This window comes from Desmodus rotundus, chromosome 8, assembly GCF_022682495.2.
Source record: "Desmodus rotundus isolate HL8 chromosome 8, HLdesRot8A.1, whole genome shotgun sequence".
Taxonomy (NCBI): Eukaryota; Metazoa; Chordata; class Mammalia; order Chiroptera; family Phyllostomidae; genus Desmodus; species Desmodus rotundus.
The window spans coordinates 101,038,118-101,182,296 of NC_071394.1; the positions used below are offsets into that span (position 1 = coordinate 101,038,118).

The following is a 144,179-nucleotide window of genomic DNA, read 5'->3' on the forward strand; positions in this document are numbered from 1 at the left end:
TATCATAATAAGCTCAGTACCTTTAGCATAGAAATAGTGTCTTTATCTATCTCTATAACTCTACGTGATTCACAGCACATAATAGGTCATCAGAAAATGTTATTGGATTTAATTGCATTGTCTACATCATAGGCTTGCTGCTTGGGTTTTTAACAAGGGTTCCATGAAGTCTTAAAATTGTATGAAAAAGTATGTGTGCATGTACTTTTTTTCCCTTGGGAAAAGATCCTGCTCTGATCTGAGAGTGCTGGTGCCCGCTGTGAACCTTTCCCTCATGTTTTGATCCAGGTGAGGGAGGCAGCATTGGTGGGGAGAATGCAGGGTCAACTTGAGACGGGTGATGGCACAGAGTCAAGGCTGAGGAGTCAAGGCTGAGACATGCTGGGAGAAAATAGGCATGTGAAAAAATGTTGGGAAAATTCTTGTCACACCTGTCAAAATGCTATCCTGCCACATCACCCATGGGTAGGTTCAATTTTCAGAGGCACTGAGAAGTCTGTATCACCTCCTTTAAAAATGTTGCTTCGGTGTGTGCTACTATTCTGTTGTGCAGCTCCTTGCCTATTCAGCCTAGACCTCTTTCTTCCATTCTAAATGAGAATAACTCACCACCATGGCTGCCTTTCATGCTCGGAATGCCTTTATTGAGACCCAATTATAAACTCCCTACAGGCTTCTCGTTTCTGGCAATAGCAGGCTAGTTTGCTCAGGTCAACATGCTTGATAAAAACAACGAAAATACTGCTAAAATAGATTTTTAAAAACACCACTACCCTAAAATAATCAAAGATCTGAAAGCATAATAAAAAACTTCCTGGTCAGCCCTGGCCAGTGTGGCTGAGTTGGTCGCAGCAACATCCCATACGCTGAAAGTTTGCAGGGTTGATTCCCTGTCAGGGCACATTCATAGGTTGTGGCTTCGGTCCCCAGTGGGGGAGCCTTCAACAGGCAACCAGTTGATGTTTTTTTTTTTTTCTCTCTCTCTCTCCCTCTTTCTCTCTCTGAAAGCAATGAAAAACGTCCTTGGGTGAAAATTAAAAAAAGAAGAACTTCCTGGTCAATACCTGGATGAGAAAGCCTGCTACCGAAATGGTAAAAGGGCTGCTGGATGATTGAAACCCCTAAGGGCACCTGTCAATACTGTAGCAGCCACAGGGGACTAGATGGGCACCAGCCAAGGGACCCAGTGACAATGAAGCCTTACAGGGCATTTCCCCCAAATTAATACACATGTAGATTAAGGGCAAACCAGGTTGACATCTGCCTCCCTTGCCCCTCAGTTTCAGGGGACTGCAGGAAGGCCTGACTTGGCAATGAGCAAGGCAGGAGAATTTTTTAAAAAAGAAAAAGAAAAAAATTCTGAAAAGTTGTGGCCACAGACCACCCTCTTGTGGGTACCTTTAGCCTGGGTGGGCTAGAGACTTTTAAGCCATGAATTTGCTATGACAAGTTCTCAATTGTTATTGCTCCTAGGTTCCTGGCAAAACCGAAATAAGGCCTCTCTAGAGGGGGGCACGTCCAAACTAAGCTTAGGAGTACCCCATTAGAAAGTGTAAGAACAGTGACTAGTTCTCCCATCAAAGATAACCAAGTATTGAGGAAACAAGAACCAGTAAAACAGCAGAAAAAGGTTCACAGAGACTTCAACTATCAGGAGACCATAAAAAGTTACAGGCCATATCTGAAAAAGAACTAAACTAAAAGTAAAGGTAACTGAGATAAAAAACTCAACGACCATATTGGTAACATACTGACACTACAAGGGAGAAATAATGGATGGGCAGAAAGGGCAGGAGGCATTCTATAGAATGCGGTGCCAGGAGAAGACAATGGGAAAAATACACAAAAGCATGCAGGAGGCATGGAGAATATGGTACAAAGTTCTGACGTTGGCATGCCGGGAAGAGATGAAAGAGAGTAGGATAGACTGAGGATTTTTCAGAACTGGTAGACACCTACTCACAGATTTAAGAGGCTCGAGGATTCCAATCAGAATAGAATGAAATCCATGTCTAGACAACTCATACTGAAACTGCAGAAAACCAACACATAGAGAAAAATCTTAAAACATCCAGAGGGGAAAAAATTACCTTCAAAGGAGCCACTGACAATGGACTTTTAAGAGCAAGTCAGAAAAGGGTAGACTGATACAGCTTTAATGTGCTCAAAGAAAGTTAGTGCGAACCTAGAATTCTATGCACTACAGATGCACAAAAAGTTTTTTTTGAAAATGAATTTGGTCCCTTTTCTTGGTCTTTGGCCCCCTATAAAACTCTAGGCACTCTGGGAGAGGCCTGAAAAACCCATGTTGGTTGATCGCGCTTTACAGTGATAGGCTATGTGGTGTGTTCATCAGACCGGTGTCTGGGAAAGCTATGGAAGGAGGCCCTGTAAAGGCACGCGGAGTTGGTGGGAAAGGGGGAGGGAGTACCCGAGAGGTTGGAACTGGCTGCCAAAGGCCAGCGAGGCCTACCTAATGATTTGCCCTACTGTGAATACAGCTCGTTGGTGGGAAACACCCGCTGTCTCCTGCTATTGGTTCCTCATCTGTTGACGAGGCATCAAGAGTGGTTCCTTATCCTTCCTTATCGGCAAGGTTGTTACAATATCTAACAATTCTAAGGCACCTGCACTCATCAGTCAGAAAATATTCCCACTATCAGACCAGTGCAGGCTGTTGCACAAAATTAGTATCCTGAAGGCCCCCCGTGGTGTAAGTTGTTAACCCTTTAGTGGCTGGAATATGTGGAAACCCAGAGGAGGGACCTGATCAGCTAGGGTGGTAGAGGCATTCACGACAGCAACAATCTAACAGTTGGTATTTTAATACATATATTAGCAGTCCTAATACAGACCAGATGAAGATGAGTCCTGCTTACAACCCTCCCACCAGACCTCTTAGCAGCTTTTCTTCTTCCTCTGCTCCCTGCTCACTGCTCACCTTTCTGGAACCCTTGCAAACTTAAACCTTCCAACAAAGCTACTTCCTTGTCTAGTTCTACCAGGAATATGCCTTAACCGAAAGCCATGGGACAACCTTCTATCTCAAAACCTGGCTCCCAGTTCTCTTGGACACTCAGACAGAGATCGCACATTCTCTTTTGTATATTCATTCCTGGGTACAACTGTATCATTTTATGGCATCTTAAATGGGTATTATAAAGTGAAAATCTAGATTTATACAGAAAAGAAAAAAATTTTTCTGGCCCTGGTCAGATAGCTCAATTGGTTAGAGTCATCCTGATACCCCAAGGTTGTGGGTTCAACCCCTGGTCAGGGCACATTCAAGAATCAACCAGTCAATGCATAAATGTGTGGAAGAACAAATCAATATTTCTATTTTTCTCTCTCCCTTCCTCTCTCTCTCTCTCAAATCAATTAAAAAATTTTAAAAAGAGGTATTTCTTTGCTCTATAATCATATTTAAAATATACTTCCTTCAAATGACATACTCCTTTACTACATTTTATGGTTATAAAATAATTTATTTTCTTTACTATACTGTATACATTTATAATAAAAAAAACTAAGAAATAAACAAAAGCCCCTGTAATCTCCTTCCACTTCCCTCAGATACTGACTTTACCTGTGTGTGTGTGTGTGTGTGTGTGTTTGTATCTGATCCAATTAACTAACCCTCACTTTATATAGAAACCTTTTTAGGATGAAGTTATCTCTGTATTTATTGTCAGTGTCATATGTGCCAAGGTATAGCTATAATTAGCAAAAGAAACAACTCATTCTTCCTGGAGACAACATCTTTATAGGATTCTAGTGAGCAGATCAAGCACTATCAATGTGAAGTTGCTTTGACATCAAACAAGAAACCCTGGAGTAGCGCAACCCAATACGATTTGGAGTCTCATCTTCAGATACAAAAACACATCAGGAGTTCAGAGCCCAAGGACTTCATTTTTAAACCTTAGGGCTTGAACTACATCTGAATTCAAATTCAGTATGCCCTTAGATCAACTTGAGCTGACAGATTCTTTAGAAAAAAGCAGAATAAGGCAATTCAATGGAAATTATACTGTGCAGTGCCTTGTCACTCCAGATATTTCACTTTTACATCAATTTTTTTCAATTAATTTAAAGGTAACTGCTATATGCCAGATATGCAGGCTATTTGTCATTATTATTCATTTATTTATCTGCAGCACTGTCATTTGCAAGGACATATTTCTTGGGGAAACATAATTTCTCTAAACTTACCAACTTCCTGATATAAAACTTTCTAAAACCTTTTGTGTGGAAAGAAAGTTAAGCACTGGTTGTCAGAGAATGTTCACCAGGGACCTCCCCATACGGTGCGCACTTGGGCCTCTGCTCCTGGCCTCCTCACACTCACCAGGCTCTGTGCCCTGAAGCCCAGGACAATCAGGTTGGTACAGTATTGTTCCAAGCATAAAGAAGCCTCAACAAAAATTTGACGCTTTAAGGTGGCTTCCAGAGAGAAGAGCAATGCGTGCTGTGAGGGAGGAACTGCTGTGTCGGCACATGAATGAAGTAAAAACAAACGTCTACTAACATATCCTACAGCCACGCCCCTTGCTCACTTCATTTAATATGAACCTAGAGTCACAGACTCAAAAGTCTAAAGAAGGTTAGAATAGGAAGGGACTTTAGAGTTTATTTTATCCAACATTATCTTGTAGGTAATGAGGCTGAGACCCAGAGAGGTAATTCCGAAAGACCACCCCGGGACAGAGAAGTCTCCGGAGTCTGCTGGTCATGATTTATCATGGGTGGTGGTCTTAGCGCCCCATGTGTGAAGAGCCAGGTATAGAATGTCTGGGTGTGTGGAATATTATGGACGTCACTAAATGACAAACTCCCAAAACTCTGCTGCCACGTTTACGTGTCTCATAATTCCCACCTGTGGAATCACCTCCTTCATTTAAACTCTGCCTCCTCTAAAAATGTTTATTAAAGCAACATAAAGTTAATGCATATTTTAAAAAGTAAAATTATACCCATACCAAAAACATGACTAAGAATCTGGATTTTTATGCTTTCAGGTAAACAAAAGTGAACAATCCCTCCATCCTGAATCTCCCATCAAACCCACATGGAGTACATATGTTTTAACAAATTTTAAAGTCTTAGAAGGTAATCACATGAAGTATACAACATTGTAGTTGATCGATGCTTTTGCAATAAGTCTGAAGCTTTTGCCTCCAAGGATCAGGCAACCACAAGCTTCATTCTTCTTGGGAGACAGCTTAGTAGTTCACCATCTCAATTTAGTCTGCTGATGGTATGTCATTATATGGTCAAAATTCTCACTTTCATTCACTGCATGCAGAAAGTCAGCTGATGACCTTAACATTTCCTTTAACTGGGAAAGTAGCTGGCGTGCAATGATGAATCAGTAATGGAGTATAAAGATTACCCTACTTCACCTTTTTCAATGGTTCCTGAGAGCCTTCAGAATAAAGTTCAGACTCCTTAAACTGTCAATCATGGACCTCCAGGATCTGAGACTCATCTCTCTTTCTAATTCCATTTCTCAATCCTCCCCCTCCTACTCTCATGCCCAGGCACACAAAACTACTTCTAGTTCTCTGGAAAAATCAAACTCTCGCTCTTCCCTCTTCTGAGAATGCCCTGCATGTACATAACCTCTTGACATTTGTCTGCTTAGTTCTTACTCACTGCAGGTCCATTTAGTTGTAGACATCCATTTGGAGTGTTATCATAACATAGCTAATGTCAACTACACCCTAAATATGGGAACAATCAAGGCACTTCCAGTGGGACATCAACATTTGCCTTTTCATCACTAATCTTTTGGTAAAATAGTTTACACCTGCCACCTCCATTTCTTTACCATTTGAATAATTTCTTAATCCTTTGCAAACCTGCTTTCCCTAGCATCACTCAACAGAAATATTTTAAAGGCTACTAGTGTCCTCGTAACCATTGAATTCATTGGCAACAGTTTTTTCCCCTCAAATACCAAGCCTCCCTAAGGTCTCCAAAGCCATCTAGATGTCTAGTCATCCTACAGTGTCCTCCCTCCCTTTTCCTTGTGGGGCACGCAGTTCTCCTAGCTGTCCTACTCTAATTGCTCCTTCTCTGTGTCATTTACTGGCTCCGCTTCTTTCTCTAATTAAAGATATTCCTCTGAGTTCATTAGATTCAGAACATTAGCATCAGGATAACTTCTAATCCCTTAACTCACAACAAACTCAAATATTTGTGTATCCTGTTGATTCTAGCTTCTTAGTGAAAAAGGAAGAGATCATATTCTAGTAAAAGAGCATTGGTTTTGTAGACAGACTTGGGTTCAATCTTGTCTGAGACTTATTCTTTTTTAAAAAATAATTAATCCTCACCTGAGGGTATGTTTATTTATTTCAGAGGTGGGGGAGCAGGGAGAGAGAGAACATTGATCAGTTGCCTCTCTTATGAGCCCTGACCAGGGATCAAACCCACAACCTAGGTGTATGACCTGACTGGGAATCAAACTGGCAACCTTTTGGTGTATGGGACAGTGCTCCAATCAACGGAGCAACCCAGCCAGGGCTGTCACTCATTCTTGAGCAGTGTGGCATGGGGCATACTAGATCCATCTAGGCCTTAGTGTTGCATCTGTAAGTTGGAGAAAATGCCTATCTTTTGGCATCACTGTATGAACTGCAGCATGCACAGTGCTGCTAGGTACCAAAGCTGGGTACATAGTGGGCACTCAGTAAGAGTTATTCATTATTACTCTTATTTCCACACCCACTTCCCTGACACTCGTATAATATCTCACTCCCAACCATTTCTTCACACACATCAACAATAGGTATATATTATAGGGTGCAGATACGGTTCCCAAATTTTTACTAAGGCAAAGCCCAATTCCTCCCTATTTAAAAATCTTCAGGATCTGGCCCCATCCTTCTTCTCCAGCCTTTCCCCTCACTGCCCTTCTCAATGAATACTATTCTCCAAGCAAACTGGAGTTTTTCTGGTCCTCAAGAGACCATATATTCTTCACTTCAAGGTCCAGCTCAACTTCTGCATCCTTCATGAAACTTATTTCCTCCCTGGCCAGATATTTTATCCTCAGAGCATTTTATTGGTTCTTCTCTCTCTCTCAGGGTACTCATATTATCTGGTATCCAGTTATTTGTGCAAAACTGATCCTTCTACTTATAATTGTAACCTCTTTGAAAAGAGAGACTAGGTTCTTATTATGCTCTTACCACTTTGCTAAGTGATGTGGCCTGTGTGTGTATATATGCATATATTTAAACACCAAGTAGACTTTTCCTTGGGAATTATTTTCACCTCCTTAACTTCTTATAAGTGGGTAGGAATATAATGGAAAGGGAAGGGTGTGTATTAGACACTGCTGGCTGAACTTCCACTTGGAATTCTCCCAGGAGTAGCAAAAAGGCAGGGTTGAAACAGTCATCCTAGAAATCGATCAAGTGAGACTTTAAGATCTGTTGATCAATTGCACCCAGCTTCTTGGGAAACCCTTTACCAATTTGCTCTGCTTGTCCATATTTCTTTTCTTCTCCGGAGCTATTGTCCTAACATTCCAATCTCCTCTAAACCAAAGAGTAATCAGAAGACTTTATTTTAAACCTACAATTGAACACATAGGAATATACACACATATATTGAATGCCATTTTATGTATTAGTTCATATCTGATCATCTTATTTCTTTAAAACAAAATTTATTTCAACTAAAATACAAGACTAGATTTTTATAGGTTAATTTTTTAAAACACTTATTTTTTTTTAAAGATTCTATTTGTTTATTTTTAGAGAGGGGAAGGGAGAGAGAAAGAGAGAAACATCAATGTGTGGTTGCCTCTTGCATGCCCCACACTGGGGACCCGGCCTGCAATCCAGGCATGTGCCCTGACTGGGAATTGAACCAGTGACCAGCACTCAATCCACTGAGCCACACCAGCCAGGGCTATAGGTGTGATTTTCATGCAGCATGTAGTGTAGTGCTCTGAGTATAGTACAAATTCAATATGTAATGGTTGGAAGAAGAATGAATTTACATTGCACAACTGCACAACTTAATGTTGGTTAACTGCAGTGAGAACAAAAAGAAAAGATATAGTCAAATTGAGTGTGACACTTGGGGGCTCAGCCCTGATCAATACCAGCTGGGTCAATTCTTGGGTACCACAAGGATTTAAGTATTCCCAAGTGAGTTGCTTGAGAATAGAAATGATGTATTATTTTATTTTGTGTTACTTGGTACTGTGTCGAGTCTGAAGATATTGTTCAAGTGCAAGAGTATCCAGGAAGTAGAAATATTGGAAGCTTCACTCTTCAAATTAGGTATAGTTCATATTTGTAAAATTTTCAACTCTTATGATCCTCAATCACTCCAAAGCATAAACAAAGTATTCAATTACCTGTCTCAATTTACATAAGATAACATCACACTGCTGGCACTAAAATCCAGTTCCAGACCCACTCTTCTTTCTACTATTGAATATCACAGAAACACAGATTGATAGAAAGTGAAGGATCTCTAGAAATTACCAAACCTAATCTTTTTTTTAAATGAAGAAAAGTGAGGTCACATTAGCAGCAAAGCTCCTATTAACAAATGACCTGATGCCAAGTCCATGTCTTCTTTAAATATCACTTTCAACACTCACATTTTATTATTGCCTTTCTGAAAATCTAGAGGTCTAAAAAACCTCTAAGGCTTCCCTCAAGCCAGAGGTCCTCGTTTAAATGTAGCCAGAGGGCAAGTTTTATTTGGCTCACAGTGGTTTCCTGCCCCCTCCCCATCCCTGGAGATACAGGAGGGTGAACGGTGGTAAGCAAATACTCTCCTTCGTTATTTGGTAACCCCTATGGCACAGGTCCTTTATTCTGGAGTTCAGCTACCTTAATGAAGAGAAACACGTTTTCTTGATATTTATTTATTTCCTCACCCCAGGATATGCTTATTCATTTTAAAAAGAGGGGAAGGGAGGAAGAGTGAGAAGCAGAGAAACATCAATGTGAGAGAGAGAAACATCCATCGGTGGCCTTCTCGCATGCATCCTGACCAGGAACCCAGCCTGCAACCTGCGACCCAGACTTATGGACTGACTGCGGACTGAACCCTCCACCCTCTGGTTTCCCAGACAATGCTCCAAACTGAGCCACACCAGCCAGGGCCAGGATCCTCTTCATTTTCTTTCTTTTCTTTCCTTTTTTTTTTTTTTTTTTTTTTTTTTTTTTAAAGGAGAGACAGAGAGGTTTGTTTTGTATGTGCCCTGACTAGGGATCGAATACCACAACTTCCAACTGTAACTACAGGGACAGGGCGAGGTACTTTGATGTGGGAGGAAGAGCACAGGATTTTGGGTACATACCAGCCTGGGATCAAATCCTGACTCTGCTACCACTTAATATAAAGCTTTGGCCAGGACACTTAACTTCATTGAGTCTTCGACTCCTTATCAGTAAAATGGAGATAATTCAGATTTCGTGTAGGATTTGAGAGGAAAGTGAGTCTGGCACACAACCAAAGATCGATTAAATATTTGTTAAATGAGTGAATAACACAGTCGGTGCTCAATGAAAGGTGATCATGCACTGCTGGGTAGTCCTGTCTCCTGGGGAGCTTCAGAACGGAAGGCTCTTCCCTCCACTCTGACCTCAGAGGACTGAAGCTCAGCCCAGGGTCCGCCCCATATCCAGCCTCAATCAAGTGCCAGGTCCAGGGTCCGCAGGGGACTTTCTGAGCCACGTTGGGTAGCCACTCGGGTACCGTGGGCTTAGAACCTTGCCTCGCCTTCTTCTCCCTCCCCAACCCTCTCCTTAGAATCAGAGCGAGCCTTACAGCGCTTCTCAGCCTCTAAGACACAATTCCTCTATGTGGGGGCGCCCCCTGCCTTAGTGTCCCGCAGGAATTAATCATTTCTTTTTTGCCATCCTTTTTATCTCTTGGTTTTCAGGTTTTCGTCCACGCTTAGCGGTAACACGCCCCTGCCCTCGGAGGCCGAGGCCACACCCAGTCTTCTCCAGCGGCACTCGGACTATTCTGTGCACCTGGGGACCGTGTTGCCTAGGAAACTGGGGAGGGGCTTGGGAAAACGTCAGCCCGACGCCTGGTTTGCGCAGGCGCTCGCTTCCTGGTTTCCACTATCGCGAGAAACGCTTCCCGGAAGTTCCACGTCAGTCAGTCCGTCGGTCAGTGGGTTGGTGAGTCTCTTCGGGGACTTCGTTGCGGGTTTCTAGCGACGGCGTCCGAGTTCGGACTGACGGAGCCATGGTAGGTCCATACCCTATAGGAGGGAGCGACACCCCCTTGGTCCCAGGCCAGTGCATGGGAATCCTGGTCTGGGGGCCGCGGTACTAAGCGGCTTGGGCTCCTGCTGAGGCTGCCGCTTCAGGCCTTGTGGGGTCCTGGTCCAGTTTGTGTTCGTGAGGAGGCGGTGGGACCCAGGAGACTGGGGTGGTTAGGGGAAGCAATACCAGGAATTGGGGGCGGAGGGTGGTCCCTGACTCCACTGGTGCTTAGGGCCTTTGATGGAGTTCCTGAAGTCTGCAGCGGGGTCCGTGGTCCTGGCCCAGTTTGCAAATACAAAAGGCCGTAAACGAACTTCGTAGAAGGCTTTGGCAAAATTACTTCGTTCTGCCTTTGAAACGGTGACAGCTGGTCTAGCCCTCTGGTTGAACTTAATCCTAGTGTAAGCGTGTGTGCTGACCACAAACTACGAGCTTAAGCAGAGGAGCAAAAAAGAAAGTGAAGTGTATATGGAGTCAAAAGTGGGTTCCGAATGCTCTGCGATTCTGGCTTCGGTTTCTGAGGGGAAAAGAAGGGTGAGAGAGTTGTTCGTAACACTGGCCTTCTTTTCTGCATTTGCAAATCTGGTGGCTGCTAAGAATGGCAGCACTTTTTTTATTATCACCCTCTCCCCCCAAAATGCCCTGAAATACTTTTTCACAAGTGTTATAATAAAAGAAAACTAGTGTAAAAATATCCTTTCTGAAAAAAAGTAAGAAAGTGAGTATTTTCTTCTATGTTTAAACACCTTCCTGCCTTTGTTCCCCTTTTTCTTTTTGCTTGTTTTGAAGCACGGGTTCAAAGCATTTGGAGCCTGAAGAACTTCGGAACTAATAAGTTAAAGTTCCTCATCTGGCAGTTAAAAAATAAAACTTAAAATTGAGTTTGTACGAGGCCACTTGAGGCAGTTGGAGCCACCCCAGGGATGGATTCCTAGGGCAGGCTGTTGACAGTTACGGATACTCCCAGGAAAACGCGTAGAGAAACACCGCGTTGCATAGAATTTCAGTGGGTTCACTCACAGACACCCTACCGCCTGGTCTTATCCATGAACTTTCTTTTGGGTCACCAGGTTCAGAGCCCCCGAACAAGACTTCGAGTCTTTTAAATTATATCAACGACCTACTCGGGTCTGGGGTCTGCTGTGCTTTCAGTAATGGACATTTTGGGGAACGGCCCTTGGCTCTGCCTAACTAAGTTTTGTTTGGTAATCTTACATTAAAGAATACATTTCTATAATTTCCTTCATTTTTAACACAATTTAAATCTTTTGTTTACGATACAAAGTGAATTCATTTACTCATGCATTTACTATAGAGTGTTTCCATGCACTTTGCTAAACTTTTGCCTCCTGATTCTTATTGCACCTGGGAGAGTGAGTTATAAATAAACAGTAGGCCAGGCACTGTTCTGTTTAACACTGTATTTCCATAACACTAAAAGATAGATAATTGTAGAATCACTTTTTTTTTTTTTTACCTGTGTTGAGCCTGAGAGAAGTAAACATGCCCACTGTTGCACATTTTAGTGAATGCTGGATCTGAAATTGGAATTCAGCGTGACTCTCTAGACTTGGGTTATCCTGTCTATCCTAAACCCCTGCACCCCAAAACAGGCATGCCTCATTTTATTTTGCTTTTGCTTTATTGCACTTCACAAATACTGGGTTTTTTGTTGTGATTTTTTTCCCCCCCAGATTGAAGATAAGACCCTCTACCACCAAAAAGATTACAACTCACTGAAAGCTCAGATGATGGTTAGCACTTTTAATTGTTAGACACATTGTTTTTTGGGATTTTTTTTTTGACACAGTGCTATTGCACACTTAATAGACTACAGAGTAGTGTAAACATACATTCTATGTGCACTGGGAAAGCAAAACATTCAAGTGACTTGCTTTATTGCAGTGGTCTGGAACCAGACCGCACTGTCTCCGAGATACATCTATATAAGGTGCTATGGAGATAAAGACAAATAAGCAACGACCCTGCCCTTAAGGAGCATCTACTCTAGAAATCAAAAAGGAACGTGTGCACATTTTCAAAGGTTAAAATTTAATGTATAGGATCCCAAAGGAAATGCTATTCATGGCTAGGGTAATTAGGAAGATCGTAGTGGTGGCAGCAGCATTTCAGCTGAGTCCTAAATGAATCCAGCTTTTGGAAGATGGAGGGGGACATTTAGACTCGAGGGTACAGTACGAGTAGCTTAATCTTTGTGTTCCAGAGTGCCCAGTACATTGTCTCATTCAAAGCAGGCCCTTAGGTTGAGAGAAGTGTAGCAAGAGCTCTTTCTTGGCTGTGCTTTTGAAACGGATTTGTGCATTAGGGGTAGGTAAAGGTATGCTAGGATATCTCAGTCCCCGGCCCACCTTCTTGGAGCATCACTTTTGCTCAGTAATCAGTTATTTAAAACACTTAATGATAAACTATACACAGTTTGTAAGTGTCCAGTTTCCTCACTTAGAGGAAAAGTATGAGATGTGCTGGCTTAGTGAAAGTCCCCACCATGGTTCCTGGCACATAACAGACACTTCATGTTTGTTGACTCAGAAGAGATCAGAAAAAGTTAAAATCTGTGATGGGGCAAAATTCAGAAATGGATGAAGTAAAAGGCCCTGCTTCCTTGAATGAGCAAAGACTGAAGATGGTGGTTTGAAAGTATGACAGGGATTTTGAAGGGATGACAGTGGAAACATTTTTGTGGTGGTGGTAGAGAAGAGCCAAAGAACTCTAATCTTTTGAAGTAAATTAAGGGGTATGGGTGGGGGAGTATTAGTAAGGCGGGGGGGGGGGAGGGTAAAGTCAAATAAGGGGTACAGGTATTACTAAAAGTAGGCAAGGAGTGTACAGGAATAAGAACAAGGTTCGAAGTAATCAGTGACCCAAATTTGATACAGACGCCAAAAGCTAAATAAAAGCCTTGTGAGGTGTTTGTTTTGTTTCAGGAAATTTGTCTGCTAAAATTATCCAGTGATCTTCATTTTGAGTTGGAAAGTAACCTTAAATTTCTGCCCCATTCATGAGCAGCATGGAAGTTCACAAAATAAAAATTTGACAGTAACTCAGTTTCCCAGATAAACTTAGTTTGTGTTTAAGAGCTGTTGAAGGGGAAATACATTTTCAATCAGTCTTTCTCAATTTGCTTAAAAGAGAATTAAGACTACTGCAATGTATATAATACATGATAAGGCATCATGTATTATATATGAAAGTTCTCCTAGAATGGTATCTTTGGGAAAATTAAGAAAATTATTATTTAAATCATTTTCTGTTCTGTGGTTTAGATGAGGAATCCAGGTTGAAAAGGCAGATTTATTGCTTTGAGAGAGAAACATCAATTAGTTGTTCCACTTATTTATGCATTCACTGGTTAATTCTTGTATGTACCCTGACTGGGGATTGAACCAGAAACCCTGGTGGAACAACCCTCTAACCAACGTTAGCTACTTAGCTAGAGCAAAAAAAGGCAATTTTAAACTATTAGTATTTTCTGGCTTGAGAGAGTATTTGAGTTCTTGTTTAAGAACTCATCTTGTGAAATGGTCACCACAGTAAGTCTAGTTAATATCCATCACCATACATGGTTACAAAAATTTATTTTTTCTTGTGATGAGAACTTATAAGATACACTCTCAGCAACTTTCAAATATGCAACACAGTATTATTAACTATAGTCACGGTACTGTATGTTACATCCCCATGACTTATTTTATAACTGGAAGTCTGTACCCTTTGACTTCACCCTTTTCACCAAACCCCTGTACCCTGCCTCTCACAATCACTAATCTGTTCTCTGTGAACAGATCTATGAGTTTGGGGTTTTTTTTTTTAAAGATTCCACATATAAGTGAGATTATACAGTGTTTGTCTTTTTCTGTCTGACTTATTTCACTTAGTGTAATGCCCTCAAAATCCATCCATGTTGGCATAGTAAGGTTTCATTCTTTTTATGGCCGAATAATATTCCACTATAGTGTGTATACATATATATCATATTTGTCCACTGATGGGTGCAGATATCTTTCTGAGTTGGTGTTTTCGTTCAGATAAACACCCAAAAGTAGAATTGCTGGATCATATAGTTCTATTTGTAATTTTTTGAATAACTCCATACTGTTTTTCATAGTGGCTGCACCAATTTATATTCCCACCAAGTGTGACAAGGGCTCCCTTTTCTCCATATCCTCACCCACACTTGTTATTTCTTGTGTTTTTGATACAGCCATTCTAACAGGTGCGAGGTCATATCTTACTGTGGTTTTGAGTTGCATTTGAGCATCTTTTCATATACCTGTTGGCCATCTGTATGTCTTCTTTAGAAATATGTCTATTCAGATCACCTGCCCCTTTTTAAATTGGATTGTTTTTGTTTTGTTATTGATTAGTATGAGTTTTTATTATGTTTTGGCTATTAGCCCCTTATTAGATACATGATTTGCAATTATTTTCTCTCATTTGGTAGCTTTCCTTTTCATTTTGTTGATGGCAACCTTTGTTATGGAGAAGCTTTTTAGTTTGATGTAGTCCCACTTGTTTATTTTGACTTTCGTTGCCAGATTGAAAAAATCATCTCTAAGACAGATGTCAAGGAGCTTTCTTTTGTTTTATGGTTTCTGGTCTTACATTGTTGTTTTTCTTTTGTTTTATGGTTTCTGGTCTTACATTGTTGTTTTAAATGAATTTTGAGTTAATTTTTGTGGGTGGTATAAGATAGGGGTCCAGTTTCATTGTTCTGCATGTGGCTGTCCAGTTTTCCCAACACCATTTGTTGAAGAGACTGGCCTTTCCCCATTGTGTATTCTTGGCTTCTAGTCATAAATTACTTGCCCACATATTTGTGTGGGTTTATTTCTGGGCTCTCTATTCCGTTTCATTGATCCATGTCTGTTATTATGCCAATACTGTTCTACATTGATTAATATTGTAATTTAGGGTTACTAAGACTTCATGAATAACTCTTTCTTAAAAATACTTTCTTATGTGACATTAATGACATGGGTAGAAATTGTGATTTAGTAGATATTTTATATTTATTTACCAGAGAGCCTATAAACCAGGGGTTCTCAAAATGTGGTCCACTGTCTCATAGGAGTTCCCCATATTTTTTTAGGAGGTCCACAAATCAAAACTATTTTCCTAATAGTAAGACACTGTGGGCCTTTTTCACTCTGTTGATATTTGTACTGATGCTGTGAAAGGAATGAAAGGTAGAACTGCTGGCGCGGTGTCACCACATTCTAGTGATAGTGTATTCTTCACTGTCACACAGTTTTCTTCTTAAAAAGCTAGTTTCATCACGTTTCAGCACTTGTGTATACACCTTTTAGTTGTTGTGTGTGATGGATGAGAAGTAAGCATAAAGCACTTCTGTTGCGTACTGTTGTGTCAGTTGCTAGCCTTACTCGAAACGGTGGCTGGCAAACTGATTGTTCAGACCTGATTGTTTGGCAGACGTTTTCTAAAAGCTGAAAAAAGTCCCTGACAGTATTTGTTGCTGGTGATAAAATTTGAGCTTTCTCGTGAAAGTTAGAATTTTAGAAAAGTCCTATCACTGACCTTAACAGATTTCTAAAACTTACCAGTTGAGGTCGATGGTGATATTAATACGTGTGATTGTGATACTGTACAATGCAATATGTCAGCATCCAAATAACCGATGTATGTATGATGTTACAAAATGATGTATGGATCCATTCAAAATACAGAGTAGACCAATGGGTTTTAAGTAACAAAGTGTGAAAAGCTCATTTGTATGGTTTCAGATTTCACACAGCAACTAACCTTTAAGAAACTACCACTTGTTAAATTTTGGTGTGATATTGAGGTATATCCACAGTTATTTGAAAAAAATGTTAAAATATTTCTAACTACATATCTTTGTGAGGCCAGTTTTTTTTTCATACACTTCAAACAAAACAACGTATCACAACATATTGAAGGCAAAAGCAGACAGGAGAAATTAACTGTCTCTATTAACTCAGAATTTAAAGTTTTGTGAAAATGTGAAACATTGCTACTCTTCTCACTGAATTTCTTTTGAAAATACACTTTTCATAAAAGTATGTTGTTTAAGTTAACATGAAATGGGTTTATTCTTGTTATTTGAAAGTGAATGAATACATAAATATTTTAAGTTGTCTCAGTTTTAATTTTTAACATGGTAATATCAATCATTATATATAACCCACATAAAAATCTTTTTTAGGGTCCTTAAATTTTTTTAAGAGTATAAAGGGATCCTGAGACCAAAAAGTTTGACAACTGCTGCTATAAATTTTAAATTTTTATATTTTTTGTGTGTGTGAGTGAAGAAGTAGAAGAATTTACTTTGTGAATTTGTTTGCCTTGATAAGGATAATATTTATTCTGGTTTTTTTGTTGATGTTTTTGGCCCACTTTTGCATCCAAACATTTTGGATGTAGACATTTTACTGTGTCTACAATTTCCTAGAGTAAAAACTGAATTGTTTTGTAGGCCTGTTAATGCACTGTTTTTAGTTACGATTTCAAACATTTTATTTGGCATAACAATTTAGTTTTTTTTAATGTTGTTTCTTCTTAGCCTCTGCGACTTGATATCAAGAGAAAGCTAACTGCTCGATCGGATCGAGTTAAGAGTGTGGATTTACACCCCACAGAGCCATGGATGTTGGCCAGTCTTTACAATGGCAGTGTGTGCGTTTGGAATCATGAAACTCAGGTAGGAATTTTTAAGGACTTTATTAGAAATACTGTGTTAGACAGTGTTTATAATGAGAGAGAAGAGATAGCGTAACAGAGTCCAGTAACTATATACAGACCGCTTCCGCAAATTGGTACAAAGTACGTCCCGTAAAGGGAAACAGCTTGCGGAAGACACTGTTCTGAACTTCTAATATACAGTCTATAAATGTTAAATTCGGATGTAGGGAGTATTAGCTTTTCTTTAGATTAAGGAAACCGACACCAATATAATATTACTTGGCTGTAGAGAAGGTATTTAATGGCACTTACTTTTCCATTTAGTGAATAGTTTAACATTCTTAAGAATGGAATTTTTCATTTTATTTTTCCTCCAGTGCTTAATATGATACATAGATAAGTTTCAATCAGCCATACAAATTATAAATTATATCAGAGAAATATGTGTAGTCAGCTTTTTAAAAAAATACATTTTATTGATTATGCCATTACAGTTGTCCCATTTCCCTCCTTTATTCCCCTCCACCCTGCACACCCCCTCCCACCCGCATTCCCCTCCTTTAGTTCATGTCCATGGGTTGTACATACAAGTTCTTTGACTTCTCCATTTCCTATACTATTCTTAACCTCCCCCTGTCTGTTTTCTACCTGCCATTTATGCTACTCATTCTCTGTACCTTTCCCCCCTCTCTCCCCCTCGCACTCCCCCACTGATAGCCCTCCATGTGATCTCCATTTTGATTACACATATGAGAATGCGCATTTTACACAATATTTGCCTCAAATGCTTGTTTTGTTCTCTTTCATATGAGTAAATAGTGTGTCTTTCAAATTAGTTTATCCTATTTTCTAGTCTTTCTTGACCATCCTTAATCTTTTTCTTCTGAAGTACAGAACAGATAGTCACACTATACCATACAGTTATGTGTCTCTTATACAGCACTTGTCCTCAATGTCCAAAGTTAAGTTCTAGAGTCCAGATAAAAATTCACATTTGAGGAATTTAAGATGGCAGAAATAGGCCAAGGGCACTAACATCAGGAGTAAACCTAAAAACCCTGCTAGAGCCTTTTGTCCCTGTAATGAAACTGACTGCACACTGAATCAAGACCCCACTGGTGACATTGTGTTCACATTAACACTTTGTTCTCTGCTGTTTCCAAGTGCCTATAATATTACTTGACACACAGTAAGTGCTCAATAATTATTCGTTGAACTGATGGATAATGAACATTCCATTTTTTATTGTATTACTATTTCAGGATTCCTTTCCTCTGTAATTTTCAAATCTTTTACCTTGTGAATTCCTTTCCCTTGACGCAGGTAATATATGTTCTGTTTCCTGGTTTGTTTGTTTGTTTTTCTTTTTAGTCTACTTCTTCATTCGTATGTTTGAAGCCTTTCTGATTTTATGCTTAGCAGATATGCTGATACTTCCCCTCACCCCTACCACACTTGCTAATTCTTTCTAGGGATCCCTCTGTCAGCTCCGTTTAACCATCTCTCAACCCTGTCATTTCCCTGCTGTTTATTCTAAAGCCCAGGTGTACTTAATTTGCCTGTTTTTCTCTTTTGTGTCCTCTGTGCCCTCTTGCAAGACCATCTGCTTGCACTTTTGTAATTTATCTTATTGGTAATATCTTGTTTAATTTTCTTCTTTTCTTCACAGATGGAGGTTCTGTGAGAGCAGGGGTTATCCTAGTCTGAGTTCGCACTGTTGCTCCCAATGCATTCCTGGCAGTCAGGCTCATAGCGCATCCTCAGTCTTTGCTGAATGGCTGACCCATTTTTGGTTCTCCCTGATTTTTTTATTTTTGATTTTTACTTTATCACCAGCAGGAGTTACTTGCCACTCATATATATTGAGAGCAAAATTCTTAAGGGCAAAAAGGTTTGTGGAAGTAAATTCAAAGTACTTAAATTTCAAATAAGGAGATATTATATACTCTTTAAAGTGGTGGCTACAATGGTTTAAAAAATCAATGTGTTAGAATTTGAAGCCATCTTGCTAATTAAATTATATGGGTAGGCCTTTCAACCAGGTTCAGGCTCAGTTTACTTACTTGAAAAAGAGATACTATTTCCTTTCCTACATCACAAGATTGTCAAATGGATTAAATAAAATTAGGTAAACTGTGTATGAGACCTGTGTGTCAGCCATTATTTTCCTACCTTACATTGGGTGTTGAGTGAGCAGCGTTTCTTCCTCTTCAGATAGTTTAGCTTTGAGAATGTGGAAACCAGCTCTCATGTCGTGTATCCGCCACAGCACTTAACACGGACCCGAACGTGACTGCTTGTTCTACGGCTGCTTTACTTTTACTCTCAGCAGATCCTTGGGTTTGTTGGCTCCTCCTGTGAGCTTTTGTGGATTTGTCTGTCATCTTACAGATTGCATTTCTGTCTGTTCTAAGTGTCTATATCACAGTCGACTGGTAGCATTTGTACAGGTTGGAGCCGATGTCCCCATTTATTCATTATTTGTCTGAAGAAGTTCCTTAAGCCAGAGTAGGCTCAACAGTTCTGATGAAGTAGTCGCTGTTCTTTTTGTTTAGTTACATGGTTAATCAATCAGTAAGATTGTGCTGTTTTTATTACTCTGTGGTACAAAAAGAGAGATTGAAAAATGGTTGATTCTTCAGAATTTTAAAGAACAAGGAATCACAGTGGGAAAACAAAGAAATGCATACATACTTGCTCTGTCTAGGAAGGTCTCCCAGTTTTCTACCTTTATCCTGTGTATATTATTCCTTTTGGGGCAGCTTGAAGATTCATCTAAGTCACTGTTTTCATACTGTACTAAGATAAGAAGAGATAAATAGCATATGTATGGATACATACGTTAAAGTGTACAGAAAAATTATATCCTGAGTTTATGAGTTTTATTTTTACAAGAAACTAAGAGCTGATTCATTCAACAAATACTTACAACACACTGGTTGTTTTCCAGTCACTGTTTTAGGCTCTAAGAATATAGCGGGAAACAAGGTTTCCACCCTCAGGGAGCCTGGCAGGAAGGATTGACGGTAAACACATGATATGAAGGTGCAGAGTTGTGAAAGGGGAGCATAAAGTGCTGTGGGCGAGTTTTCAGGCCGAGGGAACAGGAGGAAAGGTGAGTTTGGGAGTAGCCGAAGATGAGGCTAGAGAAGGAGGGAAGGGCTGGAGCACGGAGGATCTGGAGTGCCATTTTGCGGACATTCGTTTTTCTTACCTTTTATAAGTATTTTAAGAACCCATTAAAGCAAAACATGATTGATCTGTTTTTTAACTTGACTATTGAGCTTTCATATTTTAGCCTGACAATATTTTTAAATCAGAAGTGATCTAAATAATTAGATGTTTAAAGTATAACAGAATAGATTTTTCAGTTATTTTCCCATAACTCAAAGTTTATATTCTTGTTAAATTTTAAAGACGCTGGTGAAAACATTTGAAGTGTGTGATCTTCCTGTTCGAGCTGCCAAGTTTGTTGCAAGGAAGAATTGGGTTGTGACAGGAGCGGTGAGTAATTACATGAGTTTCTAATCCCATTTCCTGAATTGGTCAAAGATTATATAAATGAGTTACAGAATTTTGATTCTTGATTAGTTTTGTAAATTAGCACAATATTTTGAAGCATGGACTTTATAACTTGAGCCTATAGTATAATTTTTCATGCAATTCAAACTGTGATGATAATTTTAAAGTTTCCATTTCTAGGATGACATGCAGATTAGAGTGTTCAATTACAATACTCTGGAGAGAGTTCATATGTTTGAAGCACACTCGGACTACATTCGCTGTATCGCCGTTCATCCAACCCAGCCTTTCATTCTAACCAGCAGTGGTAAGAGGTGACCCCTTTTGGTCTGTGCATCTCTCTGAGGGATTTATTTTCATTCAGTGAGACTTGTAATTCTTTACTGCTCTTACAACTAGAGTTCTAATTCCAAATAGCCTTTAAACTATTTAAATCCATTAACTTGCTGTTGATGCTGCTTGCTTTTATATTTTAATGAAATAGAACTCTATTTAGAATTTATATAGCGGAATTGCTCCAGTTCCTGTCGGAGATGACCTGAAGGTCTAGATGCTTAAACATCTGCTGAACAGAAAGCTCATTTATATGTTGATGAGTGAGCTTTTGGCAGATTGCCGTATACTCTCATCAGTTTTACCTTTCTATTCAGACTGGTTTGCTCCTTGGTATTATGTATAAAACAGTGGACCTTTTGGATTGCAATTAAAACAAGTTGCACTGAATTGGTAATAGCTCTTTGAAAAATTTTTAAGTTAAAAATTGAGAAGTAATTCAAACTTTTAGAACCAATCTTGTATTATAGGAGATGTGCTTATTCCTTTAATAGGTACGACCATCATTATTCAGTCATACTTACACGTCAGTCAAACTTCATTACTCCTTTGTCATTCTGTAAAGCCCAGAGTCTGTCCTCAGTATTTCCATGGAAGTTTTATATTTGCTATTAGTAATTTATCTTTTTATCTCCACTTTCTTGTAGAGAGTTAAGTTTATTCTTAGAATAAATAAGGATTTTGAAAAATCTGTTCAATCCTGATACTATTTCTGGAAGTCATGAAATGTATGATTTGTGTTAGATCTGCTGCCTTAAAAGGCACAGAGACTGCTTACTTCTGAATGAAAGACATAAAAATTGCAGCTAACTTGAGACTTTCTTTTTGGCCTAGATGACATGCTTATCAAGCTCTGGGACTGGGATAAAAAATGGTCTTGCTCACAGGTGTTTGAAGGACACACCCATTATGTTATGCAGATTGTGATCAACCCCAAAGACAACAATCAGTTTGCCAGCGCTTCTTTGGACAGAACTATCAAGGTAGGGCGTTCAGTATGTGTGTCAGTTAGGGTTATTTGTGAAATACAGTTGTTTTAGGTATTTTACTACTGGCTGCCCAGAAAGTTGTTCCCATCTTAGAAGTTTCGCTCAAAACCTCATTTTGAAGTCAAACTAGGACTTCTCATTTTGATCCAGAAAGGCATATTCTGTTTAGAAAAATATTGCGGCAACTCGGTATTCTTCATGAAGGAGTGTTTTTCCATGTGCAAGCAATATTTTTAAGACTTTCATTAAACCTTTGCAAACCCAAAATTTAAAAAATGCCCGTATCTTCTCTAGGTTACTGTTTCTTTTCCTTTTAGTATATTTGTTGTTGCCACTGCTGGTGATGGGTCTGATTTTTATTTAAAGTTCATCTGTCTCCGTTCTCTTTTTCTTATTCCGTTTTTCCATACTGCCAGTTTTCTTTCTGGAACATGGATTCTATCTTATCAGTTGCCAGTCTAAGGATAAAATTCCAATGCCTAGTGTGGAACACAAGGGTTCCAAGACTAGCCTCAGCTAAATTATGAGAGACCTTCTATAACCCTGGTATAGTCACCATTTTCTAGAGATGCCGTCACTGTTCACAGAATTCTACCTTATTTAGCTGTTCCCTCTGCCTATAGTACCCTTTATTCTCCCTTTTTGATTTATTTTCCTCTGGTGAATTACTCATCCTTCAAGACTCAGCACAGTTATTTACTCTGAGAAGCTCCCTTCAGACATCCATTTCACCTCCAGACGGAGCTAGTCATGCTCATCCTATTCACTTCATTGCTTTTTGCCTCTATTATGGCCTTCACATTAAATAATACTGTGCCTTCGGAAATTTTTATCCCCTGGAACCGTGTGGCACCCACCTCGCTCAAGCAGACATTCATTAGCAAGGAACACAGTGTCTTGCCTGTACTAGATGCTGAATATGTGTTGCAGTGAATGCGGTCACATTTCTTCTTCCATCACAATATTTAACATATCTCTTTTTTTTTAAATATATTTATTGATTATGCTATTACAGTTGTCCCATTTCCCCCCCCCACTCCACTCCATCCTGCCTATCCCCTCCCTCCCACATTCCCCCCCATAGTTCATGTCCATGGGTCATACTCACAAGCTCCTTGGCTTCTACATTTCCTACACTATTTTTACCCTCCCCCTGTCTATTTTCCACCTATCATCTATGCTACTTATTCTCTGTACCTTTCCCCCCCTCTCCCCCTCCCACTCTCCTATTAACAACCCTCTATGTGATCTCCATCTCTATGGTTCTGTTCCTGTTCTAGTTGTTTGCCTAGTTTGCTCTTGTTTTTGTTTTAGGTGTGGTCGTTAATAACTGTGAGTTTGCTGTCATTTTTACTGTTCCTATTTTTGATCTTCTTTTTCTTAGGTAACTCCCTTTAACATTTCATATAAGGGCTTGGTGATGATGAACTTCTTTAACTTGACCTTATCTGAGAAGCACTTTATCTTCCCTTCCATTCTAAATGATAGCTTTGCTGGATACAGTAATCTTGGATGTAGGTCCTTGCGTTTAATCTTGGGTAATGTAATGATGATGTGCCTTGGTGTGTTCCTCCTTGGGTCCAGCTTCTTTGGGGCTCTCTGAGCTTCCTGGACTTCCTGGAACTCTATTTCCTTTGCCAGATTAGGGAAGTTCTCCTTCATTATTTGTTCAAATAAGTTTTCAATTTTTTGTTCTTCCTCTTCTCCTTCTGGCACCCCTAGAATTCGGATGTTGGAACGTTTCGAGATGTCCTGGAGGTTCCTAAGCCTCTCCTCATTTTTCCAAGTTCTTGTTTCTTCATTCTTTTCTGGTTGGATGTTTCTTTCTTCCTTCTGGTCCACACCATTGATTTGAGTCCCAGTTTCCTTCTCATCACTATTGGTTCCCTGTACATTTTCCTTTGTTTCTCTTAGCATAGGCTTCATTTTTTCATCTGGTGTTCGAATAGATTCAACCAATTCTGTGAGCATCTTGATAACCAGTGCTTTGAACTGTGCATCCGATAGGTTGGCTATCTCTTCCTCGCTTAGTTGTATTTTTTCTGGAGCTTTGAAGTGTTCTGTCATTTGGGCCATTTTTTTTTTTTGTCTTGCGTGTCTGTTACTTTAAGGGACGGAGCCTTAGGTGTTCCCCGGGGCGGGGTAATGCTGGTCGCTGCGCTGTGACGCTGTAGGTGGGGGAGGGGCCGAGAGGGAGCTATGGCGCCCGCCTCACTCTCCTCCAGATTTCAATCTTTCACTCCGATACCCACAATCAAACTGGGCCACTCTGGTGCTGGTTCCCGAGTGGGTGGGCTTGTGCACGCCCTAGGCCCCTGTGGGTCTCTCCAACGACCTCTCCCGTGAGGCTGGGAGTCTCTCCTGCTGCTGCCCCAACCCCCATGGGCGCTTTCAATCAGAGGTTTGAGGCTTTATTTCCTCGGGCTGGAGCCCTGGGTTGCGGGGTCTGCTTCGCTTCCCGCTGTTCTCCCGGTTTATCTGTGGGCGAATGTGGTGCCACGGGGTGCTACCCGCCGCTCTGCCTGCCCCGTTCTCCGCCACTCTGAGTCCGGCCCTCTCGGTTTATCTGTGCAAATGTGGGGCCGCAGGGTCTGCTAGTGCTCGGACTGCCTGCGCCGTTTGTCCCACACTCCGCCAGTCTCAGTCCCGCCACAGCCACGCGAGTCCTCTCCACCCCGGTGCCCGTCTCCGCCCCTCCTACCGGTCTGGACGAATGTTTATTTTGTATTTCCTTGGTGTCGAACCCCCTTGCCGTTCGATTTTCTGTCAGTTCTGGTTGTGCGAGGAGGCGCAGTGTGTCTACCTACACCGCCATCTTGGTTCTCTTAACATATCTCTATATGCAGAGATTTAAAATGATATATTGCATTAACTGTTGCTTATACATGTATGCTTATAGCTGTATAATATTTTGTCCTGTAACTTATATAACATGTTGTTTGACAGACTAATTATTATTAAATGTTATATGTCTGAACACGTGAGGGTTTTAACCTTACTTTTTTTTCCTTTCATTGCGTCATCCTTGCTTTGACATAGGTTGGAAAGTTTGAAATTAGTTTTAAGCTTTTTTCACTACATTAGGTGTCGTGAGAATAAGAATTGTCTTCTCTTCGGCCGTAGTAAAGTTTGTTGTATACAATAAGTAATAAACATATACTTCCCATAGGGACTCCCACATGGTAGGTGCTCATTAAATATTTGTAAAGAGATAAAGTTCAACACGAATGCTGTAGTGATGTTTGACTAGTTTTCCATACTTTAATTAAGCAGTATTTTTTCTATTTAAAACATCTCACTAAATCCACTTTCATTAGCTTTATATTAAATCTCTCATAAAATCATTTCCTACCCTTAAATTTTCTCCAAGTGTCACCTGTGGATCACCTGGGTGTCTGCTAAAAATCTAGTTTTCTGCCCTGGCCAGGTGGCTCAGTTGGTTGGAATGTCATCCCATACACCAGAAGGTCGCGGGTTCGACCCCCAGTAGGAGTACGACTGATCGATGTTTCTCTCAAGCACTGATGTTTCTGTCTCTCTCTCTCTTCCCCCTTCCTCTCTCTCTAAGAAAGCAATAAAAACATATCCTTGGATGAGGGTTTTTAAAAAATCTAGTTTCCTAAAATCATTGTGCCATTGAATCATAATATATATGGATTGAAGCCTGGAAATTGGCATTTCAAATTATACCTTAGTGATTCTGTCCCCTAGAAATTCAGGTAAAGTGAGAAAGGACAAAAACAAGTGGGTGGGGGGAAAAATGAATGTTCTTAGCTTCTCTCTGCTGGGCTTTCGCATTTTTTATATTATGTCAGAGGCGTGGTAGAGCTGTCTTCTGAAAAGCAAGACCCCATATTGACTGGCAGATGCTGTTGCTCTCTGAAGGTCTGGCAGCTAGGCTCTTCATCACCAAACTTCACTTTGGAGGGACATGAGAAAGGCGTGAATTGCATCGATTACTACAGTGGTGGCGACAAACCGTACCTCATTTCAGGTGCAGATGACCGTCTGGTGAAAATATGGGACTATCAGGTACAGTTCTGTTATAACTTTACTTGCTATATGCTACACATGCCTCTTAATGTTTCTTACAGGCCAGTTAAAACTTGGATTGTTGAACTCTGTTTGTAGCATAATAACTTAAGGCCTCAGTATTCATACCTAAGTTGTGGTCCCAGAATTCCCCATAAAAATGAAAACAAATGCCTATCACAATTTAAAAAAAATGCTGTCATGTTTATTTTTCATTTAATAGTAGAAATTAGAAATGTTAGGCTCCTGGCTGCCAGGAGCACACCGTAGGCATATAGAAGTCGTCACGTGGGGCACTGCTGATCGCAGTGCATGTGGCTGGACAGTGGCAGCTGGTGTGGGATTGAGTCAGTTATGAGACCCAGAGCTGCCGACCCAGCAGGCAGCCCACCAACCTGGCGACATAGTGGTGGGAGTTGGGTTGTGGGAGCCATGAACTGACCCATCAGAGTTCAGCTGAGCCCTTGCCGCCATTGTCCCCTGTCCTCAGCCAGCCAACTGCCACTGCGGGTACGCACCTGCTCTGCTCTGTCTCCCTGATGGCGTCCGCCTCTGGGGCCGTGGTGGAAATGAGCAGATTATGGTCCTCGGCCCTCCCACAGACCTCAAATTGAAATGCTCCTTCACAAATATGGTCACTACAAATCTTAAGTTGTAAAATCCAACAGATAGAAAAGTGTGTTTCAAAGTGAAGACTGCAGCACCTCGTGGGTACTGCGTGAGGCCCAACAGTGGAATTACTGACCCAGGGTTGACTGTGACTGTTTGTCAGTAATGCTACAGCCTTTCGACTGTGGTCCCAATGAAAAGAGTAAACACAAGTTTATGGTACAGTTTTTGCTCCACCGAACATTTCAGACACGGAAGCTTTGTGGAAAGAGGCAATACCTGATGAATTAATGGATTCTAAATCGGATGTGTTTTTGAAATGCCCAAGGAAAATGACAAATTGAATTATATGGAACCTAGCAAAGCTGTTCTGTTGAGTGCATCTGAACGAGATGGACTCATGCCCAAACCACATGTGTTTCACTCGGTCATACTGAAACAAGGAAACTCATTGAAGGGTGTAAAGGACTTCAGAAAGGGTGAAGCTCTCACAAGAAAATTGACCCTTGAGAGATGAAGGCTTAAGGCTCAGAAAGGTAGCACACTCAGATAAACCTGGATCAACCTCAGCTGCATCCTTCAGAGAATGTCACCAGTCCTCTTCCTTCACTTCTTGTTGTAATTACAGCCATTTTCATTGGATTCTTTCTGGGGAAGTTCAACTTGTAGAGTGAAGCGTGCAGAGTGCTATTTCTTTTATTTTCTCTTGGACAGAAAAAGAGTTGTTTACCTACCAATTCATTGGTAGTTGGCCCACGGTGACCTTTTTTTGGTGTGTGTACAGTGTCATACAGCCTTTGCCTTTAATGATCTCTTAGGGTTAGGAAACACAATAAAAACAAACTGTTTGGCTCCCAGACAAATTGTATGTTACTAGATCATCACTAGCAGATGTCAGCTACGCATTCAGTCCTTTATGAAGTTCATAAATAAAGGATTGGTCTTTGGGGTTTTAATAAGAGTAAGAATTGTTCAGTCTTAGAAATATTCTTTTAATATTCCCTTTAAATTTTATCTGTTGCTGTTACTTATTGAAATATGATTTATTTTGATTGCTAATTCCATTCATTCAGGCAATGCCAAGAGGTATTCTGTAGGGAAACGGCACCTCTTACAGTGTAAATTTTCTCCTATTACCTTTGCTAATATCATGGCAGAATTTTTCTTATTCCCTGTGAGGTGGTTGTTAACTGAGTTTTTCATCTTTATAATCCTGCCCCATGGTATTTAACATAAAAAAAATAATAAAACTGTTAACAGATTAAAAAGAAATTTTAACAGTGAATTTGTACATCCTCTAGCGTCATCATTGGCAGACTTCCATTTGTATTTGAAATGTAAATATTTTTTAAATATAGATTTGAAATATATATTTTATATTTATATCTGATATTCAGATCAATGAATAATGTCATGAAATAGCCATAGTACAGCCATTTTGCCGCATAGACTCTTACAAACCTAGTTGTGAACTCTTGTTTACAATAACTTTTATCTTCAAGATTTTGTTCACAACCACTGTCATTTATAATATATTTGTGTACCTGGCAAACTTGAGGGTGAGTTACTAGTTTTTCACTAATAAAATGTTTTCTGAAAAAAAACCTTTCCTGTGTCTGATTACAGAACAAAACATGTGTGCAGACACTGGAGGGACATGCCCAAAATGTGTCCTGTGCCAGTTTTCACCCTGAGTTGCCAATCATCATCACAGGTTCAGAAGATGGTAAGTTGGAAGTGTATGTTTATTCCTATGCCTGTAATTACTAAATAGATATTTAAGTCAGGTAGAACCCCTGCATTGTAATAGGAGTTTTCCAAGGATTTTAAATATTTTTATTAGAGTAGAATACTTAAACTATAAAACAGTACAGGAACATCATCCTCATCATCATCCTGATGTGTTTTGACTCTATTACTTAAATAAGAGGACATTCAGAAGCCCTAGACAAAAAGTAAAAAAGCCTGTGCGTTGGAGTGTAAAACCTGGGGTCAAATTCAGGTTCTGCCACTTCATGGATGTGTGGTTTGGGCAAATTATGAATTGGAAATGGACTTACCCACCTCATAGGATTATAAGGAAAGGCTGAGAAGAAATCACATGTATGAAGCACCTGGCACATAGTATGTACTGTAGCCAGGAAATCTTTTCATTACTTCACATTTAAAATTACATTTCTTAGTTTTAGTTTCTTACATATTTTCTATTACTAATTTGCTTATGTTGCTTTATAAAATCACTTACAGACTGTAGATTTAAAAAATTAAGCTGCCAGGAAGTGTTTTCTGTTTGAATATAAAGACTTCCATGTGTCTGGTTCACCTGACACAATTCATTGTCGATGTTTAAATTAAAAGGGAGTATTCATTCCATTCTTCTTTTTAGGAACCGTGCGTATATGGCATTCAAGCACCTATCGCCTTGAGAGCACATTGAATTATGGGATGGAGAGGGTGTGGTGTGTGGCCAGTCTGAGAGGGTCCAACAATGTTGCTTTGGGCTATGATGAAGGGAGCATCATTGTTAAGGTAATCATTAATTCCAACATCTCTCTGAATGGATGGACCCAAGGAAAGCAGTTTGCATTGTGTTTTAGTACAGTCATTTTCCAAGTTACCAGTTTGGTTAATCTAGCATTGCTTTTATTAAGCATAAGAGATGAAGCACTGGAGATATGAAGTGGAAGAAAAGAAAGTAGGAACTGTTTATTCTGTTGTGGTTTAGCTTTCCTTTTCATTGCTGAGAGTCATTTGTCATTCTTCCAGCTTGGTCGGGAGGAACCTGCCATGTCCATGGATGCCAATGGAAAGATAATTTGGGCTAAGCATTCAGAAATCCAGCAGGCCAACCTAAAAGCAATGGGAGATGCTGAAATTAAAGATGGAGAAAGATTGCCACTGGCAGTAAAGGACATGGGCAGTTGTGAAATTTACCCTCAGACTATTCAGCACAATCCTAATGGACGGTAAGCCATAACCAAAGTCTCTTTCTGAGCTTCTGTTTATGTTAGAGCAGGGCTTGCATAGTCAGACAGTATACAGTCCTGCCCTGTGGTCGTCATTCCTCATTGAGCTTTTTCCCTGGCCTCACAATCGTTGGCACAGCTGCAGGCAGCCATACCAATGGGCCGATTTGGCATGCAGGGTAAAGCATATTTGCCTTCCTGGCCTGGTCCCATCACATAGTTTTGAACAGATACATAGTTTTTTATTTACTCTTATTTCAAATGTGTTGGGTTTGTGTTGTGCTCCTTTGAGGGCAAGGATCGTGTCTTACCCTGAGACTCAGTAGATACCCTCTCAGTATTTGCTGACTCATTGCTCCTAAAAAGAAAAGCTGGCTCTGAAGTGTGTGTGTGTATATATATATTTTTTTTCAAAGATTTCATTTATTTATCTTTAGAGAGAGGGGAAGGGAAAGAGAGAGGGAGAAAAACATCACTGAGAGAGAAACATCAATCCATTGCCTCTCCTATGTGCCCTGACTGGGGACCAAACCTGCACCCAGACATATGCCCTGACCGGCAGTTGAACTGGTGACCACCCCCTCCACACCCAGTTTGTGGGAAGATGCCCAACCAGCTGAGGCACACTGGTCAGGGCTGCAGTGTATATATACATCTTTCGAAAAGGCTTTGAGATTGGCAATAATTCCTTTTCTTTTCTGTAATTTGAACCATCAGTTCTCTTCCTCCCTAAAGATTTATAAATCACCAAAAATCTTGTGAGAGAGGAGTTGCTACCACAATGAATTTAAGCCTGTGGAGCTTTAAAAATTAATTTACAGTAGATCTGGGCATATGAGTATTTAAAAAGACAAAGTAGATAAACCAGCTATGTTGCCTGGTTCAATAAATGGTATTCATAATTATTTGTAAGAAAGTCTTTGTACTAAGATTAAGAACACATTATATATTCGTCCCTTAATATCAAAAAGCATTTTTTGCTGTAAGTTTTGCAGTTCACCTTTGGTAGTCCCGTAGCAGCCAATACCATATTCTAAATTGCAACTTTTAAAGAGGGTTGCTTTATATCTATTGAGAAAATTTTGAACTTCAACATTCTATTTATACTCATTATTTAAATGCTCAAATAATCCTGTTTATTTTGATAAATTTAAAGTCATTGAAAACTGGAGTGAGATATTTTATTCACTTGAATGATCAGCTTTACTGATCAGCACGGGAGTTTTGACATGCTCTGTTTCCGACCTGGGCCGGTTTACCCCTCCTTAGGCAACCTGGTGGCCCCCGCTCCCTGGAAGTCACCATATTGATGCTGAACTTAATGTGGACACCTGGTCAGCATAGCACACTACAACCCAGAACTCCTGGACTGAAGCGATCCTTCTGCCTCAGCCTTCCGAGTAGCTGGGACTACAGGCGCGCAACACCGCACCTGGCGAATGATCAGCTTTAAAAATGAAGATAGTCTTGGAACAAGATAGTGCCTTCTTATGGTATAAATGTAATGGGCAAGGTGCTAGGCATCTTGATGCTCAGCCAATATTGGTTGAATTATTGGAATCCTCTCCAGTGCATCTCCAGCCGTTCTCTTCTCCTGTTCCCAGTCTCCTTTGTTCATAAAAGAAAGCCACTGCAGCAATAACCCCATTTCATAATTTGCTTTTGGATTTGCTGGGTAGAGTATTTAATCTAGCTCTACATTCATAGACATGTATACTTTAAAAGACATTAGGTTCAGTTGTAATAGCCGAGTGAAATAACGTTTATTAGAAATATTTTACCATAGTACTGGCTGGGTGGTCTGGTTGGAGCACTGTCCCATACACCAAAAGATTGCAGGCTCAATTCCCAGTCAGGGCACCTACCTAGACTGCGGGTTTCATCCCCAGTCGGGGTGCATACAGGAGCCAACCGATTGATGTTTCTCTCTCACATTGATGTTTCTCTTTCTGTCTGTAAAATCAATAATAAAAAATGTCCTCAGGTTAGTATTAAAAAAAGAAGTGTTTTACAATGAATATGAATCATTGTTTCTTGTACATGTCCTCTGTAATTCCTTCCCTGGCTTCTTTAATTTCCAGGTTTGTCGTGGTTTGTGGCGATGGTGAGTATATCATCTACACAGCAATGGCATTGAGGAACAAGAGCTTTGGGTCTGCCCAGGAGTTTGCATGGGCCCATGATTCTTCAGAGTAAGTACACTATGTGATATCCAGCTGGCCCTGATTGCACGTGGGCGTTCTGTGTGTGGCTGGGTTAAAGAGGTTCTTGAGGCCCAGTGGATGCTGTGCTTCTCCATATTAAAGAACAGCTCTCATCAGAGCTGCATGTTAGAAGGTTAGAGTCAGAGGCAGCTGTGCAGTGTGAGCTGCCTCTGCCCTTTCTAAATTCAGTATTGAGCTGGCTCATGCAGACTGACCTAATAATCCCATTAACTGGGGATCCAGCACCCATTTCCTTGATGGCAACCCATGGCAGGACCTGTGTACAAGGTAAGTAGGCCCTCATATCAGGTCCTTGGCAGGTGACCTGGGGTGGCCCTCTGACCTGGTGTCGTTAGGTGCTGCTGCCCCTTTATGAGCTGCCTGGGGGAGATCCTCTAGTCTAATGTCATTTTGACAACCTCATTGAATCTTTTAAAACACTAATTTTCTGTGATGTTACCTCCCATTCTTAATAAAACATTCTATCTGTATTCAGATGTTCATAAAATGTTCTTATTAAAAACAAGAATAATATGTTTAACTCTGAATTATTATACTAGGTAGTCACTTGCTGGTCCCTTTTTGATTCCATTTTGGTGCATGTAATAACCATTAGGGCTTTGGTCATTTTCAGACCACACACCAAATTACACCTTCATAGTTTTCTTAGTTTTGTTACCCCATATTTTGCATTGCCTCTGGTTCCAGCAGTGGAAAATTTAAGCCTTAGTGTTGTGTAATAATAGGCATTTAAAAAAAACAAACAAAAAGATTAACTGAGAGGTAAGGAATAGTTTTGATTTTTTCATAAATTTCCTAAATATACACATTCATACACAGTTCCATAGACTAAAATGTACTTTGAATGGACTTACCTTTCTCAACAAACCACTGCCTCTGGTTTGGTAGGTCCCTTTCCACTTTATCCAGCCAAGACACTGTTCAGCATCTTTTCTGTTTTCAGCACAGTACTTGTCAGTGAATGCTCTTGAATAGCCAGCAGCAGCCACAGCCACTTTTCAAGGCAGAAGCCTGAATTATATATAATTTTCTTAAGTTCTTGACAAACATGAGTGACTAGTGAGCCACTTACAGAAGTTGTTTTTTTATTTTTAAGTCACTTTTATTGAGGTATAACTTATACAAATAATTTATTTTAAGTGTACATTTCAATGAATTTAAGCTAATTACAAACATTAACCACCAGTACAGTCAAGATAGAGGACATTTCTGTTACCACAAAAAAATCCTCATGTTTCCCTTAATAGTCAGTACATGGCCCTACGTCCCGGCCACAGGCAAATACTAATCTGCTTTTTTGTAACTGGCACCATATAGATTAGATTTGTTAACTTTAGAGTTTCATATAAATGGAATTAATACAGTATACACTCTTTCGTCTGGCTTCTTTTGCTCAGCTTGGTGTTTTTGAGATTCTTCCATGTTGCATGGGTTAGTAAGTAATCGGTTCCTTTTTGCAGCGGAGTATGGAGTATTCCATTGTACGAACATACCAGTTTGTTCCGTCATTCATCTGTCGGTGGACTTTTTTGGTTTATAAAATAATTTGTAAGGGTCTTTTTCAGTTTATAAAATAATTTGTAAGCGCTAGTAATTTGTGTAAGAGTGTGAAACCCATGTATAATTTGCCCAACTGTAAGGATTTCACTCAAATCTTAGGGAAAAATTATACTAGTGAATCTTCAAATATTTTATTTTTTTGCATAGTTCACTACTTAAATATATTTGAGGAAACTTATAATGTTTGGTGGCATTATGGTTTAGTATATAATATGCTATGTTTGCCTTCTGTCCCCCCTCCCCCCCCCCCAGATATGCAATACGAGAAAGCAACAGTGTCGTAAAGATATTTAAGAACTTTAAGGAAAAAAAATCATTTAAACCAGATTTTGGAGCTGAAAGTGAGTGTTATTTATATACTACACATTTTTAGAAGCTTTGTAATAACTTGAAAAACATCTACACAAAAACCTTCTTGTTCTTTTTAGGTATCTATGGAGGCTTCTTACTGGGTGTCAGATCTGTAAATGGCTTAGCTTTCTATGACTGGGACAATACAGAACTGATACGCAGGATTGAAATTCAGCCCAAACATGTGAGTTCCCTCCATTGTTTTTGGAATGTTGTGTCTTTGTGATGAGCTCTGGGTCCCTGAGACCAAGAATGGTCTTGTATCCTACTGTCTTTGTTCCGTTGTGTTGGGCATGGTGCCATTTACCTTGGGATTACTGAGACACTCAGAATTGTGATATTAAAATAAGGCAATAGGTGCTGGTTATTTTGAAAAATATAGAAAATTATACAAGTGCCAAGTGCTTTTCATATTTTAAATGGCTTCTGACTGAGTTAAAAAAAAACAAAAAAAACATGCTTTAAAGACAAGAAGTCTTGAAGTCCTTCACTCGGAAAGGCTGTTAGACTTCACTTGGAAAGGCCGTTAAAGTCCCCACTCATTTCAGAGAGTCTTTCCGTGCTTCACCCAACAATGGCTGTTTCAACCTTAGGTAACTGTCTCCAGTGACAAAAGTTTTCTACCTTTCGAATTGCCTTTGCCTCTGTGACAGCTTTCACTGTCAGGAAATGATCTGTGGAGACAAATCCACCTCCTTAGGGTCCTGTTTCTGTCTTCTGTAGCACCTACTCTCAGTGGGCAAAGGGACAAAAATTGGTTTTTGTGGGGTGAAAAAACTTAACTCTTTTTCTCTATAATGTGTAAGTATTAGTATGTATATACTATCATTTAATATATTTACCATATGCATATGTATTATATGTGAATAAACATATATACAGTAGTATCTGTGATGTAGAAATTTCATAGTGGAAGGTGAATATGAAAACAGTGTCTAAAAAAGTTCAGGGGGAATTGAATTAACACTGTTCTAGAACAGTCGTGAATGGGCTACTCCCCCGGTAAATGACAGCACACCTACTGAACACTGACAGCTCTCCTTCCTGTCTCCCTTCATCTTTCCATTTCTAGGCTGAATAGAACAGAACTGCCCTGTGCACCTTCCCAATACATTGATATGTTCACTACACCTTAATGTAAGACAAATCTGGGAGAAACAAAGTGTATGCAGTTTATCATATCCACTCAGAAATCCAAAATGGTTTGTGTTTTTGTTTGTTATGTTGCAGATTTTCTGGTCAGACTCTGGAGAGCTGGTCTGTATTGCCACTGAGGAGTCATTTTTCATCCTTAAGTATCTGTCCGAGAAAGTCTTGGCTGCTCAGGAAACACATGAGGGTGTTACTGAAGATGGCATTGAAGATGCGTTTGAGGTAATCACATCAGCACAACCTTAGCTTTGTTTTTAAGTGATTTGAGTTCTTATAACAGAACTTCATTCGTTTTAACATTTTAGTATAAATTAGGTTTGGGGAAACTAAGCATTTAAAGAGTTATGGTAAAAATTAAAATCTGGGTTCAGAGATCAGGGTCTGAAAGAATTTATGTTTAAAAGAAATTTGTGCTTTGATTTTAGGAAATCCTTAGATTAACTTTGGTATCTTTCATTAAGGAAATTAGAAGGTGTTTTGGTCTTAAGACAATTTGGCAGAGTGATTTAAATGAGCTTTCAGATGGTGAGGATAAATCATCCATTGTGGGATGTCTTGGAAGATTGTATGAAATACTTATTATGCCAATTTCACGTGTGTTAGGAGTTTAGTTCACAGCTTTGGCACAACAATGAGATTTTACATTACAAATAGTCATGCAGGATTCTGTTCTTAAAGGAAGACAGAAGATAGAAATTCCGAAGACAGATTTTCTTTCTCGAAACAGGAATTTGCTTTTTGTGTTCCTTACTTTGCCTTATCACCCTTAATTATACTCCGTTTTTTGTTACTGACGGGATTTCTAATGCTGAATAAGGTAATAATAAACTTTCTTTTCTTCTTGTAGGTTCTTGGTGAGATTCAGGAAATTGTGAAAACAGGGTTGTGGGTGGGCGATTGCTTCATTTACACAAGTTCTGTGAACAGATTAAATTATTATGTCGGAGGAGAAATTGTCACCATTGCCCACTTGGACAGGTAGTATCATTTTGCTTTTGTCTCAAGCACCTAAATTTAAAAGTATACTTTTTAAACAAAACCTATTGCTGACTTGTAGGACTGATAGGCCTGATTTTTCATTGTTGTAGTTTTAGTAGGTTGGCAGTTGCTAATCAGAATTACATCCATCTACAGGCAAGATTTTGAGCTGGCGGCGAGTGTGCGTGGGACCTGTGTGTGTACTGATTAGGGTTTCTAAATTTGTATCTGTTTCTTACACAGAACGATGTACCTCCTGGGCTATATTCCTAAAGACAACAGGCTTTATCTGGGGGATAAAGAACTGAACATCGTTAGCTACTCCCTACTGGTTTCAGTGCTGGAGTACCAGACGGCTGTCATGCGGCGGGACTTCAGCATGGCTGATAAGGTCCTTCCCACTATTCCGAAAGAACAAAGGACCAGAGTTGCACACTTTTTGGAAAAGCAGGTAAGAGGGTTTTTTTTTTTTTTAAATTTAGTTTATTTTTTGGTGTTTCTTAAAACCAGCAATTCAAAAGGATGTTAATATGAATTTGAAAGGGTTTATTTCTTAATTGACTCTGGTTTCCTTACGGCAATGGAGTTTTTGTATAAATTTAAGTCACTTGTTACACTCTTCCTTCTCCTCAGTGTACGTGGCACCCCATGTAAATGTTGGGGGTGATTATCAGTCTTCCCTTTCTGTAGACTTCTTTTCCATTCTATTAATATTTTCATTTCTGTAATGCAACTTTCTCTCCTAGCTGGCTTTATTTTATTTTTTTTTATGGTAAAACACAGACAACATAAAATTTACCATGAGTGATATACCCTTTTCTTAATGTGGTGTTTTTAAGTCAAAATTATATGTGCATAGTTTTACAAGGCTTAAGAAAAAAACACCCCTCCCTCCCCTCATTCCTGCTCTCTAAGAGGTCATCACTTTTAGTTCTTTCAGCTGATTCTCTTTGTATTTATTTCCAGATTCTGAATAACATACTTATATTGATGTTTCTCAGCCTTAGGGATTTCTTATGGCTTCCCAGTTAATAGAAGATGAGGATTTACTTTTCTCCCTGCTGCCCACTTCTACCACATACATGCCATTGCCATTTTCCTAGTCCTTATCCTTCCAGTATAGTTACGTCATGTTTCTGATTAGATCAGTATTCGACCTTTACGTTATTGTGGCTGTGTAAACACTGTGTACAGCTAAGCTTGTGGTGTAGTGTAGCTTTCCCTTCCTGCAGTTTGTTTTCCCTGAAATTAATAACTGTCTCTCCTTTTATACTTGGCTTATTTTTAAATACATTTAAATATAATATTTAAATATATTCTCCCTACTCTGCTGGTTCTTCAGATTTCCTTAAAATCTCCTTCCACTATGTTTAGTCGGCTTCAGTCCGAACTGGTTTTCCTGCTCTCATCATGGATAGTCTCCCCTCAGCATCCTGTTGGGCCTCCCCTTTGCCTCCCGCGTTGGATCGATTGTTTCCTGTGTTCTCTATCTTCTTTCCTGGTTTACGTCCTAATTCTGCTGTAGCATATCCATAAATATTTTTCTGAGAAAGAACTTACTAAGGTAAATAAATTTTTTGTGACCTTCACTACCTGAAAGTGCCGTTGATCTACCCTGAAGCACAATTGACCATTTAACTGGATATAGACTTCCAGGTTGGAGGTAATTTGCTCTCAGAATGTTAAAGACTTTGTTCTCTTGCCATCTAGGTTCTAGTTGTTATCGAAGTCCAAAGTCATTTCTATTCCTGATTCTTGATACCTGATCTGTTTTTTCTTTTTCGAAGCTTTTTTGGATCTTGTCCCTATTGTTCTGCGATATCCTGATAGTCGGCCTTGAAAGGCATCAATTATAATTCATTCTGCTGGGTATCAGATGAACTCTTTTAATTGGAAACTCCATGTCCTTTTGAGTTTGAAACATCATTTCTCTGATGCTTTCCTTCCTTTGTTTTCTGTTGTCTCTCTTTGGAATTGTTATTCAAATGGACCTCCAGAACTCGTTTGCTCATTTAGTTATTCTTGGACTTTTAAAACCTTGTTTATGGGTAAAATTTTTTTCTTTCTCTGAGGATGTAATAGTTTTTTGTTGTTTTGAAGTTTTCCCCCTACGTGGTAGGCTTCTGTCAGGCTACTGCTGTTGGTTCATTTTGATCTCTGTTTTTCCTGTCGAGATTCTCGTCAGGTGTCCGATGAACCTTGGGCTCTCACTAAAGAGTGGAGGTCTAAGAAGCGGATCAAAAGGTCTGAGTTTATGGCTGGGCTTGTTGGGTATGGACTTACAATTTGTGATGTTGTTGGGCCATTTGATGGGGGAACCTCAACGTCAGGATCTTCATCTAATGGGTTTAATTAATAACTCTTCGTTTATTCATTTAATGAATTTAACGAGCACTTAACATTGTGCCAGGCACTGTTCTAGCTGACAGATAGCCCTCATTGACATTTTAGTATTTTTAAGTCATATCCCTTGGGCTGGTTAGTTTACAGAGAAGCTCCCCAATCACCACTATTCTGGGGGCTAAGTAGAAAACAGCTCAGTGTCTCAGAATTTATTACTTCATTTAGTCTCAACATCCATTTTCATAATCTCCTGTTTTCCTTTTGATACTCGGGACTCTTTCCTCAAAGTGTACAGGGTGTCCCTCAGACCTGAGACCCCCTCCTCCAGAGAATAAACCTTGTGTTTTGTGTGTGTGTCCAGGGGTGTGAAGGAGAGGAGTGGGGACCTGTGTTGTAACTGCTTCTCATGTAGACTTTCAGGCAGTTCTCTTTGTGTTCGCACTGCCCTTCAGGAGACACCTTTGGGGATTCTGAGGTGTGAATCGGGTGTTTCTATGCTGTCTTCACTCCTGATGTAAGATTAATTTTCTCTACTGTTTTAACTGAATTTTATACCCTGCCACTGGATTTCCAGGTTCCAGAATTTTGCTACTAATGTCTCCTCTGCCTTTTTGTGCGTTGTTGAAAGTTTATGCTTTTAAAGAAGAATCCCTTTACTGTCCTTTCAGGGGGGGATATGGAGAACGAAACTGTACAGTCAGTACCTCGGTACTCATCGGCCTCAGAACTTGTCAAAGCCTATACTCATTGCATTTTGATAAGGAAAAAGTGTTTCAGTACTGGGTGCCTGCTCGGGACTCTTCACACTTGCTGGAACTTGTAGGAGTCAGTTTTGGTACTTGTTTCGGCACTAGTTCCGAGTGCTGGAATGAATTGATGACGAGTACCGAGGTACCACTGTGTTTTGTCCACCTGATTTCATCCGCTCTGTCTTTGCCTATGTCTGACTAGTTTCACAGATGTTCGTCTCCCACTGAGATTTTATATTGTCTACCTCAGTGCTAGGGAGGAAAAGTGCAGGTTATACAGAACGCCTTGTTTACGTTGTACTCATGGGCAATGAGGAAGGGACAGCTTGTATAGTTTGGGAAATTAAACATTTTAAACATGATGGTACAGTCATCCTGAAGATCCTGCGAACAGCTCAGAAAGCTGTCCAGCATCTCCGTTCTGACCATCCCATAACTGGTGAAGTGTGAGCTTTCTGCCTAACATACCTCTTCCCTAGAGTTGAAGACCTTGCCCATTGGGTAGACCTCACCAGTACTGTTTGTCTTGGGAGAGAAGCTAATTTAGAAATTACAGTAGTTTTTTTTAAAACACCTGTTCCTGATGACTGGAGTGGAGCATGGGAAGGAATATTTGCTGATGAATCAACTGAACATGAGACCAGCACTCGGGGCATAGGTAATGACACCTCGCCAGTGTTAGGGCCTGAAAGCAGATGTTTGCTCAGTGACCTACAGATGACAGGAAAGTGGGACATTTCACATTTGACTTCCTTTTCTTTGAGGCACTACTAGGCTAGATGATCTAAGACCCTGCTTAGTGAGTAGATTACCAACAGCCTTCTTTTTGAAATGACTCTTATTTAGTCAACTTTCTAAAATCCTTTTTTCAAATTTTTATTTTTTACACTTCTGATTTTACTACTTGTTTTACTTGAGTGTAGCTATCATTGGTCAGCTTCCACTGCTTGGAGAACAGTGGGCATTGCATTGCATGACTGAAGTTTATCTCCTAGGGTCTTATCAGTTAATGACTTCTTAATTTTTCTCTATCTTCTCATGAGTATTTTGTTATCTGTTACTTTTGTATGATTCAAGTAATGGGCTTTCTATGTCAGCAGGGTATTTATTAGTTTGAAAAGGAAATGGATGATTTTTCTGAGTGCTTGTGTATACACTACGTTTATATACATAAATACACACACACTTTTTAAAATTTGTTTAGGGCTTCAAGCAGCAAGCTCTTACAGTATCCACAGATCCTGAGCATCGCTTTGAACTTGCTCTTCAGCTTGGAGAACTCGAAACTGCCTACCAACTAGCTGTGGAAGCAGAGGTATGTACTAGGAACTGACAGAAAGGTCAGTATGTGCTTCGTTGTGTTTAGTATAAATTGTTATTAAAGTTACCTGAAGTGTAAGTTAGACTCATTTTGGTGAGGTTATTGCTTTTCTTTGGTCTTGTTAAAACATGCATTATGTTAATATTTGCATAAATTACATGGATTATATTGGAGGTATTAGCATTCTAATTTGTTTAAGAAAGAGTGTTTTCAAATCTTATAGAACAGGGGTGTCACACTCATTTTCACTGGGGGCACATCAGCCTCGTGGTTGCCTTTAAAGGGCCAAATGTAATTTCAGATCCTTAAAGTTAAGGAGTAGTTACATTTATACAGTCCTAAAATTATTTCGGCCCTTTGAAGGCAAGTGCGAAGCTGATGTGGCCCCTGGCAAAAATGAGGTTGACACCCCTGTTATAGAAGCTCTGTTTTGGAAGAGAAGGAATGATGTGAGATAGTAGGTAAACTAGGCTGGGAACTCGTTTTAAAAAAGAACGCAGATATAGCAGTAATTTGCCAATATCCAAAACTACCGAGAAAGATTGGTTTTAAAGAAGGGTTCTGACATCTTGATAGTTTAGGGACACTTTTATGGATCTTTGTGTATTGAGGGATTGCAGTTGAGATTTAAGGCTAGCACTTACTGGTAAATTATTTTCAGATGTGCAAACTAAATTTTAGCTATGTTAAGCTTATCCAAATGTGCTGCATTTTGAATTCTGAAAAGCTACAAATGACAGACATTAATTATTAAATATCTCAGGACACAAGAAACAATTTTCTAATCTTTTAAAAATGGTATTAAATCACTCATTAAAATGATGGCAGTCTAATTACCTTAAAACATCTATAAATGGTTTTTGACTGTAATTACAAAATAAAATACAGTGGGTTGTTGATTATTCATGTATCATTAAACTTGATTTGTTTGAATTAATTTTGAATGTGAATAACTTCCATTTCTTCATTATACATTTTGTCATTACATTTTATTTTGATTGATAGAACCAGGTTAACAAGCACAGCTGAATATACAGGGTCCAGCACAAGGAATACCCCTTTTTAATTTTCATTTCTTTTTTTTTTAAAGATGTTACTTAGTTTTAGACAGAGGGGAAGGGGAGGAGAGAGGGAGAGAGACATGGTTGTGTGGTTGCACTCGTGCGCCCCGTACTGGGGACCTGGCCCGCAACCCAACTTACGTGCCCTGACTGGGAATAGAATCCACGACCCTTTGATTCACAGTCTGGCACTCAATCCCCTGAGCCACACCAGCCAGGGCTTACCCTTTTTTATTACAAAATCATAAGCATGTAATTCTGTAACGTAACAATATACACTCAAGCATACCATGTGACATTTTAGATGAAATGTTCAAATTAAAACTATAAAGTATTACACTCATTACCCTACCAGCCACTCAAGCAGGCCTTACTTCTGCTGGATCCTGTGTGTGTGTGTGTGTGTGTGAAATCTCCCATTGTCAGCACAGTGTTGTTCAGGATAATAGAATAATGTTGATGTTGGAAATTCAGATGTTTATTTCCAAAGATATTTTAACTTGGAAACTTTCTTATAGTCGGAACAGAAGTGGAAACAACTTGCTGAGCTTGCCATTAGTAAGTGTCAGTTTGGCCTAGCCCAGGAGTGCCTGCACCACGCACAGGATTATGGGGGTCTGTTGCTGTTGGCCACCGCCTCTGGAAATGCTAGTATGGTGAACAAGCTAGCAGAGGGTGCAGAGAGAGATGGCAAGAATAATGTGGCATTCATGAGCTACTTCTTACAGGGCAAGTAAGTAACCCAAGGTGTGAAAGAGGTGGGCATAGTAATTAAAAGCACTCTTGGCATTGACTTTGAGGGTGGTTTTTGAAGAGGATTGTGAAGAATAAACCCTACACAGAGATCTGGTGCCTGGCCAAATGGTGTCGCTAGTGGGGGGCAGTGAAGACAGTGCCCCGTCGGCTAAGGATGCTCTTAGCACAGTTGTCTAAATGTTTAAGGAAAATGAGCTCTTCAGGGAGGCTTAATTGAGAGAAATTTCTCAATAGCCCTGCCACTTTCTGGCTAAAACATTTTATGATGGCAGGAGGTCATTTGTGCTGTTCCAGTTGGGAACTAAATGGTTGATGGTTTTACCCAAATCAGGTAATTCTAATCTATTCGTGGCAAGAATAAAGGGAGATGAAGATGCCAGTTACTCTCAGATTTGAGTCCAACTGAAAATCATAAAAATGTCCTATTTTTAAGTCTGTCAGTTAGTGCAAACCAAATCATTTCAATAGTAGTTGACCATGTTATGAAATAAAACACAAAAGTATTCATTAGCCTTGCCCTACATGGTAACTTTTTAAATTCCATGACTTTATCATAAAAACTTTGAATGTGCACCCCAGTACATGTATTCATGTTTGATATTTATACATTTAATACATATTTATTATAGACAATATATTTTTTTAATTTGTGTAACCTATTAAGACTAGATCCACTCTTCCTTACAACCCAAAAATCCAAAAATATTCTGAAGAGTTTTTTTGTAACTTTTATTTGATGGCAAAACCTGACCAGAACTCTGAAATACTTGTTACCTTTATGCCACTGGGTGTGTTTTTATGTCATTTAGTTTTTATGTTGCTGCAGAATATTAATGTTTCATTTCTATTTGATAATATCAGTATATTAGGTAATGTATAGTATATGTACTGTACTACCTTTCTAAAACCCAAAGAATTCTGAATTCTAAAACACATTTATCCAACTCAAAAAAATGAAAATAAGAAAGAAAAAATAGACACTTGGGTTATTTTCTTACTGGACACCGCTGAATTGTCCAGCACAGCCCATGTTGGAGACACCACCCTGTATTCCTACCTGGGAACCTGTTCGTGTTCCCTTATCTCCTGAAGCTTTTAAAAGGTGCTTATCCCAGCTGCCTTAACTTGCCTTGAAAAGCCCCTTTCAATTCCTCTTAGGAGTTGTTAAAACAAGGAGTTTGAAAATGGTCACAAAAGCTTTCTCACCCTTCGCAACACCTGCAGTCCACTGATTGTGGAACACACTGGTGATGACAAGTTAATGGCTCAGTGACAGAAACGAGGTGCTTGTGTGGGAGTTGGGGAGGGAATGCTGACGTAGCATCACTAAATGGACATTCTCTTAATGTGTTAAATGCCAGTGTTGAAGCACAGTGTTTATTCTTGGCAACATCGCCTCTCCTTTTTAATCGTTAGGCTTGATGCTTGCCTGGAGCTCTTGATTAGAACTGGACGACTGCCAGAAGCTGCCTTCCTGGCCCGGACTTACTTACCCAGTCAGGTTTCAAGGTACAGACTTGTAATTTTAGGAAGAAATGTTTCGAATAAAAACAGCACATGTATTTAGTCTCCCTCTGGTCCCATGATATCTGTATTAGGGTGGTGAAACTCTGGAGAGAGAGTCTCTCAAAAGTCAATCAGAAAGCAGCAGAATCCCTTGCTGATCCAACAGAGTATGAAAACCTTTTCCCTGGATTAAAAGAAGCCTTTGTTGCGGAAGAATGGGTGAAGGAGACACATGCCAGTCTGTGGCCAGCCAAACAATACCCACTCGTCACGGTGAGTGGCAGACCTCCTTTGGTGTGACTACAGGGTGAAAGTGCATTCACAACTCAACATTTTGAACAATACTACATATATTGTTGGAATAAAAGCTAATATCTGGGGTTTAAACCTACTTCGTAGATGAATTACAACTTCAAAATACTTCATTTTATTATTGCTTTGTTTTCTGATAGCCAAATGAAGAAAGAAATGTTATGGAAGAGGCAAAAGGCTTTCAGCCCTCGAGATCTACAGCTCAGCAGGTCAGTAGAATGCTAATGAGATAATCTTGTTGAGATTTGTTGATGAACCACTATCTCCCACTTCCTAATCCTGATCAAGCTTCCCTGGGGCGGGGGGGGGGGGGGGGGGGGGGGGGGGGGGGAGTGGACTTTAAATTCCTGAACAGATTCCTATGTCTTTATGTATCTATCTGCACTTGGGCTTTCAGGAGCTCGATGGGAAACCTGCTTCTCCTAATCCTGTTATCATAGCATCCCACTCAGCCAACAAAGAAGAAAAGGTATGGCCACCATCCCCCAACTTCCCCTTGAACCCCAGCCTCACCCTTCCCTCTCCTGGCATGTCTGCAAGGTGTGGGGCCTCTGCATTTTAAGTGATGTGATCAGTCTCCGAGCAGGGGCTTGGAAAGGGGAAACCCTTTTTGATTGACTGGAGGCATACCTCCTTTTATTGCACTTCAGTTACTGTTTTTTACAAACTGAAGGTAAGCCCCCCACCCCAGCAAAAAGATTGCGACTTGCTGAGGCTCAGATGCTGGTTAGCATCTCTCAGTAGTAAAGTCTTTTTAAATTAAGGTATGTGCATTTTTAGACATAATGCTACTTCACAGACTAGAGTAGGGTGTAAACATAACTTTCATGTGCACTGGGAAACAAAATTGACGTGATTGCTTTCATTGAGCTCATGGTGGTGGCCCGGAACTGAGCCCGCAGTAGCGCCACGGTGTGACTGTATCGTTTCAGTTCTCCTTGGATCAGGGATCAGAACTTTTCTTTAACCTAGTACAACTCACCCTCTTCTTCCTCTTTGTAGAGTTTACTTGAACTGGAAGTAGACTTGGATAATTTGGAATTAGACGATATTGACACAACAGATATCAACCTGGATGAAGAGATTTTGGATGACTGAATAGTAATGTTTCCCATTACCCGACTGAACAGATCATTATTATGGACAGGTAGTAGTGGTCACCCTGGCCACGGTGCTGGGGCCTCCGAAAAGAAACTCCTTAGATTTTGATAAACTCCCTTGTTGTTTTAGGAGTTTATGTGTAGCATCTAAGTCATTGTGTTATTCCCTTGTTAACTAAAATAGACAGGGGCTTTTTTTTTTAAACTGTCATTAGACCATATATCATAAAATCTTTTGAATTATTAAAGACACTTCAAAGTTTCCTTTCTAAATAATGAAAATAGACATCTAGTTTTACAGTGGTGGGCCAGAACTATACCTCACTGTACAGATCATTCCACATTCTCTTTTCTTTGCGTCACTAAATCATCACATTTTTTTCTTGGCTGTACTATAATTCTTACAGTATAATTCTCTTAGCCTCTTCTCTTAACCACGTATCATTATTTCCCACAATCTTGAGTGCCTTGGTCCTCTCCTGCCTTGCATCGATTGGAATATGGGTCCGAAACGCCAGCTCCTCTGACCTCCTTAAGCTGGGCTCTGTGACACAGAAAAAGGCATGGTACTTTTTTTCCTAACGCTACACTTACCTGATATGATTAGAGAAATTAATATCCAGGCACTCAAACACACACTTCGGCTGCGACCTCCGTCCCCCAGAGTTCGAACCCCCTCTCCATGAATGCAGCCGCCGCCGCCCATCCTTGGTGTCCGCAAAAGGCATTCACCTGTGGCAAACCTGAGCCCGCGTGAGCAGGACCAGGCCCCAGGGAAGAGCCTAGGGGGGCCGCTGGAGCCACGGGGGCCAGGGCTGGGGATTTTCCTGGGGGCTCTCTCAGGGCCCAGGCACCCTCCCTCGCCCAAGGAGTGCCCACACCGTTCCTTGACCTCCTCAGGACACCTGCATCCCGGGATAGGAGGCCCACTGCCTCCACGGGGCTCGGACACATGGGGCCAACGTGCGAGCAACTGGCCTACGTGGCGGCAAACCCGCAGACCCCTCCGTCCGGTCCCCACCACTGCGAGGATCCCCCTGTTCTTCCATCCGTAAAGGGTTCTCCCTTTACGGATGGAAGAACAGGGGGGAGGCCCCCAGCAGATGGCTTTTGTCCGAGCTGCGGCTGGCTGGTTTCGGGCCAAGACGCGGGGCTGCGCAGGCACAGGCTGGCCCCCCTACACGAACCTTCTTCGGGGAACCATGCCCCACCCTTGAGATATCAGGCCAGGTTCACAGGGTCTCTGGGCTCGTGTCCGGGGAACTGGAAGCCCTCCTAGCCACCCAGAGAACCGCGTGTTTTCCCGTGGACCACACTTGCCAGGAGCTCTTCCACCCCCCCAGACAGAGTGCCCAGGGAAGACCTGGGGAACTAGGGCAAGGTCGGGGGGCTGACCACAGTTCCGCCCCAGGTGGAGCGGGCCCAGGCTGGCAGGACTCAGGCCCACGGACAGGTTCTCCTTGGGGGACTCAGGCCTGCCCCCCACCTGGGCGGCTAAGAGTCTTGCTTTGGCTCAAACTGCCCCACCCTGTCCCGAGGCAGCAAACTGCGACCCAGCTGCTTCCAGTCTCTAAAGTCTGTGCTAAACTATGCCAAAAGGGACTGTGAGCGCTGTGACCTCGGTCCCCCAGAGCTCGAACCTCCAGCTCCGTGAAGGCATCGAAGGCGTCCTGTCCTTGGTGTCCGCTAGAGGCATTCACCTGCAGCGAACCTGGGCTTGTGTGAGCAGGACCAGGCCCCAGGGTGGAGCCTGGTGAGGCTGCTGGAGCCACGGGGGCCAGGGCTGCAGATTTTCCTGGGGGCTCTCTTGGGGCCCAGGCACCCTCTCTTGCCCGGGGAGTGCCCACGCCGGCCCTTCACCCCGCAGTACACCTGCATCCAGCGATAAGCTGCCCTCTGCCTCCATGGGGCTCAGACCCATGGGGCCGGGTTGCGAGCAACTGGCCTATGTGGCGGCAAACCCGCAGACCCTTCCGTACCGTCTCCACCACAGCGAAGATCCCCCTGTTCTTCCATCCGTAAAGGGTTCCCCCTTTACGGATGGAAGAACAGGGGGGAGGCCCCCAGGAGATGGCTTTTGTCCGAGCCGCAGCTGGCTGGTTTCGGGCCAAGATGCGGGGCCGCGCAGGCGCAGGCTGGCCCCCTCAGATGAGCCTTCGGGGAAACGTTCCCCACCCTTGAGATATCAGGCCAGGTTCCCAGGGTCCCTAGACTCGTGTCCGGAGAACTGGAAGCCCTCCCTGCCACCCAGAGGACCACGCGTTTTCCTGTGGACCACACTTCCCAGCAGCTCTCCTACCCCTGCAGAGGCAGAGTGCCCAGGGAAGACCTGGGTACCTGCGGTCCGGGTGTGGGGCCGGCCCCGGTTCCGGGCTAGGTGGAAAGGTCCTGGCGGGTGAGACCCACGCCCACGGACAGGTTCTCCAGGGGGGGTCTCAGGCCTGTGCTCTGCCTGGTCAGCTAACAGTCTCGCTTAGGCTGCAACTCCCCTACCCTGTCCTGGAGCCGCAAACTGACTGGGCTCCTTCAACTCTCTAAAGTCTCTTCTACACCACCCAAGAAGGGAGTGAGACCGCTTCGACCTCATTCCCCCAGAGTTCGAACCCCCTTCTCTGCGAAGGTATTGGTGGCCTCCTGTCCTTGGTGTTTGCGGAAGACATTCACCTGTGCAGAACGTGGGTCCAGCTGATCAAGACCAGGCCCCATGGTTGGAGCCCGTGGAGGCAGCAGCAGCCTGTCTGGCCAGGTCTAGGGCTTTCCCCTGGGCTCTCTGGGGGCTCAGACGCCCTCTGTTGCCCAGAGAGTGCCCGTGCCGTCTCTTGATCCCCCACAGGAGGCCTGTAGACCTCGGGGAGCGGGCCTCTGCCTTCGTGGAGCTCGTATTCCAGGGCCGGGGTGCCCGCCACTGTCCTAACTTGCGGGAAACTGGCACTGGCTCCTCCACGCCAGGCCTCCACAGTGCGTAGATCCCCGTGGTTCGATCCGTAAGGGGGTCCCCCCTTATTATAGGATATTCCAAATCAGTACCTTTTAATTTTGACAATTTTAAACACTCAGCTCAATCAACATCAACAGAAAGCTAGTTAGCATTTAGCAAAATGAAATTTATTTGACAAATATTTTCAGGAAGCTGCAGAATGGCTAATGGATGCTTCTTGATAAGCTTGCAGTGTTAATTCTATATATGCTCCCTTCTGTGCTTCTGTTTTTGCAAAAACCTGTTTAAATTAAAAAAAAAATGTTTTAAAGCAATTAAACATACACCGTTTATAAATTTTTTAGTTCAGACACCACTACCATTTCGGTAGTAGCAGAGTACCAGATTAAAGGCTTTCCAAGTTCCACAATAATTTTTTCTGATTATGAAGCAAAAAGCAACAGAAAAACAGTATTCCTCACAATTCAAAGATAAATACTAATTCTTACTAAACACCAGAAGTATCCTAATATGGCTGCCATCATTCAGGAAAAAAACAAAAAAATTTGGTCATCTAGTACCTCTTGCCAAATCAAAATGAGAGCTATTATGTTCAAGAGAAATCTGGAAGATTAGAATCAGCAAACTATAATTTTTCATTTTAAATGTTTTTTTTCCAAAAGCATTCTGCCTTTTCTGGCTTATCATAAAATCAGTGTTACTGCTGTAGTTTCTCTCTCCTCCTCTTAGAGCCCAGGTGGCAAACACAAGGCCCCAGGGCCGAATCCGGCCCTCTACGTTGTTTCTACCAGGCAGCAGCGTGGAGCTCCTTGCCCCTAGTTAAGGAGGAGTTACATTTATACAGTCCTAAAATTACATCCGGCCCTTTGAATGCAAGCAGAAGGCCGATACGGCCCCCGGTGAAAATGAGTTTGACGACCCTAACCTACAGTGTTCATCACTGGTCGTTTTATTTTTAATAAAGTTTTTAACTGCTTTGCAAATGCACAAGATAATACTTGGATAGAAGCCAGATACACAAAACCATGTCTATTGTGAATATTAGAAGAGATGGAAATTATACAATGATCTCCCCTTCCCTTCCTGAAAAGAACTATCAACATTTACAGAGGAATATGTGTAAACTCATGGTTTGAGGGGTCTGTAGTTCAAAACAATAATTCAACTTATTGGTAATATATAAGCCCCGCCATCTCCCCTTCTGGACACCTGAACAAGAGTGTGACCACACTGAAGGAGCGGAAGCTGCACTGGTGATCTGTGCTGCCGAGTCCTCCGCCATGCCCTGCTGCTGCCTTGATCAGACGATGGTCCTCCAAAGAACAAGGGGGCAGCCGCCCCACCAGCTGACCTGCTCAGACACCACCTGCAGCTGCTCCAGCCCCCACCCCCATGCACTGTTTCTAGTGTCCAGGCTGAAGATATCTGGGGCTTTAACCACTGTTTCAAGACCACAAATCTGTTGAGTTCCCATTAAACATAACCTACTTCAGATTTCCCAAATTAATTACCACCCAAGAGCCAATGTAGAAAAACTCACTTTACCTTAATTAAATGTAATCCCTCAGCAGCCTGCTCCTTCGCCTCTCGAGCTGACTGGCCATCTGGATGGAGGATGTGATACAGCCGCACCAAGCTGGCGGCATCATCAGCTCTAAAGTGAAAGCGTTTACTGTTTTCTCCATTTGCTAGGCCCTACAAAAGGGTGTGCCAACTTAAAGCTAAATTACATTTCAAGCTTCCTTGGGCCAGAAAACAATTTTCTTAATCCTTCAGTTTTATATTTTCAAAAGCATTTTCAGGGAAATTAATTTAGGCTTCACACCAACTCTGCATTAGGTAGGACAGGAGTCTGAACACACAGTGCCCAACTCATGAAGTGAATATATTCTAAAAATGGCTGAATTATTTTTGGAAGCAGCATCATATCTCATGAAACATTCTTAATGGAGATGATTCCCAGGCCAACCCAGTTCACGAGCAGATAATCATGTAATCCAGCTCGGCAGGAATATACCTTCATCCCACGTGAGCCAGAGGCTGGTGGTCAGAGGGATACTCAAAGTCATTGCCTTTACGTGTACCAGTGTCATCTCCTACTAACAGAATTTTCACTGAGACTGAACTAGTGGATAAAGGCCCCTTGCAAGAGGCCTATTAGGAGTCCAGGGAAAGACACCCAGGCTACCTGTATATTTACAGGAACTCATTAAAAAGAAAGCATCCTAGTGAGGCAAATCTGAAACCACGCCCACCAGACAAAGGAAAGCCGAGCTCTACTTCAGCAGTCTAACTTCAGTGTCACACAGCTGTCTGTGATGAAGCCAGAACAAAAAAACCAACTCAGGATTGTACCTACATTTTTAGAAAGCTATCAGCGATGGGTGAAGAGGTGAGGGGATTAAGAAGTACAACTAGATAGGTACAGAATAGCCATGGGGATGTAAAGTGCAGTACAGGAAATGGAGGAGCCAAAGAACTTACATGCATGACGCATGGACAGTGGTGTGGGCATGGCCTGAGGGAGTGGGGGTGCTGGGTGGAGGGGGGCAAAGGGAAAAATTGGGACAACTGTAATAGCATAATCAATAAAAAATAATAAAAGAACCCTTAAATAATAAAATCTTTCCTTTAGCAAAAAATCACTATATTCTCACATAGTCAGCACCTTTCTACTATTCGCCACCTCAAAACTGAGCGGATATTTAGAAATAACCCTTCTAGTGTGTTTGTGCTTTTGAGGTTCTGCCGTATACTGGCTCCTGGTTGGAGGGCAGTGAGGACCCTCTAATTCTGTGTTCCCCCAGCTATCACCCTTCAACCTTCTCTCCTTTCCTATCACTTGAGCTGGGGGTTAAAGAGTGCGGTGACTTGGGAATAGGTAAAGAATTTCTCCAGCCTTGAAGAAACACCCTGGGGCTCATCCCAAGGCCTGTCTGCCCGAAAGGCCCTCCCCTGGGGGAACTAAGAAACCAGACACGCTCATGTAGTAAAACTTTCCAGGGGAAAAAGTTCAAAAATGTTAATTATAAATCTACTATGCTTGTTGTAATCTAACAAAGTCCAATAAACCTGGCAACAAAACATCTCAAAATATAAAAATAAGTCCCTTTAGAGCTTCAGCAGGTGGCCCCATAAAGAGCGTTAACTGGGTTTTTGTATATTAGAATCCTGTTTATGGCTTCATTACATTCATGCTAAAGCATGAGGGCTGTGTCTCAATGATTTAGCTTCACATCCAGCCATATCTGAAATTTAAAAAAATTTACATGTTCAGAAAGAATCTCAGTTCTAAACCAACAGTGGGACTTGAGTCTGAAATGTCTGCTGAATCCATGTTCTGGCCTGGGCTCCGCTCAGTGAGGACACACACCCTCTACTGGCTAGCCTGGGATTTGTAGCAAGCTCTCCAGTTCAAATTCCCACAGGAACAGTTTTACTTGTGTAGAGTAGGGAAAGTGAACTCAGTACACAAAACTCCTTCCCCACACACGAATAAAGTGCTTCAGATGTAAAGCTTACATGGCATAATGAGTATTATCACATATTAGTATACTTCAATAAAGAATTTAATTTTCAGCCCTGGCTGGTGTGGGTGGCTCCGTGGATTGAGTGCCGACCGTGAAACAAATGGTCACTGGTTTGATTCCTGGTCAGGGCACATGCCTGGGTTTCAGGTCAGGTCCCCAGTAGGGGGCGCATGAAGGGCAACCACACACTGATGTTTCCTTCTCTTTCTCCCTCCTTTCCCCTCTCTAAAAATAAATAAAATCTTTTAAAAAATTTAATTTTCAAATTCAGATGTTTCTGTGTTGCTCTAATTTCTTATAAAAAAGTTATATTGTTCTCATAGTAAAATTCAGAATGATTACATTTGAGAAACTTTAAGAAAATTCATTCACAGGTGATGTGAGTAATAATGCACCTAAAGGCAATTTAATTTTGAGTAGCCTCATGACCACCAGCCAGCCCAGTTTATTTGGGATGAGAGTATGTATACCAGGGCTGTCCGGAAAAAGTCCAACCATTGTTAATGTAACAAGAACGGACATCAGTGTAACTGGAGAGTGGACTGGAGTGCACATGTGTGAAGAATGACGACTTCACTGTACTAGTCAGTGGGGGGAGGTAGACACCGTTCACTGAGCACGTGTACTATGTGGCTGTCACATGCAAAAGGACTGAGCCAGAAGAGCAGCAAATCTGCAGCAAATTTTGCGTTGAGCTTGAACATTCCTCCACGGAAGCTATTCAGATGATTCAGAAGGCGCAGCTGTGAGCAACTGGTGATTGGCTGCTCCATCACAGCCATCTGCCTGCACATGCATCACATCTCACGCAGAGATTTTTGGCAAAACATCAAATCACCCTAGTGACTCAGGACCTCTAGGTCCAGATGTGGCACCCTGCAACTTTCTCCAAAACTAAAATCACCTTTGAAAGAGAAGAGATTTCAAACTGTCGATAACATTCAGGAAAATACAATGGGGCAGCTGATGGCAATTGGGAGAACTGTGTGAAGTCCCAAGGTGCCTACTGAGGTGTCACTGTCCTAAGAACAGTATTCTTGTATTTTGTATCTTCTTCAATATATGCCTCCTTTTCTTAGTTCATGGCTGGATACTTTCTGGACAGACGTGGTACTCCTGCCCTCTCCGCTGGCTCATACCAGACATGCTGCAGCGGGCTGGCTGGAAATCACCTAAAGAATGCTGTTTCTGTGAGAAATAATGGTTTCCAAATATGGGCTGTATCTATTAGACATGCCTGTGGCACCTTCTATTTAGTTACAAATGCCTTATCTTTGTATAAATGGTTCAGATCACATGCAAACACTCTGTGAGTCAAAACACCTCAGTCAGAAGGTGGCAATTCATTAAACCTCCTTCTTGTAATTCAGAATTTTGAGTCCAGCAAGGGCTTTTTGTGGAAAGCTGACTTTCTTAGTTGGTTTCTTTTCCTTGTCATTTGGTCTGTCTAACCCAGTCAATAGGTACTCAAAACAATTTTCAGTGTTCTCACAAGTTATAAAGTACCCTATTACTTCAGCCAGAAGGCTGTGAGCATACTAGCCTGCATGCTGAAACATAACTATAGACATTCTTTGTTTCATGCGACTTTGAAAAATGTAACCTTCCCAAAAATGCCTTACAAATCTTGCAAAAGCCAAGGAATATCAAGAGTATTTTCATAAGTTAAATGATGACTTTTATTGTAAAGCCCTAGAAGTAGTCCTACTAGAAAAACAAGCACACCGTCCCACCCCCAAGCTTGGTCAACTTATTTATATTTCTTACTTAATGCCCTTTGAGTGTGTGGAAAGTTCACGGATACCCACGAGCACTGGCCACACCAGGCATAAGTCAATAACCAGATACACAGAACAGATCCGAAGCCACTCACTCTTTCCAAGAATTCTAGCTGTGTTTACGTAACAAAAACAAACACAGAAAACGGGGTTACGCTGGAAGAACACACCCATAAACAAACTGCGGCAAGTGAAAGCTACTTATCAATGGACAGCACACTGTTACCACTGGAGAAACAGCATAGCTTAACTACAGATTCATAATAACGGCAGTAAGGGTTTCTTTTACTTGCTAATTAAGATCATACTTACAAATCTCTCTGAATCTGGTCAATCAGTAAACCATCAATCTTTTTCTCATTTACAAAATACCAAGCCATTCCACCAAAATGTCTTGTTGAACGTAGAAGGTCATACTTTCCATGTTTATCTATATCTTCATAGGTCTGATGATGAATCTGTCCACATAAGATGCAATTTTTTTCAGAAACATGAAAGTAAAGTGAGTGGCATTACTGCACACACGTTTCAGTGTGAGTACTTCCCAAGAAAGTACCAGCAAAATCAGGTCCACGTATCCCCGTGCCTCCACTGCTATTAACTAGTAGGTAAGATTTAGACCAGCTCCCCACTGTGGATGCAAATGGCAGCCTGGAACAAGTTTACCAAACATTCACAGCCAGATCGATTACTTCTCAGCAGCCAAACACTATTTATAAAGCACCAATTATATAGAGAGACCACTGGATATAATAGACCATTGTTTGTTTCCCGGTTACTAGGGGGGGAAAATCCAGAATATCCTTTCACTCCTTCCCTCTTCCCCCATCTCTTCAGCTGCCCTAACCATCAACTACTCCCATCTTAGTAACTAACATTCCTTCAGTTCTCCTGCCAGACTGACCTTCCGAAATGAAGACTAAGATGAGGGCAGTCCTACATTCAACGGCTTTCAAAGACCTGCTGACTGAAGTCAAGATGCCTCTGGGGTCACCTGTGATAGGGCCCCATCTACCCCTCTAGTTTAACCCTGAACCACCCCCTGCACAGACACCACATGCACAAGCACACCAGATGACCGGCCATTTCTCAAGCATACACTGTTGTTTCCAGCCTGTTCATACTGTCCCCTCCACCTGAAACACCTCTCCTCACCCAACTCTGCCCATCACAACGCCCCTGCCCTTGCAGAACCTCTTTAAGAGCCCTGTAGCCATTCCCGAGAGCACATGGTAACCTTCTTCGAGCACCTGACCTCTCAGACCTCAGGTGGGAAATTCTCCGTGTACTTCCCCACAATCATTTCTGGACTGCAAGCTTTAACACAGCACAGCCCACCCTAGTTCCTCTCGTCACCTACACTATCTACAGTACTACCTCACACACAGAAGCTACTCCATGAGTACTTATTAAACTGAATTGTAAGACCCATACTCTACATTTTGGTAAATTTTAGTAACTTTGTTCCTGTATGAAAAATTGAAAAAAAGAACTGGCCTTGTCATCAAGTTTGGGCCCTAACTCTACCACTCACTATCTGCGCAACTCAGCAAGCTACGTAAGCCTTCAAGCTTAAATTCTCTCACCCTTAACTCAAGGGTTGTTGTAAGGGTAAAACATCTACCTGGTAAACACCAGGTCCTTGACAGGTGTTCAGGTATCTCCCCTCTCTTCCCCCTGTATCAAAGCTTATAACTTAACTCACTGTGCTAGATTAAAAATCTTACACCCATACTTCAGCCCATACTTTAGAAACTGGAAAATATACTCACTTTGATATATTCAGCAGAATCTGGCTCAAACTGGGCAACACAGAGGTTGAGGACATCAAAATGCCGGTCCAGGCTGTACATGGTCTAAAAGCACACAGCAGAGTTGGAAGTGGATGGACAGACGTGAGAGTTCAACTCCTATCCTGACGCCATGACAGGCCTGCCCACCCGCACATAGGCCACATCAGTGCCCACTGCAAGGTTTGTAGAAATAACACAGGTTTTGTAACCGTTACACCTGAATTCAAATCCCGGCTACAAGATAAGTAACTCTGGTCGAGTTATCATTAGAAACGTTTATCTGTGTTTTCCAAAGCAAAATGCTCAGCAGCACCACAGCCCACTGTTTCAACAAAGAAGTCATCACCACTGAGGCTATGAAACCAAATAACCTTACCTTAAGATTTTCTTCCTTGAAAATTATTGGTGTTAAGGTTCTCCGACCTTCTTTTGGGAAATAAACTTGTATCATCCGGTCCCGTTCTTCCCAAGAGGCTTTGCGTAGTGTGCCACTTGGTTCTCTGACAACAATAAAGCGCTCCTGAAAGAGAAAACATAGTCAAGGATGAGTTTATAAGGACCTGTTTTTAGTTCCTGTGCCCCCCTCAACACCATTGTAAGCATAATTTGCAACCAACAATATAAAGATATAAAGTACAACTGGAAAACATAAAGTGCAATCATGTGCATGACTTCAATGATAATTTTAACCCCCAAAACTTGGCTAAGATTCAATACTTTCTTCACTAATCACGGCTGCACCTCTGACAACCGGAAATCTAAAACGAAAGTATTTACTAAGTGCCAGCCATGATCCTAAAATGGGCTCAATCCATAAAATGGTTCAACTAAAAAAGCTGATTTGAGATTCACCTAAATGCCTTTCGGAAGAAAGAAGTGCTATAAAACCTCTTCAAATTGTTTCATTTCCCCATGCCAAAGTCTCACTTAAACAGACTTTACTATTTTATGATCTACATTTAAAGTTCTGGGGATAAAAGGAACAAACCCAAACACATGGAATATTAACCCACACCTCTGTGACTCCTCATACTGACATGAGACATGAATGTGTCCGACTGACTGGTCCACCTGCCTCTGGTCTCTCCACTCTTCCAACTGCCGGATCTGAGGCAGGTGGACACTAACCCTCTGCACCACTCAACTGAGAATTTACCATGTGCAAGGTTCTGAACACCTCTCAGATATTGTTAATGCTGTTACAGAACCGGGAAAGGGCAGGGACTGTGGACTATAACTCTTTGCAACACCCAGAGTAACTTACACAGAGCTTTTGCATACAGCAGATAATTGACACATATCTAATTAATTAACCTGATGGGACTGACTCAATTTTTCAGAGGAAAAGAGCCTCTGAGTGTATTTTGAGGATAATATAATTAAAACTTTCATCAAGTACTGCAAATTGAAATAAAAAATAGCAGATGTCAAAATAACATAATTGTTCCTCGAAATTATTTTGGTAATTTGAACTCCAAGTTCCCTCCTCCCTCTCAGGTTATAGAACGCTCCCACAAAGCAGCCTTCACAGCACTGTAAACATCCGTTAAAGCACCTCAAAGGAAAAATCTCAATTACAATGAGACCCTGTGATGTGTACACGCCAGACGTGTGGGTGGTTCATGCACAGACACGGGAATCGCTCAGACCCCGTCTCCTTCCTAACCCTGATCGTGTATAATGAGAGACTGATGTGGGCGGCCCTTTCCCAGACACTGTGTGCTATTCTACTGCATTTTGTGGGCTGAACCGTATTATAAATTACAGGTTTTACTCTTTACTTGAAAAGGCTCAAACACAAAACTGACATATTTTAAAATTGTCAGCGTGTTCTTTTGAAAATGCCAATCGAGGGAAGAGGAGATAGTAAAAAACTACAGCAAAGTGGTGCTATCTGAAAATTACCCGGGGAACTGTGCCCTTCTTATTGCAAACTCTGAAAATGAAAATCCTTCGGGCAGTCTGGGTTTTTCATATCATCAAATACTTAGAGGAAAGAAACACTGTCTTTCCAAAAAGCATCAGCTAAGGAAGTGAGTCTAACCTGGGCAGAAAGAATCTCCCTTCTTCCATTGCCTTGAAGATTTTTGCCTATTTGTGGTTTGGTAGTGGGTTTCTGTCTGTACGCCCTTGTTCTGTCTCAGCACTCCTGGCTCCTCCTCTGCAGTCATCCTGGAATATACTGTGTTCATAATCTGCAGGGAAATGGTAACATCGTGTGGGGCTGGTCTGCATTTCTCTTCTTCCTTAAGCTGTATCTTCCAGAATGTTCTCAACCAGACACAGAAATTCTGGTGTGGAAGATTCAGAGACAGCTGGGTCACATGAAGTTGACCCTTGTCCCTTGGTCCCATCTCCACTTAGAATTTCAAATAAAGATTAATTCGCAATTAGACATATACTCACCCGATGTGGTATGCTATATGATATGTCAGTAAACACATATTTGGCTGTTTCTGTTCCTTCCAAAATCTTATCTTCAGCTAACACATCATTTATTGGTGTACGTTCTTCCAAAACCGGTGGCATTTTTAACCGTACTTTAGCTGCCTCAACTGCCTGTCTTGTAGCCTAATGAAATAAAATATTAAGGAAAGCCACATGGTTACAGACCAAAGGATCACCTGACAAGAGCAGATAGAAATCAAAACTGCTAAGGACTACAAGAGAAGAAGCCATAGCCAAGAGTCAGTGAGTCAATCAGTGAGTGGGCTCCTGGGCCCAGGTCTTTGCCTCCGTGGTCTGGCTGAGAGTACCAGCTACAGGCTCAACCACTCTCAGAACAGCAGAGGGATGTTCTGAGGCACAGCCAGGACACAAAAGCTGCTTGAAAGAGAATAAAGGGTTTCATTTATTGGGTGTGTGCTGTGTGTCAGGTATTGTTCAAATACTCTGAATGTATGTGGCCCACAACTACCTTATGGGTGAGAAAACAGAGGCACACGAATGTTAAGTAAATTGCTAGGACTTGCAGTGCACGGATGTGAACTTACAAAACTCAACTCCAAAGTCCATGTTCTTAACCACTGACCGCACTGCTTCGAATCACATTGTCAACAGCGGTTACCCGAGGGTGAAGGGGGACTTTGGCTCTTCACGTAATATACAACACTCTCAGATATTTGAATTTTTGCTATGATTATAAATTACTTTTGAATTAGAAAGAAGAGCAATAATGCTTCACATATTTATAAACTGAAGCCTTTTCCACAAAGCACTCAATACCTATGACTCCAGGAGAAGCCTGGTGCCTGGAGCAGGATGCTATTCAGAAGGATCTCATAAGCTCACCAAAGTTTCAGCCTCAAAGCAGCTCAGGACACCTGCTCCTCCAGGAAGGGAGCTGGAGCAGGCAGCACAAAGGAAGGGTGCTCGAGCATAGGGTGCTGTGCTTGGACACCCAGACCTGCCAACCCACTTGCCCAGTCTGCCTAGTTGTGGCCTGCTCACCGACCCTCTGCCTGCCCACTCATACTCCCTTTCTCAGTTCTGTGCCTGGGATTCCCCCTCATTAGTGCCCATGGAAGAACAACTATCAACATGTGGAGGGGCCTCTGGTAATCTTCTTTAACCCTGTAAAGAGAGGTATTCTCTACCAATATTCCTGCATTCATGTACCTCTTCCAACTGTGCCTGAGTCATTAGCTTGTAGGTTGGGGGCTTCAGTTCTTGTACAGCTGGCTTAAAAACCTTCTGCAAATCCAAGCCTGTCATCTTGATAAGTATGTTTTGGACTTCTTCATCCATGAATGTAGGTTTCTTGATCTCCGAGCTACCAGATTCTGTTAAAATAATTTTAGCAAATAAGAAATGGAAAAAATGACAAGCCAACAAGACCTCTAAATATAAAAGTTAAAAATAAAAATGATTTAGTGTCCACAATATCCACCTCAATACACATATTGCTAATATCTATGAGATGCAGTTACTGGCTCATCCCTTCCTTTAAAATTTATTGAATGTTTACAATGAGGACATAGGTTCTGCTAAAAAGGCACTCAAAGTCTAGTGGAGGAAGTAACAGGAAAAAAGTAATTAATGGAATAATAATAATAATAATAGTAGTAGTAATAATAATTGCTTTCATTTACAGAGTTGTCTCCTATATGCCAGGCCTAACACACAGCTTCAAGAATGCTAACCATTACCCACAATAAATATTGATGCCCCAATTTTATAAACGAGGATACTACAACCTGCTTAAAGACCCAGCTACTGAGTGACAGAGCCAGGATTTAAACCAAGGTTTATCTGATTCTAGAGCCTAGAACAATCCCAATCCACCAGAGCGCTCCTCAGCGTAAGTGCTGCAGACCAGGGGGGCACGGGGAGGTGTGTGAGTGCTGCAGACCAGGGGGGCACGGGGAGGTGTGTGACTGCTGAGGAGGAATCACACATAGCCTGGGAGCACGTAGAGCATGATGGGGTCAAAGATGTCTTCTGCCTAAACAAGACAGAGAAAAATGGGGGAAAGAATTCTAGGCTGAGACGTTGAAGCTAGAAAAGAGTGGCCTGGATGAGCCTTGGACAGGAGAGGAGACTCGGATCCCAATTCTGCCCCATGCAGTGTGTCTATCCATTTGCCTGACCTCCATTTCCACTTCCATCAGGGAAAAAAGGCCATTCCTTCCCAGCCACACTCTTCCTCTGCTAGTCCTGTAATTGCTGGTGTCCCTGATGATTCTGAACTACCTCCTCCTTTTCTCCCTTCTCACATTCTCAACAGATGACTTCCTAGCCTTTAAAACTTTAGTTATTTCTGTATGTTGGAGACGCTCAAATCTGAATCTCTAGCCAAGATCATCTTCCATCCAAATATCCAATGGACACCTCACATGCACTTCAATAAAGCAGACCCCATCAACCTTCTCCTGTCTTAAACCTGCTCTTCCTACTATTCCCTGTCTTACTACCATCCAACAGGCATGTGAGCCAAACACCTTCCTTTACCCTCCACATTCCTGACTTTTCCTCTACCCTCCACACCAAGCCAATGGCAGTAGTAGTAACGATACTAACAGCTGACATTTGTTAGAGATTTACTATGGGCCAGGACTGACTGAGCTAAGTACTTTACACAGCACATGTAACCCTTACAACTACCCCATAAACACTATGATTATCTTCATTTGAAAAAAAAGGACACTGACACAGAATATACTGCCTGTCATACCTCATCAATTTTCTTTAATCTTCCATTGCCCAATGCCACCACCCTAGTCAAAGTCACCCTCATCTCTTGCCTTAGCCTCTGTACCAGTCTCCCTGCCTCCATTCTGACTCCACTATAAACCACACTCCACAGAACCACCAGAGTAATCTCTTAAACATGTAATCCAAACAAGAGGAAAGATTAACAAAACAAAGAGTTCGTTCTTTGGTAAGATAAACAAAACTGACAAACCTGTAGCTAGACTAATCAAGGAAAAAAGGAACCCAAATCAACAAAATTATAAATGAAAAAGGAAATTTCACAACTGAGGCCACAGAAATACAAAGAAAGGATCACGAGGCTACTACGAACCACCACCTGCTGACACACCGGCAACCTGAAAGAGCTGGGAGATTCTTAGAAACACAGCCTACTGATATTAACACAGGAAGACAGTCATATGCTTTACAAAGTGTTCCCTGACATTTCCAGTAACCATCTAGCACCATACAGAATTATCACAATATTATTAACTATATTTCCTATGCTGTACTTAACTACCAAGCTGTACTATGGTGTACACCTGAAACCAATGCAAAATAATATTGAATGTAAACTATAATAAAAAAAAATTTGTTAAGAAGACTAAATCAGAAAGAAACAGAAAATCAGAACAATTAGTAGTAAGGAGATTGAATCAGTGATCAAAAATCTCCCAATGAAGAAAAGCCCAGGACCAAATGGCTTCACAGGTGAATTTTACTAACACTTAAGAAATCAATGCCAATCCTTTCCAAATTCTTCCAAGACCAGAGAGGAGGGAACATTTCCAAACTCATTTTAAAAGGCTGGCATTAACCTGATACCAAAGCGAGAAAAAGACGCTAACAGAAAACTACAGGGCAGTATCCCTGATGAATACAAACGCAAAAGTTCTCAATAAAATAGTAGCAAACTGAAATCAGCAGCACATTAACAAGATCATTCACCATGATCAAGTAGGATTTATCCTTGGGATGCAAGGATGGTTCAACATACTCAATGAATGTGATAAAATCTTATCATTTCTTCAATAGATGCAGCAAAAGCATATGACAAAATTCAACATCCATTCATGATAAAAACTCTTAACAAATTAAGGAACATGCCTCAACATAATAAAGGCTATATACGACAAGCCCACAGCTAACATACTCAGTGGCGGAAGGGTGAAAGCCTTTCCTCTGAGATCAGAAACAAGAGAAGGGTACCCTCTCATCACTACTACCTGACGGTACCGGAAGTCCTAGCCAGAACAATTAGGCAAGAAAAGAGAAGGCACCAGGACAGAAAATCAGAAGTAAAATTGTCTCTATTTGCAGATGACATGATTTTATATTAAAAATCCTGTATGTATAGAAAATACGAGAAAATGTTACATCAAATTCAGTGAAGTTGCAGAATACAAAAATTAACATTAAAAATTAGTGTTTCTATATACTAACAAGTTTATATATATATATATACTACCATATATATATAAATTTATATATAAGAAATATATAAACACATTTTCTGAAAAAGAAATTAAAAATACCATTTATCATAGCATCAAAAACAATAAAATTGTAAGACAGTGAAAGATCACTACGCTGAAAACTACAAGACACTGAGGAAAAAAATCAAAGAAGACACAAGTAAATGAAAAGGTATCCTATGTTCATGGATAGGAAAAATTAATAGTTAAAATGTCCATACTACCCAAAGCCATATATAGATTGAATGCAATTCCTATTAAGATTCCAACTGCATTTTTTACAGAAATAGATAAAACAATCCTCAAATTTATATGGAACCACAAAAGACCCTGAATAGCCAAAGCAATCTTGAGATAGAACAAAGTGGGAGGCATGACACTTCCTAATTTCAAGCTATACTATGAAGCTATAGTAATCAAACCAGTTTGTTACTAGCATACAAACAGACATATGGACCAATGGAATACAACTCTGAGTCCAGAAATAAACCCAAATATATATAGTCAAGTAATGTTTGACAAGGGAGCTAAGAATATGCAATGTAAAACATAGTTTCTTCAATAAATGATGCTGGGATAAATGGATATTCATACATAAAAGAGTGAAACTAGACCCCTATCTTATATCACTCACAAAAATTAACTCAAAATGGATTAAAGACTTCAATGAAAGACCAGAAACCATAAAACTAGAAGCCAATGTAGGGGAAAAGTTCCTTGACATTGGCCTTGGCAATGATTTTTTTAATGTGACACCTAAAGCACAGCAACAAAATAAGAAATAAAGAGGACAAAACCAAACTAAATAGGTTCTGCAGAGCAAAAGAATCAATCAACAAGATAAAAAGACAACCTAGAATGAGAAAAAATATTAGTACACTATATATTTGGTAAGGGGTTAATATCCAAAATATATAAAGAACTCATACAAATCAACAGCAAAATACAAACAATCCAGTTAATAAGTGGGCAAAAGACCTGAACAGATTTTTTCCCAAAGAAGATATATAAATGACCAACAGGTACCTGAAAAGGTCCTCAACATTACTAATCATCAGGGGAATGCAAATCAAAACCATAATGAGACATCACCTCACACCTGTTAGAATGGCTAGCATCAAAAAGACGAATGATTAACAAATGCTGGCTAGGATGTGAAGAACAGGGAACCCTTCTGCACTATTGGTGGAACTGTAAATTGGAACAGCCACTATGAAAAACAGTACAAAGTTTCCTCAAAAATTTAAAAATAGACCTGTCATATGATCCAGCAATTCCACTTCTGGGAATGCACAATATTTTTGGACCATAAGACACACCTAGGTTTTAGAGGAGGGAAATAGGAAAAAAAATTTTGAAGCAAAAAATGTGGCAAAATATTTCATAGCACAAATACCATATTTCACCAATGTAAATGTAAGCTACATTCGGACTATAAGACACACCCCCATTTCCTCCCAAATTTTGGGGGGGAAAAGTGCATCTCATAGTCCGAAAAATACGGTATGCCAAGGAAACAAAACCACTATGTTGAAGAGATATCTGCACCCCCACGTGCACAGCAGTATTATTTACAATAGCCAAGACGTGAACACAACCTCAGTGTCCACTGACGGATGAATGAATAAGGTGTGGTGTGTTATTATTCAGCTATAAAAAAGGAGGATATCTTGCCATTTAGGACAACGTGGATGGATCTTAACGGCATTATGCTAAGTGAAACAAGTCAAAAAGAAAAACAAATACTGTATGATCTCATTCACGTGTGGAATCAAAAAACACCAAAAAACCCAAACTCTGAAGAGAACAGATTTGTGATTACTAGAGGTGGAGGAGGACTGGATACAGGTGACCAAAAGGTACAAACTTCAGTTACAGGATAAGTACTAGGGATGTAATGATGGGCAGGTGACATGATGACCTCAGTTAACACGGCTGTATGGTGTATATGAAAGTTGTTAAGAGAGCAAATGCAGATTTTTTTTTCCTTTTTTATCTACATGAGAGGATAAATGTTAACTATATTTATCACGGTAATAATTTCACGATATATATGTAAGTCAAACCATCATGCTGTATACCTTAAACTTATACACTGTTGTATGTCAATTATATCTCAAAACTGAAAAAATATTTAATTTTTTAAAATGTAATTAAGGTCACTCCCATGCTTAAAATTCACCAATGGCTCACAACATCAATTAGAAAAAAAAGTTAAGGTCGTCTGCTTATTTCACTGTCCCCTGCTAGCTGATGTGATTTTCTAGGACCGGAACCCTTTCTTGCAGTCATCTCTGGCACCCGGGGTCCCTTAAAGGAGCCAGCACACAATAGGTGCTCAGCACTTCTCTTTCCTCAATCCGACCCCTTCCCCCAGCTTCGGTTGCCATTCAGTGACCAGCTGTGCATACTGGACACTTCCACTTGAATCTCAGAGGCACCTCAAATTTAAGGTGTCCAAAACAAACGTTGAATTCTTCCTCTTTTCCCATCCCATTATTTCATCTACTGCCTTTTCTCCCCTACCTCCTCTCCTCTACCTCCCCCCTTAAAAACTGCTGCTACAATTCATCTTCTGTCTTGCTATAAATAGGACCACTCTCCACCACTTAACTCAGAACCTTGGTAGGCGACACGGTTCTCCTTTTAAACCTAGATCCAAAGTCATAACCAACCCTTCTCATCGATCCCACCTCCAAAATGGGTTCCCAAACTACCTGTGTTCAGTCTCATTTCTGGACTTTTGCTTATGCTGCTTTCTCTACTTGGGATGCTCCTTATTTCCTCCCAGCATAGTTATGCAGGTCTTGGCTTTGGTCATGACCTTGCCAGGAACCAAAAAATTTCCAGGAACCCTTCCCTGCCTTTCCAACCTAATTTGAGCTCCAGTCTTATGTGCGTTTCCCTATCAGAGTCCGGGTCACGATGCACTGCCACTTCCCCACTGGGCCATGAATTCCTTCGGGGAAAAATCCGTGTCCCCGACACTTAGCACGGTGCTTTCCAAAAAGCAGAGCTCGAGCACTGCTGGTTAAGAGGGTAACCGAATGAACAAACAAGGGAGATGGCAGACCCTGCAGGTATAGAAGAGAGCCGACCGAGAGCAAGGGCACGCGGAGGGGAGGGGAGGGGAGGAGTAGAGTGCAGGTGGGGCTCCGCGTGGGTCTCGCCAGCCAAAAGCAGGCTGGGCTCCCAGAACGCTCCAGCGGACCTCCAGCCGGTCACTTACCGGCCTCGGAACTGAACCGAGAGCATGGCATTTTCGCCCCGCAGGGCCCAGGAATCGGCTGTAGCAGGGCCCCATGCCTGGGCAGACCTCGGGCCCGAAAACAGACCCGTTTCGCACCCCGAGAACCTGTCAAGAGGCTCCACTGCAACAAAGACGCCCTGAGAGCCGCCATAATTACCCAGGGCCGCTTGCGCCGGAGGCTGCCGGGAGCACTTCTCAACTCGCGCGGTTTCCCTGTGGCATTCTGGGAAATGTAGTCTGGAGGAGGGAGCCGAAAGCCTTTTATAGATTGTTTCTGTAAACCGCTTGTTCACTCGTAAAAGTGTCCGAGTCCTTCTCTATGCATAGAGCCCCCAGTGCCCTTTTTCCTGGGATTTCTCTTCGTTTCAATGGCTGTAAATAACAAATTTATATTTCCCACCCAAAACTCTTCTTCCAGCCCCAAGTTTAAATCCAACTGCCTATTCAACTTCTCCATTCAAACTTCTCCATTCGAATTTCTCACAGGACCCCTACGCCCAAACATAACTCCTGAATCCAAGCCCTGATTGCCACCAGCACCATCATCTCCTTCAACTCATACACTTCATTGTCTCTCAGAACGTTACTCCTTTCCTTCATAGCCCTTTTCTCAGTTTGTGATTATTTTGCTCATTTATCTGTACTTACTTTTCTCACCCCATAAAGACAATGACCCTCTGACTATAATGACATCAGAGCTTGTTACATCTATGCCCACAGCAAACATTTGTCAAATATACGACTAGATGAATAATTAAATGATAATGTTATTTCGTTTCAGCTGTCCAGATGTGCAGGTCTTACTCTCTTACAGGTTGGTGCCTGTACTAAGAACTTATCCCAAAGCCTGGCTAAAGAAAGGTGTTAAGTTAAACACTTGTTTGAACTCGCGGGACAGGTAGACACCTTCTAAGCTTACCTCCTTTCTCTCACCGCGCCGCCGTAAGAGCTCCGTGTGTGAATTCATTCTCTCTGGGTGGGGAAGGAGGGAACCAGACTTGGTGCCGCACTCAGGCATGACTGCTGTCCTGTGCTTCCCAGCACCTCCTCTCACCTGGACGTGAAATCGGGTGTCGGGGTACTGGCATGCAGGCCGGGTGTCTCCCAGCCATGCCCCTTCTCTGAGAATCAATTACCTACTTTCCCAAAGACGGAAAGGAGAGGCCTCAGCGGCTCTTTTCCTATTAACACCCCTTGGACAGAGCTGATTGGATAGTGAGTGGACGCCTAATGCAAGAGGAATGAATCCATTGGCTGCTGTAGTAGTTCCCTGTAACCACTGTAACAATTTACAACAAACTTGGCGGCTTAAAACAACAGGAACTTATTCTCACAGTTCTTGATGCCAGGCCTCTGAAATCAGTATCACTGGGCTGAAATCCAAGTATCAGCAGAGCTGTGGTCTCTTCACAGGCTCTAGGGGAGAATCTGTTCCTTATATCTTTCAGCTCCTGGCAACTGCAAGCATTCCCTGGCTTATGGCTGCATCACTCCCATCTCTGCCTCCATCTTTTCTGCCTGTGCCCCATCTCCCTTGGCCTTGCTCTGATATGAATACATACGATTGCTATTAGGACCCACCTGAATAATTCAGGATAATGTCCTCATCTGAAACCCCTTAACCTAATCACTTCTGCAGAGACCCTGGTTCCGTATAAGGTGACATTTACAGGTTCCAGGGATTGGGAGGTAAATCACTTGGTGGAAGGAAGGACATTTTTCAACCTACCCCAGCTGTCCATGCACCAAGCAGACTTTCTCTCAATATTTCAAACTAAGAAACACAGAAAGTATAGTGGATGGTAAAAGCTTGAAGTAAATAACTATTTAGAGTTAGGTTTGTAGCAGCCTTTTTCAGCAATATGCTCTCTGATGAGTAAGCAGAGAAAACTAGTTGGCAGAGAAAATCAGGAAAATGGAGTGGAAGCAGAGGGGGCCCACTGTGAGGTTTGAGAGAGAGAGATGGAGGAAAGTGCTATCTTGGCCAGAGAGTCTCCTGCCCCCCCCCACCCCTGCACACACACACTTTCCTTTCCCTAACCTCCTTTACTTGAGCTACACTGAGTATCACTGACATGGAGTAACCAAGATTCTTGGTTCCAGCTATAACCTTGGGCAGATGCCCACTTATTTCAAAGGCGCAGTCCCTCACCTGCAAAATGGGTATAATAGTAGTACTTATCTTGCAGACTTTGAAGATAAATTACTTTCAGGATCTGATGCCTGGAGCAAGAAGAGGGTGCAAGAAGGTCCTGTGGCAGCAAGTCAGTGGCTTTCTGAAGCTCTGCAGAGGGAGAGCTTTTAGAGAGTTGTATGTTTATCAGGTAATATTCTCTTGTAAGCAACAGAAATATTTCCTAACTAAAACAGAGATGGGAGTTATTTGAAAGATGTTGAATATCTCAAACAGTTAAAGGGAAAGCTGGCCGGCCAATCCTCAGGAAGTACTTGAAGACTAGCAGCTCCAGGGTCCCCAGAGGCAAGAACTCAAGAGAAATCTCTCCAGCAGGCTGCTTTCAGGGTGACTTAGTTCCAACTACAAGCTTTCCATCAAATTCAAGTTCCTGGTGAGAGCAGCTGATTGGCCTGGGTGGGGTTCTATTCACCTGCCAGGAATGAAGGGAGTTGGCCCTCTGATTGACAGTCCCAAAGACATCTTGCTGCTTCTACTGCTGGGCTTCATCAGGTCATATCTGGGAGAGGGATCACCAGCTCTGTGGAGCAAGAATGGGTCCTATTATTTGTAAAAACAAAAGTATTTTCAATTACCCAGCTGTCAGTAATTTTACAGTCTGAACTTTTCATGGTTTCCCCAAAGGGACTAGGATTTTGCCCTGGGCTTTCACAATTCTTCGAGATGAGGGTGGGGGGTAGATGTCAAAACTTATCACTGAAACCTTCACCAAGGGCCTATCTGCCCCATTCTTTTTCCTCCCGCAGAGTGTTTTTCCCCTGCCCCTGTTCAGAATCCAAATGCCCAACATCCTCCTGCAGACACAAATTCCATGGCCAAAGTCCCTCTGTGTGCTGGAAGAGGCAGCTAACAAGGGAAAGAGTAAAGTGAGAAGGAACAAGTGATGATGGGAGGTAGCCAAGGAAGCTGCAGGGAATGTGATCCTGAGTGGGCACATTGGCCATTGACAGTAAGGGGCCTTTGTGCCCAGATGCAAGGAGTTAAAGATGGGGAGAGTGTGGATGGGTTTTGAGATGGGAATCAGAGCGCCTTCCTGCCTCTCTGCCTCTTGTCTCTGAGCAATGGAAAGCAAAGTCATTGGCTGAGAAAAGGTAGGGTCATGTTGGGAGCTGCGGGAGCAAGAAGTGTGAAGCAGCTGCTGGGAGCTAAGCACATGGCCTTGACGCTAGAACCTGGAGCACCACTGGCCCCCAGAGGGGTGGGGCAGTTTGCAGCAGTGCAGGAGAGGAACCTAGAGCTGGAAGCCAGGCAACTATTAACCACAGTTCTGGAGGAAAGTGGAAACATTTGAAGGTGTCCCTGGAAGCCTGTGCAAGGCTGTGTCTGAGCAGAAAAACCACGAGCAATGGTGGGGACACTGACAGATGGGACAGCACTGTCACCTTCCTCCTCTCTCAAAGCACACTGTCTTCTCATCAGTCCTATTGCTCTCCATGGCAAAGCGGTGAGGTGGACAGGGCAGGCACCAATATTCCCATCTTCTGTATGCATAAAGTAAGTTTCCAAAGTTGAGAGTCTTGCCCCAAACCACCCAATTTATTCGGTGCAGAGACAAGGCTAACAGCTGTTATGGTGGAAAAGCTCTCTTCACATGTGTTTTGCAGGGTGAGGGAAAACACTGAGACTTCCAGAAATGACATAGACTGTCTTCTGAGCCCAGAATGTGGCCCCAAAGAGGTCAGGCAGGGCGACTGTCCTCCACCAGGAGACAGTGGGAGTGAGTGAGTCAGCTCCTCCAACCCCGGAGTTATCAGTTTATCTCGTTTTCCACGTGACACTCTGTCTCCTTTCTTCTGACAGCACCCACGACACTGCAGTTCTACCCCAAACTGCACGCTCAAGACAGAAAATGATTGCTGGAGGCCAAGGCCACATCTGTCAGTGATGACAGGCAGACCCTCTGTCCTTTAGCACAGGGACATAAATGTCAAAGGCACTTAGGCCGGCTCCTTCCAGATGCTCCTGCCATCCCAGATGCCCCCGACAATGATGCTGGCCCAGACCAGTCACTCCATGTCACAGCCGTCATGGGAATGATCCCTGAGAGCCGACACTTGGCTCCCTGCTCCCAAGAGCTGGATGCTGTCAGTATTGGTATGTGGAACATTTTGTCTGAGGGACATGCTGGCCTGGGTTGAAAGTAATTCCCATCAGCTCAGAACTGGGTGGTCTGTCACAAGGTTATTTTTCAGTTCGATCTAAACTCAGGAAATCTTTCAGAGTGAGAGCTGGTATTTTCAAAGGTTAATAAGCCTGTCAGATACTTCTTCCATGAGAAAATGTGGTGCATCTGATTCCCTGACTTGCATGCGGTCCCCAGATCGGGGCCTGCGTATAATTTCACCTCAGAGTCAGGACTGCAGTCTCCTGAGGATGCCGGGGCCTGGGCCGTATGGGAGGGCCAGGGGCTGGCAGATGCACACGCATGTCACTGCAACGGGAAGCCAGAACCAAAAGGGCAGAATGTATGCTCTTAGGGTGTCCTACGTGCGTGTGCCTGTCTGTTGTGCTCTTGCAGTGTGTGTGTGTGTGTGGCTGCATGTGTCATACAAATGTGTGTGCATGTGTTTCTGTTTGCCTTGGGGGCATGCATACGTGTGTGTATGTGTAGGTGGCCATTTGTGTGCACATAAGTGCATGTGTGTTCAAATGTGTGTAAGCATGCATGTGTATGGTGAGCACGCCTGTGTGTGTGTGTGGTCTTGGGTGTGTGCAGATGGACATGCATGTGTTCATACATGTATATTCGGCCTGGGAATGGGGGCACATTAATAGTGAGAGCTTCAGAATCAGAAAGATGTGGGTTCACCTAAAACACCAATCCAAAAGAACCTATGCACCCCAATGTTCATAGCAGCACAATTTACAACAGCCAAGTGCTGGAAGCAACCTAGGTGCCCATCAGTAAGTGAGTGGATCAAAAAACTATGGTACATTTACACAGTGGAATTCTATGCAGCAGAGAGAAAGAAGGAGTTCCTACTCTTTGCAGCAGCATGGATGGAACTGGAAAGCATTATGCTAAGTGAAATAAGCCAGGCGGTAAAAGACAAATACCATATGATCTCACCTTTAACAGGAACCTAATCAATAAAACGAACAAGCAAGCAAAACATAACCAAAGACCCTGAAATTGAGAGCAGGCTGACAGTGACCAGAGGGAAAAGGGCAAAGGGTTTGCAGGAACAATTATAAAGGATACATGGACAATAATGGGGGGGTGGATACAGGGGAGGGAGGTGGGGAGGGTTACGGTGGTGGGGAAGGGTGGGGGGAAAAGGCAGAAAACTGTACTTGAACAACAATAAAAAAAGAAAGAAAGAAAGATGTGGGTTCAAATTCTAACTCCACAGCTTATAAGCACATGAGCTCTTGCACTCACCACCCTGGCTTTCTCCTCTCCAAGACGGGATGATAAGAGCTTCCACACAGGACCGGGGTGAGGGTCACAGGCATGAAGAAGATAGCACCTTGGCACACAGTCCCTGCCCACCGAGTGGTTGATAGATTATAACTATTACTGTCATCACCATCAGCAGCATCCTTGTCTCACCTTATTCCCAGGAGTTGTGGCATGCATTCATCTGTCTCCTGTAAAACCCATCCAGGGCTGCAAACATTTCAGATGGAAATGAACTGACTTAAACTAGCAGTCCAGAGAAATAGTGACCAGACCAACTCGCCTCGCCCCCTGTGAATCTGGCTACATCAGTAAATCACAGTTTCCCCATCTGCTAAATGGCACTTGTAAACATCCTTTCTTAATGAGTTTCTTTCCACACTGCTAGGTCTTGTAGAGATTAAAGTAATCAAATGGCTGTTGGCCACCTTCTGCATACCCAACCCAGGCATAAGCTCGTGGAAAATATGAGAAGAGAATGCCCATATTCCTGACCCAGTGGAATTGACTTATTTTTTTTAAACAATTAAACAAGAGAACAAACAGGCGTATTTAGGTATAACTGGAATACCATAAATGGCACATATTTATAGCATGTAATTTGATGTTCTCACCTACGTACACACCATATCTCCACCACCTCGACTGAGAGAATGAACACACCCATCATACAGAATGTGATCGCTTCCTCCCATTCTTCCCACACAGCTCCCTCCACCAGTCAGCCACTGCTTCCTTTCCCTTCAGATTAGTTTGAATTTTCTAGAGTTTTAATTTAAAAGACATCATAAGTATGTATTTCTCTTTTTGTCTCATTCCTTCACTTAGCATAATCATTTTAAGGTTCATCCATGGGGTCACGTGTGCCAATTACTTGCACTGCCGAGCGGTACGCCATTATCTGGGTGGCCCGTCATTTGTTACCCATTCACCTAGTGAGGGGTTTGGGTTGTTTCCAGTATCTGGCTGTTACAAAACAAAACAAAACAAAACAAAACAAAACAAAAAAATCTCCTGTGAACATTCGTGTACAAGTTTTTGGACGTATGTTTTCAGTCCTCTTGGGAAGTTTCTAGAAGTGGGATGGTTGAGTCATATGGTAGGTGCATATTTAACTTTTAGAGAAACTTCCAAACTGTCTTTTAAAGTAATTGCACCACACTGCACCTCCACAATGCATGAAAGCTTTGTTTCCTCACCATCCTCACCGCCTCCTGATGTGGTCAGTCTTTTTAGGTTGATCAGTTTTAATAGGGATGTTGTGGTTTTCAGTTTGCACTGGCTTGGTGACTACTGATGTTGGGTGCCTCTTCATGTGCTTATTTAGGGTTCCTGTATCTTCTTTGGCAAGTTGTCTGTTCAAACCTTTTGCCTATTTTTGAAGTTGAGTTGTTTGTTTCCTTATTATTGAATTTCAGGAATTTGTGTATATTCTGGTTTTAAAAGTTTCCAAATATTTTTTCCCCAGTTTGTGACTCACCTTTGTATTCTCCAAACAATGTCTTTTAAAGAGAACATTTTAATTTTGATGAAGTTCGGTTTATCAATGTATTCTTTTATGGGTTGCGCTTTGCCTAATCTAAGATCCCCCAAATTTTTCCTGTTTTCTCCTAAAAGGTTCATAGGTTTACACTCCACATTTAGGTCTATGGTCCATTTTGAGTTAATTTTTTAAAATTTAACATGAGGTATGGATTGAAGTATATTTTTGCATATGGATACCAATCGTTCCACAATTATTTGTTAAAAGACTATCCTTTCTGCACAGAATTGCCTTTGTACTTTTAAAAAACATCAGTTGTCCATACATGTGTGGGTCTATTTCTGGAACCTGTTCTGTTTTGTTGATCTATTTTTATGTCTTTATGCCAATACCCTTTTTTTTTTTTATTACTATGGCTTTCTAATAAATCTTGGTATCAGGTAGTTAGTTCTCCAATTTTGTTCTCATTTTTCAAAGTTGTTTTGGCTTTTTATGTCTTTTTAATTTCCATATAAGTTTTGTTTTATTTTTAAAGATTTTATTTATTTATTTTTAGAGAAAGGGGAAGAGAGGGAGAAAGAGAGGGAGAGAAACATTGATCAGTTGCCTCTTGCACACCCCCAGCCGGGGACCTGGCCTACAAGCCAGGTATGTGCCCTGACCAGGAATTGAACCAGTGACCTTTTGGTTTGTGGGACGATGCCCAACCCATGGAGCCACACAAGTCAGGGCTCCATATAAATTTTAGAATCAGGTTTTCAATTTTACAAAAGTACTGCTGGAATTTTGAATGAGATTTGACAAATCTAATGTTCCCTTTTTTATTCTCCTGATATTCCCATTATATGTATGTTACACCTTTCAAGTTAGTTGTCCCACAGTCCTTGGATATTCTGTTTGGTTGTTTTTAGTCCCTTTTTGTCCTCTTTGTTTTTCCATTTTGGAAGTTTCTGTTGACATATACTCAAGCTCAGAGATTCTTTCCTCAGCCGTGCCCAGCCCACTGAGTTCGTCAAAGTTATTCTTCATTTCTGTTACAGATATTTTTTAATTTCTCGTATTTATTTTTTCTTAGAATTCCCATCTTGCTTCCATTCTTGCGTGCTTTCCATTTATCCATTAGAGCCCTTAGCATATTAATCATAGTTGTTTTAAATTCCTCTTCTAATAATTCCAACGTCCCTTCCGTATCAGAGTCTAGTTCTGATGCTTTCTGCCTCTTCACACTATGCTTTTGCCCTCTAGTATGACGCCTTGTAACTTTTTCCTGATAGATGAACATGATGTACCGAGTAAGAAACTGCAGCAGACAGGCCTTTGGTGATGTGGCGATGAGGGTGGAGGCAGAGGACGTGCTCTGCAGTCCTGTGATTAGGTCTCAGCCTTTTAATGACCTTGTGCCTCTGTGAACTTCACATGTGCTTCTCAGGTTCTGCCCAGCCCTTAGGTGGGACAGGATGGCTAGCTGGGGCCAGAGGTGGGTATTTTCCTTCCCCCAGGGCCCGTAGGCTCTGGTAAAATAGATTTTCTGAAGGCAGGCCTTATTAAGAAGAACAGAGAACTCGAGCATATTTCAAAATGGTTCCTTCCCCGCTCCCCTGCAGGAAGTGTGAGGGGATATTCTCTGCCTGTCACTGTGACAATGTGGTCCAGCTCCTGGAGATAAAATTCACAAAAGTCTGAGATTCCTCCTAAGACTGGGACCCCTGGAATTTTGCACCCCCATACCTGTCCACATTGTTTCCAGCGATTCACCCATTACCTCTCTGATTCTCCCTCCGCCGCACTGGCTCCTGCAGAGGCCTCTCTCCTGCGTTTCTACTGCTGTGAGTTTTGAACCTGCGTAGCCACCTCTCTGTCTTTCCAGTGTGGTGGGTGGCAGGTTGCCTTGTGGCCTCACTTCTCTGACAGACCTGAGAAGAGTTGTTGATTCTCTGTTTGTTCAGCTTTTTATCTGTGAGGCTACAGAGGTGACTTCCAAGCTCCTCACACGCTGGACTGGAAATATATTAGGGCTTTATTTGTCCAAACAGTTCATAATCTTTTTTTCCTCTCTTCTGCTTGTATACAAATTAGTTGAGCATTTTTCATAATCCATTTTATATCCTTTGTTGGCTTGATATATTTATTTTGATAATTGTTTTAGGATAGTACGTGACACAGCATACTTTCAAGTGATATTAGATTGTTTCACCTATAAGAACCTTATAGTAGTATACTTCTGTTTCCCCCTCAGCTCTTCATGCTATTTTATCATATATTTTACATATATGCAATGTATGTAATATATGTGTGTGTACATATCCTCAATGAATTACTATTTTTGTTTAAACAATTATTTTTTTATTCTAATGGATTTTGTTTTTTAGAGCAGTTTTATGTCTACAGAAAAGCAGCAGAAAGCAGAGAGTTCCCATAGACTCCCAGTTTTCCCCCATTATTAACATTTTGCACTTGTTACCATCGATGAACCAGTCTTTATACAGTTTTTAAACTGGTGTTCACAGGTCACACTACAGTTTGGTCTTTGCGCTGTGCACCTTCTGTGTTTTGATAAATGCGTAACGCCAGGCATCCACCCCCGCGGCGTCATTCAGAATAGCTTCACTGCTGAAACCGTGTCCTGGGCTCCTACTCACCCCTTTCCACTCCCCCGAACCCTTGGCAACCTCTGCTTTTTTCTAGAATGTCATATGGTTGGAATCATAAAGTGTGTGGCCTTTTTAGACTGGCTCCCTTCCCTTAGTAATATCCATTGAAGATTCCTCCATGTGTTTTTGTGACTTAATAGCTCATTTCTTTTTATCACTGAGAAATGTTCCATCATATGGATGTACTAACATAGTTTGTTTATCCATTCAGCTGTTGAAAGACATCTTGATTGCTTCCAATTGTTGGTGATGATGAATAAAGCTGCTATATGCATTCATATTCAGATTTTTTGTGGATGTAGGTTTAATTGATTTAGGTAAATACTTAGAAGCATAATTTGCTGGATCACAGAGTGAGAATATGTTTAGTTTTGTAAGAAACTGACTGCCAAACTGTTTTCCCAAGTGGTAGTACCATTTTGCATTACCAAAAATTATTGTCTAAAGATTTAAGTAATAAGAAAAATTGTATATATTTTCCAATGTATGCCTTTTCCAGTGCTCTTCATACATTTGTGTAGATCGAGATTTTTTTTCTAGTCCTTAGGAGGTGCTTTGGGTTTCTGTCCAGTGCCCAACTCTGCGGAGTGAGGGAACACCTGTTCTCCTGGGATGACACTAGGTGGCGCTGTGGGACCGCTGTCAGGATCCAGACCTCAGGTGTTAGATCCTCCCAGGACGCTCAGCCCAGAGGAGCCTTCCCCACCTGGCCCTCTGTGGAGCTGGGGCAGCAGCCTCTGTTTTCAGCTTTTCTCCGAATGACATAGTGTGTCCTCCCTTTTCATGCAGCTTCTTGGTTCCTTTTTCACCAGCCCTGCTGACAGACAGAACCTCCACCCTCCCTTCTTCCTGACAGAGACAAGAAGTCTCCCAAGACAGGAAGTGGTGGAGAGTGCACAGGAGCTCGTCCTGGGAGTGAGGGTGATGATGCTGAAGGCCCCATCTACCTCCTACCTCCTACGTGCCCAAGCCCACACCCAGGCATCCAAGCTTCTCGTCCTGGATGCTTGGTGATAAATGTCTGCAACCCTGTCTGTGGGAAGACTTCCTTTCTAAAAGAGTCTGTTCAGTAGAGCCAGAGAGCCAACACTCCTCCCATCTGACACTTAGGCACCCCAGTTATGCCCAGAGGGATTTGCTGTGGGCCTCTCAGTGTGGGGTGGAGGAGACAGTGTGACCAAGAGACGTCAGACCTGGAAGGCAGGCTCAGCCTCTGCAAACCGCATGAGTTAGAACCAGAGTCGGCAGGTAACTTCTCTAATGCTTGTCTGCAAAGTGGGGAGCTTAACGCCTGCTGACTGGGTTGCAGTGAAGAACACATGAGTGTGTCTTGTGGAGGCACTTTGTCCACTGGAGAGCTCCGGGCACCTGTGAGATGTGGTTATCACAAAACGATAACAAGCTTGGACAACCTTGGGATGTGGGCAACATGGCTGGTATGGTCAGTGTGGCCAGAAAGCCCCAGAGGTGGGTAGAAGGGAGGGCTGGGCTTTGAGCCAGCTGGCTAGGATTACGGGACTGGGTTCACAGGAGGACAGTGATTAGAAAGTGGGAGGTGAGTGGGGCCTGGTCCGCAGGCTGGAAGGAGAGGACAGAGCCAGGTGGGGAGACCTGGGTGCCAGGCTACTATATCTGAGCCAGTATTCCAGCCATTGGGGAACTTTTATGCAAGAAGGGCAGCCCTTGGAATGACCCCTCCATGGCAGTGGTGACAGGAGAGGACGGGAAGCCAGCCAAGAGGCTATTGTAATCAGCGTGCATTTCACTGTGTTGTTCATTGTGATTTTGGAAGCACTGGCTCCTCTAACTTTTCCAGACCATTGAAATGGGCTGGAGAGTTGAGGCTCACTCAACCTTTCTGTCTCTGGTGGACAGAACTGGCCAGGCCACAGCACATAGCACTTGACAGATGACCCAGGGCTGATCACACACGTGTTCCTGTCTGTACTGACACCATGAATAGTGTCCCTAAGGCTCCACCTCCTGCTCCCCAGTGAGGCAGCGAGCCCAGCTTAGGACTGAACTGTCTCAAGGAGAGAAGCTGGTTGTAGAACCCATGGCAGAGCCTCCCTCCCAAACTCACACCCCACTGGGGGAATGAATGTATGGGGGACAGGGCCACCTCCACTCTGAGGGAAAGCCATGCAGACCACAGGGCCACATGGGGTGTCGATGTGCCACCGGGCTTTATCTCCTCTGTCACACACCAGAAACAGAGGGTGCTGCAGCCGGCCAGCCCTTCCCACACAGGGTGCAGGGACCTGCTTCCTTAGTGTCTCCCTCCACAGCAACCTTATCACCAAGCCTTGGAGCAATCGGCCAGGAGACCTTGGCCGGCCAGAGATCTGGGCAGTAGGCACTTCTGTTGGGGGGTGAAGGGAGCACCTGAAATCACTTTCTTTTCCCTGCCTGTGGCTGGTAATCTTTCTGAAATATCAGCGTTCATGGTTCCTATCATTGCTGGTGGCTTTGGGTGGAATGTCCCTTGAATGCTAACTCTGAACCTCAGCAACAGAACAACCGCAGGAGGAGCAGAAGGGCAAGGCATCAGGAGGGGCTGGGCTGGCCTGAAGAGGGATGTGGGGGCTGTCACTTTGGAGGAAAGCTCAAATCTATTTAATTCCATGCATCCTGGGGGCAGAGAAAAAGGCAGAATCTGGGATGAAGGGAGTCTTGGTTTGCTGGGTTCTGGCTTAGGAGCTTTATGTTCTGAGATCCAGGAGTGACTCCCCATGTTGCACAATTGTCCCCTCCCCATGGTAGCCTGGCAAGACCTTTGAGCCAGAGAAGAGGCTGAGAAGCCAACCCCCCACCCCACCCCCATGTGCCCTCACCAGCCTCCTAAGTGCTTCGTGCTCAATATTTCCATCTGTAATATGGGAACAACAGTACACGAAGGCATGGGGTTGTCATGAGAACTAATGAGTAGATGTAAAAGAATTGGAAAAGGGCCACACACCATTTAGTGAAGGTGGTATTTTCTCCCCCGTGGAAAAAAGAAGCAGTATCTTCTCACTACATACAACTAAAACCTCAGTCCCCAGAGCTAAGGGAATCCAAGAAATAAAGCCAAAAGCAAACCTGGAAAGCAGTGGCTGGAATTCTCAGGACAAGGCCTTTGAAGTGAGGACCCTCCCTCCCTCCGAGGACTCTGGCAGCTCCCCGAAAGCAGGCCTGATGAAAGGGAAGACGGGCTCTGTTGTGGTTTGACACACGCCCCAGATGTCAGGTTGCAACTCCATTTGGCAATTAGCTCTCAGAGGGGGCAGCTGTGTGGAGTGGAAAGGGCCCGGGTGTGGGATCAGGTCCACAGTGCCAGTGCCAGCCATGCCCCACACATGTCACCTGTGCCTCCACTCCTGTGTGGGTGGAATGAAGGTGATTCCAGCACAGGTCTCCTTCTTAGGGTTACCAAATTTAGCAAATGAAAATATTGGATGCCCAGGTCAATTTGAATATTGGATAAATGCAATCCTTGGGACATACTTATACTGGAAAAACTATGTGGTATTTATCTGAAATTCACACTTGACCATATGTCTTGTATCTTATCTGGCAACCCTACTCCCTCAAGAGATTTTACAAGGGGTCATCTGGGCGAAAGGGCTTTGAGTGTAAAGGCTTTGAAAGAACCGGTTGGGAGGAGTTTTGGAAAGATGGTGGACAGTAACTTCAGCAACCAACAAGGTCATTTAAAAACTCCTAAGGCCTCTACCCGCTTCCATCCCTGCCCCCACTCCAGTGGGATTTCTGTGTCTCCAAAGGGTCCCCCTGCTTCCCCAACCCCTGCTCCTTTCTGGCTTTCATGGAGTCCCACCTCCGCCCACCCCCAGGGTCCTGAAGAAGCTCACTTGGGTTCTTGGAGGCTGCAGTCATTCTCTGGTCTAGGTCCTGCCCACCATGGCTAGTGTGAGTTTGCTGTGGCTTTGCCCTTTCAGGAATGTGTGAAGCGGTGGGAGGCTCCAAAATCCATTCAATAGCCCTGGCTGGAGTGCATGCTGTGACGTGGAAGCAGAGACTTTGGACAAGCTGCTTCTCGTCCCTGAACCTCAGAGACCTCATCTGCACAATTGGAACGATGCTACCCTAGCTCATCATTGAGATAATGCCAGTAAAGCACCTAATACGGTGCCAGGCACTCAGTGGGCGCTGAGTAAGTGTACCTGCTAGTTACCTCTACCACCTGCTCCATGGCTGGCCCTGCACCACACCAGCCAGCCTGCTGGCAGGCACCCATGTGCTCTGAGGGAAGGCTCTCCCTCGCCGTTACCGCCCCCCACCTTTTTTCCACACTCCGGGAATCCCAGGCTGCCGACCTTGCTAGCGTCTGTCTCAAGGCCCATCTGTCTGCCCTTCCCAAACTTTGCTGGAAATGCTCTCTTATGACGGGAATTTGGTCACCGTCACTGTTGCCCAAAAGCAGCAGAGAATCAGAGGAACTCGGCTCACACTGCAGGTGTGCCTCAGTCACTGCCCCAGCCCAACCCCTTCCCTCCCCGAAGACCTTCCCGAAGTCCCGCCACCTCAAGGAAGCAGAGCAGGTACCTGAGTGGAGCTCTCTGCTGGGTCCCTGTTGGGACCCCAAGTGGTCGTCAGGACAAAATGTACTTGGAGATGGGGGACAGACAACAATGGAAGAAGGAGGACTCTCTGAGGAGTAGTCCAGACTGAGTGCCCCGCTTCGAACGGCAGGATTGAGAGTCAGGATCCCGGGGCCGCCCTTTGGCCCCACTGGGCTGCACTTTCTCCTCTTGTCGGAAGGAGGGACTAACGCCCACGAATTACTCACTCATTCATCCAACACACAGTCTTCTAGTGGGATGCGGGGAACACAGAGGTAAAGGACACATGCCTGCTTTTGTGGGCCCCTAGGCCCGAGAGAGGGACAGAAATGAGGTGGACACGACGCAGGTAGGGGGAGCCAGGACGCGGGGAGGCTGGGGCACTCGAATAGCATGGGGGATGGGCTCTCGGTGGTGTGTGAACAAATGGAGTCTGGAGAACACGTAATGAACACATGGAACAACAGGAGCGTTCACACCCCGCCGGTGGAAACGCCCGTTCCCTACGGACACCCGGACACCCACCGGGAGAGCGGTGCTCTCACCACGACCGACAGGAAGCCCAGGTGGGAACAGCCTGGAGGCCGGCAGGGCCGGATTGCAGCCCATTCACAGGTAGAAGCTACACCGCGAGGAAATGCACATGAGGTAACTACCTGCAGTAGCAACGACGACTCACACACACAGACTCATGAGTACATGCGGGATTCGATGTTACCGAGTTTAGAACAAGCAAAACAAAACTGTGGCTTTAGGGATGCGCGAATGGGCGTTACAAGGCTTCCAACCAAAACGCTGACTGTCGCCAAGTCAGAAGGGCCGTTTCCTGCACGACAGAGCTTCTTCACTGCGGGGATGTTGCGCGCACACATCCGCCCCCAGGGATATGCAGCAGTGTCTGGAGAAGTATCTGATTGTCATGACTGGGGGATGCGGGAGTGTGCGACAGGCCACCAGGCCACAGAGGCTGCCAAGCATCCTGCAACGAACAGGACATCCCCCCCCCCCCCCCCGCGCCCCTGCCCAAGGAATTATCCGGCAACGACAAGGGTGGTTATTTCACATACACCCTATACACTCTGCGTTATGTTTTACCTACTCCAAAAATAGTTACAGTGCGTGCAGTTTGGTGTTTGGGGGATCATCAGGGTCAGCCTTGGCCTCCTGCTGCAAGAAGAGCCCAGGGAACAGAGCTGTTCCCCCACCCTGCCCCCGCACCTTCCCCCATGGCATTTGAGATACCTGAGCAGTCCAACACATGTCCTCAACACACCTCTAAGAAACTGGAACCCGGAGGGGCTCCCCACGCCAAGGACAAGGGCCCTGTCCAGCCAGCAAGGTGAGTTCTCTGGACTCCATCCCCGGGCAGGTGCAGCAGAGACAATGAGGGCGGAGGTGGAGCTGCCTCCCTCCTCTCTGCTCAGGAGGGCCTGAGGGTCCAGGGCTTCATTGAGGCATCTAGGGGGTGCTGAGAAATAGATCTTTTTGGTGCTAGGATTCCACGGGTAGGGACACCACGCAGACAAGTTCTGAACTTTTACACCCCAGGATTAGTAAGGAAGGGCAGCGGTAAGGGGTACTGGAATTCAGCTTACGACCTGGGTTTGAATCTAAACTTGCCAGTTTTAAGTGGTATGACCTTGGACAAGTTACTTAATCTTGTTGAACTCAGCTTCATCATGCACAAAAAATGGAAATAGCTGTATCTCAGTCATAGTGTTGGCAGAAGGAAAGATGAAATAATGTAGATAAGATGGCTTGACTAGCACGAGGGCCCAGGAGCAGCTATTAAGTGGTAGCTATGACTGGGGCAGCTTGGAACCACCACCACCACCCATACTGCATAGTGTGGCGGGCAGTGGCCACGTTGAGCCCTCCGACCTGTTCTGTCACCTGCAGTGATTAAGGCCTCTTGTGTCCTCTTGGTTTCCCTGCTAATGTCCCTTGGTATTAACGGATTTAAAAAGCTATTGGCCCCTTTATGGAACCAAGAGAAGGAATTTGGGTCCAGGCCTAAGCCAAGGCTTTGGAAAAGAGCTAGTCCTTTCTTGAACATAGATGTAAAAACTCTCAACAAAATATTAGTAAACCAGATTCAACAATACATGACAATGTTTACATACCATGACCAAGTGTATTCATCCCAGGGATGCAAGGATGGGTTGGCTGATTAGTTTACAACTTGTGAATTAATCAACATAATATATCACATTACCAAAATAAATAAAAGACATACAATTATCTTAATAGATTCAGAGAAAGTGTTTGACGAAATTCAGCATCCTTTTATAATAAAAACTCTCAATAAAGTGGGTACATAGAAAGAACATATCTCAACATAATAAAGTCTATATATGATGAACCCATAACTAGTGCCACACTTAGTGGTAAAAGCTAAAAGCTTTACCCCTATGATCAGGAACAAGACAAAGATGGCCACTATCACCACCTCTATTCAACAAAGTATTGGAAATCCTAGTCAGAGCAGTCAGACAAGAAAAAGAAATAAAAGGTATCCAATCAGAGAGGAAAAAGTAAAACTCTCATTATTTTCAGATGGCATGATATTATAAATAGAAAACCCCCAAAGACTCCACAAAAAAACTATTAGAACCAAAAATAAATTCAGTAAAGCTGAAGAACATAAAATCAATACACAAAAATCTATTGCGTTTCTATACACCAATAATGAATGATCAGAAGTAGAAATTAAGGGGAAAATCCCATTTACAATTGCATCAAAAAGCATGAAATACCCAGGAATAAATTTAACCAAAGACATGGAAGCCCCATACTCTGAAAACTATAAGACATTGAAGAAAGAAAAGTGAAGAAAATACAAATATGTGGAAGGCTGTCCCTTGCTCATTGATTGGAAAAATTAAAATTGTTAAAATGTCCTTATTACCTAAATCAATAGATTCAATGCAATCCTTATTAAAATATCAATGGCATTCTTCTCAAACTATATAATCCTAAAATTATATAAAATCTCAATAAACCCCAAAATAACCAAAGAAATTTTGAGAAAGAAGAAAGTGGGAAGCATCATGTTCCTGATATCAAACTGTACTATAAAGCTACAATAATCAAAACAGTATGGTACCAGCATAAAAGCAGACATATAGACTAATGAAATGAAATACAGAGCCCAGAAATAAGTCCTCACTTACGCAGTCAATTAATCTGTGACAGAGGATGGAAGTATATACAAGGGGTTAAGACCATCTCTTCAACAGGTGGTATTGGGGAAGCTGGACAGATACATACAAAAAAATGAAACGGAACCACTTTCTTACACCATGTACAAAAATAAACTCAAAGACATAAATGTAAGACCTGAAACCCTAAAACTCCTAAAAGAAAACATTGGCAGTAAACTCTTGGACATCACTCTTAGCAATATCTTTTTTGGATATATCTCCTTGGGCAGGGAAACTAAAGGAAAAATAAACAAACGGGGCTACTTCAAGCTAAAAAGATTTTGCACAGTGCAGGAAACCATCAACAAAATTAAAAGAAACCTACTGTTTTTGACAACGTAATGAAAAAAGATATTTGCCAATGATACATCTGATAAGAAGTTAATATACAAAATATATAAGCAACTCGGCCATACTACCCAGAGCGATTTATAGATTCAATGCAATCCCTATTAAAGTACCCATGACATATTTCACAGATATAGAACAAACATTTCAGAAATTTATATGGAACCATAAACGACCCCGAATAGCTGCAGCAATTTTGAGAAAGAAGAACAAACCAGGAGGGATCACAATATCTGAAATCAAACTGTATTACAAGGCCACTGTAATCCAAACAGCCTGGTACTGGCATAAAAACAGGCACATAGACCAATGGAACAGAACAGAGAGCCCAGAAATAAACCCAAGTCTTTACAGTCGATTAATATTTGACAAAGGAGGCAGGAGCATAAAATGGAGCAAAAAATAGCCTTTTCAACAAATGGTGTTGGGAGATCTGGACAGCTATGTGCAAAAAAAAAAATGAAACTTGATCACCAACTTACACTATACACAAAAATAAATTCAAGGTGGATAAAAAACTTAAATATAAGTCGTAACACCATAAAAGTCCTTGAGGAAAACATTGGCAGGAAAATCTCAGACATTCCACGCAGCAACATCCTCACAGACACGTCCCTTAAAGCAAGGGACATAAAGGAAAGAATAAATAAATGGGACCTCATCAAAATAAAAAGCTTCTGCATGGCTAAAGAAAAAAGCATTAAAATGAATTCCCATACTACTAACAGCATGGGAAAACATATTTGCCAATGATACCTCAGACAAGGGCCTGATCTCCAAAATACATAAAGAACTCACACAACTCCACTCTAGGAAGACAAACAACCCAATGAAAAAATGGGCAAAGGACTTGAACAGACTCTTCTCCAAGGAAGACATACAGAGGGCCCAGAGACATATGAAAAGATGCTCAGCATCACTAGCCATCAGAGAGATGCAAATTAAAGCCACAATGAGGTACCATCTCACACTGGTCAGAGTGACCAACATAAACAAATCAACAAACAAATGTTGGAGAGGTTGCAGAGAAAAGGGAACCCTAGTGCACTGTTGGTGGGAATGCAGACTGGTGAGGCCACTGTGGAAAACAGTATGGAATTTCCTCAGAAAACTAAAAATGGAACTGCCCTTTGACCCAGCAATTCTACTCCTGGGATTATACCCTAAGAACCCTGAAACACCAATCCAAAAGAACCTATGCACCCCAATGTTCATAGCAGCACAATTTACAATAGCCAAGTACTGGAAGCAACCTAAGGGCCCATCAGCAAACGAGTGTATCAGAAAACTATGGTACATTTACACAATGGAATTCTATGCAGCAGAGAGAAAGAAGGAGCTTATACCCTTTGCAACAGCACGGATGGAACTGGAGAGCATTATGCTAAGTGAAATAAGCCAGACGGTGAGGGACAAATACCATATGATCTCACCTTTAACTGGAACTTAATCAACAGAAGAAAAAAGCAAACAAAATATAACCAGAGACATTGAAGTTAAGAACAATCTAACAATAGCCAGAGGGGAGTGGGGAGGGGGCAGTGGGGAGAGGGGTTTACAGGAACTACTATAAAGGACACATGGACAAAATCAAGAGGGAGGGTGGAGGCGGGGGAGGGAGGTGGGTTTGGCTGGAGTGGGGTGGAGGGATGGGGAGAAAATGCAGACAACTGTAATTGAAAAACAATAAAAATTTAAAAAAAAAGAAAATATAGAAGTGGCGAATGAGGACATGAAACATATTCAGCATCAGTAATAACCCCTAGCTCTGTGGGAACAAAGGTGAGACTTTGGGATTATGAAGACCTAGACTCTTGGAGGAGGGGCCTGCGAGGCTGGGACCCAGACTTCAGGGAGGACCCAATGGGGCTGGCTCTGGGAGAGTGGAGGGAACGGGCCACCAGAAGTAGCAGCTCCAGCGCAGGGTCACTGCTGATGGAAACAGGGAGCAGAAGTGAAGGAACAAGCCCCTTCTCCCTCTTCCAGCTTTGCATGCTCCCTCTGGTGTCCCCTCTGGGCAGAGCCTAACAGGGAGCCACTGGCAAGGCATAGGCCTGATTTGTAGAGTCCAGGAGCACCACAGAACAGGGCAGAAGTACGGGTTTGGAGTTCAGACAATAGCTTAAGAAGCAGCACCACAGATCAAGTCACTCCCCCAGGTAATACAGCTGGTGGGTGATGGGGTTTTCATCCAGGAGCATCTGCTCTGAAGCCAATGTCTGCCTGGTGACTGAGTGGAAATGCCGGCCCTAGAGGCCAGACCAGACCCGACAAGTCTGATGTGTTGAGCACTAGGACCAGAGCAGAGCGCTGGGGGCAGGCAGCAGCACAGAGGTCCCTGCAGGTACCAGGGACCCACCGGGGGAACTGAAGCACAGAGCCAGGGCTGCTGGGGCAGCCAAGCGGGAGCTCAGTTATGGGGCTGGAGTATATTGGGGATGTGGCACATGCTTCCCAGAGAGGCCCTTGTATATCCAGCCTGTGTAAGGCAGCAAGGCATCCAGAGTGACCCAATGTCCGGGCTCTGGGCTCTGCACCCCGGCGTGGGTCCCGCACAGCCCTGCCTGATACATCCTGGTTGCCCAAGCCAGGGGCTCCCACCTGGGAACCAGAAAAGCAGAATCCAGGGAGCTGGACAACTGTGCCTCTTTCCTAGACACGGGACCCTCTTCAGCTGAGTTCTTCCCAAGGCAATGCCGTTAGGATCCCACAGGGAACACCCATATTATTGCAGTTTTCTTCCAGTACCAGCTTCTTTGTTGTAATGACTATGAGCCACTCACCGCTCACTTCACCAATGTGAGACCTTTTTTTTTCAGAAGTTTCCAGAGAATGGGGCCACAACCCATTTTCCAGGGTGTAGGGAAGAGTTCTGAGATGGAGAGTGTGGTTCGCCCCTCCTTGGCCCTGCCAAACCTCCAGGCCGTGTGCAGGCAGGTGCAGCCTGAGTGGTCACCAGCAGAAGACCCCACTCATGGACTCCACACCTCTCCGTCAGCCTTCTGCAGAGCCAGGGCTTCCCACACAGGGAATTCCTCTGAGCCAGCCTCCCATAGCAGAGCCCTGGGCCCCCGGCTCCCAGGCCCCCTGGTCGCCACCTCTCCTCTCTGTGAGGACACAGCCAGCTGTGGGTTCAAATCCTAACTGTGCCACAGTGTGGGCACAGCACTCAGTCTCTCTGCACTCTCTATTGTGTGTGTCAAACAGGGGAACACCCATGTGCCCACCCCCGAGGCCTCTTAGGAGGACATCCTGAGGTCAGGCATGACAGTTCTGGCATGGTGCCCAGCACAGGGCTGGTGCTCAAGCAAGGTAGCTGTTGTAATTAGAATTAGCTTCAGATTTGGGGCTTCTAGGGTCTCCTTTGATCCTCCACCCACCTCCCGGGCATAAGCACCACCCATGCTTCCCAATTTCCCACCTAGCCTGGCAGGCCTGCCTCCTCCCATCTGTGGCCTCACCCTACCCAGCCCTGACTCTGGCCCGGCCCAAGCTGCTTTGACCTGGCTTTGGACAGGAGGAGTCATCAACCCATCTCCGACACCTCAGCTCAGGGCTGGTCAGAAGCCTGTGGATGTCACCCCCACTGCTAGCAGGGCTGTCGGCTAGCAGCCCCAGCTGGCTCGCCCATGCTCTGCTCCAGCGTCTGCAGGCAGTGGGATGCCTGCCTCCTCTGCTTTGATCAGGACAGGGGGGTGCTTGGCAGTTGGTTTGGGACCATTTCTATGATGCATTTTGACAGCCTTGGCTAAGCATATGCTTTAAATCCTCATGAGAAAGGGTCTTTTTGAGTGGAGCAGGAGCCCACGGCAGCCTTCAAAAGGCTCTCTGGACAAACTCGGTTAGATGCAGAAGCCCCCTGGCTCTGTGTCACCCTGCTGCCCTTCATGTAAGTGCAGTGTGGCTCAGAGAGGAGACACCTGGCCTGTCCTTCAACCCAAGGGGTAACGCTGGGGTCCAGTCACAGCCTCACTGAGTCTCGCCTCCACAGGGCTCAGCCTCTTGAACTCTTCTCCCAGGTTTCCTGTGCCCATCCTCCCAACAGTCCCTGTGGACTGGCCCTCTGGGCTCTCCACCGCAGAACCGGCATTCCTTCTAATGGCTCCAGAAGGGGTTAGATAATTTGTAACTGATGCACCAGGAAAAACTTAATGAGATTTTAACCCAGTACTTCGGAAAAATCAATGATATCTAGCCATGAGGATGTGGAGACTAGACAGACCATTCCAAACAACTACAAAAAAGTTCACCCTTTTATTCTTCTTCTGTTATTACTCCCCCTGGTCCAGTCGATATGCACATATCTGCATGCAACTGCCACCTGGGGTCACAGATCTGGGGCTGACGGCAATGTTAGTCTTTGTCCCTGAAGGTGCTCGGAGCCAGACTGGGCCTCCAGGAAGGCAGGGAAGGAACCTTCCCTGGAGCTGGCGTGTCCTTCTGTGTTTAATTTTCCCATAAGTCAGCTCTGATTAAGGGGGATGGCCTCATGTTTCGTGAATGCAGAGTCGAGTTCTGAGAGCACCTTGAGCGGGCGGGGGAAGCCCCCTGGCTGGCAGGCAGGGGCAGAGGGGTAGCTGCTCACCAGGTCACCCCCAGCGCACACGTCTGCTACCTATCAGATCTCATTGGAGGAATGATCTGCCGAACGCTGAGATCATCTGACAGCCTCCCCCTAATGAGACCCAGGGCTGCTTCCAAGCTTGTGCGGGCGGCTGGATGGAGAGGAACCCTTGCCAACCTGGAGAAACATCTCCAAGGGAAGACAGATGTGCTCCTGCTTTGCTCCGTGAAGCGGTGGAGAACCGCAGAAGGCGCTCCAATTCTCCCCTGGGACAGTTGCTTCTCAGGCCCCTTCAGGTAAAGACAGGAACTTTCAATATTTATTCACTTTTTCATCTCTGTCACTGGTTCACTGATGATGGCTTCGGGCAGGTGCAAGAGAAGGTGAGTTCAGCTCTCACCTCCAAGAACTTGCAGTCCTCCTGGGGAAACATGATGGGTGCCCAGAGAACAGACATGTCGATGTGCACCACGGGAAAGGGGGAGCTCTGTGCACAGGGGTACCCATCGAAAAGCGTAAGTCAGATTACATTCCCCTGCTGAAGATGCTTTACTGCATCTCACATCACTTGGGAAAAAAATACAGACCCTTTTCCAAGCACTCCAGTCCCTGGGCAGCCAGGCTCCCGTCAGGGTGTTTTTCAAATGCTACCTACAATCTCCGAGCCTGCACCCTTGCTGTTCCCTTGCCTGGAATTCTCTCCCACCAGATGGTCGCACAGCTGTGCCATCTCGCCATTGAGATTTCAGCCCAAGGGCCACCTCCTGAGAGCCCTTCCCAGACCATCCCATCTAAACGAGGCTCTCTCTCGCGCACTCCCGGTGGCACCAACTTGCCACGGTGTCCTACTGGACTCTTGCCACACTATCTTTCCTATTGGTGACTGCTCTGTGGGTGATCTCCCATACTTCCCACTAGACTGTAGCTCCGCACAAGCAGAGGCGTTGTCTATTTTGTCCTCCACTCTATCCTAGAATGTGAGGATGTTAGATGAGTCTGACAGAGGAGGCTTTGTTAAATATTGGTTGACTATGTGATGGAACAGGGAAGAAGGAATCCACACACAGCATCTGTTCTGAAACGCTCCCAGCAACCCACGCCAGCAGTAGGGTGGTAAAATGATGACCTCCATGCCCACCTGCCAGCCTATCGGAATGCGTCTCAATTCCCTTGGGAGTAAAATAATAGAATTGTGACGATTAAGTGTGGATTGCTTAGTAAGGATCAAGTGTGGCACCAGTGCTCCATAACTTGTAGCTCATGGCCACCACCATCAGCACCACCATCAGCAGCATCTACACTGCAGTCCGTCATCTACCCACTTTAAACACTGTTGGTTCTCTTCTCTTAGCTTTTGGCACACAAAACTTCCTGTACTAGCTCCCTCTCCTTGCCTGGTCTCATTGGAACCATTGACAAACACTGTTGGTTTCCTGGCCCAAAGTCAGGGCTCAAACCTTCCCCCTGCTAAGAGAAAACTGAGTATCTGATAATGTCTTGATCTTAGGGAAGCTGGGTGCAGAACATGGTCTGGAGAATGGATTTGTGAGCCATCCCTGGTCATGCTTTCGGGCAGATGTTTTCCTGCTGGAAAAAAAGAGGCACATGATCTGGATTGAATACAGTTGTATAGGATATGATGTCTGGAGTTGTGGCAGCTATATTGTGACTATGAGGCAACATGCATGAGGACAAAAATGCTGACATGCTGAGGGTAGGGAAATAGCAAGAAAGAGCCTTACTTCTTGATGACATCCTTGAGCCACTGAACTGACTTTGGATATACCTTTCTTCAGTCTTCCTGTTAAGTATCTGTATTTTGTAAGTCACCCTTAGTTGTTACTTGCTGTCAAAAGCTAAGATAGCAAATGTTGTTGCAGGCTGTGTACAAAGCTCTATCTGGCACCCCTTGCAGCAGTCTGTACTCCAGCGACCATGTACCCTCCCAATGGGACACCAACCACGCTGGGCCTGCTGGTAAACCCACCCCTGGCCTCCCCCTGCCCCACACACAGAAGAAGGGAAGCATACTGTGGGGTAGATAGGAACTGGAACGGAAGACTAAGAGAACACAGCAAGGACTTTCCCACCTGAAAGGAGGAAGGAATGGCATATAACTGTTTCAACGATCTCTGTTTCTGGGTATTTAAGAGGATAATAAGATGATTTTAAAGGATAACTGGTAAATTCTCTGAGAGAAAAGAACAACTTCATAGGTGAATATCATACCCTCAGCATAAATGTATGGTCAAACCTGAGACTAATCTTGTTTTTGGTCAAGAATTTAATGTGTTACACCCTGGACGACGCCCACAGTGAGTCTCTCTTCTCTTCCCGGGGGCAGGTCTGCTCCCTCAGGACAGTGCGGGAAGGCAGCCGGACGCCACTGAGTGTGACAATGAAAGGAATCCCAGTCTCTTTCAGGGAAATACTTAGTCTCCCTTTTTCCTCTTTTCCCAAAACAGCTTCTAAAAGTAGGGGCAAGCTTATGTGTCCCCTTTGGTGGAGGGAGGTGTCTCAGGAAAGTGAGAGATAAGCCCTGGGGTTCTTTGGCTCCTGACCTCCTCTGATGGAGCACAGAGCTGAGAACTCGAGGGCTTTCCTGCAGTACACTCAGTGCCCGCTGGGCTCCCCCACCTCAGCCCCTGGCCCCATCCTCAGAGGTGCAGCAAGCGTCTCAGCCAGGTGCACCGCCTGGCCCCAGCTCAGCCTCCCCAGCCTGGTCTCTGCTCTGAGGCCCCTGGCTGCTCCACTCTCTCCTTCTCACATCTCTCAGTGGGAGCTTGTGGACAACGCCAGATTCCTTCAGAGGAGCCAAAGGAGACCATCCACGATTTGTGTGGTTCCCTGTCCAGCTATTGCTGACTCTATCTTCTGGGCAGTGGTGCCGTGTGGTACTTTCTATGAGGGATCACAATTTTCTCAGTCTACCTCCATGAAAATAAAAATAAACTTTGAAGTCAGAAATCCTCTGCATGTTCTTACACCATATCTCTCCTCGGGTTCATGAAGGGAAGTCTTGGGGGGGAAACTGGATGCCACGGCCCAACTACTTCCCTGCCTTCCTTCTTCCTCCTAATACTGGAAGGGGTTTGTTTCCCCTGTAGCCTGAAGGATTCCTCCAAGCAGTTCCCCCCTCCCTGTCCGAGGGATCTCAGTCCTCTGGGCTGCCCTTGCTCACTCCGCTCCTGGACCACAAACCTCAGGGCTTTGTCTCAGCGGGTAGGTGGGCTTTCAGAGAAAAAACGCCGGCTGACTCATTTTAGAATATATGTTAAAATACACTCTAAAAATAGTATTGTGGTTATATTTGCCATCTGCACATGCTTCAAGGAACTTAGTGGCAGCTCTTTAACTAGAATTTATTTCCAAATGAGAAGCCACCGACAGGCCCCTCCCACTGGGCTTGTTCAGTAGATGACAGGGGCTCTTTCCTCCCTTCCCTCTCCATTTCAGCCACACCCGTTTCTGCAGGGCCTTCGTGCTGTGGTGTGTCCACCTAGCGCAGTGCCTCAGCGGGGTCACAGTCAGCCTGCACACAGGCTAGGGCCAGGCCACCCTGAGGGTGTGATCGATGTGGCTGGGCTGGACTAGGCAAGTAAGGCTTCCTGGAGGAGGTGGGCCTGGAACTCAGCCCTAATGGGTAGTAAGACTCAGACTGGGAAGTGGATGGGGATGGTTTGCTCGGACTCAGAGGCAGGATGAGCTAGGTAAGAACAGGCACTTGCCCTGGAGTCTCCTTCGTGAACTTGACCTCCAAGACTCAGAGCCAAAGGTCTCCAACGTTCTGTCAACACTGCTGACATGTACTCTGTGCCAGTTTGGGGGAAAACACAGGCCCTCCTTGATCGGATGCCCCGGGCACCCCTACCAGCTTAGGCCTGGCAGGCTCAGGTCCACTCTGCAGTCACACTAACGCCCTCAAGCGGAGGCCTGGTCCTCGGTCCCGAGTAAGGCAGGCCTGTCGGTGGCCCTCTGGAACTCATCCCCGGGTGCAGACTGGCTGCCCTGGCACAGCCCCGCCGCGGGCTCTCAGCTCCAGTCACAGGAAGGCAGACCTACCCTTGTCCTGACATTTCCATATTCATCCGTCTGCTGTGTGGCCTCCTCTCTGGGTCAGCTGGTTTGTTCACAATGGATCCCTTGCAAGGGCTAAGAATTACATATGTTCACACATGTAACATACTTAGCACGTGGCAGGCACTCAGCTAATGGCAGTTATTACTGTATTTCTTCACATCTCATCATTAAGGCAGGTCCTGCTTTTGTAAGAAATTCGCTTTTTTCTTCCTGTGGGTCCACACAGGTCTGTGCCAGGGCACCCAGCAGCCATACGAATGTCACAGAGGGGTGTGCCCACCGCGCAAAGGCCCCTCCACCCCAGGGCCTCCAGCCTCTCTGCACCCTGCTGGACTCCCCGGGCTTGCTCTGCTTTTGTCCCTTCTGGGGTACAGCAGAGAGCCCTGGGAACACTTGGCCCATCTCATCTCCCAGAGACCTGTTCCGCCCGCCACCCTAAGTTCCTTCAGACTAGCCTTCCCGTTCTTGCCTCCCATCTGTCCCCGCCAGCACCCTCACACAGACTCACATGCTCATGAATACACACATGTGCTCAATCATAGTCACATATGCTCTCACACGTGTACACAGATGCACATAACCACAGGCTCACACTTGCATGGAGGGAGCACCCTGCCAGAAACCACATGCTGATTTCCGACCATCCTCACGCGTCTTAAACACACCAGGGGATGAAGAGGCCAGTGCTCTCACCTGGTAAGTCAGGGCTGACCAGTAGACCAGAGACAGCGGTGAGGCAGGAGAATGAAAGCTGACCGAGGGGAGGCAGCCTAGCGACACAGAGCACAGTTAGCAGGGATGCCAGCTCCCTGGTCACACAGACAGATCCTGCTCTGCTGTTTTCCAGTTGTGTGGCCTCTGGCAAGTCACTTAACCTCCCTGGGTTGCCATGTCTCATCTGGAAAGTGAAGACAATAGGACGCATCTCTGAGCGGGGCTGCGAGAATCCACCCAGATAATGTCTATAAAACCCTGAGCACAGAGCAGGCACATAGCTAGAATTCGATTTGTGGGACGGGTTTTTCTCAGTGTTGGATCCTCAGACTAGGAAGGAAAGGAAGGCCAGAGGAGCCAAGGAGGGCTGCGTGGAGGGGTGGCCACTCAGCTGGCCTCCTACAAGGCTCAGGGAAGTGGTGAAGGTACTGTGGGCACAGGAAGCAGAATTTACACACGCACACTCCTGGTCGGCAGGGGGTTTGTCCTGCGTGTAGGGACATTCAGAGGATACTCTTAGCCTGGGGTAAATCCTACTTTAAATGCTCTCATCTAAACTAACTGTGGGACTCATTTGGGGGGTGGTCTCGAAATGAGTGAGCATCCTTGGATATGTTATAACGAGCAGCAATCTGCACAGCGACCTGGGTCACAGCCCCACTGAAAGATCCCACGTTGTCCAAATCCCAGCTGAATCCAGAACAACAGGCTCTCTGGAAACCCAGCTTTGAGACCAGTTCCCCACTTACTCCATCGGTGATGGGCAAACAGCAGGTGCTCAATGACGGCTGTCAGCACCCACCACTCCAGTACCAGCCTGCCTCCCAGTTCTGTTTCCTGCTGGAGCTTTTCACCCCTTCTCTGAGGCCCTCTGTCCATGATGCACCAGCCCCCCCGCCCATGTGAATGCTAACGTTCCTCTCCTCTCCTCTTCTCTCCGGAAGAATTCAAAGGGCCTGGAAACTTGTTTATTAGGAAAAGCTGTGGGAGTCTGTCCTGCTTGGTGAAGGCGCTGACCTCTCCCATCCTTCCCTGCATATTTCTCCCCAGCGACATCTTTTCATGTTCCCTGGCTCACTTGGGTGAGTCACAGATCTGTAAATCCCGACCACAGAAAGCTTGGCAAAGTATGCTAGGTGTTTATTGGTAGGGGGAGGAGGCAAATGATCAAAACATTGGCGGTGGCTCTCATCTCTGAAATTTGCAAGAGCAAGTTTTAAAATCCATGTTTGAAGCATCTAAACAGATTCATGGAGCACTCTTAAAAAAAAAACATAATGAGAATAAGATTGTATATATTCCTCAGATGCAGTCAGGTCTTTAGGCTGCCTTTGTATGGGGCCAGATATTCAAGTGAAAACCCAGGAATGCAATCCAGTTTTCAGCTCCCCTATTACTGATGCAGACATTGCTTAGACACAGCCTCAGCGGTACAAACACAGGCCGTAGTTCTTTGTACACCCCATGCTGATTCCTGCCTGCCTCCATACCTTTGCACATGCTGTTCCCACAGTTGGCAGCTCCTTTCCACTCACTTCAGGGAGCACTGGTTGTTACTCTATGTCAGGCCCTGGGCTGGGCACTAGGACACACATGGGAGTCAGACATAGTTTCTGACCTCAAGAATTAGTGAGGAGAAGAGGCTAACCGAGGAGGCCCAAGCTGGGTGTTGAAGTACGAGTAGAAGTTCTCTAAATCAACAGCCCTTCTCATGTGAGCACACCTACTCCTCCTCAAAGACTCAGCTTATGCCTCCTCCTCCGGGAAGTGTCCCCTTTTGTTGAGCTGGAGATACAGTCCAACCCACTCCCTTGTCCACCCACTTCCTGGGTTATTTATCTGCCTGGTGGTCTTGACTGGGGTTTTGAAGAGTAGACATTATTTCCTGTCTGCACCTCTGGTGCCAGCTCTGGACCTGCTGCGTGGCGGGTCCATTCAGTGTTTGGTGCGTTTTTTCAGCGGAGCTCCACCATTACCGCAGGTGAGAACTGAAGCAGCCCCACGGCACTGAGAGCATTGACTGCTGTTTTGTCAGAGAATCCACATGTGAACCCCCTGTTGCTTCAAGCATCTGAGCCCTGAAAGGGTCTGGGTGGGATTAACCCCAGGATCCCAGCCTCATTCCAGCCTCCCTGGTTGGGTGGTGGCAGTGGGGGGAGGCCATATTCAATCAAGGAAAAAATATGCTTTGAAATGAAAACACTTCTCTTTCTGATCTGCCTGGCTCTGGGTTCTCCTGCCTTCTTAATATGCATGAATTCAGCCCCCATTTCAAGACTTACCCTCAGCATCTTCTCCCCGCTGATGGGGCTGGAGCTGGCTCCCTCCCCTCACCCCGCTCCAGTCCGCTCCAAAGACAAATTGCTTACATCTGTCAAGGCCTTTCTGATTAATAGAGGGATACGCCATGGGATGTCATCGGGGGTTCAGAGGCTTTTGATCAAAGGGGGAGGGAGGCCAGGCCACATATCCCTGTCGGTTCATTTATCAGGTCAGTTCAGCACCTTTCCTCCCTAGTGCCCTGGCAAAGGGTGCACCCACCAGCCCACCATCAGCTCCCATGTCCCCTGAGGGAGGGGAGCAGAGAAGAAATGTACTCCTATAAGGCGGCAGTGGGGAGCCAGAGGCAAGGAGTGAGGAGGAAGGGCACGGTCAGGAGCCCAGCCTGGACACTGATCCTCAGGGCAGCAGGACCCCCAGCATTTCCATTTCCGGGCAGCCACTGGGACACGCACCTACCAGACAATTCCCCAAAGCATGAAAATGAAGGGAGGGAGGGGCCAGTGAATGAATAAATCAGAGACAGGATGAGGGAGTGAGGGATCTAAGAAAAGAATGAGTAAAGGAGGGAGAGAATGGTTGAATTAATGAGTCACTAAATGTCTCAATGGGTGAAGGAATTAATGATTTATGACAGTCCTTTAAAAAATTGGATTTCTGGCACAGATTTATCTCATTTCTTCCAGTCACCCATTGGTTGGTGTCAACAAGATGCAGCTTGGAAGAGCAACTTTAAGGCAACTCCAGAGGAATTGCGACCTCATTTCCACCCCAGCTCCTCTCAGTTGTGCTTCTGACAGGCCCCGTCAGCCAGGCAAAAGCAGATGAGGCCTGGGGCCACTGAGTGACTTCACGGGGTCAGGGGCAGCCCAAGAACCGGCCTTCCTCTCAGCTCTGAGCCAGTGCCCTGAGGAGTGGCTGGTGTCCATCACAGGCCCTGCATGCCCTTGGGCTGTGAGGTCTCTGTCCACCGTGTCCTCCAAAGCTCGCCTCTGCCAGGGACTCTGCAGTGGGAACTCCAGAGAGCCACATAGGGTAAGGCTTCAGCTGGCCTTGGAAGCTGCGATATTAGTCTCTGAAGATTTACATTAGCCTTATTTAATGACACGGGTGGCTGGCTGGATTGAAGTTCCAATTTTTTGCCTTTCAACCTGCTCAACAATTATTCCCCTCAAGTTGGTTGCAGATGTAGCCGGCCCAAGAATTATAATCCATTCCTTACCGAGCATGAACAGAGCAGGGGGATGCCGGCCACGTCCACAGACACCGCCCCCCTAAGGCTGGGGAACCAGAGGGCAGGCAGTGCCATGCGTGGCATCTGCGCCCCAGTCAGAACTGCGAGGAGAGAGCACAGAGGGTCTTACTGGGCTGCGCTGACTGTCCTGGGGGGCTGGCAGGTGAGAGGCTCCATGCAGATGGAGCTGGCTGGCTCCTGATGGGGTGGTCACTGACTCTACCCCTTCCACCCCCATTCTCAGCTTGGAGGGTGTGTCGCCACGCTGACATAAAACACACACATGCAGTCAGAGAAAACACCTCTGGACACATCCATGATGAGATCCACATGGACCCTCAGTCACAGACACATGTAAGCATGCGTACCTATACAACAACACACCCAAACCACCGGAGACAGACATGCACGTGCCCAGACACCCCAAGCCCAGCCACCCTAACATCCCATTACCCTAAGCCTAGTCAGGGAGACACACAGGTAAACAGCTCAGGGCATCGCCACACCTGAGGGCTGTGATGGAGGGGGCTGTGGAGTCCTGAGGAGCCCCAGGTATCTCTGAGGTCTTCCCAGAGGAGGGGATGCCTGAAGCCAGGTGTTAGATGAAAATGGCAGGAAGGGCATTCCTGGCACAAGGAGGAGCTGGGCCAAAGGCAAGGAATCCTGGGAGAAGCTATGTTCAGAAAAGAGTATTTTGTGCAGCGTGGCCAGATCACAAGGAGAGCCTCTGAAGGGAGGCAGAGCCTGGTCTCACTGCCCCAGCCAAGCAGCCTTCACCTAAGTGCACGACGCTGCTCGGATTTGTGTTAGAAACACCTTTCCCTTCTGAGTAGGGGCCACTTCAGGACATCCCACTGCCGGCACAGCTCAGGGAAGAAGCATGCTCCCCTGGGAACTCCCACCACTGACTGTGGGACCACTGCCTCATACCCTGCCCGGCCAGAGATGGCTGGGAACAGTCCTGATTCCATTTGCCCTGAGCAGATGCAAGGGCTCTGCCAGCTCACTGGCCCCTCAAGATGGTCAGTTCTTGGAAAGATCCTCTGCTCAGATGCTGAGTTAAAAAAAGCCAGAGAGCACTGTTGGTGGGAAGGCAGACAGGTACAACCACTCTGGAAAACAGTACGGAGTTTCCTCAGAAAATTAAAAAGGGAACTGCCTTTTGACCCAGCAATTCCACTTCTGGGTATATATTCTAAGAATTCCAAAACATTATTTCAAAAGAACTTATACACCCCTATGTTCGTTGCAGTGCTATTTACAATCCAAGATTTGGAAGCAACCTAAGTGCCCATCAGTAGATGAGAGGATCAAAAAGCTATGGTACATTTACACGGAATACTACATAGCAGTAAAAAAAAAAAAAAAAGAATTCTTACCTTTTGTGACAGCATGGATGGAACTGGAGACCTTTATGGTAAGTGAAATAAGCCAGTCAGTAAAAGACAAATACCATATGATCTCACGTGTAAGAGGAATCTAATGGACAAAATAATCTAGTGGTCAAAATAGAACCAGAGGCACAGAATCATGGAACAGACTGGCAGCTGCAGGGTGGGAGGGCGGGGGTGGGCACTGGCTGAAAGAAGGTGAAGGGATGAGTCAAAGAACATGTATGTATCACCCATGGACATGGAGAATGGTGCAGGGATTGCCTGTGAGGGGTGGGCAGGGTGGAGGGGGTAAAGGGGGAAAACTGAGACAACTGAAGTAGCATAAACAATAAAATATTTAAAAGAAAAGCCCGATAGCTAGCTCCCTGACAGCCATTTCCCAGGAATTTGGACACTGGTCCAGGTTCCCCCTGGAGTGCCCCTCCACACTAACTAACTAACTTCCCTAGCTCTTACTTGCCCTTGTAGACCAAGCTGAAGTGTCACCTCTTCTAAAAATCGCTTCTGAGGCCCCATCCCCACTGCCCCAGGGGAGTTAGACACACATCGTTGCTTCCCTCTACTGAAGCCTCATCAAACGACAAGGTCATTGTCTGCTTACTTGGAGGTCTCCCCCAGAGACCCCAAGAGCCTTGCTCTCTGTGGGTCCAGCTCCCCACAGGGCCCATGTCTCAGCTCTCTATTGCTGCAAGACAGGCTATCCCCAAACTTAGTGACTCTGAGGTTTCTGGAAGTCAGGCACTTAGCACAGCAGGGGCATCTCGTCCACAGCCTCTGGGCCTCTGCTGGGGTCTGGAACTATCTGAAGAAGTAGCTGAGCCTCCCCATGTGGCCCGGGCTTCCTCTCAACATGGTGACTGGGTGCCAAAGGCACCCAGAAGAGAAAGACACAGCAGAGAGGAGGAATCTGTGCCATTTTTGTAACCTAAGATCGGAAGCCACGTAGCATCACTGCTGCCATACTCTGTTGATGAAGATAGTCATACTCACCCACACAGATTCAAAGGGAATAAGCCTAGGTCCCCACTTCTCAGTGGAAGAAGTGATCGTCGCACTGTAAGAAAAAGATATGGCTATGTTTGGAAAACACAGTCGGCCACCATCAGTTAGCAGGAGGTGTTCGATGAAGAGCTGGTGAATGAATGAATGAATGAATGAATGAACGAACGAACGCTCTGTACTGTCCATCTCTCCTATGTCCTCACATAATTCTTTTCAGTGAAGACTCCGGCCTACTCTGACAAGCCCAAGCGGCTGACAGAGCCCGCCCCTCCATTCTGGAGGCCCAAGGAAGCATGAAATCCCTTCCAGCTTCAGAGCTCTCAGCAATTCAGAGATGCTCGCTGTGGCTTCAGGGAACAGGGGAGTCGTGGCAGGAACCAGAGAGGCTGCCAGAGCAGCTGGGGGAGGCAATTTCTCTTGCTAATCCAGAGACAGGGTTTCAGGAAGAGATCTATGGACCCAAACATTAGGGGACAGCTTTTTAAAAGGTTTTAAAGATTTAAATAACTGCCTCGTTATTTAACACCTTTAGGAGAAGAGGTGCTGTTTGTACTAGCTGATTCTACTTTTTGAGCTCCAACTTTTGAATAATGACTACGTGCTTTCCCAGTTCTCCTTATTAACAACAGAAAGCATTGGGATCTGACGCAGGACGAGGCTCTGTGCTAAGTGCTTTGTAAGCGCTGTGTCTGCAACAGGGCAAAATGGCAAAGGAAGGAGCATTCAGAGGCTCCCGCCACTCACCATGTTAAGATGTGACGCAGCTAATCAGTATGGGAGAACAGGAAGTCCTCGGTGAGTGAGGATTTGGGAGCAGACACACAGGAGAACTGAGGGGACGAGGAGCATGACTCTGAGAACATTCTGGTGAGTTAAACTGCATCTACTGCAATGCTCTTCCAGAGGTGCAGTGAGGGCTCACATGCGTTAGTTGCTTTTGGCTCTTGGACTGAGCTTCTTTGACTGTGGCTCTGCACCGTGTCTGACCCACAGGGACACTCACTTGACCCTCACAACATGGCATCTCACTTGACCCTCACAACAACTGCACGAAACACAAATTCCCATCATCATCTCCTTTGAGCAGCTGAGAAAAATAAGATGCAGAGGAGGGTCTAAACAGTATGTCTAAAGTCACAGGACTGAGTCATAGAACTGAGAAATGGCTAAGCTAGGCCCAGGACCCAAGTCTCTCTGACCTGGAGGCTGACCTCCTAGCCACTATATCATATTACTATCTCTTAATCTTTGTAGACAAATGGGAGAGCACAGGCATTTCAGCAGAGAAGGGAAGTTCACACAGTGTGGCCAGATCAAAAGGAGGGCATCTGAAGGGAGGCAGCGCCTGGTCTTACTGCCCCAGCCAAGCAGCCTCCGCCCAAACTCATTGATGCTGCTGTGATTTGTATCATTTCCCAGGTATGAGCGGGAGGGCAAAAAATCCAAGACAGGTAGTTTCCATTCTCCACATGGGTTCAGATGTTCCGCATGTTCTTCCTTCTGAGCAAGAACATTGTACATTAGCTAAACCTTTCAAAGAACACACGCCCTTTATAATCCAATTTTAAAATGGGTAAAGGAGCTGAATAGACATTTTTTCTGAAGAAGATTCACAAATGGCCAATCGGTAGATGAAAAGGTTCTCAACGTCATCAATCATCAAGGAAATGAAAATCAAAACCACAATGAGATATCACCTCACATCTGTCAGAATGGCTGGCATCAAACAGACAAGAGCTAACAAATGCTGGCGAGGATGTGGAGAAACGGGAGCCCTTGTGCACTGCTGGTGGGAATGTAAATTGTGCCGCCACTGTGGAAAACAGTATGGAGGGTGCTCCAAACATTAAAAATAGGGCTACGCTACAATCCAGCATTTCTCCTCCTGGGAGTGGTCTGAAGGGAATGAAACACCACATCAGAGAGCTGTCTGCACCCCATGTCCACAGCGGCACTATTCACAGTAGCCAAGACGTGCAAACCGCCTCAGTGTTCACTGCCCAGTGAATGGATAAAGATGTACGCGCACACAGAGGAATATTATTCAGCTACAAAAAAGAAGGAAATGCTACTACTTGTGACAATATGGATGGACCATGGCTGAGCAATAAGTCAGACAGAGACAAGCAAATATTATATGATCTCACTTATATGTAGAATCTTTTTTAAAAGAGAAAAAAGCAAACTCGTAGAAAGAGAGATCAGGTTTGTGATTCCCAGAGAAAAGGGGGTGGGGGAGGGGAAATTGGATGAAAATGGTCAAAAGGTCCAGACTTCTGGCTGTCAGGTAACTAAGCACCAGGGACGCAGTGTACAACAGGATGCCTAGTTAACACTGCTTGTGGGGTATTTGGAAGCTGTTAAGAGAGTAAATCTCAACAGTTCTCATCACAAGGGAAACAACATTTCTCTCCTTTTTTCCTTTGGGTCTGTGAGATGATGGACGGGAACTAAACGTACTGCGGTAATCCCTTCACAGCAGAGGTAAGCCAAGTCATTGCGCTGTACACCTTAAACCTCTAACTGCTGTATTATAATTATATCTCAGTAAAACGGGGGAGGGGGAAACACCCACCGCCTCACTGCCTTCAAGCCGGGCCCTGGCCTGTAATTATCGTGCTCATCATTGTCCCTTCCATTTGTCACGTTGCGCCTTCTGCCTGGCACAAGTGCTGTGCGCCCCAGGTCTGGACCCGCTTCCGCCCGTCCGTCCTCCCTCACCTGTCTTCACTCTGCCTCGAGTGCTGAGGCAAGTTACTGAACCCTCTGAATCTGTCATGCGACCTAGAACAGGGGTGATGAGATGCGAGGCGTGGTAACAGCCTGTGCAAGAGCCGTGGAATAAATGAATGATCCAAAGACACCCACTTCATAGGGTTGTTTTGAGGGTCAGTGAAAATGGGACGAGGAGGGCAGAGCCCTTGGTGAGCACTCAGTAAATAGGAGCTCCTACTATAAGACAGGTGGGAGTTCTGAAACACTGCACTGGCTTTTCTTGCCATTCGCAGCAATGATTTCCTACCTTTTTTGCAAAACCATATCTCCGTCTGATCTAAGCATTATTAAGAAACAGTAACAAACAAAACACAAAACCAAAACTAGAACCAAGTTACTTCGCAACTGTCCTGTGACCACACACATGCCGAGCATAGTTTAGCGGGCCAGCGCGGCCAACGCAGAGAGAGAGACGTGCTGGAGATCCAGCCGGGAGAACCCGAGACCGCTCCAGGGGTGTGAGTCAGACTCCAGCACCGAGACCAAGGCGCCCAGGGTGAGCAGGGGCCAGTGTGAGGCCCGCGTGCGCATCTGCAGCTCTGGGCTGGAGACACCTTGGCCCATGAGTCTGCAGTGGATGGAGAGGAGGCTCAAGAGTGAGCAGAACGCAGGAATCCCAGGAACAGAGGAGGGCCTTGGAGAGCTCCAGTTCCACCTGCAGAAGCCTCACTGTCAATCTTGCCACATGGAGGTGTCACTCTGCTGGCTCCTCAGAGTCTTCCTCAGCACCCTGTGGCTCTTCTGGGAACCAAGTCCTCCTCCCCACACTGGCCCACTGTTCATGGTCAGTGCCGCCAGGTGGCAGGCTGAGGTTGGGGTCGGGTCCCAGGCTGCTCCAACTGTTCATTCTGCTGACACTTGTGTGGACAGCTGAGTGGTTCTCAGCAAGACGAGCCCTCAGCCCATGGCAGTTACTGTCACTGCTCGTGCATCCAGGTGTTTGTGGAGCCCACTTGGCTGGGACCACAGTCCCCTGTGTGCAGGCTTGGTCCACTTGCTCCTGAGCCAGTGGCCTGCCTGGGGTTCATGCCCTTTGGACCCTTAGCTCCACAGCAGGTGGACGTACAGGGGGAGTTGTGGCCTGGATTTGATGGACCCACCAAAGCCCAGCACTCTGAACCCTGCCAGGCATCCTGCACCATGGAGGAGGTTTCTCCCGACCCCCAGCCATCCTGATGGACATCAAACCAAACTTGAACTCAGACCGCTTCCAGCCCAGAGGCTCTGCTTTTCCCTACCCACTCAAAGTACAGCACTTTCAAGGCAGCACAGGCTTGGTTTGGCTTTGCAAAGGGGACAAAGGGAAATACTAACTCTCGGCCAGTTGAGTCACCCTGTCTGTGAGCCTGCTCCTTCCTCCAGGGGTCAACTATGAGTCTTGGAGGGGCTGGGCCCTCCCTGAGCAACAGGCAAAGTCGGCTCAGCTGGCTGTGTGGAGGAGAAGCGCCTGACAAAGAAAAGATCATCCCACTCCACCCCCACACTCCTCCCCCGAGTGTGTGAGCTGGAGTGCGGCCCACACAGCAGAGCAGCCAGGTTTCCAGGCCGGTTCAGAGCACCGGCGCCCCAGCCAGTCCCTGAGCCCTCCCCTGGGAGCAGGGAAGGTGGGGGCTGTCTGAGGAGGCACCAACCCCAGGAATGTTCACCTCTATTTATTGTTGTGGCTGGTCAGTTGGTTGTGTTTTCTAGCTATACAAGTAGCGCTAAATCTGTAGAAAATTGTGCAAACAGAAAATTGCATAGAGAGACAATCAAATTTATGGGATTTTTTTCCTTCCAATCCCTCCCACCCACCCATACCGCCACTAATTGTTAGTTCACATAATTAAGATCCTAAAGTATTTATCATTCTCCATTCCATGCCCAGTTTCCCCCACCCCACCGCACCCTTTGGCTTGACCTTCACCAGCAAGATTTTTCTTATTTAGTCAAACTCCCTTTGCAAACATCATTTTTAGACGCTGCATAGTCTTCCTCCCTGGCCTGAGCCAGGGTTTCTGTGAGCATTCCCCAACTGTAAGCTTCGTTTATTCATTTTGGGGTGTTGCAAAAGTCAAGACACGAAAAGCTTGGCCTACATTCCAAAACATTCCCTTGGGACTTCTAGAAGTGGCACTGTTGGGCCAAGTGCAGGAACAGCGTTAGGGTTCCCAGTCTCTGTTACCCAATCAGTCGCCCCTGGGGTAAATCGAGAATTCAGCACACTGTGCTCAGTGCCAGTGATAGAGGTCCCCTCAACCACAGACCTTGCTGCTTAGAATTCCGTTATCTTGCCACCACTATCAGTTCTGGGATTTCCAAGTACCAAACAGTCTCCCTGCTTCCCTACCCTCAAAGGCCACCTTCCCCACAAAATAAAACAATGTGAAGCATCTTTGGAAAGAGCACTGGGCCCAGGATAAGAAGAGCAGGTTCCAGAGCGTCTCTGTCACCGGCGAGCTGGGTGACTTCAGGCCTCAGGGTCTTCATTGCTTGAACCGAATGGTCCCCATGGACCCCGGCCTGTGGCACAGGCTGGCAGTGCAGGAGTCAGTGGTCCAGACTGGGGTGTCAAGTTGCCCTGGCTCATATCCCAGCTTTGCCACTTGCTGGCAGTACTACGTAGGGCAAGCTATTTAACTGGCCTAAGCCTGAATCCTATCATCTGTAAAATGGGGGAGAGAATGAAATTAAATGACCTATCAAGTTATCATGAGAATTGAATGTAATTATATACTGAAAAATTACGTGCTAAAAAAAAAACTGGCACAAAGTAAATACAAAAAGGGTTGGATGCCATTAAAGTTGCTTGCTGTGGACTGAAAACGTAAGCCCAACTGAAAGGGGTCCTCTAAGGTGGAGAAAATGCTCCAAGCCCACCAGCGTACAAGCCCACCGGCAGTCGCCTGCCCCATCGCTGTCTGACCAGAGGTCTGGCTGTGCACAGCCCCGGAGGCAGGCCAGTCTGAAACAGGACGCTGCAGAAGAGGGGAGTTGAAGGCCACTACGCCAGGTGGTTATCAAAGCCCCAGCCGCCTCGAAGGCTTGGGAACATAATATCCGGAAAGAGATTGTCTGAGCTCTCTGGGGAACAAGGACGCAGGACTCTGATAAGCCTTTGCAGTAGCCGAGAGGGATTGTACCTGGGGGCTGAGGGAGGGCCTGGCTGACTCAGCCTGCAGTCGTTTCCTGGGGGCTCTGGCGAGACAGAAGCCAGATCCATGGCTCTAGGTGTCGGAGAGATCAGATCAGGACAGAGTCCTCTCTCCAGGCTGAGGGTGGAGAGCCTGACCAGAAATGTGCCTTGTTGTCAGGGGCCATCCCCAAGCCTGGCCCCAGCCACTGGGCTGGGCCCTCCCAGGGCAGTGGGTGGTTGGCTCAGGAGCCAGCCAGGTTCTCCCAAGGAAGGGGTCACAGCTCTAGTCAATGGGTGTCCTTAGCACCCCAGTCAGTTTCCTCAGCAGAAGTAGGAACCCCTCATTCCAGGACATGACATCCTCAGAGGGGAGACTGGATGGGAGTTACGATCAGCATTTTACAGGTCTCCACCACAAGCCGAGCTTGGGCACTATCAGAAAATGTGCCTAAAATGACAGTGCATCGGGCTGAGCAGCGCTGAACGTTGGCTGTGAAGGGCTCGCAGGCCTCACCTGCCTGTCACGAGAGTCTAGGAATCCCTGAAGTAGTTACTGGTGTTCGGAACAAAGTCTCCTACAGAAACCAAGTGAGAGGATACCGTGTAATAGGAACGACATTTCTGCAGGCCCCAGACTGTGTTTCTCAGCGGCAGGCATCAGCAAGGAGCTGTGGGAAGGTATTTCTCCTTTCTTAATGGCCTTGAAATTCAACGTTCAGGCAACCATCAGTAATGGCCACTGCAATGGACCCCGTAGCATTCTGGCACCCACGCCCACTCTCCTTCCAAACAGAGCCCTGACTTTGCTCAGGTCTTTATCTGCCTCACGCCGGGCTCCGCAGAGGCACAATCACTACCCTAATCCCAGAGTTCCCAAACCACGCACCAAGGCACCCCCACGCAGTGCAGTGAATTCAGTACCTGTGAAAAGAAACTGATGAATATTGTAAAGATATTTACACGGCATATCTGTGTAAAGTCAGGTTTTCAGCCGTCGCTGGCCTTGAAAGTGCTGCACGAAAAGCCATGTAATTAGGAAGAAGGAAGGGCAGCGTCAGCCTAACACCAGACTTGAGAAGCTGTGCGGAGCCCGACAGGCGCACACATGCCATCAGCAGGCAATCGCGGTTAACTGGGAGGGATATTAAAGACTTTTTTTTCCAATTTATGAGGTTTTTTTTCCCAAATGGCTACTAAATTGTTAGGATATAAATACTCATTCAACTGTTTGTACCTAACTAATTAATAAGGAGAACTGTTAAATACTTTGGTCTAGAATGCCATGAGGAGGTACTGAGGCACGAAGGGTGTTAGAACAGAAAATTAGAAACCTCTGCCCTCAGCTAATAGAGCAAGGCGTTTTCCAGATGCCTGTCTATGGTCCAGAGTGGGCCACTGTCCCTGTGAGACTGAGGACAAGGACACATGGGCCATGACTGGGAGCTGATTCTCTTGCTCTCCCACAGAGCAAGGACGGAGTGGCACTCAGACCCAAGTGCCACCGGTGACAACCTTGTGCTGTCAGGGAACCGCCCTCAGCACGGGAGCAGGGAGGGGCCTGAGCAGCGAGGGGCCTGAGGGGGTACATTCAGCAGTCAGAGGAAGAGAGAGGGCAAGCTAGGGTCGCCAGATTTAGTAGCATAGGGCACATACACACACACACACATTAAATTTGAATTTCAGATAAACAACGAATACTTCTGCAGTATAAGTATGTCCTAAACATTGCTTGGGATAAACTTATCCCCCCAAAGTATTTAAGGTTTATCAGAAGTTCAAATTTAACTGAGCATCCAACAACCCTAGTCCAGGCTGACCAGAGCAGAGCAAGAGGGAAAGGGCCTGACAGAGATCAGAGGCGGGGCCCCAGGCAGGTGCTGCCAGGGCCTGGGTGTCATTCCAAGTGCAACGGAAAGCCGGAGATTGGCTTTAAGCAGAGCTGTGGCATCGAGAGAGCCAACATGGCATAGTGGCTAAGTGCATGGACTCTGGCCCAGGGGAAGCCGGGTTCTGGTCCTGGCTCTGTCGCTGGTAGTTATGTAGTCTCAAGCGAGCTATTAAGCCTTCTGTGTCTCAGTTTGCTTACTTACAAAATGGGCGCGACGAAAGTGACAATGCCACCCCTACTGGTTGCTGTGCCAAGAGCGCCTGGCCGAGCATCTGAATCAGTCTCTGCTCTTACTCGTTCGGCTCTTTAAATAGATCACCCTGGCTGCTGTGTGGAGCGGTGCAGGGGCGAGGGAGGGAATAGAGAGGCATTAGGGAGACCACTGAGCAGGCTGTTCCGGTCCTCCAGGAGAGAGGACAGTGACCAGAGGTGGAGGGAGTGATTGGAGTGTGGTAGGGAGGCGGGAAGCCAGGCATTTGCACTCCCCAGACTTCTGGGGTCTTCTCCAGGACAGAATGGAGCTGCCCTGTCCTTCAGAAAGCGAGAGGGGGCTGGGGGCTGGGTGGGATGGAGGTGGGCTCGCACAGGGAATAGGGCTCTGGCTGGTTTAAGGGGGACCTCTGCTCTCTAGAGGCCTCCAAACTTCTGCCTTTCCTGCAGAGGCAGGACTGGGCTCTGGGAGCTGCCATCTCCATGGGCCAAAATTGGATCTAAATGCAAATCAAGAAGGAAATTACAACAATGTGAAGCCGATTTGCCTTCTATTTCTGGCACCTCAGTAACTTTAGAAAGTCCTGAAAGATTTAAATGGTTTGTCATTTCAGGAATATTCCAACCCCTCCCCACCTTCCAGAGTGAGGCCAAGCCCGCCAAGCTCCTGCCCAAACAGACATTTCAGATGTACACTGTTGCCAAAGCTTCTTTGGGAACAGTGCAGATGGGAAGCCCCAAGTCACCGCTCACTGCTGAGACTCGGACCCAGGGTCCGTGCATCGGGCCTGCCCGCCAGCCCCAGCCCCACGCCCTGTGGGCCAGGGCTGGACGCTGGACACCAGCTGCAGCTGCAGCTGTCAGGCTCTGATCCGGAAACCAACAGGGGGCACCAGAGACTGCTTGGGACAGTGAACACAGAGTGGCCAGGAAGCTGGAAGGAAGGTTCCAGGCCCAGAAGCTGGTCTGAGGAGCAGCAAAGATGAAAATCATTATACATTCACAATAAGCCCCTTCTCCCCGCCTGTCTTAAAATAAAGGGTAGAGAGACACACGCTCTCAAGTAACAGTGGTCAACACACACACAGGGTGCCTCTTCAGCCCCACACCCAGAGCAGACTGTAACAGCTTCCGAACTGTCTCCTGGCCGCCAAGCTGAGATTGATTAACAATGTCTGCTGTGGGCACAGGATGTGGGGGGTGAGGGGATATGCCAGAATTTTTCCATTCATGGATTGGACAGATCTTCTTGGAGTACAAATGTTATTAATGTTCATTAGTTCAACGGGCAACCGTGATCCCTACCGACTCCAGAGAAAGCTAAGCTTGGTGTTCAAGGCTCTCACAATGTGTACCCCCTCCCGGGCAACCTTAATTCCCACCAGTAACCCACTGAACTCTGTGCTTCAGCCAGACTGGCCGCCTCACTGTGGGCCTCCGACTGCCTTCAAAATCCCAACGGACCTCTACTCACTGGGTTCTGCCCGACTGGGATGTGCTGCTCCCCCTTTGCAGACTCTCCTAGCCTCAACGCGAGGCCGACGGAGCCCTGACGACCCAGGCCAAGTGGCCTGCCTTCTGCTCAGCCGCTGAAGCATCTAAGTGTTTGTGGCTTTCGCTGGCCACTACCTTATTAGGGCCCAGAAGAATCGTTTGTCTTTTGAGCACACGGAGTTCGTTTCCACATCTAGACTACAAGCTCCCTGAAGACAGGGATGCTGCCTTGTTCCTCTCTGAGAAGGGAAGTGAAATGCCTCTTCCGGGAACCGTGCTGGGAATTTTCATCCATTCCTCCCCCCAAGATTGCTAATCCTGTAGTGTGAGTATGGCTACCTCTGTTTTAGAAACGGGAAAGTAAAGGTTCAGAGAGGTTAAGTGACGTGTCCAAGGTCACACAACTAACAAGTACAGGCTAGACTTCAGACTCCAATCTGAATTCAAATCCAGTCATCCCAGGAGAATCACATTTCCATGGAAGACCCTGGAGAGGGCAATGCTCAACCCCAGTGGCTGTGCCTGATGCTTGGCAGACACTCAGAACTATGAGCCGTCTGACTGATAAAGCTCTCGGGGTGAGGTAGGACAGGTTCTGCCCAGAGCCCTCCCAGGGAACTCCCGATTCCACCTGTGGAAGGCTAGCAGGGCAGCGAGCCACACAGACAGTGAATTTTCTGCCTTTTTTTTATACCCACCCCTTCCCTCCACCCTGAGCTTCAGTTTTTGACCAGCCTGGATGATTCAGCCTTGAACTGCTGAGGCTGCCACACCGACTGCTTTCACCACAGGGGGAGCCAGAAATGTCCGTCACTTGTGCCCTCGGTTTATCTTTAGAAGAATGACTGAAAGGACCTCCACTGCCCAGGATGATTGTTTTGACAGGTTTTTATTGTGCATAAAATTGCGTCATTGTTTTGTTTAACATTGAAAGGAGTTAAACTGCTATGAACTTAATGCGCCACCCCCAGTAAACCATTAGGTCCCTTCTATGTTCCTGACTTTATAAGTCTGTTTCCCTCAGAGGAACATCTGTTGTATACTTAAATGACCTTAGTTCAAAGGCACGATCAACAAAAAATTCTTAACTCCACTAGGAAGCATTTGAGGGTATCCGTTACTCTGCGCTGCTCACAGTCTTAGGGGCTTCTCCATTAACAGCTGTGCACATCTGCCCGTGTGGGCAGAGGCCCCTCTCTTTCTGCACATCATTAAAGATGCTCAGGCCCGCATTTCGGCCTCCTTCCCACTCTGCCCCATGCTAGTGAGTCTCGCCAAAGTCTCCATTTTATGGGCATCAACAGCCAGGGTCCTGCTCAAGTACAGTTTTTACCCCGCATGCGGAGGGTGTGTGATGAAAGACGAGCAAGGGGTGTTCTGCTAATCCTTGGAAAGAACATGAATGAGCATTAGGAATTTCGAGCAACTTGACCAACGCAGGGAAAACAGATTGTTCTTAGCCAAGCATGGAGGAATTTGAGGAGAAAAATGACCCTGTTGCAGAGAAAGATTACGAGGAGACACCATCTTGGAGGCCATAAAAATCATATTGGAAACAGAGATAGCAAGGCAGCAGGCTTTCTGGCTTTTGCACTGATTAGCTCATCCTGACGTTATCCCCATTTTCCAGATGGGTCAACAGGCACTGAGAGCTCCTGGCTTGAGTGGAGGAGAGCGCGGGCGTCTGCCTCCAGCCACTCTGTCTGTAGGCGGCTCCTGCTCAGGTTAAGGTGGACCTGGCCAGTCTGTCGATATGAAGACGGTGATGGTGTGGACAATCGCACTGAGCTACTTTAAATACTCTTCCTCCAGCTCCTGTGCTTGGAGCCTGGCTCTCCGTGGGTCTCCACAAAGTTAGCGGACGGTCTTCTTCTTTCTTAGTGTTTGGTCAGATTTTCCAGGGAATGTGACTTTTCCAGGATGTCCTCATGTCAGGTCCACCAAAACTGACTTTCTCCAGCAGGCTGAGGGGAGGTGGGCTGTCTCAGTGCAGCAGAGCTGAGCTTGCTTGGGGGGCCTCACTGTCCAGCCTGGCTGGGGAGATGTCCTGGGGATGGGACAACTGGGCCCCAATTCAGGTTTCAGGCTCTCTGGGGGCTCCTTTCCTAAAAGGGTCATAGGGTCTTCATGCACATGTGGATCTTTATGAGTTGTTGAAACTTTTCTGGAAGTTGGTGGCGTTCATGGAATTGTGCCTTCTCGAGTTAGGGAAATCATTGCTAAAAAATAAAGGAAAGCCTGGTTTTGTCTTGTTTTGAGAAAACTGGCCTGCATTGTGGCCCTCCTCCTATGTTATCTTTTAGAGAATGCTGAAGAATTTTGTTCACGAGGAAAAAAACAGTGTTTTTAAACAGTGTAGATCAAATTCCATTGCCAAGGGTTTCGGAGACCGCTAGCATCTCTGTCGGACCAAAATGCTGCAGCGTTTGCTCTGCGGCGCTGGCAGCCTGTGGGCCCTCTGGGTCTGGGGAACCTCAGAGGTTTTGTTTGGTTTGGGTCATTAAAGTTTTAGTTGAATGGGATGTGACCCACAGCCCTGTTATTCTTTCCTTTTCCATCCATTCAGTCAGTCAATCAGCCCAAGACGATCAAAGCCCAGCCTGTGTCCTGTGTCCAGTCCCATGACGGGCGTCAGGGATGCAGAGATGAAGAGAGTCAACAATCTGCCGTGGAAGAGCAAAGGCTGACATGACTGGGGGCCAGGGGTCGGGGAAGGTGGGGGGCGGGAAAGCTGGGGGACAAAGAAGGGCTCCTAACCTGTCCTGGGGAGGAGTTTGAGAAGAATTTTAAAGGTCAGGTGAAGAACAGAGGAGGAAGACGGGAGAGAATTCCAGGCAGAGGGGATAGCACTGCAAAGGCTGGGGTGCCTGGGGGCTTCTGCTCTGTGGGCCAGAGGGGGCACGTGGAGAATGAGGTGGGCGCCCAGACACTGGGCCGGCAGGTGAGGCCTCAATAAAGACAGGATCTGACCTCGCACTTGCACGACTCACCTCACTTCCCCTGACTTTAATCCTGGCCCTGTCAGTCCATGCCTTCACCAAAAATTTTGATTATTTTGATTCCACAAAAGACCACGTTAAAACTTGATTTATCTTGATCACTGGGTTTTGGGCATCCCCTTGAGTTCTGCACCAGAGGTGAATGCCTCAGTCTCCCCACGCTAGTCCTGGCTCATTCAGGAGAGGAGGCTGGGGAAGAGGGCGGGACAGGGGGCCCAGGGGCAGCCCTCTCAGCTCACAACTTTGCCTTTTGCCCTGAAGGCAGTGCAGCGACTAAGGATGGTAAAGCAGGGAAGTAACTCCATCAAACGTGTTTTAGAAAATCTTCTGGCAGCTGCAGGGCAAGAGGTGGGGGGTGAGGGGGGCAGGGGAGGAGGCAGAGGGATTTGAAGCAGGAAGACCTATGAGGAGTGAGTCCAAGAATCTCAGGCAGGGGCTGATAAGGGCCCAAGTCAAGGCTGGGAAATGGGGTTCGAGAGGAGGACCTGGATAGGTGGGAGCTACATGCACAGCAGAATCTCTCCAGCAGTCCCAGCACCCAGTCTCCCTTTGGCAACGAGCAGAGAGAGAATTACTGGACCCTCTGGTGGGCAGAGGAAGGCATGGGGTGACCAGATGACCTGGCTGCAGCTTCCTGGGGGCAGAGGTGAGCCATGCCACGCCCACCCCACAGGATGGAAATGTCCTGCTGTCTGCAGAGTAGGGACCCCTGGCAGGACTCTAACCTCACCCTGCCCATCTCCCAGCCTGGCCCAGCAGGGGTAAGCAGGCCTGGGGCCTGCTGGCCAACACAGGTCCTGGGGGCTATGCTCTCCGCTCAGCGCATAGGCATGCAGACACACAAGGGGGCAGGCGGGAGGAGGTCTGGTCCCCATTAGGGGCTATTTGCTTGTGGTATCAGGCCAGTGGGCCTGTGGGCTCGTTAACAGGCATGTCCACGGGCTGCTGGGAAGGAGCTGCTGCCTTGAAATCGCATTGATTGCCTCTAATTTCCCCTGCTCCACGCAGAAGGCCCGCGGGCAGCCTAATGCAGGGTGGCAGCCGTGGCAGCCCAAGATGTGACATCTCTCCTGACTTAAGAAAACACAAGAGGTTTCTTCTCTCCAACTGGTTCTTATGGATAATGCAATTTACCATAAGTAAATTATGCTGAAGTCTCAGCCGATCAAATTCCACCTCCTCCAAGAAGCCTTCCTGTCCTGTCCTGACCCATGGGCTCTGGCATCAGGCATATCTGGGCCCCTTCCTTCCCAATCTGTGCCCCACCCCCTACCAAAACAAAACCTCTTAGCCTCCCTCAGACTCAGTTTCTTTAGTTGCAGAATGGACAGGCAGGACCCCATGGCAGATGTGTGGTGACATAATGACAGGCCCTTACTCAGTACAGCACTTCCCTTCTGAGAGCAAGCGTGGCTGCACACCCCATGCCCACCCGCACCCCGCCAGCTTTGTGCACTTCCCTGAAGCTACAGAGGAACCAGCACCTCCTCTCCCCCCAAAAGAATCCAGACCTCCAGTCTAGCCTCCTACTTCCCACCATCCATTCTCAACCCACTACCGACTGCCACAGGCGAGCAGAGATACAGCCTGCTGGCCCGTGGATGACCTCGCTGGTGCTGGCGCTTGGGCAGCAGTGGGAGTGGGCACCGCTCCCCCTCACCGCCACTACCACCACTTCCGTGCTCACTGCTGGCGGCTTCCTCTATCTCTTCACCCTTGTCTCCCTCTCTCCCTTCCTCGCAGCCAGCTGAGCTCCTCACTTCTCTCTCTGGGATTTCTCTGGCTGCTGCTTCATCTTTTTCTCTATCAACCCTTATGTCCAAGCTTCTACTTCTTTCCCTCCTCATTCAATAATACCTACTAAATAGTCATAAATATTTTCTAAGTGTCTGCTCTGTGTCAATGGCTCTGCTAGGCACTGGGCATGGAAGGGTAGGCTGACATAGGGGATGTTCTAGTGGATGCCCTTGAGCTTGTTGTCATTTCCTGTCTTCCTTCAGGGTTATTTCCTGAGCTAAGAGGGAGATCAGGGCTGCCCTGTAACCACAGAGGAAAGCAGACAAAGCCAGGCCCTTGGAAGACCATCCTTTCCTCTCTCCCACATGCGCCCTGGGATGCAGAGGCCCCCCTTGGCACTCTCCTCCTCCCCCTCCATCCTCCAGGGCTATTCCTGCCTCCATAAGGTTAGGGAGTGAATGGGGAGGAGAGGACCTCCTCTCTCAGGCAACTGCATTGCCAGAATGGGATGGTGAATGGCCAGAGGGGAGCAAGAAGCCAGGTCACCACCAAGTCAGGCCCAGAAAGCACTGCTTCCGCCAGAGGCCTGGCCGGCAGCCCCCAACCATTTCAAAGGACTTGATAAACAGCTTGGTGGCCTTGCCTCCCCCACATACTGCACATACGCAAGGGATGGGAGAGGCAGCCTCAGGCCAGCAGCAGCACTGAGGGTAAGGTGCTCCTCTGCTGGGTCAAGGTGTTCCAGGCTCCTCTCTGGGCCCCCAGAACTGGCTGCTTTTTGGCAGCCAGACAGCTGGGATCCCTGCCTGGCCCTATGAGACACATCTGTTCACAGTTAGGGGTTGGTGCCCATCGGGAAGCACAGCAAGGCAACATGTACGCAGACCTCGCACGTGTACCTGGGCCTGCGTGCATCCAGACACACTTGACACCACGCACGCCTGTACAAACACAGCCGCCCACATGTGTCCACAGGCCCCCATGCACACCCAGAAACGCACAGATACGCTGGCATCATCGATAACAGGTTCTGTCCAGGAATTATACAGCCAGATAGACTGGATGAGGAGGGAGGAGCACTTTCAACTGAAAAATAAAATATAGGCTAAGGAGGTTCAGAAACAGCTTTAAAAGAAAAAAAATGGAGGGAGCTAAGCCAACATCTTAGCACTGCTGATGCTATCGGACAGGACTGTGCTAGCACAGAGGGCTCGGAGAGTTCTCCCCTCCGGGGCACCGGGCCCGCTCCCCTGGCAGGGCCCAATGTGTGGGATGTGGGGCAGCATTCTGTGGAAGTCAGGGCCTGGACGCGGGGCCCGCTTTCGTCTGAGGCATACAGCCCCTCCGCACAGGTGGAGTAGACCTGGCTTCGGGGGGAGGCCGACGGGGGGCCATGAACCTGCCCAGGCCCAAGGGAGCGGCACTCGGTGTGGAGCCCCATCAGGTATTGGGTCAGGAAGGGCCCACTCCAGCAGGGTCCAGACCCCTCATTTCACAGATGCAGAGGCTGGCCCAGAGGGACAGGGACTGTCAGTGCGGCCCGGCAGGCAGCAGCCATCGGGATGGTGGGCCAGGCTTCCTCACTGCTCACCTCTCATTTTAGTAGTCTGACCCATAATTCAGGCCAGGTGGTCAGACCCTGGGGAGGCCCTGGCCTGGGCCAGCACCATCAGTGGACAGAGGGAGCCCTGTGTGCCCAGGCCTTCCCTGAGCCTTTCAAGAAAAGGGGTTTCCCTGGGCTCTGGACTGATCTCACGATTGGTGGCTGTTTACCTGTCTGTCCTGAGAGGCCAGGGAGTATTGCAGTCCAGCAGATGGCCTCTGGGTTCGAGTCCTAGGTCTGTACTGGCTAGCGGGTGACTTGGGGTGACTCCACTTTGTGAGTCTCAGTTTATCCTTCTCTAAAACGGAAGTGATAATCCCATTGGGCAATGTCCTTCTATGGATTCAATAAGTAACGTAGGTAAAGTGATTGGGACGCAATAAAAGCTCTGGGGTAACAAATGTTACCCCTTCTATGGTTACCCCTGATAAAAGGAATTTCCAGGCCCCCTTTGCTTCCTTTAAAGTACTAGCCTGCCTCTTCTGTTCCCCAGAGAGTGGGGAGGCAAAAGACTTCAGGCCATCATTCCAGAATGTGGTCCAAGACCACCAGCAGCAGCCTCACAGGGACCTGCTTAGAAACACAAATTCTGGGTCCTATCCCAGACCTACTGATTCGGATACTCAGGGGTGGCGCCCAGTGCTGTGCACTTTAACAAGCCATTGTGATGCAAGCTCAAGTTTGAGGACCCCTGGTGGAGGTCTGTACTGTACCACTGAAGTCACAGATCTGACACCTGCTTTGTGTTAACCTTGTATGGCTGCGGCCCAGAAATACCCGCCACCAGGCTCTGGGGTGAGGCCTTGCGTCCCAGCCGGGTTGCCACACCCTGTGGCTGTCTGACCCCTCCTGGTCACTGCACCTGCCCTGCTCACCTCTCCCATCCCTGCCCTTTCCCACCCACCTCCACAGCCCACATGCTGGGTCTTCCCTGCTCCTGCCTCCAGCCACATGCACCCCAACCTCTGCCCAGTACTCAGCCCCTGTCCAGCTGGACTGAACCCAGCCCCAGAGGGGGAGACTCAGGCAGTTGACTTCAAAGCCTTGTCAGAATGAGCCTGGTTTGCAGTGGAGGTCAAAGATAAACCAAGGAACAATTCCGCCAGGAAATGTGCGTAGTGGGAGGCTACCCTGAGCCCCAGGGGAGGAATGGGGCTGGGGCTTGTTTCTGCAGCTGTTTCTGGAGAAATGCTTCTAGTAGTTGGGCCCCACACTAGGTACCCTTTGGTTAGGCAATCTGAGGGGGAGGGGCATCTGTCCAGCTGATCCCATCTCCACTCCACCCCCACATGAGTTCGAATTGCTTTTGTTCTGCCCCCATCCCTTGCATTTCCTCTCACTAGTGATGTGGTCACAGCTGGGACAACACTTGACCCACAAGCAGCTTGGTGGAGGTAACACAGCAGGTGGGAGTAGAACAGAGTGCAGGTGGGACCCAGGTGTCCTATGCAGGTGTTGCTGACCCTACTGCATGGAGCTGCCTGTGCCGCCTCCTGCCCTCCTGGGCTTCAGGCAGGGTCTGCATATGCCCTCACTGAGCACTCCAAACTTGCCACACCTGGACTCTAAGCAACCCCTCCCATTTAGGCCGTAAGGGTGCCCCTCAGGGTGTGAGTGAGGTGAAGGTCTGTGAGCTCCATTCCACGAGGTCTGTCCAGAAGGCATCCAGCCACATAATATGAAAAAGAGACATTTATTGAAGAAGATACAAGATACAAGAGACATTGTACATAGGACAGTGATGTTTCAATCCCCTTCAAAGTAGGCACCTTGGGACCTCACACAGTTCTCCCAGTTGCCATAAACTGCCCTGGTATTTTCTTGAATCTCATTGACAATCTGAAATCTCTTCCTTTTCAAAGGTGATTTTGGTTTTGGGAAAAGCCAGAAATCACAGGGCACCAAATCTGGGCTGTAGGAGGGGCTGAGTCACCTGGGTGATTCCAAAAAAAACTCTGCACGAGACATGATGCCTGAGTGGGCACATTGTCCTGATGAAGCTGCCAGTCACCAGTTGCCCATAGCAGCGGCCTTCTGAATCATCCAAATAGTTTCTGTGGAGGAATGTTCAAGCTTAACGCAAAATTTGATGAAGATTGTTTGCTCAACTCTCGCTCAGTCATTTTGAATGCGGTGGCCACACAGTACACACGCTTACTCAACAGCATCTACCACCCCCATGGACTAGCACAGTGAAGTCGTCATTGTTCTCTCATGCGCATTCCAGTCCACTCTCCTTGGCTGCCAGGCTACACTGATGTTGAGCAAACTGTTCTCGTTATATTAACATTAGCTGGACTTTTTCCAGACAGACTGCATACATCAGAAAAGGGCATGGTGGGTAGTGTGGGGGACAATGTGCTAGGGTTAAGCCCACAAAACCAGCATTCCTGGAACTTCATCATGAGCCACATGACCTGTGAGAACTTCACCATTTCTCACTCCTCAGAACTGACCAGTGGACAGAGCAGGGAAACCAGCTAATCTCTCAGAAGCTGAGGAGAGCAGAGGACCAGTTCAAAGTCCCGGACCAGCTGGGACCAGGTACCCAGCCAAGTGCCTGTCCCAGATCTGCCTGTGGTGGCCACTGTCCTTAAGACACCCATAACCCAGGGGAGAGATGGCTTCACACGCATACCTCCTGACCTGGCTGCCAGAGGTCCTGGCAGGAAAGCCATGCAAAGTGGGTGCTGCACACTCAGAGCAGCAGAATCCGCCAGCGGTCTGACCTGGCCCACATTTCCTCTGGAGTGCAGCACAGAGAAAGCGGCCCTCATCCTCACCCGGGAGAAGAAAATTGCCTTCCTGCAGCCGGGAGAGGGAAATTGCCACTTTCTGCCAGGATCTTCCTCCAGGGGGAATGGCTTCCTCTAGCAGGGCCCACAGGGCGAGGGTGTGCAGTGCACATTGGAGGCAGAACTGGTGTCGGCAAGAGAAGGGGATGAGCGGAGACAGCTGCTACCCCTCTGTTGTGGAGCCGGTGTTGAAGAGCCGTCGCACAGATAATTGGGGCAATGTCCTGGTACACTGATGAGACCCACTTCCAGATGGCACTGAGGGACCACTTAGAACAATTAGCCAGGGGAGATGACTCCACCTGCTATTTTTAGAGGGTACCACATCTGGAGGTGGTATCTTTCGGCTGGAGATGTCTGCACCAAAAGCCAGGAGATTTGCATCATCTTCCGTGATCGACTCATCAAGATTTCTCCACCATGTTTCTAGGACTTCAGATGAAAACTCCCTCCAGGGTTTTTGTGTGTGAGGCCTGGTCCTCGAGCAGCCTCCAGAAATATCTTCCAATCAGTGCTCAGTACTGCCCTGGAAGGGGAGGAAAGGGTCCAGGCAGCCACGTTTCCAGCTCTGTCCGTAGGCTGTGGTGCTGAGCAGCTGGGGAGCCAGGCCTCATACATGGCCAGGGGCACTTCTCTGGGTTCAAGATCTGTTTGCTGGAGCTGCTGCTGATACAGTCTTAGGATCCCCAGGGAACAGGCCACAGACAGCGAGACCAAGGGAATAGACAGGGACTTTGACTTCATACAGATGTGAGCTCATGTGCCAGCCTGGCTTCTTGTTGTGGCCTTGGGTGAGCAACTATTCCCCTGTACCTCAGCTCCCCGCCTGCAATGGTGGGGGAGACCTACCTCAAAGAAGAGCCAAACACAATGCAGAGGACAGTGCAAATTTCCGCACCCAGATCCCCGTGGGAAAATTGTGCCTTTATTTCTCAACCTAGCTTAGCTCTTGAACCTTGTGTCCACTGCTGGCAGGCAACCATCCAGGCATTTCACAGGAGACCCAGTGCTACCAAACTTTTTCAACCAATTCCCAGGCAATCGAGCACTCTTCTCCTCCCTCTCCCTTCTTTGTCCCCAGGGGAGATGAAAGCTACAAGCATTAGAGGGAGGGACCACTGCCTCTCCCTCCAGCTGCCTCTGCCCAATGCTGGTACTGGTCCTGGATGTCCCTTGCTTGACCCTTGGCTATTGGCCTGGGGCCATGTTGTGACTGCTGCCGGCATGTCTGCATACTTCCTGTTTTCCGTTCTCCAAGGGCACGTCGTCACCCCAGGTCCTAGCTATTTTGACATAGGACATCTCCAGATCTGCTTGCTTGGCTCTCAGGGACTCCCTCCCTGCAGTGGGGCCCAGTAAATTCACAAATACGCCCCTGCATTACCCCAAGAAGTTTCCAGTGTTCCCTTCCCAAGACTTCTTCTCTTTCCCCCTCACCACCCTGCCGGCCCTCGCCTCTCAGAGCCTTTCTGCAGGAGGACTTCCCTGATGACCAGTTCACTCTGACTGATGCCCCTTCTCTGCAGCACGGCCAGCAATAGGCCCCACTCAGATAAACCACCCAGCACTCCAGGCCACCTGTGTATATATTCTCCTGTCTCACGTAGTGCATCTGGGTCCCTGCTGGAAAGTCCCCAAGGGTGACCAGAGTCCTCTCCTCCAACCTGCTGGGGCTGAGCCCCCAGTGGGCCTCCCTATACCTGCCTGTGCTCCTTTGTGGGTGGGCAGAAATCATTTCTATGACCTTCTTCATGGCTTCGGGTGTTCTCTAAGGTTTATACAGTCAACACAATAACTCTTTGTTTCTCCATTTTAAAAAATAGCTTTCTAATTTTCTTAGAGATAAAGAAAGCAGTCTTTGATGCATAGCTGTCCCCTTACCCTCTGGCAAGAAAGGTAGGATCAAGGGGTGGTTAAAAGTGAAGGCTTTTTAGTTAATAGAAGGAAAGAAATAAAGATCACAGCAGAAATAAATGAAATAGAGACTAAAAAGACAATATAAATGATGAATGAAATTAAGAACTGGTTTGTAGAAAATATAAATAAAATAGACAAGCCTTTAGACTTACCAAGAGAAAAGAGAGAGAACTCAAGTACATAAAGTGAGAAATGGTGGAGAAGACATTACAACTGATGCCACAGAAGTAGAGGATCATAAGAGATTTCTGTGAACAATTATACGCCAACAAATTGAACACCCTAGGAAAAAATGAGTAAATTCCTAGAAACATAGAACTTACCAAGACTGAATCATGAAGAAATAGAAAATCTGAATAGACCAATTACTAGTAAGGAGATTGAATCAGTAATCAAAAACCAAGACCAGGTGTCTTCACTGGTGAGTTCTATCAAACATTTAAGGAGAAATTAATACCAATCTTTCTCAAGTTCTTCCGAAAAATAACAGAGATGGGAACACTTCCAAACACATTTTATGAGGCCAGCATTATCCTGATACTAAAATCAGACAAGGACACTACAAGACAAGAAAATTACAGGTCAATATCCCTGATGAACAAAAACACAAAAATCCTCAACAAAATATTGTCAAAACAAATTCAACAACACAGTAGAAGGATCTTATACCATGATCAACTGGGATTTATTCTAGGGATGCAAGGATGGTTCGACATCTGCAAATCAATCCATGTAATACACTACAATAAAAAAAATGAAGGATAGAAACCATATGATTATCTCAAGAGAAGCAGGAAAAGCATTGGACAAAATTCAACATCAATTCATGATAAAAACTCTCAACAAAGTGAGTGTGGAGGAAATGTACCTCGACATAATAAAGGCCATATGTGACAAATGCTCAGCTAACATTATACTCAACAGTGAAAAGCTGACAGTTTGTCCTCTATGATCAAGAATAAGACTGGCCCATTCTTGTCACTTTTATTCAACATAGTATTGGAAATCCTAGCCGGAGTAATTACACAAGAAAAAGAAATAAAAGGCATCCAAATTGGAAATGAAGAAGTGAAACTTTATTTAATTTTAACTTTAATTTTTTTAGAGAAAGAGTGAGGAAGGGAGAGAGAAAGAGAAAGAGAGAAAAAGTGGGGGGGCAGAAAGAGAGAGAGAGAAAAACATCGACTTGTTGCCCTAGTACCCATGCACCCACTGGTTGATTCTTGCACGTGCCCCAAACAGGTATCAAATCCACAACCTTGGCATATCAGGACAATGCTCTAATCAACTGAGCTACTGGCCAGGAAAAACTGCCTCTATTTTATATAACATATATATAGAAAACCCTAGAGACTTCATCAAAATACTGTTATAACTAATAAACAAATTTGGTTAAGTGGCAGGAAACAAAATCAATATACAAAAACCAGTTGCATTTCTATGCACTAGCAATAAACTATAAGAAAGAGAAATTTAAAATATAACCCCATGCCCTACTGGTGTAGTTCAGTGGATTGGGCATCATCTGCAAAGCAAAAGGTTGCTGGTTTGATTCCCAGTCAGGGCATATGCCTGCGTTATGGGCCAGGTCCCCAGTTGGAGGCATGTGAGAGGCAACTGATCAATGTTTTGCACATTGATGTTTCTCTCCCTCTCATTCTCCCTCCCTTCTTCTCTCTCAAAAAATAAATAATAAAATCTTTAAAAAATACAATCCCACTGATGATTGCATCAAAAAGAATAAAATACCTAGGAATAGATTTAACCAACAAAGTGAAAGATTTATACATTGAAAATTATAAGACACTGATGAAAGAAACTGAAAAAGGCACAAATAAATGGGAAGATACTCCACGTTCAAGGATTGGAAGAGTTAATATTATTAAAATGCCCATACTACCAGAGCAATCTACAGATTCAATGTAATCCATATCAAAATTACACTTTTCATAGAAATAGTACAAAGAATCCTAAAATTTGTATGGAACCACAAAAAATAAAAATAAAAAACCCAAACTGCCAAAGCAATCTTGAGGTAGAAGAACAAAGCTGGAAGCATCACACTCCCTTGTTTCAAACTATATTACAAAGCTATACTAATCAAAACACTATGGTGCTGGCATAAAAACAGACACATAGATCAATGAAACAGAAAAGCGAGCCCAGGAATAAACCCACACATATATGGTCAATTAATTTATGATAAAGGCACCAAGAATATATAATTAGGAAAGGGTAGTCTCTTCAATAAATGGTTTTGGGAAAACTGGAAAGCCACATGCCAAAGAATAAAACTGGCCCCCCATCTTATACTATACACAAAATCAACTAAAAATGAATTAAATATTTGAACATAAGGACTGAAACCATAAAGCTCCTAGAAGAAAAACGTTACAGGTAAGCCCCTTGACATCAGAGCCTAGCAATGGTTTTTAGATTGGACAACAAAAGCAAAAATGAACAAGTGGAACTACATCAAATTGAAAAGCAAGGAAATCATCAACAAAATCAAAAGGGAACCTACAGAATGGGAGAAAATATTTGCAAATCACATATCTGATAAGGGGTTAATGTCCAAAATACATAAAGAACTCATACCACCCATTAGCAAAAACCAAACAATCTGATTTTAAAATGGGCAGAAGAACTGAATACACATTTCTCCAAAGAGATATACAAATGGCCAACAGGTATATGAAAAGGTGCTAATCATCAGGAAAATGAAAATTAAAACCACAAAACATCACTTCACACTGGTAGATTGGCTGTCATCCAAAGACAAGAGGGAAGTGTTGGCGAGGATGCGGACATGCGCTGCTGGCAGGTTGTAAACTGGCGCAGCCACTGTGGAAACCAGTATGGAGGTTCCTCAAAAAGTTAAAAATATTAACTATCACGTGATCCAGGAATTCCACTTCTGAGTATACATCTAAAGGAAACAAAATCACTATCTCAAAGAGGTATCTGCACCCAAAGTTCATTACGGCATCACTTATAATAGCCAAGACATTGCAACAACCTAACAACAAATGTCCATCAACAAATGAAGGCTTAAAGAAAATATGTGCACGTGTGCGTGTGTGTGCATGTGCGTGTATTATATAATGGAATATTAGTCAGCCCCAAAATGCCATTTGCAACAACATTGATGGACCTGAGGGCATTATGTTAAGTGAAATAAGTCAGACAGAGAAAGACAAATACTGTATGATCTCACTAATATGTTGAATCTAAAAGAAAAACCCACAATCACAGAAAAAGAGAACTGAGGCAGTTGAGTGCCAGAGGCAGGATGGGGGACAAGGGTGAAAGTGGTCAAAATGTACACACTTCCAGTCATAATATGAATAGCTTCTGGGGATACAATGTACAGCACGGTGACTACAGTTAACGGTGCTGTATTGTATACTTGAGAGTTGCTAGGAGAGGAGATTATAAAAGTTCTCACCACACACACAAACGTTTGTAACTGTGTGGCAATGAATGTTAACTAAACCTATGATAGTGATCACTTCACAATACATAAATATATACACATATCAAGTCATTATGTTGTCTACCTTAAAACAGTACAATGATATGTGTCAGTTAACCTCATTAAAACAGAAAAAACAGGTCACATGATAATCCCACTTTTATAAAAGGAAAAAGTGTGTACATTAATTACATTGAATCTAAAATACTGTCAATGATACTCTGGTTTCTCTTCAGATCATAAAATCTTTCGCCTTTTTAAAAATACTGTCAATGATTAAGTGCACCACTTTTATTTACCGTTAAGAAATGAAAAAATGTTTCCAATTAAATCATAATGAGCCATACATGATAGGATACATCCTGAGTTCAGAGATGTTAAAATGAAATATCTATCCTAAAGTTGATAAAATATTGTGTCATATTACTTCCATTATAAAATAAACTCTTTCCACCAGAAAAAAGGGTATGCTTTTACTTGAAATCTGACTCAGTCCCTCATGCTGACCTAGGTGGGTCATTACCCTTCTTCAACTTCGGAGTCCCCAACTCTGAATGGGAACAATAGCCACGCTTCCCCCCCAGCACTGCCAGGAGGGCTAACTGCTCTCCACATGGCACCCTGCACAGAGTACACTCTCAGTAGCACAGGGGCACCCTGGGCACTGTCGTTGGTGTCTCTGTCCCACCGACAGAGCCAGGCTGAATAGACTCATTTCTGGGGAAATGCAACTTCTCACGCTCTCTTCAGCTGAGCCCCTGGGCACTCTCCATCAGCAGGGCCACCCCATAGCAGGGTGGGCACTGGCCTGGTACTCAAATTTCAGTCAATGCTTTAAAGGCTCCTGGGGGAAGATAGATCCCTCCACAGCACTAGGACTCACCACCGCCAAGCTCTCTGCCACCCACACTCCCTTCCGCCTTCCAACTCCCTTCCATCCATAAACCTCCTTCTACCCCCAAAGTTCTCTCCCACACCCATACCTTCCTCTACCCACCCAATTTCCATCCACCCCCAACTCCCTTTCACCTCCCAAACTCCCTTCTATCTCTTGCAAAGACAACCCACTGGCCTACAGTGGTCCGGCCTAGAAAAAAGCTGCAACATGAGAAAGGGCCAGGAGGGAAAGCACAGCCTAGCAGGGGGCGTTCTGGCTAATGCTCTCTGCATGTGAGGACAGGGCCCAGAAACAGCAGCCAGGGCTCCTCACACTAGGGCCAGCCCGCCTGCGCAGTGTGAGTCAGTAGTGCCTGCTTTCCAGGCTCAAGGAGAGAGTTGTTCTAGGGGCACGTTTCCAGGTTGGTCAGAAACAATTTTATGGACCTCCGACCCAGAGGCCGTGGGCCTCCAAGGTGGCAAGAGGGGGTACCAGGCAGACAACAGTGCGATGTGCACCTGACTAGGCTGATACCCACGGTGGGCACACAGCTGAGCTGTCTCTGGGAGCCTGTCACCGTCCAAGCCAAGCAGCAGGAATTTCCGCACTGGCTCACACTTGCCATCACGCTTGATCTTACATACACTCTGGGGGTGGGGAGGGGCTTGTGAGCCCTGTAATCAGAAGAAAAAAATTGGAAGCTCAGAGACACTCAATGATTTGTCCAATAGTGCATCACAAGCAGTGGGAGGGAGACACTGGAAGCCACGAGCACACTAGCCTTCGGGTGCAGCATTTTCCCACTGCAGAGCCAGTCAGTAATTGGCTAAGTTGAACCATATGAGATCGCCATTTTTCCCAGTCAGCAAGGTCTTATGTTTCAGCCAATATTTAAGATGATGTGCATACTCTGGGGAGACCCCCCGCCTCCCCCCAGATCTCTCCCTCCTGATATTCTACCATTAGCAGTTCATTGCTTTAGCATCTCATCTTTTAGAAAGTACAGGCGCCTAAGAGGGTAAACAGAAAGGCAAGAGGGGGTCAGTCACACCCTAGTGTAAATTAGTTCATCAGGCAATTCAGGAGGAACAGCTCTGAGAACAGACCACCGGAGGAATGTAAGTTGCTAAGGGGAGAGCCAAAGTGGTGATTTGGAAGGGAAGAAGGCAGGAGTGAGCATGAAGAGAGGGTCCAAGAAGGCTGTTGAGTTGAGCTATTTCACTATGATCCCTACCTTCCTTAGTAATAAATATCTGACAAGCTACCTAGCCTCTCTGAACCTTTAGTTCCTCTTTTGCTGGTGGGGACCAATTACCCTGCTCACTTAGCCAACATGGGACAGTGTACGAGGTAGGTTGAAAAGCCTGAACCCCAAGGGTCTTCCCTGCTCGGACCCTGTCCTGTGACAGTTGGGGTCTTCTGTCCCAGGAGTGGGTGGCGGGCAGTCCACGCCTCTGAGGTTTTTATGAGTGTCTCTCTGCTCACCTCCAGGGCCTTCCTAACCTTCAGTAATCCCAACTTGCACTGACTGTGCACTATGACATGTGAGATCATTCTCCCCAGTTTGCAGATGAGGAACTAGGGCGCGGAGAGGGAAAGTAGCCTAGGGTCACACACAGCCTGGGGAGAGTCAGAGCCAGAGTCCAACGCTTATGCTGCTGATTCCAAAGCTCTTTGGTCCCTGCCAAGCCAAGGGGCCGTGGCTGGTGGTGAGAAGAAGGGGACTGGAGAGTCCTTCCATTGGAATTATCAGTTAATTACTTTCCTCTTCAGCTGTGTCTAATCTATCATAAATTCATCCCCTACATTTTCCATTTCGATTATTGCATATTTCTTTCTAGAAGTTCTGTCTAGGTTCTTTTATAAATCCGCATGTTAAAAATAGTGTCTGTGCTCATACTTTCAAATCTTGTATTTCTTAAGACACATTTAGGCATAGTTATTTTCCGTGCCTCATTATTTTAATATCGGAAGTCTTTATAGGAATGGTGCTGCATCTGTTATTTTCTGCTGGTTCTCATTCATGGTGCCTTGTTTCCTGGTGTGATTTTGATTTTTGACTTGCCCTGAAATGTTACTTGGAACTTTAATCTATGAGAAATCTTTGAGCCTGGGCTTGCCTTGGCTTCCTGCAGAGATAATTTGTTCCTGCCTGTCACCTGTGGGAAGCGCAGACTGGGGACTACTTTATGGCACTGCACTTCATTGTGCTTCATAGATTTTTTTTTTTACAGATTGAAGGTTTGTGGCAATGCTGCGTTGATTGGCACCATTTTTCCAATGGCATTTACTCACTTCATGTCTCAATGTCACACTGAGGTAATTCTCACAAGAATTCAAAGTTTTTCATTATCATCACATTTGTTATGGTGATCTGTGATCAGAGAGCTTTGAAGTTACTATTGTAACTGTTTTGGGACACCACAAACTGCACCCATGTAAAAATATGAACTTAATGGATAAATTCGTGTGTTCTGATGCTCCCCCTCCCAGGCATTCCCCATCTCTCTCCCTCTCCTTGGGCCTCCCTATTTCCTGAAACACAACAATACTGAAATTAAGCCAATTAATAGCCTTGCAATGGCCTCTAAGTGTTCAAGAGAAAGGAAGAGTCCCATGTCTCTCCCTTAAATCAAAAGCTAAAAACGAGAAAGCTTAGTGAGGAAGGCATGTCGAAAGCCGAGAAAGACTACAAGTAGGCCTCTTGCACCAAACAGCCAAGTTATGAACTGGAGACTATTATGCTAAGTGAAATAAGCCAGTCGGTGAAAGACAAATACCATGTGACCTCACCTAGAAGAGGAATCGAATGAATACATACCCTAAGGAACAAAAGCAAAGGAAAGCTCTCGGAGGAAATGAAAAGTGCTACTCTGCAGTGACCACACAAATGGGAAGAAGTGAAGCAGCCTTAGTGCTGATGTGGAGAAAGTTTTAGTGGTCTGGAGAGAAGATCAAAACAGCCTGGTACTCCTTTAACTTAAACCCTAATTCAGAGCAAGACCCTAACTCTCTTCAATTCTACAAAGGTTGAGAAATGAGGAAGCTGCCAAAGAAAAGTTTGAAGTTAACGGCGGTTGGTTCACGAGGTTTAAGGAAAGAAGCTGTTCCGTAACATCAAAGGGCTGACACAGAAGCCGCAGCAAGGTATCCAAGGGAATTACTACTTTCAAGTAATCAATGAACGTAGTTACGCTAAACAGCAGATTTTTAACATACACAGAACAACCTCGTGTGGGAAGAAGATGCCAGCTAGGACTTTCATAGCTAGAGAGAAGTCAACACCTGGCTCCAAAGTTTCAAAGACAGACTGACTCTCTTGTTAGGGGCCAATGCAGCCAGTGACTTTAAGATGAAGACAGTCTCAGTTACCACTTTGAAATCTTAGGGCCCTTAAGAATGATGCTAAATTTACTCTGCCTTTCCTCTCTCTACAAATGGAACAACAAAGCCTGGATGACAGCACACTGCTCACAACATGGCCTACTGAATATTTTTTAAAGATTTTATTTATTTATTTAGAGAGAGGGGAAGGGAGGGAGAAAGAGAGGGAGAGAAACATCAATGTGTGGGTGCCTCTCACGTGGACCCCACTGAGGACCTGGCCCACAACCCAGGCATGTGCCCTGACTGGGAATTGAACTGGCAACCCTTTGGTTCTCAGCCCACGCTCAATCCATGTTTTAAGGCCACTGTCGAGACCTACTGCTCAGAAAAAAGTTCCTTTTGAAATATTACTGCTCACTGACAATGCATGGGGTCGCCATAGAGCCCTGATGGAGATGGACAAACATTAATGTTGTTTTCACGCCTGCTAATACAACACCCAGAGCGCACCCCGTGGATCAAGGAGTAATTGACTTTACTGTCTTATTCTTTAAGAAACAGATTTCATAAGGCCATAGCTGTCATGGATAATGATTCTCCTGATGGATCTGGGCAAAGTAAATTGAAAACCTTCTGGAAAGGATTCACTACCCTAGATGTCATTGAGAATATTTGTGATTCATGGGAAGAGGTCAAAGCATCAACATTAATGGGATTTTGGAAGAAGTTGATGCCACCCATATAGATGACTTTGGGGGGATTCAAGACTTCAGAGGAGGAAGTAACTGCAGGTGTGGTGGAAACAGCAAGAGAACTAGAATTAGAAGTGGAGCCTGAAGATGTGGCTGAATTGCTGGAATCTGATGAAAGAAACTTTAATGGATGAGGAGTTTCTTCTTAGAGATGAGCAAAGAAAGTGGTTTTTTGAGACGGAATCGACTCCTGGTGAAGATGCTGGGAAGACTGTTGAAATGACAACAAAGGACTTAGGATATGACATAAACTTAGCTGACAGAGCAGTGGCAGAGTTTAAGAGGATTGACTACATGCAATTTTGAACGAAGGTCTGTCTACTGTGGGTAAAATGTTCTCAAACGTCATCACACGCTACAGAGAAATCAGGATGAAAGGCAGAGTCAACTGTGGTAACAAATCTCACTGCTGTCTTATTTTAAGATGTTGTCACAGCCACCCCAGCCTTCAGCAACCACCACCCTGGTCAGTCAGCAGCCACCAACATCAAGGCAAGACTTGCCACCGTCAACAAGATTACGACTCACGCCAGGTTCAGATGATGATTAGCAATGCTTAGCAATAAAGTATTTTTTAATTAAGGTATGTATACTGCTTTTTTAGAAATAATGCTATTGCACCCTTAATAGACTGCAGTATAGTGTAAACGTAACTTTTATGTGCACCGGAAAACCAAAACATCTGTATGCTTCACTGTACTGTGCTGCTTGTTTTTATCGTGGTGGTCTGGAACTGAACCTGCAAAGGCTCTGAGGTGCACCTGTGTGTATGAATGTGGGCCCCACATCCGTGTGAAATCCGGCTTTCGGTTAAGTATTCTCAGGAGAGGAAATTTTCTTTCCATTCCCTCTTCCGTGCAGCAGGGCTCACCTCTTCGTTACTCTTACACTGAAGATGCAGCCCGTGGGGTTCTGGCGTTATACAGGAGTCTTTTATTAAGTTGCCCCCTTGGGCAGGCCCCAGGATTTACCTGTTCTCTCCCATTCCCAGTCTAGCATCAGCGTGGAGGCTCAAGGTCACCAGAGTTGGCGGATCCTGGAACAAAAGCAAGTTCTAGGTTCTTTCACCGTAAGCATCTTTGCTGCCAGCATTTGTGCCACATAACTAACTGGCGGAGGCTATTTTGCCACACACAAAAAATGAAATAACTCATTGACGGTATGGTTTTTTGTTTGTCTGTTTGCTCAGTTTTATTTCTTCAGTGATGAATAAACCACCATCATCAGACTTGATATATTTAAGTTAGTCATCAGCTTGGTTTCCTCTCTCTATGACGAAGTTCTGGCAGTAACTCCCACTTTTATGTTATAAAAAAATTGTAGCTAGCCCTCATCATGGTCTGCACAGTGATGAGTGGATATGGTGGTAGTCTGAAAATAGTTAGCATTGCTTCCCGATGAGGATGCTTTTCCAAAAGAGTTGGTTTCTAATTGGGAAATGCACCACACTGGGAGGAGAAGGTGAGGCCACGGGCCCTCCCTGAGAGCGCAGAGCAGGCCCACATTCCCCACAGAGTGAAGACGAGTACTCAGGTGCAGTCTACATAACAAAACCAGCTACTTGTGCAGTATCGCCATGAATCCACACACACTTTTAAATAAAGTCTTTTTAATTTTTGTTACTCATTTTTCGTGTTTCATTGTGTCCTTTTTAATGTCCTGCTTTATCCTTCATGATTTTGTCCTTTTTATGGCAAAACTGCCCTCAGGCAGATTAGTTGTGCGGACGTGGCAAAGCCAGCGCCAGGCCCCTCTCACGGCGCCCAGACTCTCCGTTCAGCTCCAGTCTCTGCAGTTCCCTACTTTCTTGTCAACTCAGTAGCATAGTTTAATTTTATAAATGTTGTATCTGACGTTCATCGTTTTCATTTGGAAAGCTGTTCAGGGTACGTCAGGCATCATTGCTCCAAAAATAGGAGTCCTCCCACAGACTTTTTGGGCAAAAATATCAAGCATTTCCTGCCTCAAAGCTGGACAAGCAAATTTGGGATGCAGGTAAGCATATTTCTAAAATACCATTCTCCTTTCTCTTTTTTCTTTTCAGTAATTCTTCCTATCTTTAAATGTACTTAATTCTTATAGTTCCTCTCTCCCTCCCCTTGACAGAGAGAAATGAATGAACTAATTCATACTAAAGTATTAATGACTAAATACAGCTTGCCTCCATCTCCTGGTATGTTGTATCATACATACTTAGTATGTTACATATCAGGAAGTATCTTAAAGTTTGTGTTCCTTGGAGATTTATATTTGAAAGAATCCTGGAACGTTGGGCCCCAAAGGAACTCTCTGATTTTAAATTCCGGGATTCTCAGTGAGTCAGGGACTCCCCTCCCATAGTCCCCAGGGCAGGCTGCACAGGGACACTCCCCTGTGAGAGCCCTCTCTGTACTCTGGAGACTAGCTTATAAGGTGGAACAAAGAGTTAATAAGTTCAGTTGTGAGCTGGCCAGCCACACCCACAGGCTCCTGGGCACATCCAGACCCCTCATCCAGCGAGCTCACCATAGGGTTGTGCACACTGGCCTACTGGATTTGCCCAAACCTTGTAGAACGGTGGATGCTGGGCCCATATCGGATGGCTCTTTACAAGCCCACACAGCTTACTCTCCTCCCCTGGCTCTCACCAGTATTTCCCATCCTCTTGATCCTAGCAGAGACCAGGAATTTTGGGAGATACACTCATTGATGGATGCAGGAAGAATACATTCTAGAGACCTTTTAACTCTAGCCTGTGTACTGAGATCCTGGGAGAGTCTCTGGCCCAGTGATAAGAGCCCCAAACACTCTCTGCCCATCCTTGTGGGGTCTGCCCTCTCTTTCCCCTCGGCAACTTATACTAGGCAAATTCAGCATCCTGGACAGCTGCCCTATCTGCTCCCTCCCTGGTGGGATGGGATCTAGGGATGTAATCTGGGCAGACTGGCAGCAGTCCCTTGAGGGACCTTAGGTAGCATTTCCTCGCACACATACATGTGATTGGATGGTGTTCTAGTTACATATTGCTGCACAGTGACTTACTAGTGACAAACATAGTGACAAGACAGTGACTTACTACAACAATCATCAATTTAGTTTATGAATATGCATATGCAATGTGGGTAGAGCTTGGTGGGGGCAGCTGATCTTTGCTCATCAGCTGCGACAACTCAGCTGGGGCTAGAGGCTCCACTTTCAAGAAAATCTTGACGGCTGGAAGGTGGGTGTCATCTGTTGGCTGGGGCTTACTAACAATGTGGAGACTGTGTTCCAAGAATGGATGTTCCACCAGGCCCAGGCAGAGGCTGCAAGGCTCCTTAGGACCTGTCTTCAGGAGCCAGGACATCATTTTTGCTACATTCTAAGTCACGAATGCCAGCCCAGAATAAAGGAAAAGGTACTTAGGTATCACTGTTGATTGGATCAGTAAGAAAGAGGTGGCCATCCTTATTTACTACACGAGACTCTGGGTGAAGAGGTGTATTTCAGCGTTTCAGTGTGTGCGTGTGCGTATGTTGTGGATGGGCAGTCCATTACCTACTCATCCGACAGCACTTGTGAGCATCGCCTCAGGTCATTCAGGACAAGGTCCCCACTCTCAAGATGCTCCCACGCACATGGGGGAAACAGACAGAGAGGGATGAATGTGTATGTTTATTCATCCACTCAACAGACAGTGTCTGAGCAGCTACTAAGTTCCAGGCGCTGTGCGGGGTGGCCAAGGCAGACAGGGCCTGTCCTCATGAGGCTCAGAGAACATAGACACCAAAGCTGTCATGACCAAACAGTGCAGTGAGGGCCGGAGAGGGGCTGCATGGGGTTGGCAGGGCCCCTCGCAGGCAGGAATAACAGAACCGGCAATAGAAGTTTGTTCAGATAAAGGGACGGAAGCAAGTGTGCTCCTGGTAGGGGGAACAGCCTATGTGGGGGAGGGCTCAGAGGCCAGAAATAGTGAGAAGCTCCCAAGCGCTTTAAAGATGTTCAGTGAGGTGTGTGCTTGCCTGTGTGTATGTGCCTAAGTGTGTATATCCATGTGTGCACACTGAAAGTATGTGCAAGTCTATACATACACATGTGCATGTGTGTGCACATGTGTGTGTTTGTAGCAACATCAGGACCTTCTCCTCTGCACTTGGCCTAAGCTGAAGGAGTTTCCCCACTCTGTAATCCAGAGGTCCCGAGAACAGCACCCCTACCCCTGCTACATCTCAAGGGCACCCACCCCTTTTTGCACCCTGGCCTGATGGAGACACACACCATCAGCTCCCCGTGTGGGCACATGTCAACACGGCCTGTGATTTGTGTGCAGCACTGAAAGAGGAGACAAGCTCTGGGCCCAGCCTCAGGGCAGCCGGGGCCCCTCCTCCTCAGGCCTGCTGGGGTTTCCTGGGGACCTTCCACCTTCCCTGTTGGAGCTGCATATGACCCAAGCTCAGTGTGACAGGGCACTAGAAGGGGCCCTGCCACTGCCTGGACTAGACTGCCAACGGCAGCTGGACCAGCCCTCGCCCATCTCTGAGCCTCAGCATGCTCTGCTGTGAGGAGACCCACCTGCAAGGAAGAGACTCCCTCCCCATGTGAGTCAGGCAACCCCACCATGAAGACATGTGGATGAAAGCCCCCAAGACACTCTTTCTAGTTTCAGGTCCATTTGTCTTTGTTAGTGGGCTTAGGAGCTAGAAGGAGTGGGCACTGGGGGTGGGGAGGTAAGGAACAAGGCTGGGCCTTTTCCTAAACTCAGTCTGTCAGTGGCCCCAAGGGAAAGCTATTCCAGAACCACATCTCTACCTCGTCTGCCATCAGCTCCTCAGCAGCACACCAGAGAGAGGAGGAAGAGGGGACAAGTGATAGTCACAGTAGCAATAACAGTCTCAGGACGATTCCAATCATTCTCTTTTGGTCCTCCTGTTCTCTATGGGCCTTTTCCTTCCATCAGGACTCAGTTCACTGCACATAATCAATAGGAACAGAAAAAACTAACAGTGGCTTTAGCAAGATAGAGGCCTCCCCATGAAAGAAATCTAGGGGCAGGCGGTCTAGGCCTGGCTTGGCGACTCCACAAAGTCTGTACAGACCCAGGCCCCCGCCCATTCACTTCTCTGCAACTGTTGAGGCCAAGTTCATGTCATCCTCATGTACAAAATGGCTGCTAGAGCTCCAGGTATCACATCTGTGGACAAGGACACTCTTTCATATTTTTTAGTTAAAAAAGTTATATTGAAGTATAATTTACATAAAATAAAGTACACATACTTTATGTATAGAGTTTTGACAAATTTCAACACCCATGTGACCACCACCTCCACTGAGATGCAGAACATTTCTATCTCCCTAGAAAGTTCTCTTGTGCTCCTTTGCTGACAACACCCCGCTTGACATTACTATAGTTTCCTTGTTCTGGAACTTCATATAAATGCGATAATTTCTATGTACTTTTTTGTGTCTGGATTCTTTCACTCAGCATAAGCTTCTGAGATATATCTGTGTTGTGTGTATCAGTGGCTTGTTTCTTTTTATTGCTGAGTAATATTTCATAGTATGGCCACTGCTCCTCTACTTACAAGTTGACAGACATTCACCTGTTTCCCCTACCTCTCTCTTATGAGACTTCCTAGAAGTTCCATGTAACATCTCCTTTAGATTTCAATGGCCCCAAATGGTCATATGGCCATACTTGTCTACAAGGAACCGGAGAGATGTGGCACTTTAGTTGGGTGGCAGTTGGGATTTTTTTCTAGGAGGAAGGGTAGAGTAGATGCTGGGGACAATTAGCAGCCTCATTTGACTAAGAAACCAAGAGCCAAAGGAGCAGTGATTTCCCTAAAGTCACACAGAGGTGGGTCAAAGCTCCAGATTTGGGGACTTTTCAGTCTGTGCCCAGCACCACTCACATCCAGTGGGAACCGCCCATCCCCCAATGTCCACAGACTCTGGGGTTCGAGGAGAGAACCCTGTGAAGGACTGACTGGTCTCAAGAAGGAGGGAGAGTGTTGATGCCATGCAGGATTTGACCAGGAATTGACGAAGCACCAGGCCCTTCGCCCACAGGCCAGCTGCTCTGTAAAGCCACCCAGCGGGCTCCTTACTCCTGTTAGCCACACTTCTCAGAGGAGGAAACCAACCTTTAAACAGGTGACGTAACTTATTTGCAGACGCTCAACTAGCGAAGGGTGTCTGTGGGGTTCTAGACCTCCAGTTCTGCGGAAGGCAAGTTCTGACCACAGAAAGAAATGTACTCTGTAGAGTCTCAACATCCTTTCCAACACAGAGAGCAGGTTCTATGTTGGGACTCATAAATAAACAGTCCTTTCAGAGCCCCACCCGTTGGCCTCGAGGGCCTGCCACATACCCGGACTCTCCTAATTCACTCAGGACTTTTTCTCATAACTCTACTTTCCCCCATTTCATGCCTATAACGTATTAACATAAACAACGGTGCTGACAGCAGCTCAGCTCTAACTGGCTCATGCTGGAATCTGACTGATGATTTTCATCAGGGAAAAAGACTAAACAGGTTAAGATGATTAAATTTTCTTAAACCTACAGCTAAGCCTAATCAAAGCCATTTGTGCAGAGGTGTGTGTGTGTGTTTTCTTTGCTGGAAGGTTGACTGGCAGCTTTAAACAGATGAGTATGACTTCTGGGGGAACAGAGTTAGAGTGCGGCACTTTCCACAATGCCCAGACCTTAGCGCGGGCATCCCCACTTCCCTGGGTAGCTGGAACTCTCATTTTCCCTGAGAAATATCTCATGAGGAACTCGAAATTCAGAGTGTCTACATTTCATCTTCCAGTCTGACCCCCCAAGTTGAGTTCTTATATAATTAGAGCTGTCTGTGTTGAATGAATAGAAAAGTGCCTTAGCTTCCCAATCTCCAGGAGTTTAAGGGGCCAGGAGCCTCATACACAGCCTGCCCACATTACCCTGGGCAAAGCCTTTCCCCTCTCTGGGCTCTAGTAGCCCTGACTGTACAGGGAGTGGGGAGGCTAGCCCTGAGGATCTCCTGTTTACCACTCCCAGGCAGTGGAGTAGAGGCACAAAGAGGGGGCATGGTGGGAATCAGCTCCCACAGGTGTGATGCTCTTTGTGACACAGAGCTCATAAGAGGACTTGCTGATTATGTCATATAACCTACCTGGACACTGAAAGGGCTGAATATGCTGGGGGCACACATAGGTGACTGGAGAAAGGAGGAGGGAATTCCTGTCTGTAGTTCTAAGACTGACTTGCTGGCTATTTTGTCCTCTGTAACACCAGACACCAAAATGCTGACCACCCTCCCCACCCGCTGGGGGTGCTTGTGCAGGGTCTTACAGACACCTGCTCATTGCACAGCACAGCTCTCTAACAATGGCCACGCACCTCCTGGCTGACCTCCTCCACCCCGTTCGCAGCAACCCCTTCAGTGGTTCTCCTCAGAGCCTCTTACCACTTGGGCTCCCTCTGCCCAGGAGGCTGGTCCTATCTAGACAGCTTGAGCCGCAGCACCTCCCATCCTGTCCGCATGACCTACAGAAAACTCTCACATGAGGCTGCTCTACTGCCACCGCCCTTGCCCCCCTCCCTACCACTGGGGGCCCCTCCAGCCAGACCTCTGAGTCCCTGGAAAGAAGTAGGCAGCAGTGTCCACATTCACCATCAACCCCAAACTCCAGGCGCGCGTGCCACCTCCTCTACTGCCCTTTCCTCTGCTTCATGCAGCAGAATACCCCGTGGGCTTCTGAACCTCAGCCAATATCCTTCCAGGCCAACTCCCAATTTCTGAAAGTACTTTTGAAGTGCTATTAACCTTTTGGGGGGGAGCAGCCCCTTCTCCCCCAAGGAGTAGCAGATATGGGAGGACAGAAGAATTCTTTTCAAATCTCTACTTACTTTCACATAGGCTAGAGATAAATGATGGGGGAAGTAGTCACTGGACCACTTCTGCTACCTTTTGACATTACCTGCTACACGTGGCTGGTATCTTACTTTACAATGTATTTTTTCAGCTTTAGGGCTTGAGGGTTTTAGGGTTTTTCCAGGTACTTTGTTCTGGAAAAAAAGAGGGACAAACTAAACCCAAATAAAGGAGAAGAAAAAAATAAAGACTATAGTGGAAATAAATAAAACAGAAAATATAAAAATAGAAAATAATCAACAAAATAAAAAGAACAGAATTGACAAACTTTTAGTTACACTGGCCATGAAAAAACAAAAAGGCTCAAATAACTAAACTCAGAAATGAAAGAGGAGACATCACTACCAATCTTACAGAAACAAAAAAGGATTATAAGGGAATACTACAATTTACCATATGCCAACAAATTAGATAACTTAGTTGAAATGGATGAATTCCCAGAAAGACACAAACTGTCCAGAATGACCCAAGAAAAAATAAGAAATCTGAATAGACCTATAAGAAGAAAAGAGAATAACTTAAAAACTTCCCACAAAGGAAAGCTCAGCTTCAGATTGCTTCACTGCTGAATTCTACCAAATGTTTAAAGAATAATTAATACCAATCCTTCACAAACTCTTCCGAAAAATAGAAGAGGGAACACTTCCCAACTCATTATGTAAACCAGAATTCCCTGATACCAAAACAAGGCAAAGGCATCATGAGAAAAAAAAACTATAGATTCATTTCTTCTAGAAAGACAGATTTAAAAAAAAAAGTCCTCAACAAAATACTAGCAAACAGAATCCAGAAACATATAAAAATGATTATACACTACGATCAAGTGGGTTTTACCCCAGGAAGGCAAGATTGGCTTAATCTTAAAATCGGTTAATGTACTACACCCTATTAATACAACAAGGGACAAAAAGCCCACGTGACCAATTCAACAGTCACAGAAAAAGCATCTGGCAAAATACCAAAAGGGGAGGAGACACAAAAGGTGCTCCTGGCAGAAGAAACCACCTAAACAAATTTGCAAAGGAAAAAGTTTTCTTTGGGGGAGGTATGGGAGTTAAGAAGATTCTTTTCAAAAGGTGACGGAGGGGCGGTCAATCTGTGGACAGCCCTGAATGCGAGTTTAAGAGATCAAGGGGGAGCCGTGAGGGCTTTGGGCAGAGCTTTCATAGAATGAAAGTGGCATCTAGAAAGATAATCTGGACCAAATTATCCAGTGATGAATTTACATATGCCAACGCGACTCCAAGGTACAGAGTTACAATCACACAGTTCTCTGGAGGGTGAGTTGCAATCTACTTTACTCCTGGAGCAGATCCATGCTTTGCAGCTGGAAGTATATGTAGGTTTTGAGACCCTCTTTAAGAAAACAACAATAAATTATAAATCAAAATTAAATACAAAAATGAACATATATTTAGGATGAAGAAAGAAATCACAACAAAAAGTAGCCATATCCATGGCTACTCCAAGCCGTTCAGTACAAGTTGGAGTGGAAAGAGGCAAGCATTTTAACCAATACAGTTATTATAGCTGACTTTTGCAAACTGTACAAAAACATAGGATCATTGCATTGGCCTTGGAAGGATCCCTACAAATGAGAAGGCTTGAAGCTCGAGCCTCCTCTGCCTTGTGGTGAATCTACCCACAAGTGTGCCGAAGCCAGTGTGTACAGGCTCAAGAAAAACAACTGTTAAAACCCTTCCCAACGTAATGTTCCATGATACCATGTTGGTACTTGTGATCAGCCACAGTGGGAGCATTTACACCACAGAAGTTGGCAAATGCCGCACACTAGGGCTTCTCTCTACTCCCAGAAGGCTGGTTTTTAAACATTTTCCAGAACGCTGCTGAATCCACCTTTACTTAGGGCGAAAGTGTAAATCCAGCTCCAGTGCTTGGCACAAAGTTCCTCTCATTGGCCGTCACAGCCGGACTACTCAGAGGTCAAAGTCATTAGACTCAGTATCAAATCAGGAGAGACCTCGCGCGGGCAGTGATCTCAGAACCTTCCATCTGTGCCCGGACCACTTTTTCCACTGTATCTGCTTCACTGTCTCATCTTCTCTGCCCCTCACCCCCCCAAACAAAACAAACAAACAAACAAACAAACAAACAAAAGCAGTCTTGTCAGCATCTCTGAGTAGGTGAGACGAAAACATTTCAGACCAGGACTGAATGTGAGCCCTTTTCTAGGCCTAGTAGGTACAAGCAGACAGGATCACAGGGGAGGGAGACTGTCTAAGCTACTAACCTGGGAGTCTGCCAGGATAATGACGCTAAAGATGAAACCATGCCCTGGCCCATCTCAACAACCCACTAGCGCTAAGCCTGAGGTGACCTGTGTCTCCTGAGTTAGGTAACATTTCCAGTCTTCACCACTTTCAGAGCAGTGAGGCCCTAGGTCTCCTCCCCATTGGCCACATCCCCTCTCACTTTGCCCAAATAGGCTGACCTCCAGTCTGAAGGAGCGCTGGGCTCCTCCCCGTGCTCTCCAGAGTTCTCAGGCTTTGATCCCCTTCCTACTCTTTCTTACCTCTCCAGAGGGAAGGAAGCTGCCTCAGGTTCTGGTGGGCCTCCATAGAGCCAGCCTTCCCCACCCTTTCTCTGGACTTGCAGGCCCATTTCACAGATAGGAAAACTGGGCTTGGAAATCAGGAGTCACACTGAGTCCTGCCTGACTCCAAGGGCCATGCCCTTTCCATTTCATTATGTTATCTCCTATACAGGTGTGGGTTCTGTCTCCTGCCGGCAGCATGCACCAGGTTCCTGTACAGAATGCATCCCAATCCTCCACACAGGGTCCAGAGAGCACAGAATTCCCAAGGTAGCCATCTCCAGCTTTAGGGCTGTGGGATGAACAAGTGGGAGAGCAGGCAGGGTAAAAACAAGGGAGGGAGGAGTTGGGTGGGTATAGAGCAGTGTCCTGGGGTTATAGTCTCAGGACTTAAGTGAATGGTACTCAGTGGGCTATACCTGACTGCTTCTCATCTCTAGGGATGCCCATGTGCCTCTAAGTGTGTGCCCCATCCGTCAGCCAGTGTCGTAACTGCCTGTGAGTACACCCAGGCTCTACATGAGGACACTTTGAGAATAAGCACTGGATACCAGCAGAGGTTTAGGGACATCTTCTTCAGCCAAAAGATGCAGGTCTGAATCCTGGCTCTGTTACTAACTAGCCATGGACTGAGGGGAAGTCCCCTAGCCTCTCTGCAGTTCAGTTTCCCTCCCTGTAAAGTGGAGACAGTAAGGGTGCCCACCTCATGGGACATCAGGGGGAGTCCTGGGTTACAGGAACCATGCACAGGGCTTATTCCGTGATGCTAAGATTGCACTATACCTCACAGATGTCTACTGACTAAATGAATGGTGGTTCTTCCCCAAAGTTATCCAGCAAGCCAGTGATGAAAGGCCAGCTCACTCGAGGGAGATAGTGCTGTCTCGTGGTTAGGCACACACACTTAGAGGTCCTAGTACATGGGTTCAAAATCCCAGCTCAACCTGGGCACATTACTTAACCCCTCTGTGCTTCAGTTTCCTCACCTGTAAAACGGGAACAATAATAGTAGCTAACCAATTAGGCAGATAGCAGAAATAGATACATAGATAAGTGGAGGTATAAAAGATAGGTAGTGTGCATATGTGCACACACACACATGTTAAGGTTTAACTTAATTAAATTTGCAAAGAACTGGGGACAGCAGTTCTTTGCAAATTTAAGTGCTTTTGTGGGTAGCACATTTCAAGTGCTACGCAGTGTGAGCTATTGCCACTCTTTGGGTGTCAGCCTGTGGCTGTCGGCAGAGAGCCGGACACTGGGCCCCAGGACTGAATTACTCCCTCCAGGAGCTTTTGTCCCTGCCACATCGCCCCACCCAGAATGTCTCCCACAGCTGCCAGACCTCTGTCATCCAAACCACCAGCCCCACCACTCACCCTGCTCAGATTTCCAATTATTTGTCCTGTTTTGAATTCAAGTGGGATATTAGCAGCAAGTCTGGCTTTATTAATGGCGGTGTCTTTAGTGTTATCGACTTTCTCACTCACTCCTCGCTCTCACTCCTAGAAGCTCTGTTTCCTTTAATTAAGCCCCATGCTAAGTGCAGAGCAGGTGACGCGAGTCTGGAAAGGCCTTTGTTCTGGGACTTAGGCGCTTTCTCATGGGCTGGAGACGGGAGAGACAGTGTGCCGCTGCCTTTGAAGTTTGACATCCATCCCCACAAACGCAGAAGTGGGACAGTGTAGAGAGCCAGACCCCAGAGAAAGGAACCCGGCTCCCTCCCCAGTCTGCCTCCATTATACCTGCAGAGTGGGGGAAGGGTGCGTGAGAGTATCTCTGCCACCACTCCAGAGTGTGACACCCGGCATCTACTGATGATTGGAAGGTGTCAGCTCAGCAGAGAGGTTCCATTCTGCAGGCTCAATGACAGAGCGACAGAAGCCACACATACCAAGAAGGAAGCGAGGCATAGAGAAAGCAGCCAAAACACTGCATTCCTGGCCCTGCTGTGCCTTGCCAAGTGCCTTAAGCATATTGAGCCTCAACTGCCTCCTCTGTAAAATGGGGTGATGAAAAAATCTCCCTCTCAGAGATGACAGATGGGAACCGTCCTCAAAGCCAGCCCTGGAACTGTTTGGGTCTTTCCGTGCAACAAGCTTGCTGTTTGAAGGACAGCTCCTACTCCCAGCCTCCAAGCCCTGCTTTGCTGTCAGCACCTCCTCCTGCTTCTCCTCATCGCAGACGGGATTAATCCTACTCTTCTCTGTACGTGTTTCTGTGTCTCGTCATGGATGGATGCATGCATATATCACTGCATGCATCCCACATTATGAAATGATGGTGGACATATCCGAATTTCCAGCCATGGCCTGCTTCTTATTCCACCTCTGGCAGCCGCGTGGGGAGGGAGGCAGGCTCAGTAAATAGTAGGTACTTGGTGACTGAACCAGTTGAGTTTAGCTGCATTTATTTACAGTAAGCCATCACCGCAAAGGCCAAGAAGACCCTCTCACCTGAGTGAGACAGCCCTGCCTTTACTTCAGAGCTCTAAGCCTTTCTGAGCAACATCAGAAAAGTGGGGGCCAGGGCAGGCGACTCACTGTGAAGGGAGGACACTAAGCCTGAGTGTAAAGCCCGCAGCACAGTGGCTGTCACACGGTGATACCTGGCCACAAAGGCCTTGGGTAATGACTTCCTGGTGGTGAATGTGACTGGCTCACACAGACGAATATTGGCACCTGCTTCCCTGCCTCATCGTGTGGCTGGGAAGCCCATCACCTCGAGCTGGCCCTGAAGGCCCACACATGTCCTGGACAGTCACTGAACTGCTCTGCTTCGTCCCTAAGCAGAGGGGACTGCTAGGGGACAGAAAGAGAGATAGCTGGGAAACCTCTGCCAGGTGCCAAACAGCAGCTCTGGGGCCTCTTTGCCTGAGGTCTGGGGCAAGTGACCTCAACGCTCCTCACCCAGGACAGTCCTGGAAATGCCTCCAATTCCACCATCCACCCTGTCACGCTGTCCTGGAGGCCTGTCTCATTGCCCCCGTGAAGCCCTACCCACCCTCCTGATCTAGTGCCTGCCCCTCCCTCATCAAGGACTCCCAGGGCCCTGTGGTCAGAGTGATTCTCTGTAACACACAGCACAGCTTCTTCCTCTCAGCCCCTGGCTGTATTTAGACATAGCTCTCTTACCTCCCCTCCAGGCCTGGGGGCTTCTCCTGGCTGGGTCAATTCTGATTCTTCTCTATGTCCCCAGCACCTGGAGGAAGAGCAGCAGTCAGGAAAACTGGCACACTGGCTTCAGTCACAGAATTATGCCAGAATTAAGTCTCTGATTTTTCATAGTCTCTAAACCACATTCAGTTCTAGAAGTACCTGCTCTTCACCCCTGGAAACTAGTCCTGTGCCTACTGAGTCAGAACCACTGGCCTCCATGTGAAAGACTGAAACCCAACTCAAACAGGCCGAGACAAATGAAAGAGGGTAAAGCACTGGATTAAAGTGTGAGTGAACCACCCTGGGCTGCATTCAGGTGCTTGACCACGGACCTAGGAATCTCTTTATGTGCCTCAGCTCCATTTCCCATGTATTGGCCTCACTTTCTGGGGAGCTGCCCCATGAAGTGAGGAGATGGCCGCTTGAAGCTCCAGCCTCTGATTCTCCCAGTTTAGCAATTCCAGAGCAGCCCTCCCACGGAGGTTTCACATTGGCCTGCGTGGGTCACATGTCTATCCCTAAAAAAGTAACTGTGACCAGGGGAGGTTTTCTGATTGGCCAGATCCGGGTCATGTGCACTACTCTGCGCCTAGGGCTAGGAAGAGTCTGGTCAGCCCTGCCCAGGCCACTTGGATGGAGACTAGGTGGTGGATGGTTTCCCCAAGGGAAATCAGGGTGCTAACTTGCCAAAAGAAGGAGAATGGACATTGCGCAGGCAAACACAATTAAAAATCACCAGAGCCTCCATTAAATAAGGCAAACAAAAAAAAGGAACAGGTCCAGATTACAAAGGAACATCTAACACCCTTCAGGAGACAGAGCACCAAGCAAAAATGACCCAAGCTAGTGAATGTCTAAATAAGAGCCAGCTCTACCTTACGGAAGCCCAACTGTGTGCCACAGACTCAGAGCTGTTGGAGATTAAAAAGAAAAGAGGAGGCTGGAGCGGTTGGGAAGTATCCTTGGAGGGAGTGGTGGGCCTTAAAGGACCAGCAGTCCCAAGAAAATACGGGGATGAAATAGCAGGCTGCTGTGCTCAGGCAACAAGGGGTGGTGCTGGTCCCAGACGTCATGCCAGGACACGGAACTGTCACAGGGCCATACTAGCTGCATGAGGGTGGGGAGGGAAGTGGAGGGCAGGAGAACCTCATTCCTCCAAAGGAATAGGCTCCACCCACAGGATCCAAGCCAACGAGATCAAAATCTAATTTACTCATTAGGCATGTTTCTTCTGTACAAATCAAATCACGGGCTATTTTTCCACATCGTAAATATTGTTTTAAACTCTTGCTCATAGGCAATTAGATTACAAGCATCGCCTAGTGAGTTATATGCCCTCGTGTTTGGCGGGCCTCTGGCTGCTTTGTGAGCAGTTTCCTTTTGAAATCTTTCCCAATGATTTTTAAGGGTTTTTGAAATCCTCTCCCTAGTGATGCGTGAGGGCCCTTGTCTGTGACCATTAATCTCCATAACAGCCCAAGAGAGACCGTCTCATCTGTGTTCATTCCCAAAGAGCCTAGCTGAGCTCCACTTCCCCTCCCTATTTCTCCCTTTTGTTCTATTTCTCTTCCCCAGCCATCTCCATGGTCCCATCCACTGCCTCTGTCTTTGTGTTCAAGATTCAGCCACGTACACACCCTGAGCACCAGCCCTCAGGGGACCTGCATTCCAGTGCCAAGATCTTCATTCATTTTGAGCAAGTTATTCCATCCGCCCTACCTGGGCCTCAGTTTTGACATCTATAGAATAGGGTTAATTTTTGCCCCACCCAAGTGGTCCCCTATTCTCCTCTGCTGGCCTTTCTGAGCCTTTCTGAGTTTCCACCTATGACTTTTTCTCTTTCTTTTCTCCCTTCCCTTCCCTTCCCTTAAATGCTCCCTTCCCTTCCAGGTCAGCCCCTGGCCCCTGTACATACCCTCTGCCTTAGAATAATAGCTCTGTCCTTGAGACCCACATAACCACAACCTCATCTGGCTAAGCACCAGGGTCACCTCCTCCAAAAAGTGTTTCATGACTTCCTCAGCCCCCACTTACCCGTCTCTTCTGTGGACGTCCACCCATGAGACATGGTTTGGTCCCTGATAATAATGACAATAACTATAACCACCTTCTACTGAGCACCTACTATGTGTCAGACACCATGGTAGAAGCTGTATATGTAAGTGTTATAACACCTATTTTACAGATGAGGAAACTGAGGCTCAGAGAGGTAAAGTGGCATCTCAAGTTCATACAACTTTAATGGCTGGGCCAGAATTTCCCCCTAAGAAGAATGATCTTATATTGACCCTTTACTGTGTCAGGCAGAGGCTGAACCTCATTTAATCCTGACAACAGCCCTCTATCCCCACGTTATAGCAACAAAGGCCCGGAGAAGTGGCATCTCCCATCTGCAGCTTCTCAGCCAGCACAGGGAGGAAGATTCAAAGTCGAATCTGCCGACTCCACAGACCTTCCCCTCCCACCCATCACCCACCCACACACAGCCCCAGAAGACTAGAGAACAGCCCCACTTTCCAGGGCACCAGCCCACCTTCCCAAAGACAGTGCACCTGCTCTGAGCTGTGAGCATGAAAGAGAAAGGGTAGGAGCCCATGCCCACCAAGAAGGGTCCAAAAAGCATGACAAAACAGAAAATCTTGCCCAAAGGTCTTTTGATTTCTTCCTTCATTCCACAACTACTTATGGAGCAGCACTCTGTGCAAAGGGGTACCTGGCTCTATGTCCCTCCATGCTTCGGAGGGACAAAGTCACTGCCTGTCTTCCAGCCAAGAACTTTCTGGAAAAGTGCTCCCAGGGTTGCCAGTTCTCCTGGGGAAGGTGGGTCTGCGGGCCCCGATGTCCTGGAGGCTGCACCAGTCAGCACGGATGGGAACGGAGTCCTGAGCTGGGGCTCCCAGTCCCTGTGCTCAGTGAAGGGACATGGACCAGGGTTCCCACACTAATATCTGTCCCCAGGGAGTGATGTCAGCCCTGCCCTCAAAGGGAGGGTGGACTGGCTTTTGGGGGGGGGCTGCGGGGAGTGGAGAAAGCAGTAAAGGGCCTCCCCCTACTCCAGCAGTGCTTGGGTCTCTGGCACCCCTGGCGGGGGGGCTCGGTGAGGGCCTGAGGTTATGAGACAACCTTCTCGCAGCACAGGCAGCCTCTTCCTAGAGTCTGTCTCTGACCGCCCTCTTTACTCTTCCCTGCATTTGCTTTCATCGAGCTGAGCTCTGACCTCCACCAAAGGACACTATGTGAAGCCCCCTCATGAAACTTCCTTTTGTCACTGTTGAGGGACGCTGTCGCTGAGGGTGTCATCTATCACATCACATCTGATCCTCACAACACTGAATTCTCACAGTCCTCTCGGTCCCAACACCAGGAACACTCGCGTTTTTAATATGAAGCCTATGTCTGATCACATAGGGTGAGGAAAAGTAGGTTTGCAGTTCTGAGCACGTGAAACAGAGTTTATTCTTGTGTTATTACTTATTAATTATTGTATTATTTTTCATAGAACAACTGTAAACCTACTTTTGCCTCACCCTGTATGCCCTTCTGTGCTTTGGTTGCTAGGAAACTCAGTCAACATTCATCTAATTCTCAGTGACTGCATAGGACCTCATGATATAGGGCCTTGTTTTCTGTTCCTATCTTGGTTTTTCCCCTCGCCTCAATTTACTCACATTTTTTTATCAAATTCTTTTGGATTGAATATTGTTCTATGTGTACCTCAAATATAACAGTTTTCCGCTGTGTGACCTGCAGAAAGTTACCTCC

At 45.4% G+C, this 144,179-nt stretch overlaps 2 protein-coding genes and 1 pseudogene across 2 annotated transcripts; 2 read left to right on the top strand and 1 right to left on the bottom strand.

Moving 5' to 3' along the window:
* The first annotated feature begins 10,113 nt into the window (after nt 1–10,113).
* Nucleotides 10,114–44,931, top strand: COPB2 (COPI coat complex subunit beta 2). Its single transcript, XM_024565743.3, has 22 exons — nt 10,114–10,236; nt 16,816–16,953; nt 20,352–20,438; nt 20,637–20,763; nt 21,624–21,772; nt 25,664–25,810; nt 28,046–28,145; nt 28,806–28,948; nt 29,186–29,385; nt 31,467–31,577; nt 33,423–33,511; nt 33,599–33,705; nt 34,752–34,895; nt 35,521–35,651; nt 35,895–36,102; nt 39,948–40,058; nt 41,644–41,858; nt 43,298–43,390; nt 43,480–43,660; nt 43,840–43,908; nt 44,097–44,168; nt 44,702–44,931. Exons 1-22 carry the CDS (start codon nt 10,234–10,236, stop codon nt 44,795–44,797), a joined length of 2,721 nt encoding a protein of 906 aa, XP_024421511.2. The 5' UTR covers nt 10,114–10,233; the 3' UTR covers nt 44,798–44,931.
* On the top strand, nt 25,818–28,038 carry LOC112309554 (vesicle-associated membrane protein-associated protein A pseudogene; annotated as a pseudogene).
* A 2,951-nt stretch (nt 44,932–47,882) lies between the features above and the next one.
* Nucleotides 47,883–64,924, bottom strand: MRPS22 (mitochondrial ribosomal protein S22). Its single transcript, XM_024566177.3, has 8 exons — nt 64,736–64,924; nt 58,457–58,620; nt 57,245–57,409; nt 55,215–55,358; nt 54,818–54,901; nt 53,358–53,503; nt 49,283–49,391; nt 47,883–48,017 (listed from the first exon to the last, which is right to left on the bottom strand). The coding sequence occupies exons 1-8, from the start codon at nt 64,905–64,907 to the stop codon at nt 47,922–47,924; spliced, it is 1,080 nt and encodes a 359-aa protein (XP_024421945.2). The 5' UTR covers nt 64,908–64,924; the 3' UTR covers nt 47,883–47,921.
* Nucleotides 64,925–144,179: the final 79,255 nt, after the last annotated feature.

Excerpts from the sequence above, each read along its gene's own strand:
- COPB2 (XM_024565743.3), top strand. Across the intron at positions 29,386-31,466 it reads CAGCACAATCCTAATGGACG|GTTTGTCGTGGTTTGTGGCG; the intron begins GTAAGCCATAAC and ends TTTAATTTCCAG. Across the intron at positions 33,706-34,751 it reads TTGAAATTCAGCCCAAACAT|ATTTTCTGGTCAGACTCTGG; the intron begins GTGAGTTCCCTC and ends GTTATGTTGCAG.
- MRPS22 (XM_024566177.3), bottom strand. The coding sequence starts at position 64,907 with ATGGCGGCTCTCAGGGCGTCTTTGTTGCAGTGGAGCCTCTTGACAGGT. Across the intron at positions 57,410-58,456 it reads CTCAGGCACAGTTGGAAGAG|GCTACAAGACAGGCAGTTGA; the intron begins GTACATGAATGC and ends TTATTTCATTAG. Across the intron at positions 53,504-54,817 it reads ATTCTGCTGAATATATCAAA|ATTCATCATCAGACCTATGA; the intron begins GTGAGTATATTT and ends TTATGTGGACAG.